General features: G+C 51.0%; 3 protein-coding genes and 1 non-coding gene across 20 annotated transcripts; 3 read left to right on the forward strand and 1 right to left on the reverse strand.

Annotated features, from left to right (window-relative positions):
- Positions 1-22,308: 22,308 nt before the first annotated feature.
- On the forward strand, positions 22,309-86,340 carry MLPH (melanophilin). 14 transcript variants are annotated; one of them, XR_010149947.1, is made up of 17 exons: positions 22,319-22,549; positions 28,636-28,769; positions 45,784-46,005; positions 46,201-46,313; positions 53,689-53,798; positions 55,068-55,187; positions 59,980-60,184; positions 61,791-61,930; positions 69,017-69,100; positions 74,803-74,988; positions 75,257-75,412; positions 77,021-77,113; positions 79,473-79,550; positions 81,568-81,625; positions 84,423-84,525; positions 84,682-84,782; positions 85,912-86,340. XR_010149947.1 is itself a non-coding variant. In XM_016950782.4 (16 exons), exons 2-16 carry the CDS (start codon positions 28,660-28,662, stop codon positions 85,936-85,938), a joined length of 1,803 nt encoding a protein of 600 aa, XP_016806271.1. In that variant the 5' UTR covers positions 22,319-22,549; positions 28,636-28,659; the 3' UTR covers positions 85,939-86,340. The 14 variants fall into 14 exon arrangements, 12 of the variants coding, with proteins under 12 accessions (XP_016806274.1, XP_054535572.1, XP_016806271.1 ...); XR_010149946.1 differs by lacking the exon at positions 84,423-84,525 and having other exon boundaries at positions 79,473-79,713; XM_016950782.4 differs by lacking the exon at positions 84,423-84,525.
- Positions 86,341-95,987: 9,647 nt separating this feature from the next.
- On the forward strand, positions 95,988-96,093 carry LOC112208445 (U6 spliceosomal RNA). The gene has a single exon (XR_002942930.1). It is a non-coding gene; the product is annotated as a U6 spliceosomal RNA (small nuclear RNA).
- Positions 96,094-99,756: 3,663 nt separating this feature from the next.
- PRLH (prolactin releasing hormone) lies at positions 99,757-100,560 on the forward strand. Its single transcript, XM_016950786.4, has 2 exons — positions 99,757-99,906; positions 100,247-100,560. Exons 1-2 carry the CDS (start codon positions 99,807-99,809, stop codon positions 100,408-100,410), a joined length of 264 nt encoding a protein of 87 aa, XP_016806275.1. The 5' UTR covers positions 99,757-99,806; the 3' UTR covers positions 100,411-100,560.
- A 7,162-nt stretch (positions 100,561-107,722) lies between these two features.
- On the reverse strand, positions 107,723-124,003 carry RAB17 (RAB17, member RAS oncogene family). Of its 4 annotated transcripts, none has more exons than XM_016950788.4 (6): positions 123,913-124,003; positions 119,529-119,622; positions 111,396-111,547; positions 110,652-110,774; positions 108,789-108,882; positions 107,723-108,530 (listed from the first exon to the last, which is right to left on the reverse strand). In XM_016950788.4, exons 2-6 carry the CDS (start codon positions 119,617-119,619, stop codon positions 108,421-108,423), a joined length of 570 nt encoding a protein of 189 aa, XP_016806277.1. In that variant the 5' UTR covers positions 119,620-119,622; positions 123,913-124,003; the 3' UTR covers positions 107,723-108,420. The 4 variants fall into 4 exon arrangements, with proteins under 4 accessions (XP_016806277.1, XP_016806276.1, XP_003309588.1 ...); XM_016950787.4 differs by having other exon boundaries at positions 108,793-108,882; positions 119,463-119,622; XM_003309540.5 differs by having other exon boundaries at positions 119,463-119,622.
- Positions 124,004-141,784: the final 17,781 nt, after the last annotated feature.

A 141,784-nucleotide genomic window follows, 5' to 3' on the forward strand; every position in this document is an offset into this window, starting at 1 on the left:
TGAGAAGCAAGGAACTTCCTGTTCTTGCTATTGTCTTCATTGCCTGTTCTGTCTGCATTTAGCTTCTCATCTCTTTCCACCACCTGTGGAAATGCTTCTCTGTATCGCGTCCTCTATTTGAAATAGAGTAGACCTCTTTATCCAAGGGGGGTACATTCCAAGACCCCAGTGGATGTCTGAAATCGCAGATAGTACCAAACCTTATACATACTATGTTTTTTTCCTATATATACATACCTATGATAAAGTTTAATTTATAAATTAGGAACAATATGAGATTAACAGCAATAACTAATAATAAAATAGAACAATTATAAAAACAGGCCGCCATCACTACTCTTGCTTTGGGGCCATTATTAAGTAAAATGGGGTTTACAAGCACTGCGACACAGCAATAGTCGATCTGATAACGTAGATGGCTACCAACTGAGTCACGGGTCGGGGGTAGCACACACAGGCTGGATGTGCTGGACAAGGAGATGATTCACATCCACAGTGGGGTGGAGCTGGATGGCACAAGATTTCATCATGTTACTCAGAATGGAGAGCAATTATTCAGGAGGTTATAGGATATGCAACTTCCGCAATTACTCCTGCAGATTGTATTGTAGATTGGCCTTTGGAGATACCTTTTCAGGGTTTTTTTTTTTTTTTTTTCATGTCTGATACCCCTGGCTCCACCTGGACCCCCAAACCCCACTCCCGTGGCCCCACCCCGAAGCAATGCAGCACACAGGAGGGCAGCTTCAACCCCTCTGATTTCATTGCCACCCCAACCGATCAGCAGCAACCCTGGCCGCCCCCACCCCCTTCCCCCAAACTGCCTTTGAACACCCTTAACCTAGGAGCTTTGGAGGAGAATGATTTGAGTACTAACTCCGTCTCCCACATAGTGTGGCCGGCCTCGTGTCTATTAAACTCCTTCTTTGCTACGATGCCATCGTCTTTCTTTGTGCAGGGAGCAGGAAGAACCCCTCCAGCAGTTACACTGGCTAACACACTCCTCCAGCTTTCCAGCAAGTTCTTTCTTGGAGGGAGATCCAAGCGGGGCACGCCATAGCCGCCACAGCAAGCTACTCTTTAGTAAAACATCATCTAAATTACATCTTGATTTCATCCTAAAGGAACTCCGCTTGAGTTGAGACATAAACAAGAATAGGGCCTAACCTCAAAAAACTGATGTATATAATTCCAGTGCCAAAAGTCTCTTCCCCGTGGACACTTTTAAATAGATCATTAACCATATGAGTCACAGTGGATGGGCTTGTTAGGGCCCAGCTGGGATGAGTTAACTTATCTACAAAACACAGAGAAATCTTTGAAGAGATAAATCTCATCCAGTCGTCAATGGAACATGGGAAACTATGTTCTAACACTGACATTTGTAACCAGGGCTAGCAACGGGGCCAAAAACCTTCTGCTTGAATTTTGGATAACCTATTCTTTTTAATCAGATATAATTTGTATCCAAAAACTGCACTCATTTTAAACATACATTTCAATGAATTTTGACAAATATGTACACCTATGTACATGAAGTATACATTTTGATGAGTTTCAACAAATGCATAAAAACATGTACCTGGCCAGGCACAGTTGCTCACGCCTGTAATCCCAGTACTTTGGAAGGCCGAGGCGGGCGGATCACGAGGTCAGGAGTTTGAGACCAGCCTGACCAACATGGTGAAACCCTGTCTCTCCTAAAAATACAAAAATTAGCCAGGTGTGGTGGTACGCACCTGTAATCCCAGCTACTCAGGAGGCTGAGGCAGGAGAATCACTTGAACCCAGGAGGCGGAGGTTGAAGCAAGCCAAGATCACGCCAGTGCACTCCAGCCTGGGAAACAGAGCAAGACTTCATCTCAAAAAAAAAAAAAAAAGAAATCATGTACCCACCACCTCCCTGTAGAGAACATTTCCATCACCCAAAAAGGTCCCCTCGTGCCCTTTCTTTGTCAAACTCCCACCTCCAGCTGCAGACAACTACCTATCTAAACTGTAAATAGATTGGTCTCCTCTAGAGTTTCATATAAATGGAACCAGATTCTATGTACTCTTCTGTGTCTGGCTTCTTTCACTCAGAATAGTGTCTATGAGATCCACCCAACGTGCTCTGTGAATCTTCAGTTTACTCCTTTTTATTGCAGTGTAGTATCCCACTGTCTGAATATACCATAATTTGTTTACTTAGTCACCCTATTGACAGATGTCTGCATGGTTTCCATCTGTGGGCAATTATGATATGAACATTTGTGTACATGGCTTCATTTCTCTTATAACCCATTTTTAAACTTTTTACTTTGAGATACTTGTAGATGCACATGCAGTTGTAAGAAAGAATACAGAGAGACCTTATATACCCTTTACTTGGTTTCCTCCATGGCAACATCTTGCATAACTGTAGCACAATGTCACAATCAAAAAATTGATCTTGATAGGGACCATGGACCTTGTTTGGATTTCACCAGTTTTACGTGTGCTCATGGTATGTTTGTGTGTGTGTATTTAGTTCTATATAATTTTATCACATGTACATTCTTGTGACACCACCACAGTCAAGATACAGAATGGTCTGTCACAAGGATCCCTCATGCTACTCTCTTATAGCCACAGCTACTCCCTCTTTCCCTGTCCCTAACCCTTGGCAACCGCTAGTCTGTTATTTTGCACCTCTATAAATTTTTCACTACAAGAATGCTGCATGGATGGAATCATGCAACAGATGACTTTTTGAGACTGCCTTTCTTCACTCAGCATAACTCCCCTGAGATCCATCCAACCTGTTGAATGCATCCATGGCCTTTTCCTTTTCATTGCTGAGTCGTATTTTGAAATACAGATGTACCAAAGTTTGTTTAACCTTTCACCTGCTGAAGGACGTTTGAGTTGTTTCCATTGGGGGCTAGTATTAATATAAATAAAGCTTCTATGAACATTTATATACAAGTTTCTGTGTGAATGCTAAGTTTTTGAATTTTTGGAATAAATACCCAATAGTGTGATTGCTGGGCCGTATGGTGAGGGCATGTTTACTTTTGTAAGAAACTGCTGTACTCTTTTCCAGACGAGCTGTACCATCCTACATTTATATCAGCAATGTATAAGTGATCCAGGTTCTCTACATCCTCGCCAACATTTGGTGTTCACACTATTTTTTATTTTAGCCATTTTTATGGGTACATAGTGATAGCTCATTGTGGTTTCAGGTTGCTTCTGCCTAATAGCTAATGGTGTTGACCATTTTTTCATGAGCTTATTTGCTAACTGTGTATTATCTTTGATGAAATACCTGTTCATGTCCTTAGCCTGTTTTCTAATGGAATTGTTTGGATTTTTTTTTTTTTTTTTTTTTTTGAGACGGAGTCTTGCTCTGTCGCCCAGGCTCTGGAGTGCAGTGGCACAATCTCGGCTCACTGCAAACTCCGCCTCCTGGGTTCATGCCATTCTCCTGCCTCAGCCTCCCCAGTAGCTGGGACTACAGGCGCCTGCCACCATGCCCGGCTAATTTTTTTGTATTTTTAGTAGAGACGGGGTTTCACTGTGTTAGCCAGGATGGATTTTTTTACTGTTGAATTTTAAGAGTTCTTTATATATTCCAGATACTAATCTTTTGTTGGATATGTGGTTTGCAAATATCTTCTCTCAAGGTGTGGCTTTGCTTTTCAGCCTTGTAACAGAGTCTTTCACAGAGCAAGACCTGTGAGTTTTAATGTCCAATTCATCCATTTTTGGATTGTGCCTTTTTAATTGTGCCTGTGGTATCAAGTCAGGCAACTACCTCTTCACCTAGCCCTTGGTCCAAAATATTTTCTTCTATTTTTTTCCCTAAAAGTTTAGTGCTTTCACAGCTTAAATGCAAGTCTGTAATCCACTTGGGGTTAATTTTATATAATGTGTGAGGCTGAAGTTGAGGTTTATATTTTTGCCCCTCTCCAACACCATTTGTTTAAAAGGCAGCGCTTCCTCCATCAGATTGCCCTTGTACCTTTGTTAAGTATTAGTTGGGCATATTTGTGTAGGTCTGTTTCTGGGTTTTCTATGTTATTCCATGAAACTACATGTTTACCCCTCTACCAGTACCTCGCAGTTTTGATTACTGTAGCTATATAGTAACCCTTAACGTCATAAAACATTCATTTTTAAGAAAACAAAATAATTTGAACTCAATGTTTAACTTATCTCCCATTCTATTAGTCTGTTATCACGCTGCTAATAACATACTGGAGACTGGGTACTTTATATAGGAAAGAGGTTTAATTGACTCACAGTTCAGCATGGCTGGGGAGGTCTCAGGAAACTTACAATCATGGCAGAAGGGGAAGCAAACATGTCCCTCTTCCCATGGCAGCAGCAAGCAGAAGTGCTGAGCGAAGGCGGGGTGGGGGCGGGGTGGGGGAAGGCCCTTATGAAACCATCAGCTCTCGTGAGAACTAACTTACTATCACGAGAACAGGATAGGGGAAACTGCCCCCATGATTCAATTATCTCCACCTGGTTCCTCCCACAACATGTGAGGATTATGGGAACTACAATTCAAGATGAGGTTTGGATGGGGACACAGCCAAACCATATCACCCATCCTTTGAAGATCCTGTGAGAGCTCCGATACAAATCAGAATCAAGAAATTCGCAACAGGTGGTCCTGAACCCAACCACTGCTAGAGAGAGGACAAAGGGTGGGGCTCGACCCTTAAGCAGCAGGGAAGGGAGTAGAAAAAGCTCAGCAGGTTCCTGCCTTTCACAGGTCAGTGGTATCAGGGGTAGGGTTCTCATCATAGGGAGCAGGGCACCTGACACACAGGGCAAGACATTCCAGGAGAGGCCCTGGCCAGGGGGCTGGAGCAGCCCCAGGGACACCAGGCACACAGAGAAGCTGCAGCAAACGGATGTTGTCAGCACTGCATTTCTCCTACACGTCCTACAGGTGACCCAGGCTATTGAGTGGTAACACCCAGACTCTGTCTCAGGCATCTTTTCTGACTGCAGGAGCTCACTCAGCCTCAGTCAATGACAGACAGGGCATAGGTGAATAAAATCCCAGTTTCTTCAACCCGGTTGGACCTCACCTCCCTGCTTCCTAGCAGGACAGAGAGAGCTCCAGCCCAGGAGTAACTGGCTTGATGATGCTGATACAACCTTGGTTCAGATGGAAGAAGAATGGGCCACAAGTCACAGGCACAGGTGGCCCTTGACTTCCACCTGGGTGACCTTTGCCTGCATCTGCACTGGTGTCCATACTGCCTTCACTGCAAGAGGCTGCACCCTTGCTGCCAGCTGTTCCCCTGGCAATGCGGGCTCTCATGGGAAGTAACCCCACTCAGCTGACTGCAGCTGCAGCTTTGGCTATCCGGATAGTTGAGGAAGGGGCAATGACTTGAATGCTGTTTGATTCTTGTCATAAAAATGGGGAAGAGAGGAGAAGAGAGGAGAAAGGAAGGAGGGAAAGAGGAGAGGAAGAAAGGTCACACTAGCAATAAGTCTCCTTAGCAATACAACTGAGACAATGATGGAAATCCCTAGAAAGGCCAGAAGCAGAGAATCTTCCACTTTGATCAACATTCAGAGGACCAAAGGAAAAGAGACAAATTAAACAACACACTCGTAACACTAAAAATGCTTCACTCGAGATGGTACCTTAAAGAAGACATGTAGCTATGGGATTTTATCATCTTCTCTAGGTTTCCTAGAATGAACTCCTCTTAGCAGGTAAGCTACCGTTCAGTTTCTAAACAATGTCAGATCTTTGCTTCCAACTGTGTCTGAGAGTGAGTGCAAGGTGAGTGCCTACAGCTGAGCCTCCCCCAGGACAGAGCTCACGCACCAGGCTGCCCTATCAGGGCTCTGCACTGAGCATGGGTGCACCTGGTGGGCCAATGCCCCCTGACTTGGGAAGCCCATGCAGGCGGAGGGCTCCCCAGACCAGCAAACTTCCATCCGGATTTTACACTCAGATGTTTTGGCAGAACCATTGCTGACTCCAGCATCCAGACGTCTGAAATCATTTTTCCTGAGAAATCAAGCATAGACGTTACAAGCTTCCAAAGACCATTGGCTTGAAACCATATACCCAAATCCATGGCAAGCCATTTAGCAAAACGACGTAAACATTAGAGCATTAAATTATGCCACGTAGGTCTGTTCAGAAGAAATCTGTGATTATGCGCATCTCAGACACTATGGGAAGTCAGATGCGACCACCCGGCAGTCACTCAAGCTGATCGAGATAGAAACAGGGAGGGCTCCAGAGCAGAGCCGGGTAGATGGACACGTTCAAAACAGGGACAGTCCCCCTGCTGCAAAGCTGGCGTGCAGGCCTGGCCCTGGATGGCTCTTGTCTTGAGTGTGTGTGTTTGTGATTCTGGGTCCCTCAGCTTGCAGGGTCAGCCCCAGTAACCTGCTCTGGCCAGTAGAGGGAATCAGAGGGCCGAGGGACCAAGCCGGTAGCACAAGCAGTCCCCACCCTAGCTGGCTTGGGGAGACCTGCCTTTTAAGGCCTCCTGGGTGAACGTCCCCAGGCTCAGAAGGAAGCAGCTCCCAGGAGCCCAGTGAAGCAGCTGGAGCCACAGAGGCCTGCAGGGTCATCGGCTCCTGAAACATTGGCCCTTTGGGATGATGCTTTTTCTCTCCCTTCCTGAATGAGCCCCCTGAGAAAGCACTGAATGTGGGGTCAGGCCTGTCACCATTGCCCTGAAGCCAGCTCCTGAGGATGGTCTGTTATACTCCAAGGCCAAAGGAGCCACCCGAGGGATGAGAGGGAGACCCGGCACTGAGAGCTCCACGCAGCAGAGCTAGGGCTGCAGGGATGTCCCCAGGGTGAGGTGGACGTTTGGCCAGAGAGGAGAGAAGAGAAGCACAGGACTATTTATGGGTGCATTACAGATATGGGACTGTTTATGGGTATATTACAGGCACAGCACTGTTCAGGAGTTCATTGCAGGCATGGGACTATCAGGGGTGAGTTCCAGGCACAGGACTGCTCAGGGGTGCGTTCCAGGCACAGGACTGTTAAGGGGTACGTTCCAGGCATAGGACTGCTCAGGGGTGCGTTCCAGGCACAGGACTGTTAAGGGGTGCGTTCCAGGCGTAGGACTGCTCAGGGGTGCGTTCCAGGCACAGGACTGCTCAGGGGTGCGTTCCAGGCACAGGACTGCTCAGGGGTGCGTTCCAGGCACAGGACTGTTAAGGGGTGCGTTCCAGGCACAGGACTGCTCAGGGGTGCGTTCCAGGCACAGGACTGCTCAGGGGTGCGTTCCAGGCATAGGACTGCTCAGGGGTGCGTTCCAGGCACAGGACTGCTCAGGGGTGCGTTCCAGGCACAGGACTGTTAAGGGGTGCGTTCCAGGCATAGGACTGCTCAGGGGTGCGTTCCAGGCACAGGACTGTTAAGGGGTGCGTTCCAGGCACAGGACTGCTCAGGGGTGCGTTCCAGGCACAGGACTGCTCAGGGGTGCGTTCCAGGCACAGGACTGTTTATGGGTGCATTCCAGGGACGGCACTATTCAGGGGTTCATTGTAGGCATGGGACTGTTCAGGGGCCCATTCCAGACACAGACACACCTGAACAGCAGACTGTTAGGACTGCTTAGAGGCACATTTTAGGCAGAGGTACAGGGGCCTGGGGCAGGTCTATGGTGGCGGTTAGAAGAGGGTCTCGAAGGGAAGGGTATTTGAGAGGAACTTGTCCCGGTGCATGAAGCAGCCAGGGTGGCTCTGCCCAAGGGTCTGGCGCATCATCAAATTGGGACTCAGCCATTTCTTCCCCAGGACCACTGCAGGGACCCCAGTTGCCTGGTGGCCTTCTAGGAGAAGCAGAGAGGCACAGAGGCCAACGTCTGCTCTCAGAGAGGCCTGAGCGGGAGCCGCGGCTCCACCGGCATTGTCCAGTGACCTTTGTCAAGCCACTTCACTCACATCCAGCCTCCCTTGCAGTCTTTTTCTCTATCTATCAGATGGGGATGTTAATAACAGTGCCTGTCCCCCAGGGTTGTCGTGGGGTGCAGGGCTGCACACCGTGGAAGGGTTCAATATCAGGGAGCCGTATTAGCATTATGTGGTTATCTCTCAGTGTGCAGAGGGGGCAGGAGATTGTTGTCTGGGCCTGGGACAGAGGCTGGGCTTCACCTGGGGCCAGGGCAGGGCCCCCAACTCGCAGGGCCTTGGGTGCTGCACCCCATCCCCTGAGGAGCCCCAGGTCCCCTCCCCCACACCTGAAGATGGGCCTTTCTCTTAGAACTAGCAGGGAGGTCCAGGCCATCGCTTACACAACAGCATTTGCTGAGGCAACCACATGCAGACGTGGTCCTGGGCGCGGGGGCTACCACTGGGAACACCACCGGGCTGGGCACCCTCGGTGTGGAAGGCAAAGGGATCAAGCACTTCTTCCTCCTTGGAGGCTTCCCAGACTCCCTTTGCCTCCCAGATGGCCAGCCGAGAAGCCCATGTGGCCCGGGTGGTCAGATGGCCTGGGGTGCGGTAGAGCCTCACACCACCGGCTGCTGCTCCTTAAGATGCACTTACGATGCCCCAAAAGCCCAGCAGCCCGGGCCAGAGAGGGTTCCTGCACACTCAGAAACCCACCCAGGCAGTGTGGTGGCGGCCCCCAGCAGGACACTTGTCTGCCCCTCCCGATGCCCTGCCCGCCTTTGCCACCCTGCTCTATCCCGAACACCAGCCACTAGGGCCTGCACCAACTGCCCCTTTGGCACCAGCTTCCCAATGGGCTCAGCCAAGAGGGGCCCAGCAGGAGCCTGGGGAGCAGGAAGGGAGAAGCCTGGCATTGACCCCATCTCCCTCCCCGCCTGCAGTGGCTGCAGCTGCCTGGACCCCACAGCTCTGGGGGCACCTCTCTCAAGGCTCCACACTCCACATTCCAGACACCGAGCCCTCATGTGCCTCTCTCCGGCCCGAGGTGGCAACGGCTCTTACTGCGGCCCCTCCCCGGGGACGTCACCTGCCTTACTGTTTCCTAACTCTGCCCACACTTTTGTCAGATGTCCCTGCGGCAGCAACTCTGCCACCTCTCTCCTGCCCAGACCCTGGCTGGCAGGAGGAGGACATGCAGGGGAACCACTGGAAGCCAGGAGGAGAGAGTTTAGGCTTAGCTCCCAGGCTGGAGCTCTTCAACTACCAAGTCTCACAGCCCAATGCCCTCGCTTCAGGGTCCCGTTGGTGGAGGCAGGGCACCAGGCAGACCAGATGGGGCAAAACTCAGGCCACCGGGGCTGACGGCTGAGCGTCTAGACCTCAGACCTTAGACCCAGATAAGGCAGCAGCACCAGGGAAGCCCTAGGGTAGGAGGTGCCCTCGGGTAGGAGGTGCCCTCGGGTAGGAGGTGCTGGGTGAGAACGGTTGGTGAGAAGAAGCGCCTCCCAACCTCTCTGCAGCTTCCTCACTCAATGGCTTGGAACTCAGGATATATGTTCCCACAGCCACAGTGGCCCCAAGTTGGTCAGGCTGTCAGGCGGCTCCAGAAACCACACACCCCATGACATGAGGAAGCCGCAGACAGAGACACCCACAGTTTCCCACTGTTTCCTTGGAAACGGCAGGCCCAGATCCAGCTCATCCACCCCCCTACTCTCAGCTAGAAACAAAGCCTGGCAGCTTCCCCTGGCACTCCCGGCCCACCTGGCCCACCCACTGGCTGACCCCAGCCTCTGCCCTGCAACTGTGGCCAGAAATGACGCCCCTTCAGCTTGGCCCCAGAGCGGGGCAGGGGCCAGGCTTCCAGGGGTAGCTCAGGCCAGAAAGGGACGAACTGGGAGCTTGGCCTTCCCAAGCAGTAGTGCTTGCTAAGGTTAGGGTTGGGGTTGGGGATGGGGCGCAACCCTGGCTGGAGAGCCCCAGGCGGCTGTGGGTGGGTCCCTGGAGGCCTCTGCAGGCCTGGAGTTCCTGGGGCTTGGATGGGCAACGGTCCAGAGATCTTGACCTTGTATTTGAGGATGGTGGGAAATCCCAGCACTTCCGGCTCCCCGACCCCAGGGACTCCCCTAGCAGAACTCAGGGAGCAGAAAGCCCAATGGTGCAATGCGATGCAGGCCCCCCTGCAAAGTCATTCCCCAGGGGCTGACCACGCAGAGGCTTGGGCCGCCGATACGCCAGGCAGGGGCATTAAGAGTGGAGAATTTTTTAATTTGATACTAAACACACAAAAAGGCATTCAAGTAATTTGTGGATAAAGTCTGTTGGATGGAGGGGCCCAGCGCTGGATTCCCACAACCACTTATTTATGGCTTAGTGTGGTTTGACTTTGAATCCCACAAAAGGGCGGGGAGGAGAGCGGCCCCACGGGTGCGCAGCGTTCGGGGTAAAGGTCCTAGTGGCCACTGATTCCCGGCAGCCGCTTGCTGTAACGAGGGGCTCCCGGCAACATGACGTGGGGCTGGGGGGCTCCATTTCCAAGGAGACAATGCCTGGGCGCGGGGCTCCGAGGCCCCGGGGTCCCCGGGAAGGGCTGGAGGGCCGGGGGCGCACATCTCGGGTCTCGGGGTCCGGGGACGGCAGACGCGGGGGCGCGCGGAACTGCGGCCGGGGACAGTAATCACCCCAAGGCCGCCCAGGCCGCGCCCAGAATGGCTCCGAGGCGGGGCCGGGCCGCGGGGGGCGGACGGAAGGGCCGGGGCGGCGCGGGGAGGACCCTCCCGAAGCCCGGCCGGGGCCCTGAGCTCAGAAGCCTGGGAAACGGAGGCCACGCCGGACAGGAGCCGAGCTCGGTTTCACCGCCCCCAGCGGACCGACCGCCCCGCCTCCCAGGACCCCGAGACCCCGGACCCCGGCCCGCACTACAAGCAGGAGCTTTGGCGGCGCGCCCGGCTGCAGCCGTCGGCCTCTGTCGCCCCCTCCCGGAGCGGAGGAGTCACGGCGGGAAACAGCCCGAAGCCGGCGGGGCCCCGAGGGGGTCTGCGCTGCCTGCCTGGGGACCCCTTTTCTTGGCAGAGAGCATCCTGACATCGGTCTGGAGGCCGTACGTCAGTCCTGGGGATGTCGGGATCAGCCTTGGAGGATGCCCTCGATCTTTATCCTTTCCTATGTCCCCAGTCCCTGGCAAAAGCTAGTAGACCCAGGGGAAGGATGCAGGAAGCGAGGAAAGGAATTCCCATGCCATGAGCACCATCCTAGAGGTGTTGACACACAAACACGCGCGTGCACACAAATCCTCTAAGGTAACCACAACAACAGAACCTATGAGCCATTTGTGAATACGCCGGCACTCGGAAGTGCTGTGGACACACTCCTCCTCCACCCCTGACTCGCTGCGCCTGCCTCTCAGACAAGAACCCACGCCTCCCTTCAGTCCTCTCTGAAGTGGGGACCGTACTGGCATCTGCCTCATGTGGTAGCTGTGAGGATTAAATGTGGTTGAACCCGTCAACTCGCTAGAACAGCACCTGGCATTGAAAGGATTGTAGCTGGCACCCTCCTCCTCATCTTCCTCATTCAATCAGTTAGGAATGCATTCAGCTGCAAGCTCAGGAAACGCAACCGACAGTTGCCTAGATGTGCAGGTGTCTTTTTCTCCCATAACAAGGAGTTCAGAAGTCGCCTGTCAGCCTGGGAGCACAGCTCAGCGACGTGTCAGGACACTGGGCTTTCTTTCCATCCCCAATCCTCACCATCCTATTGCTGGTCTCCTCCTGGTTGCCAGATACTTGCTGTAGCTGCAGATCTCAGATTCAAGATCCAGGCAGGAAGAAGGGAGAAAGGACAGGAGGTAAAGGGCTTTCTCCTAGCAAGGGTTTCCTGTCTATTCTGGAAGGGACAGGAACCTCTTGCACTTCGATTGTCCAGAAGTGTCCATGCAGGTTATCTTCACTGCAAGGGAGGCTGGAAAATGCCTATTTTTAGTTGAAGTCCTTGCTCCTCTACCTGGAGTTAGGGTTCTGTTAGCATACGAGGGCCATGGTTATTGAGTAGACAACTAACAGGACCTGCCAGTGTGCTGTTGCATGGTCTACCCAACCTCCACTCTGGAGACAGAGAAATCAGTGCCCAGTAACGCTGGAAATCTTGCCCAAGGTCACACAGCTAGTGGGTGTGACATCCCAGTCTCCTGATTCTAAGTATTAATGTTCTGTAAATCAATGACTTGACATTGATTGTTGAGGCATTTTTATGGCATTGGTTTTGAAGCACTGATGTTAATTTATGAAGCGTATTTATAATAACTGCTTTAAAATTCTTACCAGATAATTCTACCATCTGATGCATCAAAGTATCAACATCTATTTATTGTCTTTTCTCACTCGGGTGGTTTTTTTCTGGTCCTTGGTATGACAAGTGGGTTTGTATTATATTCTGGTCATTTGGTTATTATGTTCAAACATAATAAAAGATTATTACAAAACATTAAAGAATATCTCCTGTTGTAGATACTGGTTGCAGACATCTCTGACACCCAGTCTAGGCTACATGGGAGATAAAAAGAAAAGCCTAAGGAACCCACCATATTATCTTTCCTCCAGTCCTGAGGTCTCTCGCCAGTCTACCTTCTTCTACCCAACTTTCAGAGTCCTTTTATCATTGTCTGTTAAATAATTTCCATGGTATTTAATTTTTAGAAGGGAGGAGTAGGGAAAAGTGAGTCTACCCATTTTGTTTCAGAACCAAAATCCTAAACCCTTTTCAATAGCACATTCCAACCTACCGCTCACGAACTCCCACTAAATACCCCAAATCTACGCCAGCTCCAAGGGATTGTTTGGTCTTCTCAGGGGATGGTGCCATGTAAAGAGCTCAGCATCAGTCAGATATCCAGCAACAGAAGTAGCTAGATCAGCCTTGGTGAGATAGAGCCCACGTAGTCGGACCATATGGCCTCCCTCCTGGTCCCCTGGCATGAACATTGAGGTGACCAAGGACACAGTCTGACTCCATAGGGTAAATGACCCAGTATACCCATTCATTCAGTGTCCTTTTTGTACTAGGTGGCCTCTGGTAAGCATTGACATGAGATAGAAGATTCACATGTGGCGCCTATTCCCAAGATCCCTGCACATACCTCTCTGTCTCCAGTCTTTCAACCTTATTCTCTTCCAGTTCCCTGAACAACTAGAGAAGCTTGCATTAATACCTGGACCTGCTACAGAATTTTCTCACGCTCTAAGCATCACTCAAACCTGCCAGCCTTCCAAATCACTTCCCAAATGGATTGCAGCAGTATTCCCAAGTGAGCCATGTGCTGCCTCCAACATCCAAAGTTCCACCTAGTGCTATGTCTCTATCCTTGTCATAGCGCCTGCAAAGAGAATAATTTGCCCTATACTTTTGAAGGTATGTCCCAGCAGACTCTACATCTTTAGTCCCCTAAAAACCTAGCCTAAGTTTTATATCCCTGGAACATCATAAGATTGGCCTCCCAATGCACATATGTCTTACCAGAGTATTCAGCATCTTTCTACTCTCCTTTTCACCAGTTCTAATCTGGAAAATATCACCATATGTTGCACCAATGTGCTCAAGGTTCCTGAGGATTATATTGTGACAGTAATCAGAGATTTGATATAGCCCTGGGACAGACAATAGAGAGAAGGTGTACTGTTGTCCTTCCCACGTAAAAGCTGTTTCAGATCTTTTCTGATGACAGTGTGATGGCTCCCCTGACTAATGTCAGCTCAGAATCTGTATCCAATCACCCTCCAAAGTATGACTGTTTCCCTTTCCCCTATGTACAGTTATCCTTAATAACCATGGGCCCTTTGGGGAAAACAATGTATAATATTTATGGTATATATTGTAGTGACACTGTAAAGTCCTTCCTCGAAGGGACCTTGCTTCTCCTTTAGTCGATGGGGTCTAGGTCTATAAAAACTGGTTTAGATATGGAAACTGAGTGAGGGATTGTGATTTTTCATTGCAGCATCTGATATCAGCCTTCCGTTCACCAGTCCTTGAATTATCTGTGTGCACAATCAACCAGTACCCTAATTGTCTGCTAATTTTTTGAGCCCCAAGGAATACCATAGTCTACTAGCCATCCCATAGACACTTATGTTTGGTTGCTTTTCTGGATTTTTTACCATTACAGAAATTCTGTCCACCCTACCTCTGATAGTTGAGGATCTCTATCTGAACTCTTCTATTTCAGAATCCCAGCAACCCCCATGACACTACAGAGTGTAGTTCCACGGAGTAACTTCCTACTGTTAGTTAATACCAGCTTCAGAGAACAGCCAGTATTGAGTTGCCAAAAGATGCAGACACTCCCCACACTGGTATATTTCTTATTGCTTTGGTGAAGAAAGTGTCCTCTGGGCCCTCCCAGGAAACACAGTCAAATGATAGAGTCTTTGATCTTACATAATAAATCCATTCTCACATTCCTACCTCCCTAAGCCTTCTAAGTTCCTTCTCAATACTCTGCCAAGGCAAGCATAACATCTACACCTCATTTACATCATGCCCAAGCTTCGCAGTGCCATCTCAGCAGTGTATTTGAATGATTTCCAAGTATCCTTGCCAAGAAGTCAAATTCTAAGACATAGACAAGTTCCTCCAAATCAACCAACTGAATTCAATATCTCCGTGGCTTATTCAGACACATTTCTCTCTGTCGCTTGGTGACATATATTAGCCAAGACTTGCAGTTATGTTCACTAGATGCTGTTTATTCCTAGAAAAGAAACTTTATTTTCCCACTTGGGCTATACTGGGACCTGGCCCTAGTTATTGGTGTAGAGGAAATAAGAAGAGATGGAGACAGATCTTGAGAAGGACAAGCATCACATGGGAAGTCAACCATCTCAGGTGAAGACTCTGCACAGTATCCAGGTATCAGCGTCCTTGGGAAAAGGGAAAGGGCTATTCCCAAGAGGGTTCTTGGGAATCTAGGTGTTCAAGCTTAGACTCATCTATCCAAATGTCCTCCTCCTAGGTTACATGATTCTACCACCCTATCAATGCCCTGACTTAAGCACAGAAAACATATTCAGGGTGTTCCCGTTGTATTTCTGGTATAGATTTGCAGGATGTCAATACAAAACGCTTAGTTAAACTTGAATTTGAGATAAGCAACAAATAATATTTTAGTGTAAGCAAGTATGCCCCATGCAATATTTAGAACATACTTATACTAAAAGTTATTCCGTGTTTATCTGAAATTCAAATTTAACTGGAAAGCCTACATTTCATCTGGAAACCTTCCTCTTGGCACCCTTACAATCAAATCCTGGGTCTGATTTTCAGCACAGTCTGCACTAAGTTGGCAGGAGATGCGGATTTCTTTAAACACTGCCACAGAGGCCTTCTGGCTCTCACAGTATGCCCTGGGGAGATAGACCTGAGCCTGTCATTCTGTTTCCCAAGTATGTGTTTAGTTGTTATGACAGTTTTTAAATAATTTTAAATACCTGAAAATTCTAACCAAGTATTTTCAGGACCTGAAATATGTTTACAAACCCTACTTCAAAACCAGTGACCTAGCCCAGCCACCTGAGCAGGTAGGATTTGAGCCTGTCTTGAGGGTTAACCTTGGATAACTGTAGGAGAAAATGGGAAGGCACAAAACACAGCCTGACATTGCATTTCCACCCAGAACTGAAGGCACACGTGCTCCCAGGAATAGGTGGACTCATTTGGATTTGTGGGGTCAGAAAGCCATGGAAGATAGGGCTGGAAATTAATTGGGTTTGGAGTTCAGGTGGAGGCAAGCTTGGAAAACTGTAGTTCACAGAAGGGCAAGACTGAGGTGAGTATGGGGAATGGGAAGGTGAAGGTGGGGATTCACGGGTTAGGAATTGGCTCTAGGTATATTACTAGTTGGTAATGGGCTTTGAATCTGGCCATGAGTGAGGGGGAGGCCTAGGGGCGGTGATACTGCTGGATTCCTGCTGCTGGCTCTGGGGTGGTTTCAGCCAAGTCCTGTGCTGACATCAGACCAACCTGAGAGGTGCAGGCGGTAGCAGCTCGAGCGAGAGATCTTGTAACAGCTTTCACTGTGGGGAGGACATTAGCGTTACTGCAAATATTCTGCAACATTCATACAAGAGTTTAACGTGAGATATGAAGTGTGGCTTGTGTGTTGAAACTGAAATTAGGCCATCGCTATGAATTATGGAAGTGGAGAAGAAGCAAAAGGAATTGTTCCTGTAACGCCTAATTCAACCATTGTGATTTGGGAATGGGGTGATGCCCACCACCTGATGTAGGGCACGATGCACTCAGGGCCTAACAGGGCTGCTTGCCACTGTTTTCCCCAGCATGGGCCCGTGAGGGGGGCTCTGGTTTTGAATTTCTACATCTGCTTTTCACAGCTTTCCTGCTTCTGGCTGTGCCAGGCCCCATGAACCAGTCACCCCTGCTGTGGCTGTTGCCTGCCGCAGGCGCTGTAGAAGTCCAGGCTCAGAGCCCCTTAGACCTGGGTTTGCCTCTGGTCTCCCCTCTCTGACTGTGTGACCTTGCACCAGTGCCTCAGCTTCCTTATCTGCACAACCCAGTTGACACTGGGGAGTTCAGATGCCCAACCCAATTGCTAATGTGCAGGCCAGGCTCCCAGACCACACTTGCTGGGCACACTGTAGCCTTCAGTGAGGACTGGTTCCCTTCCTGCTGTCTTCCTTCATAACCACATGACCAAGATTTCCAGAAGTGGGTCTGGAAATTTTATTGCCTGAACTCATTCCCTTCAATTTGGACCATTTCTGCCTAATTCCTGAATCCCTGATGGTTAAAGCTCCTAATTAAGGTAATTTAGGTAAAGAGAACTGCTCATTGGCCCATGCCCCAACATGAGCTGAAGCTTCCAGAACCCCCAGAAGGCTGAGATTTCTGATGGTTTTAGATTCAAGAACTTCATTGTTCAGATTTTTCACTCCTCTTGGCTGGCCTCTCTGGTTAATTACAGCTCCCTTCAAGCACTCATCAAGATGTAGTTCTCTATGTGTGCAGATGAGGGAAAGCACATTGCCAACATAAGTGTGAGAGTCCTACACTTTCAAGCAGTCACACATGTGGGGTAGAAATTTAGGAATCCTAAATGGAATTCTGCTAAGCTTTGAGCAAAAGGGGATTACTTCTTGCTCTGTAGCACACGCATCCTAGGAGAGAAAACAAAGGGTGATCTTGGACCAACACAAGAAAGAGAAAGAGGCTGAGTTGGGGGCCACCATCTGAAAACATAGTAAGAGCCAATGAATGGCAACAGCAAGAGGAGAATGTTGGCCCACAAGCCAGCAGAGATCCCTGTGAGGACAATTCAACTCTCCCTCTCCCAGCTCTGCATTCCGTCATCTCATCAAGTCATTTCCCAAGAGACCCTACTCTTCCAGGGAAGTGCTGTGAGCTCAGGCCACCTGGATGGTGGAGGGCAGAGCTAGCTCTGTTTGGAAAATGCCCTTCAGTCAAAGTTAAGATGAAGGGCAGCATCAAAATATGATATTATGGTTATTGAACAATATTTATTCAACACATATTTGTCGAGAGCCTACTATGCACCAAGCACCGTGGAAGGCAGCAGGACATCAGAGTGAGCATCGCAGTCCCTGTCCTCCCAGAGCTCAGAGCAGGGGAGCAACAGACACTAACCCGATAATCACACGAGCACGGGAGATAAACGATGGGCCTGATCTGCAAGAACATGCAGGAACCCCAGGGAAGCCGACAGTGGGCAGGGCTGCTTGGCCAGGACCTGATTTCTGAGGGAAGGACAGTTGAGTGGTGATCCGAACAGGGAGCAGGACTTGGACAGATGAAGGGAGGTTGGGTTGCAGGGTCATTCAGAAAAGAGCTGGAGCCCAGAGAGCAAGCAGAGGCAGCCAGGGTGGGGCTGTGCAAGTAGACCAATGTGAGCCCAGGGAGCTGCGTGTGTGTTCAGCTGCTTGGAGGGCAGTCACATGAGGCTGTGTGCTGATGAACTGGCAGGAGCAGAGTCAGGTGACAGCTCTTTAAAGGCCTAGGGCACTCTTGCGTAACCCATGATACCCCACCCAGCTGAACAACGGCAAAGCCAGAATGCTTCCAAAAATGGGGTCCCCCCTCCATTTTCCAGGTTTATTGGAAGAAAAAAAAATGATTCAGTGTCTGATGAAAACATATTTTCTTGTAATTTACAAGTAGTTTCCTGGATATGGCTAAGATTTGGGGCAATATTTTGCATGTGTTCTGTTTCCTGGATGGTTATCTCAAAAATCCAGAACCCTTGTTAGCCTAATGCCATATTGGCCCAGAGGGTTTAGACAGAGAGACTGAGGGGGACGGGTTTTAACTACTGCCTGCCAGAGAGCTGGAGCACCTGAGAGGGTCAGTGGATGGGAACTGCAGGCCTTTTCAGCACTAATCCTGGACTCTGCCATTGCAAAGGAAGCAGGCACATCCAGACTCTGTGAGGCTCCTTGGTGAGCCAGAAACCGTCTCTCCCCTAAGGTCCCCTATCCACGTGCACAGAGGAGGCTAAGCCCAAGGCCACCCCTCAGTGGGACTTGCCTGACCAGTTATCCTTGGAACTGGGGTATGCCCAGGCAGTGAAATTAAAGGGTGCTTCTCTGAAGCCCATCTTTGGTGGTGAGCTTCCTGCTGGCATGGCCAAGTGAACCATCCTTTCCTCCCTCTCATGCCAGCCACTAAGTCCCAGCAAAGGCTGAGTCTCCAGACGGCCACTATTACGACAAGGAAGTAGGGAGGGGACTCTCTGCTGCCCTCTGGTGTCCACCCACCAACCCAGACTTTAACAGTGTGGCTTGTGAGGCTCAGGACTGAAGAGATCGGCTGCCTCTGACTCATTGTGTGATCTTGGGTAAACACCATCTGACTCTCTGGGCATCAGTTTCCTCCTTTAGAAAGTGAACAAGGAAGGGTAGGTCTCAGGGCAGGGTAAAATGTCAGGGAGGTAGAGGGTACCAGCGACGGGCACACTGGGGAGCCCTGAGAAGAAGCTGGGGAGGCAGGAATACAAAGATAAAATCTATTCTCTGCTACCATTTGACATTGTTTATTAAATTTTATTCTTTATTTATTTAGTTTTTTTTTTTTTTGAGACAGAGTCTTGCTCTGTCGCCCAGGCTTGAGTGCAGTGGCACAATCTCGGCTCACTGCAACCTCTGCCTCCCTGACTCAAGCGATTCTCCTGCCTCAGCCCCCAGAGTAGCTGGGACTACTGGTGCGCACCACCACACCCAACTAATTTTTGTATTTTTAGTAGAGACAGGATTTCGCCATGTTGGCCAGGCTGGTCTCGAACTCCTGACCTCAAGTGATCCGCCCGCCCTGGCCCAAAATGCTGGGATTACAGGCGTGAGCCACCGCGCCTGGCCTTATGAAATTTTAAATGTGTACACCCCTCCTCCAAAAATACATATTAATTACAGGGGGGAAGGGAGTAACTTGCCCATGGAGAAGGCTGGAAGACAGCACCTTAGTCTGGGGATCCCAGCAGCAGTAAGGAGACATACTGCAGCCATGCACCAGCTGACAGGACACAGGGAGAGGACCCGGCCTCACTTCTGCAAGATTCTCCCAACCATGCAAAACCTGAGTGTAATCATGGGAAACAGCAGACCAACCCAAATTTAGGGACGGCCTAAAAAATAAGTGGCTTAATATTTAAATAGCAAAGCCATGAAAGTCAAAGACAGAGGAACTGATCTGATTTGAAGGAGACTTAGAAATGACAACTAAACACAACATGAGATTCTGAACTGGATCGTTTGGCAACAAAAAATTACGGAGACAACTGGCAAGATTTGAAAGGACTCCGATGATTAGATGATAGCAACGTATCATGTACAGATGTTGATGGTTGGATTGCAGTTTAATAGAAGGTTGTCCTTGTTTGTATAAAATACACTAAACCCTCATGTCAGAAACTTCATCACAAATGGCTAGGGGAAGGTAGGGTTCTTTGTGTTATACTTGAAACTTTCTGTAATTTGGGGATTGTTTAACCATTTTAAATGTTTATAATTCTAGGGCCGGGTGCAGTGGCTCACACCTATAATCCCAGCACTTTGGGAGGCCGAGGAGGGTGGATCACGAGGTCAAGAGACCAAGACCATCCCGGCCAACATGGTGAAACCCTGTCTCTACTAAAAATACAAAAATTAGTGGTGGTGTGTGTCTGTAGTTCCAGCTACTGGGGAGGCTGAGGCAGGAGAATTGCTTGAACCCGGGAGGCGGAGGTTGCAGTGAGCCGAGATCAAGCCACTGCACTCCAGCCTGGCAACAGAGCAAGATTCCATCTCCATTAAAAAAAAAAAAAAAAAAAGTTTATAATTCTAGAATTTTTTCTTAAAATTGTATACACCCTTTGACTCAGAAAATCCAAATCTATAGGCTTTTAGTCTACAGATATATCAGTATGTATGTACAATGATATTCATGTGTCATCCTATGTATGATAGGTATCAATAAGAATTATCTAGGCTGATATTTATGGCAGAATCATTTAAATAGCAAAAAATCAAAAATTAACTGTCCATCAATAGAAGACTGGTAAGTAATTATGGTAACTCACACATTGGATTCTGCAACCAAAAAAGGATGAAGTAGATCAACAGGAATAGTAATTAATATTTACCAAGCACTCACCACGTGGTGTCTCACCCAAGCTGCAGGGATATTGATTCACAACACCCTTATGTGTAACTCCCATTACTATTCTCATCATGGAGAAGAGAGAAAAAAGTCAGTAGATGATTCAGTAACAGGTCCAAGATGACACAGCTTGTGGGCCACACTCCTAGTTGGAATTCCGACTCTTGCAGTTGGTTTGAGCCCACATGCTTAACCTCACACACACACACAACATTCAGAAAGAATATAGAAGACACCATTAATAATGATTGCTTTCTGGTCATGGAGGTTAGTAATGGAATAAGAGAGAGTTTGGCTTTTCATTTTATACTCCTTATATTCTTTACTGTATACCTTATATATCAGCGTGTGTCAGTTGTATATTTTTTTAAACCACTACTTCAAATAAATAAGCACTAAAGTATTAAAAACATTTTTAAAAACTTCTGCCCTTAAGGAACTTAAGTCCCTACATCAACTCTTAAGGGATTTATTAATCTTAACAAGTAACAGTAAAGTATATGGCAAGGAGGTAAGGAAATGAAAAACATAAGCACCAGGTCATATGGGATGTGGAAATACTGGCTTCAGTGTAAGCTTCACTCCATTCCAGGGTTCACACTCAACAATTGATGGTGTTTGGTAAGAGCACCTGTCCCAAGGCAGCCCAGGGGCCTGAAATACCCTGATTCACCTACAATGTTCCCCTGGGCTCAGCAGGCAACAACATTCTTTTTTGTTCTTTTGCAGCCTTTTGAAAGCTGTTTACAAATAATCTAATGTGATATCACAACAATCCTATAAGGTTTTGATTCCTCTTCTGTTAAATGGAGATACTAGTATCTATTCATTCACCTAATGGCTTTATTCCTATCATTTTGCAGATACGAAAACTGAATTGCAAAAGCGGTTCCTGGAGAACAGAATGTGAGTTTTTAAGTGACAAGGGAGAGGGAGGGGGAGGGAGAGAAAGTTCTGAAGCGCCCAGTCTTGGAGGATGAGGGAGGAGGGCAATTCCCTAATGTCCATTGGAATTCGGAAGGACAGGCAGGTCGGGCGGACTGGAGACGGCGGCTCGCCTTGGGACCCTCTGAGCTTGCGGGCCCCGCTGAGCACCCAAAGGCCGGCCCTAGAGTCCAGGAGAAGAGTGCAGCGGCGCGGAGCTCCCAGGCGTTCCCTGCAGCGCGTCCTCGGTCCTGGAACCACCGCGCCGCGCGTCCTGGCTTCCACATCTGCCCCATTTGCCCGCGGATCTTGACTTTTTCTTGGCGGGCAAGGCCTCGGTCTCCTCCCCGCAGCAGGGCTGCCCGCGGCTGCGGGACCCTCCTGGTCCTGATGCCTGGCAGAATCGAAGGGGTGAGAGTACGCGCTCTGCAGCAGAAAGCCCTGGGCTTAAAGTCCTATTTATTATTTGGCGTTGCCACTTACTGGTCGGTGGCTTTGGTAGGGTGCGTTTCTGAGCCTCAGTTTCCCCATTTGTAAAGCCGAGGTACATAGCGCTTTCCCTGCAGAGTTAGAAATTTCGACGATGTGCCGCGCGCTCTAGAGCGCGCTCAGCAAGCGGGTCCCACCTTGCCCAAGGCAGGACCGCGGCGCGATGTCACCTATGCAAAGTCGCCGCAACTCACGGGAATCGCAGCTGTGTGCTCAACTTTCCCCTCCCCGCCGCCGTCTTTCTCCCCAAACTGGCTTGGGGGTCGAGTATCCGGGGCTCTCCCCCGCACTGGCGCTTCCCGTGCGGGCGCCCCAGGTGTCCGTTCCGCCCTCTGCCTGGCAGGGCATCCAGAGGTGTCCGCGCTCCCGGAGCTGGGCGGAGCGGGGCGCAGCCCACGTGGTTCGGGCGGGAGGCGCCGGGACCTGGCCAGCTGCCCGCCTGCCCCGGAGAGCCAGGCGCTAACCAGCCGCTCTGCGCCCCGCGCCCTGCTTGCCCCCATTATCCAGCCTTGCCCCGGCGCCCTGACCTGACGCCCTGGCCTGACGCCCTGCTTCGTCGCCTCCTTTCTCTCCTAGGTGCTGGACCAGGGACTGAGCGTCCCCCGGAGAGGGTCCGGTGAGTGCACTGAGAAGAGGGAACAGCGGGGCCAGGGTGGCGCCCAGGACTCGGGGCTTAGGCTTTGGGGGGTGCGCGGTGTCGCGTGCAGACCCACTGGTGTGAAAACGCCCCCAGCCGCCAGCCTCCCGGCCTCGGTCCAGGCTGGTGAGGACAGCGCGTTCCCAGCCACCCAGCCTTAGTCCCCCAGGCTTCACCTGGATTCTTTGAGCAGACTGCTCTGGGTGCGGGCACGGGTGGGAGTGGGGTGGCGGGGGATCCCCATTTTGGGCAAAACGGTTGGTTTTAATCAGAAGCTCCATTGCCTCCATTGCGAGTCTGCCATGCAGACTGGGCCAAGGCTGCTGGTGCCAAGCAGGCTGGCCCCAGAGGAAAGGTTTCCTCCCAGCCCAGGAGCTGGTCTTGGGGTGAGGAAGAGGCCAGATGATCTTGGCGTGGGAGGAGGCACCTGGCTTCCTCTGGGCGTCTAAAAGTCTGTTTTATTGGAATCACCTTTTGTTTGCAGACAGACTCCCTGGGCCCACCAGGGAGGTGTGGGAAGTAGAGATGTGGGAAGGGTCTGTGAGCTGTGAGCACCTGTGGGCTTCGTCCCTACTAGCCCCAAGTCCCTACAGGAACGGAATCTCACTTGTAAATCCCTTCCCCGGGCTTAGACACCGCATCCCACTGACATTAACTGGCACTGGAAACTCCACCTCACTTCCACACGGAACTTGGGACAGGTCCTTTTTTAGATGGTGTGACTGGTATCTTGTTCACATATTTCTTTCTGAGGGAGTGAAATGACAGTTGGGGGAGAGCAAGGCTCCCAATAGGTGCAAAGGCCAGCGTTGCTGGGGGCTGTGAAGTCTCAGGAAAAGGCTTCTGGACTTGCAGACCGCGCTGCTGAGCAGTGACATTGACACCCCAGGTTCAGCTGTCCTGCATCTGTCCTAGGAAACCCATCCCTCCAGCTGGCCTGCATCTGTCCTAGGAAACCCATCCCTCCAGCTGGCCTGCATCTGTCTTAGGAAACCCATCCCTCCAGCTGGCCTGCATCTGTCCTAGGAAACCCATCCCTCCAGCTGGCCTGCATCTGTCCTAGGAAACCCATCCCTCCAGCTGGCCTGCATCTGTCCTAGGAAACCCGTCCCTCCACCTGCTCGTTGGCGGGACTCAGCTGACCTCAGTAAGGCCTCAGCCTTCCTGGGCCCAGCCCCCTCCCTGCCCAGGACCGTGCTCCTTAGTATCTAAGTACCAGGCATGGGTCACTGTGCTCCTGGCCCTCACTCAGGCTCTAAGAACAGTAGCAGGTGCCTCAGAGGATTGACTGAGGACACATTTAGAGAACATGGGATGGTGCCCGGCACACACATGGGGAGTCAGTGGGTCTTACTGAGTACGACATGAGTGACTCAGAAAAAAATTAAAACAAACCAGCTGAATGTGTGCCCAGTGAGGGGCTGGAGGTGGTGGAAGTGTCCCAGAGCCCTGTGGGCTAATGGGAAAAGTGAAATTGGTGCCTTTCAACCACAATGCAATAACGGCTCAAACGAGCCCCAGTCTCAGTGGTTGGGGCAGCCTTCTAGGGCCAACCGTCTTGTTCTTTTCAGAAGCAACCTCTGGAGGAACAGCCCTTGCCCCTACTCCTCCCCACTACCCCCACACCATCACTCCCCCTCTTAATTTCAACATCCTGGCATCATCCAGGGCTGGAGAGGGCCAGAGAGGTCTTGGAGCTCAGCCATTGTCCATGGTACAGATGGGGAAACTAAGACCCTGAGAGGAGGGGCATCTTTCCCAGGTGGCTGGGCTGGCTGTGCCTGAACTGGGATGGGAACCCAGCTCCCACCTCTCAGCGCCATCCTCCTACAGCCTCACCTGGGACCCATCCTTGCCGTAGAGACTAGCACTGAGGCTTTAGGTGTAAATGCAGAACTCATGTCCATTTATAAATGAGGTTTACCACCAACTCCCCAGAGAACTGGGAGAGCAGAGGGGATGGCAAGTTGGTGGGCAGGTGGCTGAGGGGCAGAACACCCTCCCAGTGCTGTTGCTGCTGGGGCCATTCCAGACCCTTGTGGCTACAGCACAGATGTGCCTGGTTCACTTGTAGGGAAGGGAGTGGCCCTTCTAGGTGGAAATGTGCTCATTTAGCCACTGATGAGAGCTGGGGGTCAGTGCCTACTGATGGGCCCCACCTATAGAAATAACTACACAGGCTGACCTGGACGGCAGCATTCGGGAAACAGCCACAAAGGATTAAGGCAGAGGGCACTACAGTTGTCATCTCTGCCACCTCCCCTTTATCAGCAAGAATAACACCACACGACACGCCTTGGCTCTGAGTCAGAGAGAGCATTCCTGCTGTTGTTAGCTTGCCGGTTTGTTTGCCCAGGCGAGTAATCACCCACAATCACCATTGTTCCAAGGCTCCCCAAGCAGCCAGCCCAAGAGCTAGTTAAGCCAATTCTTCATCCAGGAGGAACCCCCACCCTGATTTCCCTTCAATTTGGCCAAAAAATTAATTCAACTCTTTAGCGGATAAAGATGACCCACCACTGGAATTCAGCGGTCTGGGCCTGGGATACCCATCTTATAAAACCAGTTCCACTCTCTCCTCCCTGCCTATTAATCCCTGTGTCCCGTCCCTCTGCCCCACTATGGCTGTTCAACCGCTGGGGAAGGCTGGCTGTCTCCAATGTTTAAAATATGATCGAATCTGAGCAGTGGAACAGGCAGTAAGTGGAAGTGTTTTGCTCAGGAACCTCGTGAGCAGGCGTTATCTAAACAGAAATGGAACAAGGAGCAGATAGAGCAGGGTGGCGTCTGCCCTCCCCCAGCACATACTCTGGGAGCCCCCGCCCCACCCAGCTAGGGCAGGCACAGAGCAGCCCTGCACTCCTCATGGGTCTAGCATATTCTCTGCCCTCACCTCCCTGAGCCCATGGAGGTCGAGGCAGCAGTGAGCCATGACTGCACTATCGCACTGCAGCCTGAGCGACAAAACAGGACCTCATCTAAAAAAAAAAAGAAAGAAAACCATTTGAAAGGGGATAGAATGGGGGAGGGACAGATATCCAAGCAGCCTCTAGGACATTGGTTGTGATGCTCTGTGATCTTTTTATCCATTCACTTCCTGGTCACTGACTGTGCTCTAAGAATGTGAAGCTTGCAAGATAAGAAAAGCAGGTTTTTCCTTTTGTTTTGCTTTTCTTCCTCACACATCATGATTTAAGTTTCTCAAACTGAGGCCTGGAATTTTGGCTTCTATGTTAGAAGAGAGGGAATGATAATGCCTCAGCTGATGGTCACACTGTCCATCCATTCTGAAAATAGAATGTCGGTGAATGCTCTTCTTATGATCCCTTTTTTTTCAGAACTCATGAAAAATAAAAGTGAATGAACTCCAGTCATGCATCAAATAATAACTTTTTGTTCCAATTCTTTAGAAACCAGAAAGTGTGTGCTCTGTGAGAGCATCAAAAATGAGTTCTGTAGTAAGTCCGTTTCTTGACCAGAACCTAAATCTGACTGTAAAGGAACAGAGTTTGAATGCTCCCAGGGCATTGGGGCAATCTCTTCTTGTATTGCAAACACTCATCTTTATGTTTGAGAGTGGAAATGTTGAGGAATGGGTGCAAAAAAATTCAACGAATTATCCTTCTCCATTTTTATGGCATAAGCCAGGGACTATTTTGGCTGACTTCCATGAGAGCTCTGTAGACATTTTTATTTTAAATGGTATCTGCCCAGAAAATGTCCCTTTTCATAGTTAACTTCTTGTGCAACAAAATCGAAGTACGTCTCCAGCACAGGGGGAGTTTTGTTAGTATTTTTATGATAAACACTTCCAAACGGTCAGCAGCACTGATGGGAGATGCTTCTCAGAATTCAGAAGCAAAATTGTGTCTTTTTGGTGGTTTTGAGACTTCCCCCTGAAAGCACACAGATTGGACCCCTTCTCTAATGTTCCTGAGAAAATAGGTTCAAGTCCTCAAGGAAAACTTATTGAAATTACGAGGTGGTTTTTAAACTTTCAGTTACTCACAACAGAACTCCCAGTCATCCATTCCCCAAAGCCTCAGTGCCCAGAGCACAGCTGGTCTGTCTGTAGCTGCAGCATCTGAGGGCCGAGGGCTTCCCTGGAACAGCCTGCTGCACACCAGGGAGCTGCAAGCACAGAAAAGCACCTGCCATGTGCTGGGAACAGACAGAGGTGCTATTCTTGTGGAGCTTAACAATAACTAATGGGACATCTGTTAAGGGGTATAAAGAAACGTTAAAGGGATGGGGACAGGTGAAGGAGTAAAAACCACAGGATGATCAGGGAAGTCCTCTGTGGGGAGCGTGCACAGTTTTGCAGTGTCCCAGTGTGCATGCATTGGTGGTGAGGTTCTCCCTGGTACAATTGTTCCTCCAATTTTATACCCAGCAGTAATGTCCACATCAATATAAGCTGTGAGGCCTGTGTGATATTGCCATATGAAAAGCCAGCAAGTGGATCTGTCATTCTCTGCTCAGCCACCACCACTGCATCACTCCCCTGCCTCACACCCATCAACCACCTGACAGGATGTACAGGCCAAGGTCCTCTGTGACTTGCCGCCCACTACCCAAGTGAATGAGTCTCCCCTAGAGCTTTGCTACTCAGAGAGGTCTGAGGACAACAGCATGGGCCAACTCATGCACTCGAGCTGCCTGGAGATCTTGTTCAAAGGCAGATTCTGAATGAGTAGGTCTGGGTTGGAGCCTGAGAGTCTGTACTTCTAACAAGTTCCCAGGGGATGCTGCCAGTCCACGAACCACATTTTGAGTAGCAAGCAAGATTCTAAGGTTCCACCTATCTTGGCTTTTGACATTTGGATTTTCCTTCCTCTGTCCTTTGGACATTGATTGGGATCAGGTCTGATGAACTTCAAAAAAAAAAGGGCATAAGATCATCTGAGGTTTGACTTCTTGGTCATCAGGTTACCTACAAACACAGCATCACATAGTGCATTGGGTGGGGCCGCTGCTCTGCTGAGCAGCTGAGTCACACCAGATTCTCAGACAGGCACCGTGGCGCTTTGGGAGGCCAAGGCAGAAGGATTACTTGAGCCCAGGAGTTCAAGACCAGCCTGGGCTGCATAGTGAGAACTCGTCTCTAAAAAAAAAAAAAAAAAAAAAAAAAAAAAAAAAAAATTAAGTAAAATTTTAAAAAATTTAATTAGATTTGCTGAGGGTGAGGCCTGGCCACCAGTAGTGTTAGGTGATCCTAATACACCCCAGGCATGAGAATCCCTGCTGGGCAGCCCCACAGCTGACCTCTCGAGTAAATAAAGCTCAGCACCCACTGCTTATCCTGCCCAGATGTTTTGTTCTCCCAAGTTGCATCACTTTTGCCTCCCCAGGGAAATTATATGGATATTCCCAGCACAAGCACATCGCCCTCACAGGCATCAGGCTCATATGACCTCCCCCTGGAACCACCCCCAAACACACACATGGCAAACCTGAACAGCCCCCCACGCCCAGAGGATGGTGAAACCTTCCAAGTGCTGTGGAGTCTCCCAACTTTTCCACCTAGTGGGTCAGTCATCCAGGCATCCCTGCCCACACAGAGCCTGCAGCATCGCTCTAGGAGGTCTAGGAGATGCACAGGAGACTCTGAGCTGACTATGAATTTGCTGTGAAGTTTCCTCTTTTCTGTGCTGTTCCCTCTCCCAAGAAACTTAAGGCGAGAAGCCTCAGGAATGGCGCATTTCTCCCAGGATTTTCCATTGCAAAGCCCAACCCTAGGTGAGGGAGAGGAGCCATGCCCCTGGATGGGGAGATCACTGATGTTCATCCCACAGTGGAAAGAGAATGAGGGACCTGTGGCTGAGTGTGTTTGGGAGAGTAGGAAGTAGATCCCTTTTAAAATTCGAATGTGGGAATTTTGCATAGATTCACTTAAATTCATTAAACTACACAAGTTTCCAGACAAGCATTAGAAAACCATTTAACCCAAGTACAGACAGATGTCCTGAGAAGTCAGCGGCGTTCTGTGTTGTCTCTTACTCTGTGACTTGATTGGCGTTGGTAGGCTTCTGGGACTGATGACTTGTGATCCTGTGACATTCCAGGTGTGACCCCGACAAGAAGCAGAAATGGGGAAGAAACTGGATCTTTCCAAGCTCACTGATGAAGAGGCCCAGCATGTCTTGGAAGTTGTTCAACGAGATTTTGACCTCCGAAGGAAAGAAGAGGAAAGGCTAGAGTGAGTGTGCCGTGCTGAGCCCACGGAGCCCGGGGTCCCTGATCTTCCCCCAGGGCCATCATATGGGTGCTGTCTGGGTGGGTCAACGGCCAAGTGCAGGGTGAAGAGTGATGGACAGGAAGCCGGGTCTGGGACACAGCTCTTCTTTCTGGCCTTGGTTTTCTCAATGAGAGGATCTGACTTGCCAAACTGACATTCACTTGTTCTCTGAATAGTTTTATTTCAACTTGACCCAGCTTCCAGGGTGATATATCCTAAGCCAGGTGATACTTAGGCCACATCTTTGAAGAATAGAGCAAAAGATGATACATGGGGAAAGTCTCCATGCCATTCTGAACACCTAGATGTTGGAATCAAGTCTTTAGGACAGAGGCTGCCCTTCCACCTCTCTTTTCAGCAATGCCAGGTAGCATCCCGTCCTCACCATGGGTGACCCCAGCACGGTTTTGTTCCACTGTGCCCAGTGACTGGGCTAAAACCCACCCATCCTTCTTCACTCTATCCACTGCGCATCTTCCTCCCCCCTCTATCTTCTGGGCCCCCTTATCCTTTCTTGATGTCTTTAGTAGATTGGGTCACCCTATGGGAAGGAAGCATATGAGGGAAGTAGTTAAGCAAAAGCTGAGAGGATGCTCCCGGCGGAGGGCGGAGGGCAGAGAGCAGAGGACAGAGGGCAGAGGGTGGAGGGCAGAGGGCAGATGGTGGAGGGCAGAGGGCCCTGCGAAGATGGCAGGAGGGAGCCTGGTGTGCCCCAGGGAGAGCACAGGCTGGCGAGGCTGGAGTGGAGTAAATGAGGGGGCCAGGAAGAGAGGCAGTTGGAGACATAACAGGTGGGGGGCATGGGATCTGGTGCCAGTCACGGGGGTCCTGTAGAGCTTCACAGGGCCTCACCCTTCCCCTGAGTCACCACAGACCTTCGAGCAGAGCAACAGCAAGTCCTAGTTTCTGTTTCACAGCGGTGGGCTCTGTGAAGTGGCCAGATGCACTTTGCAGGCAGAGCCAGCAAGCTCGACCAGAGATCAGATGGGGGGTCTCCAGGGTGAGAGGGGTCAAGGGCAACTTCAAGGTTGTGGCCTGAGCAACTTCAAGGACAGAGTTGAGGTCAGCTCTGCTGGGGAGGCCACAGATGGAGAGGTTTGGGGGAAATGTTTCAGGCATGTTGAAGTGACATCACGCAGGTGTGTTGAGCGGGTGTTGGATACATACACTAGTCCGGAGCTCAGAGGAGATGCATTACGAGAGCTTCGTAAAGGTGAAGCTTCATATGGTGAAACGGATGAAAGGTATTTGTATTCATTTCTGGGACTGCTGCATATATGACTTGTACAGTACAGATTTAGTGGTTTAAAACACACAGCTGTCCTGCAGTTCTGCAGGTCAGAGGTCCTAAAATCAAGGTGTCCTCAGAGCTACATTCCAGCTGGAGGCTCGAGGGAGGACCCATCTCTTGGCCTTTTCCAGGTTCTAGAGGCTTCCTGGACTCCTTGGCTCCTGGCCCCTCCTCCACCTCCAAGGCCATCAGCACAATGTCTAACAATGTCTCTTTCTGCCACTGCCTCTCTCTCACCCTCCCTCCCTCACCTGTGCCTCCATGCTTACATCTCTCTCTTTGACTTTCCTGCCTTCCTCTTTCCCCTATGAGGAGAAATATGGTTACATTTAGGGACTGCCCGTATCATCCAGGACCCTCTTCCCATCTCAGGATCCTTAATGTCATTCCATCGGCAAAGTCCCTTTTGCTATGTGAGGTGACATTTTCACAGGTTCTTGGGACTAGAACATGAAGGCCTTGGGGCGGGGGGTGGCAGCATTGTTCAGCTGACCCCAGCATTTAAAGCTGCAGGGCTGTAGGAGACTGCACTGGAAGGGAATTTGGATAGGGACCAGCCCCGGGGACGTGAGCTCAAGCATGTTGAGGAGACAAAGCACCAAGAAAGGAGACAGAAGGAGCAGTAGAAGAGGGACTTTGGGTTCCCATGCTGAACAGGGTCTGCAACAAACCGTTAGGTGAAGCAAGAGCAGTTCAGCCCCACATGGAGCAGGAGGCGCTCGTGTTGGTGGGGAGGGGCCGGGGTCAGAGCCTCCCCACCATGCGATCCCCTACTCTCCCTCGGCCCTGGACCACCAGTCACCCCTGGATTTCATTATAGCCCAGGTTTCACCACTGGCCTCGGGGGAGGGCCCAACCTGCTGGCCTTGGTACAGCCAGTACCAGCCTGGTGGCCATGGCCGGCCACAACCAACTTCTTAAAGCCTGAGCAGAGGCTGCCGACCAGCACGCAGCTGACCGCAGGGCTGACACCCTGTCCCCTTTACTCTGGCAGGAAAATGCGGTCTCACGGGCCCCGTCCTCACCCCTCCACTCTTGAGTCTCAGATCCCCCATTTCCACATTCTGAAGTCCCTCACCCTCTCTTTCCCATTCTCTCTACGTAAACTCAAATGTTCTCTCACTGTTTTCACCAGAGCAGCAATCCCTGCGTCAGCTTTGGCGTTCAGGCTGTGCCAAGGGCAGAACATCGTTCTCGTTAGTAGAACCCCCTTCTGGGTGGATCCTTCCCAGGTGCATGCTGCCCTGTCTCCAAGGCAGCCCTGGCTATTGTCAGCCCTTATTTCAAATGGCAACTTGTAACTTCTCATTGCCTGAGTATAGGCGAATGCAGAGAAATGGAAAAGGGGGGAGAACCATGTTTTCCAAGGAGCAGAGGGAGGGAGCAAGTGGGGCCTGGGGGTCCCGGGCAGGCACTGTCTTCCAGGGGACTGCTGAGTGGTCCGCCCTGCTCCAGTCCAGGCTTATCTGAAGCGGGTTTAGCAGAAACCCCCATGCATTTCCTGTCTGTGGCTCACCCCCTTCTGACACCCATCTTTCCTTATTTCATGCTCTTTTCATCATTTCACATTGCAAAGAAGGGACGCACCCAGGTCACCTCCCAGAACTCTTAGGAAAGGACGCATCCAGGTCACCTCTCAGTACTCTTAGGAAAGGACTTTTGTAAGAACATGGGTTCTGATGACCCTGCCTGGTGGGCCGCTGATGGCCAGTTGGTTACAGCCGAGGTCACATTGTTCATTCTGTGCCTGAGGCTGTTTGCTCAGAATGAGCCAGTGGCCGGGGCGTTAATTGGCCCACTCTGCTATGTGATTAGGGGGTGGGCTTGTTAAGTCCCCAGATGCCTTCTGATGGGAAGGGGCCGCATGAGCATAGAGTACTGTGTTGAAAATGTCAGTGAGCAGAGAGGCAGTGCTATGAAAAGCCTGAGTCAAGGTAGTGTTAGGTCGAGAATACTGAATGCCCAAGTGGCATTGCTATGATGGGTCTTACTATGAGAGTACATGTCAGCAGGTGACACATTTGGGAGGCAAAGAATCATGTAAACCAGTGGTCCCCAACCTTTTTGGCACCAGAGACCGGTTTCATAGAAGACAATTTTTCCACAGATGTGAGGGGCGGGGAGAGGGGGCGGGGGGAGGGGGCTGGGGGCGGGGTTGGAGATGGTTTCAAGATGAAGCTGTTCCACCTCATTCTCGTTCTCATAAGGAGCACACAGACTAGATCCTTCGCAGGCACAGTTCACAACAGACAACTATGGGAGCTCTCTGAGTATCTAACGCTGCCGCTGACCTGGCAGGAGGTGGAGCTCGGGTGGGAAATGCTCTCTTACCTGCCAATCACCTCCTGCCATGCAATTCGGTTCCTCACAGGCCAGGGACACTTACTGGGCCACGGCCGGGGCTTGGGGACCCCTGATGTAAACAGTGTGGTGGCAGAGGTAGTTAAGAGGTTTTTGAGTTTCTTATTGTTTCATTTGTGCTTGTCTTTTGTTGACTGCCCTATTGGTTAAATATGTCACTAAAAGGAGAGCTGCCTCTACCTGTGAGAAGACTTTTCACAGGTGCCTTGTGAGCCCCGGGGAGTGGCAGGGCCCCGGCGTGTGGGCACGCATCAGGTGCAGCTGCCTTGAGCACCGCAAGGTCGAAACACGCCTCGCAGTGTGCTCTGCTCAAACCAGGTGGTGTGGACACTCTGCAAGGCCACAGAGGAAACAAGCGTAGAAAAAAGGCTCTGGTTCTTGGCACCAAAATTGGTTCTGCAGAGGAGCTGGTGAAAATACCAGAAATCCATGATGAAACGGAAGATAACTTTTACAATAATGAACCTCCTTCCCCATCTTTCATCATTGCTAATCTGTGCGTTTAACCAATTTCAACATGAACAGTCATCTGTGTGCTGCTGCCACAGAATCCCATTCTCTGTAGCGTCTCTCTGGGTGACATCCTCGGGGTCCTCATGTCTGCTCCCGGTCACCGAGTCTTAAATATCTGAATCAGCAAGAGGCTGGATGAAGAAACTGGTTCTCAAGGGACCACTAAGTAGGTGGCGGTAACAAATGTAGCAATTCGGGAACCTCCCAGCAGTTTCCCGTGTGTCTCACATACTCTGAGAGGGATGCCCGTGGGCGCGACCCAGCCCGAGGAAACTCAAGGCCACTGATAGGAGAGAGGAGAGAACAGGGGTGGGGGAAGTGTGAAACCAAGAAACACACCATCATTTCTTGGAAAGAGCTTTACTACCCAGTATATGCATCAGGGGAACACAGTGAGCAGACTCAAGGCCAGTGCCCCAGAAACAAGTTTGCCAGGGGGATGATTTGCTTAAGAGCGGATTCACTTAATGCACCAATTATCAAACCAAAGAAAATGCATTTCTTTTAACAGTCTTAAAATTAGCAGATGTGTGTCAGATGGATTCCTGCTCAGTATTTCTCCCCAGATGTGAGCATCAATCACGTTGAAGGACGCTGGGCAGGGTCTGGAGGTGACGCCTGCACCTTTTCCCACAGCATCAGAACAACACAACTTTGATTTCTCCTCTGTCAAAGCAAGGACAACAAGCTGGTCCAGATCCCTGATATGCTGGAGGAAGGAGGGCATGTGACCCTGAGACCCCCATGAGCAGCGTCCTGTCCCCAAGCCACGGAAGCTCCTGCTCCCTTGGCCAGGCCTGCCCCTCCCTCCAAGCTGTGCTGTGGACATTCGGTGACGCACACGCCTGACAAGGCTCTCCTTGCTGGCCCTTAGGAGGGATCGGTGAGAAGGAAGGGGAAGCCAGCACGTCTTGATCTAGCCCAGGCAGGCATAATCTCTCTCTGAAGTCATCTGTGCCACTAGGGATTTGGGAATGGGCTGTTTGCTATATAGAGTGAGAGGGCTGTTCCTGCCTCCCACGAGGACACAGTGCTGTGCACCATAGAATCGAAAACTTGAAGATGTACAAAATTAGGATGTTAGCACCACTGGCATCAGATAGGCATTTTAGGATAGATTTGACTTAACACCCACGTCCTATCCCAGGAGCTGCCCGATCAGCAGCCCCTTCTCAGCCTTTGTCCCTCCTGACCCTCTGTTTGTCCTGGGTGTTCCTTTCCCCACACTCTCTTGACTTTACTCTGTGGTTAGTTTGAAGCCTCCTCTTTTTCCTGCTGGCCCATTATTGGAATAAATTGCCAATGACAGATCTTCCCGGAGGGTTTGGGTCCATATGCTTTCATGGATGGATCTTTTAAATGGTCAAAGAACAGATAAATCCTGTGTGATTTAAACTGCTTCATGGCAGAGTGTTCACTAGCCTCGCCCTGACACCTCATATTGATGAAGATAAAGAAAAATATCTATATAGCCCTGTTAAATCATCATATAAATAGACCTAAGGCTGCACTGTCAAGGACAGAAGGTACTAGCCACTAGTGGCTATTAAAATTAATTATAATTAAATAAAATAAAATTATAATTAAATAAAATTTAGCTCTTCAGTCTTATTAGTCACATTGCAGGTTTTTGATGGCCACATGTGGTTAGTGGCCACCATATCAGATCTTTGCAGAGGCCCATTTGGAATAAGGTAGCAAAAGTCTTAAAAGTATGCTCACCCATTGAGCCAGCAGGTCCTCTGCTGGAAGTCATCATAAGGAGAGAATCAGACAAGGGTTACAGGAGAGAAGAACTAGAAAGACCCTAATGTCCAAATGTTCAGGCTTTGGTTAAATACCAAATTTAACAACGGATTTAATAATAGGTTGCTCAGCACCCAATGAAAATAATGATAGAAATAAATTGACATTAATAGTTCACAAGACATTGTCCAGTAGAAAAAGCAAGTTGTGAAAATGTAATTTTATCCCATTTTACTGTTTTTTTTTGTTTTTTGAGACAGGGTCTTGCTCTGTTACCCAGGCTGGAGTGCAGTGGCGTGATCATGGCTCACTGCAGCCTCGACCTCCCAGGCTCAAGTAACCCTCCCACCTCAGTCTCCTGAGAAGCTGAGACTACAGGCATGCATCAGCACACCTAGCTAATTTTTTAAATTTTTTGTAGAGATGGGGTCTCTCTGTGTTGTCCAGGCTTGTCTTGAACTCCTGGGCTCAAGTGATCTTCCCACTTCAACCTCTCAAAGTGCTGGGATTACAGATGTGAGCCACTACACTTAGCCAGATTTTACTTTTTTAAAAAATATGCAGAAAAATCCAATAATGGTAGCAGAAGCTCAGCACTCATTGAGCCCTCTCTGGATGTGGCTCTACGTCGTGTGTTGGAGTCTAGTCCCTTCTCTGTCTCCTTTGCTGGAACTTCTTGGACTCTTTAAATATTCCCTTTCGCAGGGTCGAGGGCCCTGGCCTCAACTCTCTTCTCTGCTCTGTGTCACTCACTTCTCCAGTGACCTTGTCCAGCCCCAAGGTTTTAAATGAGTTCTAGACCAGCACTGCCTGATGGAACTTTCTACAGTGACGGAAATGTTCGTATCTGCATGCCCCATGTGGCAGCCACTAGCCACCCAAGGCTATGGAGCACCAGAAGTGTGGCTAATGCAACTGGGGAAAAAAAGTTTTAATCGTATTCAATTTTAATTAATTTAAACGTAAATAGCTGCACGTGCCCTAGCAGCTAGGAGCTACTACAGCAGCTAGACAACACATCTAAACAATGAGTCCCAAGTTTACACCCACATCAGAGACACATCCTCTGAAGTCTGACTTTTGTAGGCAAAGGCTTGCACGACACTGCGGCCAAAGTGTTCCACTGACATCTCTGTCCCAGCATGTCCAAAACAGAAGTTGTGATTTCTCCTCCACCTCCAAGCACCCCATCCCCATCTTGGATGCAGGCTGGTTGCCAAAGTTAAGTTCCCAGGACTCGTAGCTGTCTCTGCTCCTTCCCTCTCACCCCACACCCCACACTCAGCCAGTCCCGTGGCTCAACCAATACAGCCACTGCTCACCGCCCTCAATGCCGGCCTCAGGTCACGCCACACTGTCTTTCTTGTGGACACCACAGGAATCCACCCCACACACACACTTACTCTTCTCTCCCTCCACCCTCACTGTCTTGTTGTCCATTCTCCCCACATCCCCCAGACTCATGCCTTAAAAATGTGGATCAGGTCATCCCCCGGCTCATAACCCCCACAGAGCTTCCATCACATTTACGATGAAATTCGCCCTCCTCACCCCTGCTCACCGTGGGACCTCACTCCCTCCTCCATTTCCTCCTTAGTGCTTCTCCAATGCCCAGTGAGTCATTTCCTTGTTAGTGTCTTATCCCTGCCGGCATCTAAGCCCCATGAGGGTTCTACTGCTTTGGCGCTGTGTCACCAGCCCCCAGCACAGTACTGACCATGGAACGACTCCACAGCTCTCTGGGCTCACATTGGATGATGACCTCTTACAGCTTCATCTCTGTTGTCTCCTTTAACCCTCAGACACCCCTGTGATGTGGTTACTTTTACTGTCCCCATGCACAAGTGAGAAACTGAGTCTGGGGCGGGTTACCCAGCTGTGATGAATATCTGGTAAATGTTTACTTTTAGCATTCGCGGGTCTATCTGCAGTGAGTGAGAGCTTGCTGTGTATTGGTGTATTGTCTCGTATTATTGTTCCTCTCATCTCCTATTTCCCCCATAAATATATATTACATCTAAAATAATTCACTCTAGGCCAGGTACAGTGGCTCACACCTGTAATCCCAGCACTTTGAGAGGCCGAAGAGGGTGGAGCACCTGAGGTCAAGAGTTCGAGGCCAGCCTGGCTAACATAGTGAAACCACGTCTCTACTAAAAAAAAAAATACAAAAAATTAGCCAGGCATGGTGGCAGGTGCCTGTAATCCCAGCTACTCAGGAGGCTGAGGCAAGAAAATTGCTTGAACCTGGGAGGCGGAGGTTGCATGAGCTGAGATCGCGCCACTGCACTCCTCAAAAAATAATAATAATAATAAATAAAATAATTAGATCTAATTCCTTAAATATCTAATGTGTGTTAAAACTTTTCCGCTCATCTCCAAATAATGTCCAGACCTTACACTTTCTTGCTGTATCTTTTAAGTCTCTTTGAATCTGTAAGATCTCTTTTCAGCTCTGTTTTTTTAATTTGAAGCTTATGTGTAGAAGAGAGCTAGCTGTTTACTTTTGTGGAATTTTTCACAGTCTGGAGTTAGCTCAGGATATCCTCGTGATGTTTGCACCAAAGTTCCATTGTCCCTGTTTTCCTGTAATCTGGTGGTGAGTTCCATAGAAGTGGTCCTCAGAGTGCTCTCATCTTGAGTGTTTTAGATTCATTCATATCACTTGGGTATTAAGAAGGTTTTAAGTACAGAAAAGATTATCACATGTTATTATTTTTTAATGTTCTACAAATACAAAGTAGGGCCAAAGTAAACCTTCTTGAAGGGAACATTGGTTAATAGTCACAGCTTTTTAACTCCTTCTGTCCCCAGAAGAGCCCAGAACTTCTTGGGCATCCATCCCTGTCCTGGACCCAAGGGACCTGGGGCTGTGCACAAAAGGAGCAGGCCTCCTCCTGGGCACCCTGGAGCTTGCATTGGTGCTGATTTGTGTCTTGCTTTGTATCATGCTTGTGTCAAGTTCTCCCAGTAACTGCTTTCTGCATTTGTTAGGGTAGCCCCTCAGCTGTGGTTATGGTAGAAATTAATGGATATTCTCCAAACCCAGGAAGAACTAGGAGACCATGCATAGCCGGACTTGGGTGACTCATGCCCTGGGGGAAAGGCTGAAGCCCAAACGGAACACCCTGTTTTAAAGGACACAGCCTACAAATCAAATATTAGGCCTGCCAACCTGCCCTGGAAAGGCAAATAGGTGGTGACGTGGATTTGTGATCTCTGCAAACAGAGGAGGTTCAGAGAGAATCTGTGAAGGGTCTCCTAGTATGAGACACGGGCAAACCGTGGCTTGCTTTAAAAAAAATTTTTTTTTGGCCAGGCTCGGTGACTGATGCCTGTAACCCTAGCACTTTGGGAGGCCGAGGCAGGTGGATCACCTGAGGTCAGGAGTTCGAGACCAGCCTGGTCAGCATGGCGAAACGCCATCTCTACTAAAAATATAAAAATTAGCCAGCCATGATGGCAGGCGCCTGTTGTCTCAGCTACTCAGGAGGCTGAGGCAGGAGAATCGCTTGAACCCGGGGGGCAAAGGTTGCAGTCAGTCAAGATCACACCACTTCAGTCCAGCCTGGGCAGCAGAGCGAAATTCCATCTCAAAAATAAATACATAAATAAATAATAAAAATCCATTTTTTTGATCATAAGGAATTTGAAATCACCCTTAGCCAGACTAGTTGGAATCACTGACACAGGCAACTCTAGAGATGAAAAAAATAGGGGCTAAAACAGGGACTCCGCTGCCAAGGCAGGGCCTGGAGGGGAACGTTGGTCTGAGATGTTTTATGAGATTCTCTGAGGCTCCGTCTCTCAGCGCCTGCCGTTCTCACATCACCACTCACTTCCTCTTCATCGTTTTTATCGTCATCTTGGTCTTCCCCGTTAGAGGGTCTCCAGGAACTTGAGTGAGTTTCCAGCTCCCTTGTGGTAATTCCCGACACGCGTCCCCAGGATGGGGAGCCTGGGTCCCCGGTGCTGCTCCTCAGCAATGCTGCCGTCTTTCCGTCCTCTGCCAGCCGTTAGCCCTGACGTGAGGTTTACTTTGGTTGCCACGCTTTCAGTCATTTGGCCCCTGGATCCTGTGACTCACTGGATCTTTTGTGCTCCAGTCCCCAACTCAGGGTCACCCTCAGGAATCATTTCTCCATTACCTGGGGTCTGTCCTCAGGCTGTTTTCTCAGGCATGGCATGGAGTGTGGATTTTGTCTTTGAGGATCTGTTCCACTTGGCTGGGAGTACAATCTGACCTCACACGCTTTCCCCTACAGGCTGTGGGGATGCTTACCGGTGGTAAGCAGAATAATCCCCCCCAAAAAGATGTCTACTTCCCAACCCCCAGAACCTCTGAATTCGTGAGGCTATACAGAAATGGGATTATGCATTTTAGGCTGCCCACCTGCTGGCCTGGACCTGGGAGATGATCCCGGGTTCCCTGGGCGGGCCTAATATCATCACAGGGGCCTTAGAAGCAGAAGGGATGGCTGGTTTTGAAGATGGAGAAAGGGGCCAGGAGCCCACACACCTGAAGCCCTCAAGAAGCTAAACTGCCAGAGAGCAGATTCCCCTCTGGGGGCTCCAGGAGGCGCCACAATCCTGCCGACACCTTGATGTTAGCTCGATGAATCCTGAGTCAAACTTCTGCCCTCCAGAGCTGTCAGGTAATGCATTTGCATTGTTTTTTTATTGTGTTTATTTTATTTTATTTTGTTTTTTGAGGTGGAGTTTTTCTCTTACTGCCCAGGCTGGAGTGCAGTGGCGCAATCTCAGCTCACTGCAACCTCCACCTCCTGGGTTTAAGCGATTCTCCTGTCTCGGCCTCCCAAGTAGCTGGGATTACAGGTGCCCGCCACCACACCAGGCTGATTTTTTGTATTTTTAGTAGCGATGGGGATTCACCATGTTGGCCAGGCTGGTCTCGAACTCCTGACCTCAGGTGATCCACCCACCTTGGCCTCCCAAAGTGCTGGGATTACAGGCGTGAGCCACCGCACCTGACCAGCATTTGCATTGTTTTAAGCCATGGAGTTGGTGGAGCTCTGAAACGGCAGCAGTTGGATGGGAGCCACTGCCCCACAGCCAGCCCTCAGCCTTGCAGAAGGGCCCCCTGCATGACCTCCGCTCTGTTGGAGGCCGCCGGTTCTGTCCACCATACTGGTAGGGGTTTTGCCCACCCTGTAACAGAGTGGTCTTGTCAGTCTGTGTAGGCATCTCCTACCATCCAGCGACCCCTCTAATCTGAAGACTCAGTTCTTTCTTTGTTTCTTCTCTCTGGTTAGGAGAGTTTTCCTGTGTTGTTAGGGTGACGGCTGCCTCAGTGGCATGGCAAAAACTCATGGTCAAAAACTTCACCCAGCCAAGCCGTGCAAAGGAAATACAGGTCTTTTATTTCCCATCTGCTCCCCCTCGTGAGACCCCACCCCTTGAGCAGCAAGACAGTGCAAGCTTCAGGGCTTCAGATCTCCCAGACTCTGCTCACTTACCGAGTCTCTGTTCCTGGCTCAGCTTCTCTTCCAGAGCTCCCCACAACCCCACCTCTGCTCCCCAGCCCCTGCTTTCAGCCAGGCCAGCAGCTGGGCCTTGGGAGAAAGGCTCATGACCCTCCCGGTGGCCAGGTTGATGGGGTCTGGACTCCACACACTGTCCCCACCTCCTTGCTGGTCCTGATGCAGAGTGGAGGGCAGGTCAGCTTGCAGGATGGGGACCGCTGGCTGGTATGTGAAGGGTACTGGCCGGGCACTGAGATGCAGATGGCACCCACCACTGAGACCCTGATCCCAGCCACATACCCACGTGCTGTGGCCTCTTCCACCAACCCCAAGCCTCTGCCAGTCCCCTGGCTGCTCCTCATCGCATGCAGTCCTGCTGGAGCATGGTTTAAGGATCACAGGGATGTGGATTCCCCACCACCCCAGCACCCAACGCAAGTGGAGGCCCACAGGACCCCTCAGGCAGGCTCTTCCCCCGCCTGTGTGCTGGACCTTGGGGATGACCACAGTGGGAGCTTCCCCCTGCTGTGCCTGCAGGGGTGGCCACCAGCCCCGCCATCCTGGGCTCTCCCCAGTATTCCTGCATGTTGCCACCACACCCCTGTCTAGATTTCACCCCAAGAGGGGCAGAGCAGGGCACAGGTCTGACCCCTTCACCCTGCGTGGCTCACCAATCCTGTCCAGACCCCATCATAGGAGCGGCCTTTCCTTCCTCTTCCCGTCCTAGAAGCGTTTCCTTCCCTGGTCTACGCCCTTTCTTCAGAGGCCGCCAGGCCTCCCTTGAGGACAGGAGTGTCCCCTTGGCTCTGTTCTGCCCCAGCAGTCACAGCTCTGGCATGCGTGTCCCAGGGCCCTCTGGAGGTGGGACTGCAGAGGACAGTAATGTGGGTCCCCTGCCCCAAGGACAAGGAGAGCACTTCCCTTCCACCCCACGCATCCCCGTCTCCAGGGCTCTGTCTCCCCTGGGAGCTCACTTTCTTGGCCTTTGCCATCATCTCCCCACTGTCTCCCATCGCTTAGTCCCTTTTCTCCACATTCTGGGAGGGAGAGCAAACTTGACTTCGAAATCAGCAGTTCTCAAACCTTTGGGCCTCAGGACCCCTTCGCATTTCCTAAATTACTGAGAACCCCAAAGAGTTTTATTCATATGGGTCATATCTATTAATATTTACCACATCAGAAATTAAAACTGGGAGTTAAAAATATTTATTTATTCACTCCTTTAAAAATAACAGTAAACCCCCTACATGTTAACATAAATACAGTTTTTATAAAAAATGAGATTTTCCCAAAATAAGAGCGTGAGTAAGGTGAGTGGTGGTGTTCTGCTTTTGCAAATCTCTTTAATGTCTGTGTAGCAGGACAAGCCACAGACAAGAACTCCTCAGACACCGAATTGTAGAAGGAAAGGGCTTTATTCAGCTGGGAGCATCGGCAGACTCACGTCTCCAAAAACCGAGTTCCTCGAGTGAGCAATTCCTGTCCCTTTTAAGGGCTTACAACTCTAAGGGGGTTCATGTGAGAGGGTCGTGATCGATTGAGCAAGCAGGGGGTACGTGACTGGGGGCTACATGCACCTGCACCAGTAATTAGAATGGAACAGAACAGGACAGGGATTTTCACAGTGCTTTTCCGTGCAATGTCTGTAATCTATAGATAACATAACTATAGATAACATATCTATAGATAACATAAAGATCGGGGGTCGATCTTTAACTACCAGGCCCAGGGTGTGGCGCCGGGCTGTCTGCCTGTGGATTTCATTTCTGCCTTTTAGTTTTTACTTCTTTTTTCTTTGGAGGCAGAAATTGGGCATAAGACAATATGAGGGGTGGTCTCCTCCCTTATCTGGAACAATAGAAGATGGGTGAATTCTCCACTTGCTTCTGCATTCAGTGGGTCGTAACATGTTTTCTAGGCTGTAGTATTTGAAGAAAATCTAGGCTCATACAGATACATAATTGAAAAAAGGAGTACTTGAATAGCCTTTGTAGACAATAATTAACATCATGTGTTGTTACAACATGAAAACCCAGCAGTTGGAGTTGGTAGTTTTTTTCTTTTTTCTTTTTTTTTCTTTTTTTTTTTTTTTTGAGACAAAGTCTCTCTCTGCCACCCTTGGATGGAGTGCAGTAGCGCAATCTCGGCTCACTGCAACCTCCACATCCTAGGTTCAAGCGATTCCCCTGCCTCAGCCTCCTGAGTAGCTGTGACTACAGGTGCGTGCCACCATGTCTGGCTAATTTTTGCATTTTTAGTAGAGACAGGGTTTCACCACATTGGCCGAGCTAGTCTCAAACTCCTGACCTCAAGTGATCTGCCTGCCTCAGCCTCCCAAAGTGCTGGAATTACAGGCATGAGCCACTGCGCCCGGCCAGTTGGTAGTTTCTTAAAAGTTAGTTGTGATGTGGAATCTGAAACCATGTTAATGAACTTTTCCTTTTCTGTTTGTTCAAATCCGTTGGTCTCTCTTGCACTTGAAGTGGATTTTCTACCCCTGTGTGATTTTTGTAACACCATGCATTAATCATTTGGAAGACACCGGCTCACTGAGTGATGCAGACTTCTCAAATGTTGACACATTTCATATGCACACCAAAAGAGAACCACTTCTGTTACTCTCACCAGCGATCTCATCAAAAGTCTCCCGGTGTTGGAAACCCTCATCAAAAGTCTCCCAGTGTTGCAAACTGTCAAGCTCACAGCAGGCGATATATGTTTTCCAGAATTCTACTTTGTGCTTGAAAGCTTCCGTTTTATTACTGGCAATAAATACTGTCACTTCTTTTCCTTGAAGTGAGAGTCGCACTTTGTTCATTTTTGAGAAAATATCTGCCAAGTACCCAAGTCGAAACAGTTCATCTCTCTGTTGTTCTCTCAGGTGAAAATGGTATTTCATAAGAAAAGTTTCTAGCTCAGGTGGCGATCGGAACAATTGCCCAATCCTTTCAATAGAAATATCTGTCACCTTCAACATGTGGCACAAGAGCTTCCTGTCCTCCTGCAAGCTCATCTCGCAGAATCCTCAAAAGACATGGACTGGGGGCCACGGTTCAAAAAGACTCATAACTTTTAGGGTTTCATCAAGGTGATTCTTGAATGAAACTGTTTTCTCTTCTCATTTCTTTTTCTTTTTTTTGAGACAGCTTCTCGCTCTGTCACTCACGCAGGAGTGCAGTGACACAATCTCGGCCCACTGCAACCTCTGCTTCCCTTGTTCAAGTGACTCTCCTGCCTCAGCCTCCCGAGTAGCAGGGATTACAGGTGTCCACCACTGTGCCTGGCTAATTTTTGTATTTTTAGTAGAGACGGGGTTTCACCATGTTGGCCAGGCTGGTCTTGAACTCCTTACCTCAGGTGATCCGCCTTCCTCAGCCTCCCAAAGTGATGGGATTACAGGTGTGAGCCACTGCACACAGCTCATTTCTTTTTCAATGAAGGATCTAATGACTGCCAGAGCAGTTGGGCCCACTGCCCTGACTCGTGCTAAAGCCTCAGCAGTTCATCCACTATTGTTTTTACACCTTCAGTGCAGGCATCAAAGAGCAAAGAAAAGGCAAATGATGTCTCAGCATTATTACAAAAATAGCTTTGGCCTTGTGACCCACCCCCCTAAAGGATCTTAGGAACCTCCAGAAGAGGGGTCCCTGGACCACACTTTGAAGACCACTCTTCGAAATCATTGGATCTAATATTCCACGGTAGAAATTGTGCCCATTTCCCCCTCCATTGTGAGCTGTGATTTCTCGCCATCTCTGTCTTAACCAGTTCTTCTCCACCTCCACCAGCATAGCCGGTGGTGCTCCCGTCTCAGCCTGGTTTCCTCCTGTGTCTCCTCTGTCCCTCTCGTTGAGACTGCACGTACTTGCTTATGCCCCATTCAGCACACCAAGCTGATTTGTTTCGAGCCTGTTTCTGATGGTAAGTCACATTCAGGAGGGTCTTTTATTCCTGAAGCTAACTTTAACTTGGAGCCACGTGCCGGGCTCTTGCCTGTTGAGGAGTGACTTCTGGTCAACCCAATTAGCAGAGTGCATGGAGTGCTCTGGCCCCATTCACTCCTCAGGATCGGAAGCTCCGGGTCTTGTTGATACGTCCTGGAGTGGCTGGCAGATGTCATTTGGTCTCCCCAAATGGAGTCTTCTCTGCCCTCCCTTCCTGGTCTCTGGCTAGGAAGAAGGGAAGTTATGTTTTAAAGAATCTAAAGCACAGTACAGTTCTCCTTTCCCCTAATTTCAGCCTCTGAAATATATCGGCCTCCAGCTGCTGCCCCAGGACACTTCTGGGCTCTTATTTAAGAGGACTCCTCCAGCCTGGGATGCAGGGCAGTACACATGTCCTTGTCTTTCTTCCTGCTGTGCTGGCCCTCAGGGTATCGTTCTGCCTGGATACAGAAGAAGAAGTACTCCCTGGGACAGAGGCGAACAAGCCCTGTCCAGCGAAGGGGTGGCCTCCAGGTTTTCTGGTTGGTGCAGAGCTGGCAAGGGTGGAAATGGAGGGAGTGAGGCCCTTCCCATCTGGCTCCAGGGACTTGTGCTCCTCTGTTTGGGACAAAGACTTTACCTTGTCAATGCAGCTTTATCTAAACTGTAGTCTGTGGATGGCGGTATCCCCCTAGATTCCTACAACTGCTTGACCCTTTTTCTCTTGGTTTTTGAAGCTATGACAAGAGCCTGATTTTGTGTCCATCTCAGTGAACATTTTTGTAAATAGTGGAGAGAGGAAAATCGTGAAGTTCAGCCAATTGCACTTGAAACCGGAGGTGGCCTCCCCCTGCCTGGTGGGACTCCTCCACTCCCTTCACCTTTGCTGCACTCTGGGTGTCCGCCTCCGAATCAGTGCGCTTCAGAGTTCTCAGAAGACAATGGCACCTAGTGTCCTTCTTGTTTTTGTCAGTAAGAATGGATTAATTTTATCTCATCTGAAACTGAAAATATTACGTTTGGCAGACGTTCTCTGAAATCTAGAACAAAAGAACTGTGTTCATTATCATCTAAGGATACATTTTCCAATCAGTTCAACTTGGCAGGTTCACCAGGAAGCTGTGTTATTTAAACTCGGATGGTCTAGGAGAACTGTAGACTTCCGGGTGCTGGATAATTCCTGCTCTGGAAACTCACCGAGCCATTTCAGCTGCGCTCTAGAGGAGCAAACCTGGGGCGTTAGCTCGACTCTTGCCCCCCTGCTGAAGGAGACCAAAACAATGCTTGATCAGGAAACACCATCTGGCTTTGCCCCCAGGACTCTGACTGCCCTGGGGAGGGCGCAGTGACCTGCCAACCAAAATTGGTACAATTGTAAACAGCCACAGAAATGCTTAAATGCAATATCATTTCTATGAAATTAACGTGTTTCCATTCCATTCCAGCCACCAAAATTGCCCGTTTGAGCTCAGCCCTCAACACAAAGATGCCTGTGTGGCTTTGCCTAACGTTGGGTCACTGTTTTCTGCATAGGAGACAGTTACTGTGTGTGTGTATGTGTCTGTGTCTGTGTGTGTGTGTATGTACGTGTACACACTTAAAGCCTGTTGCAAAAACAAGATGCCCAATATGTTTCTTGTTTCTGATATTTTTCCAAGGGGGTTGAAGGGCAAGATTAAGAAGGAAAGCTCCAAGAGGGAGCTGCTTTCCGACACTGCCCATCTGAACGAGACCCACTGCGCCCACTGCCTGCAGCCCTACCGGCTGCTTGTGAATAGCAAAAGGCAGTGCCTGGAATGTGGCCTCTTCACCTGCAAAAGCTGTGGCCGCGTCCACCCGGAGGAGCAGGGCTGGATCTGTGACCCCTGCCATCTGGCCAGGTGAGCCCAGGCCTTGAGGTAAAATGACCTTGATAGTTTCTGGATCTGGCGTGTCCCTTCCATGGGGCTAGCTGAAGAAGGGTGGATGCACACATACACACACTCGTGTGTGTGTGTGTGTGTGTGTGCGTGAGATTTATGCAGGCCTGTGTACAGCACTCAGGCAGTGCCATGGGCCTGTGCTTGTCCCTGCAGAGTCGTGAAGATCGGCTCACTGGAGTGGTACTATGAGCATGTGAAAGCCCGCTTCAAGAGGTTCGGAAGTGCCAAGGTCATCCGGTCCCTCCACGGGCGGCTGCAGGGTGGAGGTAAGGAGTGGAGAGTAAGAACGGCTTTTTGTTCCCAGGCATTTTAGGAATATTAAAGCAGGTTCCTTTGGAGTGTGCATGTGTGTGTGTACGTGTGTGTGTGCATGTGTGTGTGCACATGTGTGTGCGTGCACATGCCTCTCTGTGAATTCCTGCTTCTAGCTGCTTTTTTTTTTTTTTTAATTTTTGTAGAGACAGGCATCTCACCATGTTTCCCAGACTGGCCTCGAACTCCTGGGCTCAAGCAATCCACCCACCTCAGCCTCCCGAAGTGCTGGGGTTATAAGTGTGAGCCACTGCGCCCTGTGAAATTGGCTCCTTTTTATGTGAGGTGCAAACCTCTGCATCCCACTGGCCTGGTCTGAGCACCTCAGAAGTCCTGGGTGCTGTTGAAGTTGCCAATATTTGAAATTATATTGTTTTCAAATCTTCAAAGTAAGTTGAGAACTCAAAGCCAAGTTTCTGAAACCCAGCTGCTGATTGAATCACCAGGGTGCTTGTTAATACTACATGTTTTCCAAGCCCTTCTTCCCTGGGACATCTGGTTTGGGGCCTAGGCTCTCTCTTTTCAACAAACATTTCACATGAATCTGGTGATTATCAAGATTTAGAGAAATCTGTTGTAATTCAGTTGTTTTCATCTTTTGAATCCTAGTATTTATTTCAATTTGAAATCCAGGCAGTAGGCTTAAACTAAACAATGTGTTTGCCTGTAAGATCCCCCATAAGGCATTTGGAAGAGATCTTTTTAGAGAGAGGGTGGGAGGATGCCGGGGGGTCTTTTGCATTTGAGTTTGAAGGGAGCTAACCCAACAGTGTTTTTGAGAAAGCTCACCTTGTCCGTGTTACCTGGAGTCCAAGGCTTCTGCCACTAAGCCCGGCCAAGCATTCAGGTGGGACAGCCGCCACCAAGCCAGGTGTCTGGGGTCTCAGTGTCCTGGATGACTCCATCTGCAAGACCAAGGCGAGTTTCTCCAGGGCCACGAGGCAGCGCCTGGCTCCGGCAGCTGGGCACGTCCAGGGCAGAGGCTGTGCTTCTGGATTGGGGCGTCCTCACCATGCCCCAGCCCAGGCGTCTCCCCCAGGCCTTCCTTCTGGAGAGACACCTTATTCGTGCCTGTCCCTTAAAGCCTCAAGTTTGATTGAAGAAGCAGAAGTTGGCATAGACACCTTTGAGCATTCAAGCTCTCGCCGGGCCTGCTGCAGGCATTTCAAGGCATCTTAGCCTATCGTTTAATTTAGGACAGAGGCCACGGAGAGGCACCGCTGGAGCAGCACACCGCACACCACAGGGTGGCTGCACTTTTTGGGGGGTGGGGGTGGGGATGGGGGCAGGTATGATCAATCATCCAAACCAGGGCATTTTTAAGAGTAAAAGGAGGCTCTACTGATAACATTCTGCAACAACAGATGTGACTAGGAACGGCCGGTGACATGGGGAGGGCCTATCACCCTATTCTTGGGGGCTGCTTCTTCACAGTGATCATGAAGCCTAGCAGCAAATCCCACCTCCCCACACGCACACGGCCAGCCTGGAGCCCACAGAAGGGTCCTCCTGCAGCCAATGGAGCTTGGTCCAGCCTCCAGTCCACCCCTACCAGGCTTAAGGATAGAAACGACACATAACACCGGGAAAAGCCATGCTGTCAAGCATCTGAGAATCTCAACCCCAGAGGCAGTCTTTAGGGACTGGGGTGGGCTCAGGAAGCTGTATTATTTCAAAGGACGCAGTGTTTCCACAGCTCAGCCCAGAGCTGCTGGAGTTCACACGGCCCACCAGAACCTGCCGACTTCAAAATCATCACCACCAAGGGCCAGGAGGTGGCGCTGTGGGGCAACAGAAAACAGAAAACAGCTGCTCCTTGAACTTGGATTCCCAGCAGCTCCCCCAAGCGCCCACAGGGGCTGCATTCCTCCCTGCTGGACACCTGTAACTACAACATTAAAACAGGGCGCAAGCAAGGAACACAAACACTGGGAAAGCTGTGCCTTTAAAAAAAAAAAAAAAAAAAGGAGGGTAAAAAAGCTTAAGGTTAATGTTTTGAAACCTGACCCAGCCAGGGCCTAATGCAGACCTTGTCCAGCTAGTAAGTGGGCCGCTGGGGGTCTTCATTGAGTGAACCTTCAGAGTGCTGGTGTTTCACCAAGGCCTTCCATAGAGGACGCGGCAGGCTCTGCAGGAAGCAGCTTCGATGGCCGATGGCCAAGAAAGGAAGGGAAAACCCCTGGACTGGTCGCTGGGCACCCAGTCCCCCTACCCCCGTGCCTTCCCTTCCAGTGCCTTTCCCTCTTTCCCTTGGTGGTAGCTTTGCCTGACAGTGCAGACCTCGCCTGACGTCAACACTAGGTTCTTTATGCTCATGTGGTTTTATTTTTGTTTTCTCCTATCAAGAGTGGTCAGAAAATCTCTGTTCCATGTCAGGAACAAGGAAAATCTTTTGGAATTTTTTTGGTTTTTTTCTTTTTTTTTAGCATGACTTGATCAGATAGGTAGGATAATGTTGCCCCCTTGGCACAAGTGCAGAGTGACAAAAGGGACCAACACTAAAAGGATCCCTGAGATCCCGGGATACTTCCTCTTCATGTTCATCGTGGGGGCCGGGGACATCACCCTGACAGGTGGGTCCCCAGGCCCCAGAAAGCTCATTTCCGCATCCCTGGGTGCAGGGGGAGTTCACGGGGTCTCTGCCTGTTGGTTTGGGATGCGTCTCCTCAAGGCACTCACTGTCCAGAGAGAACAAAAATAAAACCAGGTCTGCTCTCTGGCTCTGTCATCTGGGCACGTTCAGAGCCAAAAGCCTTGACCTTCTGAAAGTTCACTGAAAAATCATCTCGTAAAAGGCAGATTCATTGGACAAAAGATTTAGAAATGTGTTTACCGTGTATACATGGGAGCCTTCAGAATACAGACCCACAGATGCAGGGAAATTGTCCATTTTTATGCTTAGGTTCAAGAAAGGGTGGACTGCATGTGGAAAGATTATATAACAAGGCCGGACCTGCTGCTGATAGGCTGAGTGGGGAACCTAGCAAGGTCTGTCTGCCTGGATTCTTCTTGGCCTTTCCTCCTCCGAGAATGGGGCAGGATGCTCTCTGGAGTGGGGGTCTTATGACCTAAAGTCAAACAAGCAAGGTCAGATAATTTCTTTTTTTATTTTTAATGTTTTTTTTAGAGATGGGTTCTCACTATGTTGCCCAGGCTGGTTTTGAACTCCTGGGCTCAAGCAGTCCTCCCACTTGGGCCTCTCAAAGTGCTGGGATTACAAGCATAAACCATGCATGCCCAGCCAGATAATTTCTTTATGGCTAGTTTTTACACAGAAAAGTAGAGGGAAAGAGTGATATTTGTATGTTTTATGGCTGGCTTTGGGAGAAAGGGATACTGGTTTCTATGTCCTGCCTTGGGGAAGAGGGATTCTAGTCTCTGTGGCTGGCCTTGGGGAAGAATGGGCCTGAGAGACAAGAGGGCAGGAGAAGGTCAGAGAGAAACTTTGCTTCTGAGGCTGCTGCTGAGGCCCTCATTTGGGGGCATTGTTTTCTGAGCCCCGGCAGCATTGCCAGCCAGGCAGGCATCCGCTGAGTGTGTAAAAATAGACCTGTCAGAGCTCAGACACGGGCACCTGCAGGCCCCTTTAAAACCCTTGACAGCTTTTATCTTTAAGAGAAAGATTTAAGTAAAAAATGTACCAGGCTGCCTCCCCCATCTTTCCTTCCACTGGGGAAACTGAGGCCCTCTGAGCCCAGGCAGGCAGCCGGTCCCCTTGACTCACCCCAGCATCTTCCCAGACATTCCTAAACAGGCAGCGAAGCAGTGAATGGCAGTGGCAGCTTCAGGCAGGACAGGCAGTAACAGCGTGTGCTTGTCACCTGATCTCAGCTGTTTGTTATAAAGTCCTTCGTTCAGATTTCCAGTTTTGCCAATTGGTTGACTATTTCTATCTCTGTATTATAAATGGAAAACTGTACAATGAGACTTAATTTTCCATCCCATGTAAAAGATCACTGCTGGCTCAGGACAGAGCCTGAGAACCCAGAGCTGCCCAAGGCCCAGTCGATGGTAGAATTGTAAGCTGGTGTGGACATCACGGAGGTGGGTGTACGGCACTCGGGGGTGGATGAAAGGAGGTGCACAGTGAGGTCTCCATCTCGCAGGAGGCTTTGGAAGATGCGTCGGTGATTGATTGAGTACATCCGCCGAATGCTCGCCAGGTGCCGGGTCCTGGGCTGTCCTGAGGGTAGTGCTGTGGAAGAGCCAGGCCCTGCTGTCCCCACTTGGGGACAGTCAGCACAGCCAGTCCAGTGAATAGGGACACTTGTGCCTCTGGGAGTGAAAACCACAAGGGAGGAGTTTCCTGCAGAGGGGCCCCAGGCCCGAGAGATGAGGATAGGATCCCCACGGGGATCACAGTTGGGCCAGTCAGGGAAATGTCTAAAACAGAAACCACGCGGTCGTTTCACATAAGGAACTCGTTGAAATGCTGTTAACTGAGAATGGGAAAAGGAGATACTGAGGTATCAGAGGTCATAACTGCCCGAGTGCCTGCATCCCCCACAACTACCAGGGGTGCAAGCAAAGGGCAGAAGCTGGGATTAATAGAAACAGGCAGCTCCAAGGAGGCCACCCAGGGGTGGGACCCAGCCCTCCAAGGCAGGGGTGCTCCCCGCTGGTGCCCATGTCTCAGGGGCCGGGATGAAGCTGGACCAGCTGTCAGGGTCAAGGGCTTGGTGCTGGAAGCCACAGGAAGGGGAACATTCCTTCTCCTTCCTTTTCCCACTCCCACTCACTGCGAGCCGAGCCCTCACAGAGCAGCAGGCAAGGCAGAGGTGTGGTGTGCAGGGCCAGCTCCCACATCACAGAGCAGAGAGTGAAGGTGGCTCTGAGGCCACCCTGGGCCCTGCACCCGCAGTCCTGCTTCCCTTTGCAGTTGACAGTGCACACTCCAATGCACCAATGCCTGCTTGTTCACACCTGTGACCCGTGAGGCACAGAGAGCAAGGGGCAGGTCCCAGGGCAAGGGTGTCCAGGGGCAGCAAGGCCTGGCTGGGCCCAGAGGATCTGACCTCCACAGTGCCAGCTGTGCCCTCAGCAGCCCCTGGAGTAGAAAGGTGGATGGTCCACGGGGCCTGCTGGCTCTAAACCCTGGGGCCCCTTTCCTAAATCACTTGCCACAGTCACAGCACCGGCCAAGCCAAGGTCAGTAGGAGAAAGGAGGGAGAGACGGTGGGGCTGTGCTAGGGAGGCCAGGCCCAGGAGCTCAGTGTGAGGAAGGAGCCCTGTGGGGCAGAGAAAGGAGAGGGGGCATGAGGGCTGGGCCTCACCTCCCTTCCTGCAGTGATGAGGTCAGGCCCGCTGACCAGCAAATGCTATGAGCCTGCAGGTGAAGCCATGTGTTTGGGAGAACATGACTTAGCTCTAGGCCTCGTTCACACTCCACAGCTCCAGGGTCTTCCTACTGCCCAATAAGCACAATCCTGCAGACATGGTCAGACCTGTTGGTAACATTGATTGGTAACATTGGCAACTGATTGGTAACGTTGATGCAGATTACCGGTTTTTATACTGTAATTCAGACCAGCTCTAAGTGATGTTTGGATAGGTATATGAAAGGCCAGCAGAGAGCCTTCGCTGGATGTTTCTCAGTGAGTAGATGGATTGTGGGAGAGGGAGAGATGAATGGATGGATGGATGGATGGATGGATGGATGGATGGATGGATGGATGGTAGGATGGATGGATGGATGGATGGATGGATGGATGGATGATAGGATGGATGGATGGGTGGATGGATGGTAGGATGGATGGTAGGAATGGATGGATGGTAGGATGGATGGATGGTAGGATGGGTGGATGGTAGGATGGGTGGATGGATGGATGGATAGGTGGATAGATAGGTGGATGGATGGGCAGCTAAGGTGGTGGGTGAGTGGATGGATGGATGGATGGATGGATGGATGGATAGGTAAGTGGATGGGTGGATAGATGGATAGGTGTTTGAGTGGATGGATAAATAGATGTCTGAGTGGATGAATGCATTGGTGGGTGGATGGGTAGGCAGCTGGGTAGATGGATGAAGGAGGAAGGGATGAGTGGTGGGTGGATGGATAGATGAATGGATGGATAGGTAGGTGGAGGGGTGGATGGGTAGGTGAATGAGTGGATAGATGGGTGGATGCATGGATGCATGGATGGATGGATGAACGGATGGATGGATGGATAAGTAGGTGGATGGGCGGATAGATAGGTGGGTGGATAGGTGGATGGATGGGCAGATAAGGTGGTAGGTGGGTCAATGGATGGATGGGTGGGTGAGTGGATAGGTGGATGGATGGATGCATGGATGGATGGATGGATAGATAGATAAGTGGATGGGTGGATAGATGGATAGATGTCTGAGTGGATGGATAAATAGATGTCTGAGTGGATGAATGCATTGGTGAGTGGATGGGTAGGCAGCTGGGTGGACGGGTAGATGGATGAAGGCGGGAGGGATGAGTGGTGGGTGGATGGATAGATGAATGGATGGATAGGCAGGTGGAGGGGTGGATGGGTAGGTGAATGAGTGGGTAGATGGGTGGATGCATGGATGGATGGATGGATGGATGGATAAGTAAATGGATGGGTGCATTGGTGGGTAGATGAGTGGGCAGCTGGATGGATGGGTAGATGAATGAAGGAGAGAGGCATGGGTGGTAGGTGGATGGATGGATGAATAAATGGATAGGTAGGTGGATGGGCAGATGGGTAGGCGGATAAGTAGGTAGATGGGTAGGTGGATGAGTAGGTAGATGGATAGATGGGCCACTGATTGATTGAGTGGATGGATGGATAAATCGATTGCTGGGTGGGTGCATGGATGAAGGAGGGAGGGGTGGATGGGTGGGTGAGTGGATGAGCCACTGATTGATTGGGTAGATGGATGTATAGATAGATTGATGATGAGTGGGTGGATGAAGGAGGGATGGAGGGATGGATGGATGGATGGGTGGGTAGGTGAATACATGGATGGATGAGCCACTGATTGAGTGGGTGGATGGGTGGATCAATAGATGGGTGGAGGATAGATAGGTGGGTGTATGGGTGGGTGGATGGATTGATGCATGGATGGATGGGCTGCCCATTGAGTAGGTGGATGAGTGGTAAATGGGTGGGTGGGTAGGTGAATAGATGAATAGATTGATAAATAGGGGGATGGGTGGACTGGTAGATGGGTAGATGGAGGGTACATTGCTGTGTGGATAGGTGGGTGAATGGATGAAGGAGGGAGGGATGGGCAGGTAGATGGATAGATTAGTGGATGGATGGGTGGATGGGCTGACAAATGGCTTGTTCCCAGACTGTTTGTCCTTGGGTGGAGTCATGCAGGTATCTATTGCAGCTGGGCCTGAACCGATATCTGAAGAGAGAAGTGGAGACAGCGACCAGACAGATGAGGATGGAGAACCTGACTCAGAGGCCCAGGCCCAGGCCCAGCCCTTTGGCAGCAAAGTAAGTCATCTCCAGCCACCCCCTCCTCAGCCACCTCAATTCCATCCCGCAGCTGGGACGTCAGGTTCTGATTTCCTGAAAACCTTGATGGCCTCTCCACAACTCCACTAGTTTCTACTGCATGAGCACCAAGAATCTGCTGCCCTTTCCCAGGCCTCAGTAGTCTCTGAGATCATTGGGCACCAGGCAGGAGCAGTGCTTCCACCATCAGAAACCTCAAAAGCAATCTGTGTGATGGGCAAAGCCTACTGAGTGTGTGGCCAGAGTCTGGGGGCACACAGGTGTAGTGAGTGCAAGGGGCTGCTGTAGGACGGGCAGGGGTCCTGGAGGGCTCTCGAGGGTCCTGAGAGCAGCTGCCTTTGCAACTTTCAGAGAAGTGGACCCCTCAGGCTCTCCTCTAAGACCTTTTCTCCTTCTGGGTTTTGTTTTGTTTTTTTTTTTTTTTGGTTTTTTTTTGCCAACCATGAGCCTTGTGTTTCTGTTTTCACGTATTGTTTAACTTATTTTTGGTGGGCGAGACAAACAAGGTAACACCTGGGTTTTGGGGTGGGAAGCAAGAAGGGGAAGCAGCTGGAAGAAGGGGCTGGGTAGGTGAACAGGGGTTCAGACTTAGATGCTTGGAGAGAAATGGGCCAGTGACATTCAACATGAACCAGGTCTTTGTGGCTGCTGTGAGGGGAACGTCATCATCTTTCGTTTGAGAACATTTGATTCATGCTATTTATGAAGTTCCCAGAATGCTCTGCAGTGCCTGGAGTATTCCCTCCATGATAGAGCAGTTTAAAGGATCAAAAGAATTATAATGAAATAGGGGTTTAGAACTAAATGCAGGCTCTTACATCTAAAGAGCAAGGAACTGTCAGGAGCTTGCCCACCTCTGCCTCACTCAGCCATCGTGCCCCCCCTATCCGAAGCCCCAGGGACCCTCCCCTCTCCCAGCCCTGGAACAGCTTGCCTGCCCCCTAGGCGGGGCCCCTGGGGCAAGGGCAGGGGTTCAGCTCAGTGTTCCTTCAGCTCAGCCAAGTTTCTGGAGATGCAGATCCCGTGTCCTGGGTGGGATGGGCACCGTGAGCACCAACCAGTCCCCCAACCAGCTCCCCCTCTGGGCTTGGTCAGGTTTGTTCCTAGTGGAGGAGGTGGATGTGCTGGGAGAGGAGCCTGCCCCGCCCCCCTGGGGGCTGAGTGTGGGGTTGGGGAGGTGCAGGGTATTTGGTCCTCTCCCTCAAGCTAGCCCTGACTTGAGTCTTGCCCTGTCTTGTGCCTGCTAAGAAAAAGCGCCTCCTCTCCGTCCACGACTTCGACTTCGAGGGAGACTCAGATGACTCCACTCAGCCTCAAGGTCACTCCCTGCACCTGTCCTCAGTCCCTGAGGCCAGGGACAGCCCACAGGTCAGTGGGTCCTCGTGTCTTTCCCCTGCCCCTCCCAGGAACCTGAGTGGCAGGTGCTCAGGCCCCAGGTGAGGGACAGCACTCTGGAAGCAGTGTCTGATGGCCACACAGTCCCGCCTGGCTCCCAAGGCATGACAGGGAAGGGGACCGTTGTGGGAAGACAGGATCCAGAGACCTCACACTCCCCCAGGATTAGCATGTCTGGAGATATGAGCAGGCAGCTTGGAGAAGCAGGGGGCAATGCAGAGCCCTGAGACTGGACAGATGAGTTGGGGCCCAGGGATCGGTGCTTGGGACAGAAATAAGGCAGAACCCCCGAGACTCAGGAGGGCGGGACAGAGAAGGGCGTCTGAGGTGGAGTCAGCCAGGGCCTGCTGTGATGCCTGCATCTCCGTCTTACTGGGAGGGGAACATACACTTTATTGCCCAAACTAGGACAGTCCTGTGATGCTGGCAGCTATTAATGATCACACCTAGACACAGGGCATGCGCAGGGGCCATCCAGGTGAACAGGACATGTGGCCGCCTTACTCATTAGCTGTGTGGCCTTTGTCCCTGCAACCTCTTCAAGGGCTGATTAGTGGTAGTTGCTGGTTGATTATTATTTGTTAGTATTTATGTTGCAATTGAAATTACTCAAGATAATAGATTAGATAATTAGGAGTAGGATTAGAAGGGATGGGATAAAAAAAGAGAGAAAGTAGAGTTTAATCAGGCCTTTCTGAGTAGATACGGTAATGGAGGCTGAAATTTGGGTTTGCATAAAGGTCTTTGGTATAGACTTTTCTAGTTAAATTAGGTTTGGAAGTGAAGCCAGATTTTGGCTTGTGAATAGCCTTGAGTTGGGGGTTGTATGGTGAATTGTGGCTGAATAAAATCCTAGTATGTTGAAGAAGTTAAATATCTGTAATGAGTATTTTAGTTTAAGGTTATTAGTTATGAGATTAAGCTCCATTACTAGCAAGAAGCCTAAGGTGTTTACACCTAGGGCTGCGAGCTTCAGGTGGAGTGGTATGGTTGTTTGGGGGAATGAAGCAGGAATAATACTGTTGGTGATGAGGAATCCAGCAAAGATGCTGCCGATTGTTAGATGCTTAATTGAGTTAATTAGGAAGGGGTTATTTTTGTTAATAGTAACCAGAGTCGTGTAGCGAGGTTGTCCTATTAGAGTGAAGAAAATAATATGGGTACTATAGACAGCTGTTAAGGAGGTGGCAATAAGAGTAATAGAAAGGGCTCAGGCATTGCTGTATGACGGGCTTGCAGTATCGATGATGAGGTCTTTGGAGTAAAAGCCTGTGAGGAAAGGCGTGCCTGTAAGTGCAAGGCTGCTGATAACAAGGGAGGAGGAGGTGAGGGGTAGAGTCTTGAATAGCCCTCCTATTTTTCAGGTGTCTTGTTCATCCATCATTGATGTTATGGATGATGGACCCTGAACCTATAAATAATATAGCTTTAAAAAGGCGTGGGTGCAGATGTGAAGGAATGCTAGGTGTGGCTGATTAATGCCAATTGTGACTATTATAAGGCCCAGCTGACTTGAGTTGGAGAATGCTATGTTTTTTTGATATCATTTTGTGTTAGAGCATAGATTGCTGTGAATATGGTAGTAACAGCCACCAGACATAATGTAAAGGTTTGGATTGATAGATTATTTTCTATTGAAGGGTAGAAGCAGATGAGCAGGAAAACTCCAGCTACAACTATAGTGCTGGAGCGGAGCAGGGCTGAGACTGGGCTTGGACCTTGAAACACCTGCTACAACTATAGTACAACTATAGTGCTGGAGTGGAGTAGAACTGAAACTGGGGTTGGGCCTTCAAACACCTGCTGCAACTATAGTGCTGGAGCGGAGGAGGGCTGAGACTGGGGTTGGGCCTTCTATGGACGGGAGTCAGGGATAGAGGCCGAATTGAGCTGACTTTCCTGCTGCTGCTAAGAGAAAGCTAATTAATGGAAGGGGTTGGGGGTGGGGTCTAGAATAAATATGTGTTGACATTCTCAGTGTTGGAGGACAGGAGGAACCATGCTATAGCTAAAATAAAGCCAATATCACCGATGCGGTTGTACTGGACTGCTTGAGGGCTGCTGTATTAGCATCTGCTCGGCCGTACCATCACCTGATTAGTAAGAAAGACATGAGTCCTACACCTTCTCATCCAATAAAGAGCTGAAAGAGGCGGTAACCAGAATATTGTGATGAGGAAAATAAGTATTTGAAAAGTTGATTAATGTTAGGGTCTGAGTTTATATATCATATTGAGAATTCTACAATAGATTGGATAACGAATAGTGCTGCTGGGATAAATATTGTGGAGAAGTGGTCTAGTGTGGAGCTTAGTGAGGGTTTGAGAGTCTGGATTGTCAGTGTGAGATAATGGCTTCTTGGTCTGTGTATATAAACATCGTTGTAGGTATGACTGTAATGATGAAGGCACATGCGATAGATGTTTTTATGTAATTTGGGTATGAACCTTTTTTGCAGGGGTTGGCTAAGGTAACAGTAATTGGTAAGATTAAGGGGATTAGGGCTATTATAGCAGCGGAATAATTCATGTTTGCTATTTTTATTTGGAGTTGCACCGATGTTTTTAGTTCCCAAGACCAACGGTAACTCTAATCCTTTAAAAGCTGAGAAAGCCATGTTGTTAGACACAGGGGCATGAGTTAGCAGTTCTTGCATACTTTCTCTGTAGATAAGAAGTTGCAGGCTTCTATTGTTAGGTCCACAATCTAATGTTTTGATTAAACTATAGCTACAGCATGCAAACACCATAATAATTTTAGGGTTTAAGGATAATAGGAAGATGGGTGCAAGATGTATAAGTATTAACGTATTTTCTCGTGTAAAGGTTTAATACTGTTAATATACAAGTGTCCCTCGTTGTGTTGTGATTAGCATATATAGGGAGTAAAGGGCTGTAATTAGTATATTAAGTCCTATAAGCATAACAGTGATAGTTGATCAGGAGAACGAGGCCATAGTCACAAAGAGTTCTCCTACTAGATTACTGATAGCGGGTAAAGCAAGATTAGTAAGATTTGCTGGAAGTCATCAAGAGGCTATTTACTGGGAGCAGTGTTTGAAGGCCTCGGGTTAGTAATATGGTTCGGCCCAGGGTTAAAATAGTTACTAGTACAAGGGCTGTGCTGATTATTAGTGTCAGGTGGGTTGTTTGAAGGGCTCATGGCAGGAGTAGTAGTAGAGTGATCTCTAAGTCGAACAGGAGGAATGTGATGGCTACTAGGTAGAATTTTATGGAAAACAGGAGGCGGGCAGAGGCTATTGGGTCGAATCCTCATTGATAGGGGCTGGATTTTTCTATATAAATATTAAGTTGTGGGAGCTGAAATGCGATTATTAGTAGTAATAGGGCTAGTAAGGTGTCAGTTACTAGGGCAAGTGTCAAGTTGATTATTTCCGCCCTACAGGATCATTTCAAGGATGCTGTATTAGGGTTTTCTTAGAGGGATAGAACTAATAGAATATATATATATATATATATATATATAAAGGGGAGTTTATTAAGTATTAACTTACATGATCACGAGTCCCACGATAGGCTGTCTTCAAGCTGAGGAGCAGGGAGAGCCAGTCGGAGTTCCAAACTGAAGAACTTGGAGTCCGATGTTCGAGGGCAGGAAACATCCAGCACAGAAGAAAGATGTAGGCTGGGAGGCTAGGCCTGTCTTGTCGCTTCACGTTTTTCTGTCTGCTTTATATTCACTGGCGGCTGATTAGATGTTGCCCACTTGATTAAGGCTGGGTGTGCCTTCCCCAGCCCACTGACTCAAATGTTAATCTCCTTTGGCAACACCCTCACAGACACAGCCAGGAACAATATTGCATCCCTCAATCCAATCAAGTTGACACTCATTACTAATCATCATAGATGCTGTACCTGGAAGGCATGAGACTCACAGGCAGGCAGTGAAGGTAACTATGGGCACAGAGCCAGGCCCAGGCCCAGGCCCAAGGCCGGTTTCATAGTGAACTCCTGAACTCCATTCCCAGCATCCCCTGGGCACAGGCAGTGCTGAGCCAGAGCTGGGGCGGGGCTCGGTCCACCCAGGCCGGTCTGAAGACCCCTCCAGGAAGAGGGGGAAGCAGGGTGGGTCCTGGAAGCCAGCAGCCAATTGGTTTCTGGGCCACAGGTCCTGCTCTAACTGGAGGCTGTCCTAAGTGCGCATTTCCTCTAGCCTCCACCCCCCACTCACAGTCAAACTGGAAGGGCACTGTGGCATATTGCTTCTTGAAGCCCTCAGTACCTCCTTTCCTTGGGGACAATGACATAACACAGAGACCCCTCTACTGGAGGGATGTCTGGATTACAGCCAAGGAGCTGCCAGGAAGCCCCAACCCACTGTTCTGATCTTCAAAGATTAAGGTGTACATAGTTAGTAACAGTGCACCCTTCTCCCAAAAATATTAACTTCCCTGCCCACGTCCTCAGAGCTTTGGTCTCTGGGTGAGTCTGAGCCCCTGAGGCTGTGTCAGGAGAGTTTTGATCCCCTTGTGTCATGCCTGGCCCAGGGTGTCATTGGGAGCCCCAACATTGCATGGACACATGCAATAGGCAGTCAGTAGGCAACAAATAGGCAATATATGCTTTAGGCACAGTCTTTGAAATTAAACAGAACTGAGTAGCAGGGGCCAGCGCAGATGGGTGCCTAGTGCTGGGTCAGTCAAGTGCCCGGAAAGCCTCAGGGCTTGGATTGAAAGACCCACATTCCAGGCAGCGGCCCCTCCTAGTAAACCCTGCAGAGGAGGCTGACAGCCCCATGTGCTTAGTCCCTCACAGATGAGTCCTGCTCGGAGAAGGCAGCCCCCCACAAGACTGAGGGCCTGGAGGAGGCTGACACTGGGGCCTCTGGGTGCCAATCCCATCCGGAAGAGCAGCCGACCAGCATCTTGCCTTCTGGACACAGCACCCTGGCTGAGCTCTGCCCGCCTGGAGGCTCCCACAGGATGGCCCTGGGGACTGCTGCTGCACTCGGTAGGTGCCCTTGGCCAGGGTCTTCCTGATGGGCTCGGCATGGGGGAGCAGGTCACTGAGGAACAACCCCACCACCCTGACCTATCCAACACACGGGCTGATTTGAAAGGCCCCTTCCTTTGGCGTGATTGTCCGGGACGTGCAGTCCCAGCAAACGCCGTGGACACCTGCCCTCCCCGGGACCGGGACGTGCGCTTCCCTGTAACTGTCAGAACTTCCAGCACAGGAGGTGGCCAGCCCACAGCTCCCTGCTGCCGGCCTGGGGTGGGACATGCAGGCCTCCCTGAAATGACTAGAACCACTGGTCAACCGGCCAACCATCCTGGTCTGGGCAGGATGGGCATCTGGGCATTGCCACTGCTGGCCCACAGTTGGTTCAAGGCTGTTGATCAGGAGATCTTTAAGCACTGAGAACCTAAATCTGCTCGGCTTAACTTTGTCGTCAGTTTTGCTTTGAAATGAAATCCCCAAAGCTCTGTCTTTTCTGGTACCCCGAGGGTGTATGTACCGTGGGTCCAGGAGTTCAGATGTCCCATCGGAGCAGAAGCAAGTAAGATCACAGCAGCAGCCAGCTTCCCCCAAGCCACAGCGAGTGGCTGAGTACGGGAAAGCTGTCTACTCTCCAGCTTCCCTCTCCATTGTATTGAAGGGGCCGTAATCTCATGCTGACGAGGAACTTGGAGGCTTTGGGAGGAAGGCAGGGCTCTACTTTCCCCCAAAAACAATGAATAAATGAATCTACTTTGGCCAAGCCACAGGGTGCAGACCTGGAGAGCAGTTTTATTTCCTCTGTGATCTCAAGTCCCCTGAGCACATGGACCAGAGGCAGTCTGGAGGAGAGACCAGGAGAGACTGCATCGTGCTGGGAGAGCTGCCTTAGAGTCAGGCAGTTCTGAGTTTGGAGCCTCACTCTGCCAGTCTGTTTCACTGGTTCTCACACACATTCTTTTTACACATCAACCTCTCAAACAGGGAGTGTCTTACAGTGAATGCGGGAAGAAAGTCTTAGTGAATGTGGTAAGAAAGGGGTGTGCTTGAGACTCACTGGCAGCACTGTCTCTCAATAATGCAACATCCAATCTGCAAAGTCTGAGATTCATTGAGGTATGCTGTGCTGTTAGAACAAATCGCTTAACCTCTGTGCACCTCAGTTTCCTCATTGTACAAAAGGGGTTAACAACATCTAACTCATCCCATTGTCATAGGGATTAAATGAGATGGCTGAACCTGTTGACTACATAGCAAATTATCACAAACCTAAAATGTGGCTTGAAACAACATGTTTATGATCTTATCATGGAATCTGGTGTTATTTGCAATTTGAAATTGGGAATCATATTACATTTACTTTGCAAACATGCAAAGTATGTCCACTCTTAACCCCCACCCACAATGCCAGGCAAGGTCGTCTTTTTTCCTGAAGATCTTTGTGTGTGGCTGTGGAATCTGCCCCATTCTTATTGTGACTTTGGAACCTCAGCCCTGTAACATGAACATCCTTATGTCTTCATTTTCTTTGAGCCTCATTTTTCTTCATTGGACTAAACACGTCCATCAGCTTTCAGCTTTTCACTCCAAGTAATTCAAACCCACTCTCGCTCTGAAGGGTCGAATGTCATCAGGAATGAGCAGCTGCCCCTGCAGTACTTGGCCGATGTGGACACCTCTGATGAGGAAAGCATCCGGGCTCACGTGATGGCCTCCCACCATTCCAAGCGGAGAGGCCGGGCGTCTTCTGAGAGTCAGGTAATGGTGGCTGGAAAGACTTCTGTCTTGTCGTTTCTTTGGGTGGAGTCTTTTTACCTCCACACCAAGTCACTTTAGAGAAATTACAGCTTTTAATACTTTCAAACTATGAAATTGCACAAGCCTACTTAATGGAGATACGTCATCACAATATTTTTTGTGGAAGTGAATTCACATAACAGAAAATTAACCATCTTAGTATGGCCATTCCCCAAAAATTAAAAATCGTGTTTCCATAGGATCCAGCAATTCCACTTCTTGGTATACACCCCAAAAAATTGAAGACAGGGACTGAAAAAGATATTTGCATCCCCGTATCCATAGCAGCGTTATTTGTAATAACCAAAAGGTGGAAGTAACCCAAGCGTCCACTGACAGATGAATGGATAAAAAAATGCAGCATGTACGCAACATGGAATATTATTCACCCCTAAAAAGGAAAGAAACACTGACACATGCTAGACCATGGATGAACCTGGAGAACACTGTGCTAAGTGAAATAAACCAGTCACTCTGGACACATACTATATGGTTCCACTTAACCTGAGGTTCTTAGTCAATTTAATAGAGACAGAAACTAGAATAGTAGTCACCCGGGGGCTGGGGTCAGGGGGATGGGAATTAGTGTGGAATGGGCACAGAGTCTCTGCTTTGCATGATGAAAGGAGCCCTGGAGATGGACGGTGGTGACAGTTATACAACAATGTGAATATACTTACTACCTTAAAAATGGATAAAAGGGTAAATTTTTATATGTATTTTATAATTGAAAAAAGTAATATTTTATTGAATTTAGGAGAAAATAAATAATCTTTAGTCTTTCAAAAAATTTATTTTTTTTTAATTTTTTTTTTGAGATGGAGTCTCCCTCTGTGGCCTGGGCTGGAGTGTAATGGCGCAATCTTGGCTCACTGCAACCTCCGCCTCCCGGGTTCAAGTGATTCTCCCTCCTCAGCCTCCTGAGTAGCTGGGAATACAGGCGTGCACCACCATGCCTGGCTAATTTTTGTATTTTTAGTAGAGACGGGGTTTCACCTTGTTGGCCAGGCTAGCCTCAAACTCCAGGCCTCAGGTGATCCCCCCACCTCGGCCTCCCAAAGTGCTGACATTACAAGCGTGAGCCACTGTGACGTACAATTCAGTGACAGTACATTTACAGTGTTGTGTAACCACCACCTCTCTCTAATTCCAAAACAACTTCACCCCCCAAAAAAATCCCATACCCATGAAGCAGTTACTCCCCAGTCTCCCTTGTCCCCGGCCTCTGACAACTACCAGTCTTCCTTCTGTCTCAATGGATTTGTCTATTCTGGACATTTCATGTAAATGGACTCACAGAAGGACATCTGGCCTTTTGTCACGAGCTCCTTTCACCGAGCATAATGCTTCTGAGGTCCATCCACGCTGTAGCACATATGGGTGCTTCATTCCTTTTTATGAAAATATATATTTTATACTTGATCAAGTATTATATATTTTACAAGAGGAGGAAATAATCTGTCAGCTATGTGAAACGCTTAGCAGGCTGTATTATTATTATTTTTTTTAGAAAGAGTGTTGCTCTGTTACCCAGGCTGGAGTTTAGTGGAGCAATCTCGGCTCACTGCAAGCTCCGCCTCCTGGGTTCAAGCGATTCTCCTGCCTCACCTTCCTGAGTAGCTGGGATCACAGGCGCCCGCCACCACGCCCGGCTAATTTTTGTATTTTTAGTAGAGATGGGGTTTCACCATGCTGACCAGTCTGGTCTTGAACTCTTGACCTCCAGTAATCTGCCCACCTCGGCCTCCCAAAGTGTTGGGATTACAGGTGTGAGCCTCCATGCCCAGCCCCTTAGCAGGCTTTATATAGGCATTAAGAAACTCTGCTCATAATACTTAACACCTGTTAAATTAGTAGAATCACTCACATTGTAGACATTAACTTATGAAATAATTCATCACAAGATTTAAGTGCCCTGAGTTCCGCTCGCTGCATTTAAATGATGATTCTGTTGAGTCAGCTGATTTCACCTTGAGCAAGTTCATGTTACCGGGGGAAAGGCAATATTGTTTCTTCTGAGAACATCATGACCACTAGGTTCTTTAAGGCAATGAAAGACACAGGCTATTAATGTCTCTGATAGAGCCTTGACTCCAGCAATGTAATCACAGGATGGGGGACTGTTCTGTAACTGATGACTCTTGAGGCACGAAACCCAGAGAAGGGGAAGTGGGGCTGCTCTGAATGGAGACCGGAACCGCAGTTTCACCAAGGCTGGTCTCAGGCACATCTTCTGGAGCCTGGATGAATGTAGGGCCAGCTCCTTGGGCATGGTGATGCCTGGTACAGAGCCCCTCCTCCCTCCTCCTGGGAGAGCTGGGGAAGGGAATGCCCTGTGGAGCTTCCCTTCGGGCCTGTGGGCTCTGGGCTGTCAGGAGGGAGGCTAAGTGAAAGCTGAGCCTTGTCAGGAAAGGCCTGGAAGCAGCGAGGACGCAGGTGGTGCACGGCTGGGGTTCTCAAGAGATAGGCGAGGTGGGCGGGGCACGCAGAAGCTGCTCTGTAAGGTCTAGGGCTTCTCCAGCGCCCTGGCCCTTCGGTGTACAGGACGACCTGAGATGGAGCATCACCCAGCTCTTCAGCCACAGGGCTGCAGATTCCTCTCCCAAGGCCTTGGCCTACACTGTGGCAGTCACTAGACCAGCACTGGCTCACGAGTGGGCAACAAGAAGAAGTATGCAGTAGGCCCTGGGCTTTTCCGAGCCCTCATTCAGCAGGAAATCTGTCCCGTGGTTGTTCTCACAGGGCCAAACCTTCGCGTGCATGATAGGTGAGGGGCTCCTCCAACATCCTGTCACTTTGCTTCTGCACCCAGAGAAATGATCTGCCGAAAATGAGCACCTGAATTTCAAAAAGAGACTTCCTTAGCATGGCAATATGGGGAATCATAGGGGTTTGGGTTCTAAAATTGGGCTAGTGTCCATGGGGCAGAAGCGTGCAGTTTCTGAATTCAGCATCTCTCCGGACTCAGTGTCCTCAGCTGACTTTTTACTGTAGTGTCATCTGGAAGCTTCCTCAACCCTGGGTAGAAGTTTCTCCTGCACCAACTTCCTTGAGGGCCCACTTAGTCTCTGAAAGAAGCACCCTTGCCCCTGAGCATAGCCGGGCATGAAAGGCCCTGAGAAGGCCTGTGTGAAGACTGCTTATGGCCGCTTCACCCATTGGGGCCCACAATTCCTGAGGCATGGAACTCCTTTTATGTAACAGCAAGCAAGGCCCTGACACAAGGAAGTGTCCTTTCATTCAGATCAGGGAGTGACTGGCTTGGCCCCTGCAGTTTCTGTGTCCCGAGAGGACTTGAAAGCTACAGGTGTGCTGAGCTCTGGCGGGGACTCAGAGCAGACCCGGTGCCGCAGCAGTCAAGCCTCCACCACCTGCATTCGCAGGTCTAGTTCTGCAACACGGAACACACACAAGTCGAGCAGAGCCACTTCATTACTCACAGTCAGGCAGCGAGGTCCCCCAGGCTCAGGGAAGCCGCAGGGAGGGTGGAGTCTCGGCTGCAAGTGTCCTGTGTCATGCGGCAGCTGGGGGGTCCCAGAAAGCATTCCTCTCTGAGTCTTATACCCTGGGAAACTGGGATCACTGGGCCAAAGGATATCCAGTTCTAGAGCCCAGGCTCTAGACAATCCAGACAGTTCTTCCTTACATCAGGAAGTGGCTTTCTTGACACATTCTACAGTTATTCTGAGAAAAGGGGAAGAGCCGATTCAGCCAAGTCCATCCAGGAACCTGTGGATGCAGGGGACAGTGGAGGACTAGGGTGGCCAGGATAGAGACCTCCCCAGTGTGGCCAGGATAGAGACCTCCCCAGTGTGGCCAGGATAGAGACCTCTTGGGTGAGGCCAGCATAGAGACCTCTCAGGGTGGCCAGGTAGAGACCCATGGGACATCCTTGGCTGGCTGAGCATCTCCTAGTCTCCTAGCCTGAAGACAACAGGATGAAGAGGAGAATCAAGTTGTCTATTTTCAGTAAACCTGTAGTTTAGCAACTTTAGTAGCCTTTAGTAAAATACATAGCGTGGTTTCCAGCCCCACTGAAACCAATTATCCTTTATACCTGCTTGGAATTATTCTCTAGTTCATGTTTGTATATCCTGCCTGTGGAATTGTTTCTCTTTATTTATTCCTATTAACTTGTATTTACTTTGCCAACCCTAAATAATGAGATTCAGAAAATATAAATAAGTATTAGTATATCGAGTTTATCAGAACAAAAGCTTGACAGTGGCCACCCAGAAACACAGACTTCAAACAAATGGGGCCCAAAGTGGACTAGTGAAGGTTTCACCTATGTAGAAATTGTAGCAGGATCACAACCTTGCGGAGGAACAGTGACCTGGGGGGCCCTTATCTCCAATCCTGTTTGGTCTTAATTATTCACAGGGAAAAAAAAAAGGTAGAAGTTTCAGCTGTGAAACATGTCCTCTCAAGACTCAGAATTTAAAGTTCCAACAGCTTTGTTTGAATTATTTAATGCCACAACCTCAACTAATATTTCACCTAGATTGTTTCCCATGCATCTTTATATGGAGGAAATTAAGCAGCAGAAAGAAGCTCCAAATGCAGCAGCGATCCTGTACTTCAGAGAAAACCCAGGCAGACTCTTAGAGGGGCCTTTGTGAAGTGGCTGCGGTGGGACCCCAGGAGGAAGCACTCTCAATCTGCCCATCAACCCCAAGACTCCCAGCCATGCCCTCAGGGCCTGAGCTTTCTCAGGAATCGTATTTTATCACAGCTCATCTGAGGGGTCAGGCAGCTGTGCATTGCCTGCCTTTGCATTTGTATTGACAGTCACAGCTTTCCCGACGAGGGGTAATCAGAAAAGACTCCCTGTAGATATTGTTCAAGCCCAGACAAGGCCCAAGATGGCACAAGCATGTGGTAGGAAGGAAGTTTCCAAGGGGCTGAGATGGGAGACGGGAGAGGAAACGGCCCTGGCGCGCACCCTCCGCCCCCTCACTCCCAAGGGCCAGCCCTGGGGCCATTCGTGTGTGCTCGGGCTACAGACACTGACGGTTTCCCATGAAAGTGTCACCAGTGACATATTTTGTTGGTTTGTTTTAATCGCTAGCCAGTGTCTGTATTGCATTTGTAAACTCTAAACTTTGGTATTGTCACAAGTTGAAAGCTCAAGGGGTTCCTACCTAGTATTCTGTCCGTACATATCTAAGTAATGTGATAATCCTGACGACTGGTGCCCACACAGGGTCAGATGCCCACGTCTGAGTGATGCTACTCCCACCAAAGCAGTTGCTACTGTTGGAGAAATATAATTTTTAGAAAAACCCGAAATCTTTTCATTACCCAGAAAATCTCTCCATAAGGGTAGCAGAGGAAGAAGACAGATTTATTCTTGAACAAGCATCAAACCAGAATATGGCACGTGCCCCAGGCAATCCGCTGAGAGATTGCAAAGACAGGAAGGTCTCTCAGCCCTTCTGCAGCCCGGCAGGCCCGGCCCATTCCACACAGTTCTCAGCACAAACCATCACCAGTCCTTACCAATGAGAGGAGCTGATGGCGCCTTTGATCACAGTGTACATCCTCACTCTAGCATCCTAACCGGGAGACCACTTGTGTTGGCTTTAACCCGAAGAAAAGCAACCTTCTCACACATCTTTAAGATGGGAGCTAGTTTTGCAAACTGGAGCAAGGTGCCCACCCACGTTAGACTCTTCACCCTCTCCTGGGGAGTGGGAGCTAGGGTTATCTTCAAGGATGTTTCCATTTCAAAAACACAGTTCCCAGGTGGAGTTTTAAGACTGCAGAGAGGCTTTTTAGCCATTTTAAAGATTTATATGTATTTGGAAAAAGCAGAGAAAGAAGCTCTGAAAGACAAGGGGGCAGTGGGAAGTCTCTTCTCTATTTTCTTTTCTTTTTTTTTTTTTTTTTTTTTTTCGTCAGAGTCTTGCTCTTGACACCCAGGCTGGAGTGCAATGGCATGATGTCAGCTCACTGCAAACTCCACCTCCCAGATTCAAGCGATTCTCCTACCTCAGCCTCCCGAGTAGCTGGGATTACAGGCATGAGCCACCACCCCTGGCTAATTTTTGTATTTTAGTAGAGATGGCGTTCGCCATGCTGGCCAGGCTGGTCTCGAACTCCTGACCTCAGGTGATCTGCCTGAGTCCCCAAGCCCACTGCTTCCAGGAGACAGAGGCTGTGTGCTGAGTGCTATCTCCCCAGGGTATTGATCTCTGCTTCTGCAGATGCTCAACGGGACCAGAGGGTGACTCAGTTACTAGTGGCCGCCCAAGGCGTGGGCCGAGGTCTAACTGAAATCCTGGTGTTGACATTTCTCAGCCAGTCATGTTCTTCGGGCAGATTTGCCCACTCAAAGCCCTTGGTGCTGTGATGATTCAACTAATTACCAACCAAACAATACAAAAGCATCTTAACACTCCATAGCACCACTTCCCTCTTTTAAAGCCAGGTGAGCCGTAAATGAGATAATGGCAGGAAAGATGCATCTGCTGAGTGAGGAAGAAAACTAGAAAATTGATTTATCATGTCTCAGTCTGGGAGCTAATAGACTTTGGGTGACTCAAGAGTCTGGTGACTCAAGGGATGAGCAAGTTGTACTTCTGGTCCCTTTAGGTTGTCACCTGAAGTGCCTTGCCTCCTAGCCCACTAGTGACCCCAGGCTCTTGCTAGCTAATGACTGTTTGATCACTGTGGCGTAATTAACTGATGTCTTCCTGTGCTGCTCGGTACCGGCAGTGACAGTGGCTGTCCACAGTAATGACACCATCACAACCTTCCAGATTCAGCTCCTTGTCCTGCTGGACTCGGCTCCTCTCCTGCCACTTTCACCCTCCCCACTCTCCCCTCTCTTGGTTCCGCTCTAAGATTTTGCTTGGTGTTCCAGAACTCTTGGTGTTAGAAATGGGTTTCCCAATTAACCTTCCCAGGCCATGTCATGGGTGGTGGCCTTAGCTCTCCTTCCACTTCTTGGGAATTTGGTGCTTCTGAGGTGGTGGGTGCCAGTGTCTTGCTGGTTGGAGTGCACTGGGTCCTCTGCCCACTGTTTCTCTCCTTCTGCTGCAGATCTTTGAGCTGAATAAGCGTATTTCAGCTGTGGAATGCCTGCTGACCTACCTGGAGAACACAGTTGTGCCTCCCTTGGCCAAGGTAACACCGGGGGCTGGGCAAAGAGAAAGGGCCCCCACAGCTCCTTAGTTAAAGGAGGCTGAAGTGTGACATGGGCTTTTGGGAGAAGAGTTTCTTGAGATTTTGCTGTTTGTAAGCTTAAGTTCTGTGTGTAGTTCTCAGAGAGCCAGGCAGTTCCCACCACATAGCCTGAGTGAAGTCGTCTGTCCCATCCAGGCTTGCCACCACCTCTCATGCCCAGAGCTTGAATGAGAGAATGCTTGGAGGGCACACACGTGTAACAGCCTTCCCAGGGGACATAACTGGAGATGGGAGGAAACTTGCTTGGCCCTACAGCCTCTGAAGTCTAGGCACCAAAGCAGGGTGGAATCTCCTTCCGCACCATGTTTGTGAATGTATCATCAGCACAGCTTAGTCTGCCATATGCTGCTATAACAAAATACCACAGACTGGGTAACTTATAATGAGCAGAAATGTATTTGGCTCATGGTTCTGGAGACTGGGAAGTCTAGGATCAAGGGGTGGCATCTGGTGAGGGCCTTCTTGCTGTGTCACCACATGGCACATGGTGACAGAGGGCAGGAGAGACAGAAAGCAAGATGGAACTGAACTTGCTTTTATAACAACCACTCTGGAATGAATAACAAATTCATTCCTTCAATAATGATATTAATCCATTCATGAAGGCAGAGCCCTCATGACCTAATCACGTCTTGAAGGTCCCACCTCTCAATACTATTGCACTGGGGATCGAGTTCCCAACACATGAACTTTAGGGGACACAGTCAAACCACAACAGCACACCAAGACAACCTGACGGGGAGTAAATAAAACAAACCATGGCCTGCTGCAGGAGTGTGTGTGCATGCGTGTGTGTGTGCTTTTGTGTCTGAGAGACAGGCAGACAGACAGCCGGGGTGCAGAGGGAGTAGGGACCCAGTCCTCCATTCCAGCTGAGTCACAGCCACACATCTAGCACCTGGGCACTGAGATAAGGAGATTCAGCAAATATGATTAAGTATTGAGTTTCTTTGAGCACAAAGTTTGAGGACAGTCTTCTGGGCCACACAGACTCCATAGGAATGGGGTCAGTGCTCCAAAGTGGAGAATTTAAAGTTTCACTTATATAGGCAGAAACAGAGAAGTTTCTCAGTGTTACAGCATTTTCCATACAAGGCCTATAATTACATTGTAGCAATTCACTAGGTTACGGCTTACTAATTCCGAGGAAGATTGCTTTAACACTCCATGAATAGGGGTAATGATCTTGAGAGGGGTCTCATCTCTGGCGCCACTCGGTCTTTCCCAATCGTCTACAGAGAAAAGCAGAAACAGCAGTTGCATGCCACTTGACTCAGGCCACATAGCCACATTCCTCTCGAGGCTCCCAATCATTTAAAGTTCCAACAGCTTTAAGTTTGAATGATTTCACTCCGCAGGACGCTCCTTGTAGCACCCTAGGTTTGCAGCTGCTCATTTTTCTTGGGGCCAGGGCTCCGGAGAAACAGATCTGGGTGAAGCTCAGGTTGGGGGCATGAGACCAAGTGGGAAGCAGAGCACACAGGCCCCAAGTTAGACCCCAAGGGCTACCCCTGCACAGGCTCTGACCCTGGCCGGAGCGGAGAGAGACTGAGGCCCAGCCCACATGCCATGTGTCCAGCAGGGACCACAGCTGCTTTTATCTATAAGGGGATGAGTTACTGTGCTCTGTGCATTATGGGTTACTAGAGCCAGGCTGACCATGTGCCATAATTTCATTTAATCCTGCGGTACCCCTGCAAGGTAGACATTTCTTTCCCTCGCTTATAGATGAGGAAACTGAGGCCCAGGCTCTCATGAGTGAGACTCGGCCCATCACTGACCGGAGAGCACCAGCTGAAAGCACAGGGAAGTTAGGGAGAGCATTGCTTCCCACGGGATGCCTCTGGAAGGGCCCCTGCCTGCACTGGAGTCAGAGTGGCCCCAACACAAGCTCCAGCGCCCCATCGGACCCCATGTCCCATATCCAGCCATCCAGCCCCCAGGCCCCTGCAGAACACTGACCCAGGTCTCACTCGGGCCTCGGCTCTGCCTCTCAGGTGGACACTGGAGATCTGTCACTCACCTCCTTCACCCCCTTCCTGCCCAACTCCTTCCCCACCCTGCTGACCCCTCAGCAACACTCGGGACCCGCTGTCCTGTAGCCTGCCCAGCCCTGGCTCCAGCCCACCCAGAAACAGATTAACCTTGTGGAGGGAAAGGGTGGCCACCCTCGCTCTGGCTCTTGTTGGTACCTCCTGGCTTTGGCCTTTTGCTCATACAAATCTCAGCCCAGGGACTAGTAAGTCAGAAGTAACAGACTCCACATGGGACCTGCACTGCCCATACACTCCCCGCGAGGGGACACTGCTCGCGGAATGGCCCTCTGGGCCATCAAGGAGCTGGACCTGAGAGGCAGTGGGGCCCTCCACCTTGAGGGGCTGGATCTGGGGCCGCCAGCATCCTGTCAGGGGCTCTCAGGGCTTTTGCACCTGGAAATCCCTGGCAAACAAGGACGAGTTAGTCACCCTGGCTGTGTCCCGCCATGCTGGTTCAGGTCCCTGTCACACACGTATGTTGTCATGTGTTTTCCACACATACATGTGTATATGTGTGCATGTGTTGTGTGTGTAGGTTTGTGTGTGTGTGTGTGAATTTATTTACTGGCTTACAAAGCAAGACAATCCCTGCCTCTCCCAGGCATCTACCGGCTTCCACCCCCATACCCCGTCGCTCTGCTGCGTCCTGCCTGATGGGCGCTGGGCTTCCATTTCTCGCGGGGATCCTGCAGTTTCTCAGCCCCATGCACTCTGGGACGAAGTTCAGCTCATATCAGGCCCAGTGGCGTTTACAGGCTGAACGTCACTCCCGATCTTTCCACCGAGGGCCTCTGTGATTTGGGGGCTTTGTCAGGAAAGTGGAGCCTCATGGAAAAGCATACTGGCTAAAACACGTGGCTTCTTCATCGACTCAATCTAATCATCCCCTTGGTGTTCGTCTGTGAGACCCCAGGCAGCCAGCCCTGTCGATCTGTCTCAATAGTCTTCGTCCAAATAGAAAATTAAATGATCATGTGCAATATCCTCGGCTTGATGGGTGAGGGAGGGATCGATGCAGCCCAGGGGCGCCGTGGGCTGTGAGCAACTTCCTGGTGGAGGCGCCTGCTCTCCCTCCCTCCCAGCCCTCCAGTGTCAGTGGAGGTGATGGCTCCCAGAGGAAGGGACCAAGGACGGCACTAAAGTTCCCCAGGTGGCATCTCTGCGCGGCCCTCGCCTCACACTTCAAAGTCGACTTCATGGGGCCAGGGGAGAGCCCTCGGAATGTGGGATGGATGAGTGAACGAGCAGGTGCACGGGCAGACAAGTGAATGGGCGTCGTCTTCCTGGCCATGTTGCTAACTTGTGTGACTTCGTCACCTGGGAAGAGTCGGGAGACACAGGGAGCCACTCTGCTCCCAGCACCGGCTCCTGACGATGGGGAGGTGGCCGTGAACAAAGTCGACAAAAACGCGGGCCTTGTGGGGTTTGCATTCCATCTGGGAGAGGCAGGAAACACGCAACTGCCGGAACACCAAGCTTTCCCCCAGGAGGGTGGGGCCTGCGTCTGCTGAAGGGAACTCAGCATAGACAGGGTCACAGGGAAAAGGCCAATGATGTGTTACTCTGCACATGAACATGGGGGTCCCCCAAATGTGGGACTCGAAGCAGGGACAGACGACTGAGGTTTACACCCAAGGCGACAGGACGGATGGGTCTTGGGGCTTCCTGAGGGGTTACAGGGGTGACAAGGTCACGGGAGGGTGAGGGGAGGAAAGCCTTCTGGTTATGCAGATAAAAATCTCTCGGGTAACCAGGAGCTGCCCTCGAAGAATCGGCAGCAGCCCATGCTGGCGGCGTCGCTGTCCGACGTGTCACTGTCAGGCATCAGTGTCCTTTTAAGGCCGCTGAGGGGGTCTCAGAGAAAGCCTGTCTGCCTGGTGTTCAGCTCACCCCTATAGCTTTCCTCCACGGATGAAATCCGCCCCCAACACACACACAAAAAGACAGGTTTTCAGAGTGATCCCTTCTGCAGCTTCTCTGAATAAACAGCTGGAAATACGTCCCAGAAGTCTATTCTGGGGTGGTGTATTTTGGTTTCCTTCACAACCCAACTAGTGGAACACAGGTCAGGAGGTGGAGGAAGGTAGAGAAAAATAAATCAAGGCAGAAGGTCCCTGGGGTGAGGGTGACATTTCAAACAGGACAGTCAGGGCGCCTCACTGAGCGTGGGATTTGCCCAAAGAGCTGGCAGAGGTGCCGGGGCCGCCGTGTGGCTGTCTAAGATCAAGTGTTGCAGCCCCTCCTAAGGTCCCAAGGAGGGAGCCACTGCAGGAGACAGCCCGGCCAAGATGGGCGAGGCAGGGGCGGGTGGGCGCGCAGAGGCTGGAGCCGGACGTAGTGGCAGAGTCAGACAGAACGGAGCCTCCCAGGCCATGGTCCAGGCTCTGCCTTTTACTATGGGAGGGGTGGGGAGGCTTGAGCAGAAGACAGCTGGCTGAGGGCACAGGGATTGCTCTGGCCATCCTCCTGAGAACAGGTTGTGGAGGTGGGGGTGAGGCAGCAGGGCCGGCTGGGAGAAGGCGGTGGTCGAACCGGAGAGCAGCGAAGGTGGTGCGAGGCAGACCGATCCCGGGGGCCTCGCGTAGGCAGAGCCAACAGGAATGGATATCTGGGACGAGAGAAAAAGAGGGGTCATGATGTCTGCAAGGTTCTTGGCCTAAGCGAGCTTTAAAGGGTGAAGCTGCCTTTAAAAATGTGAGTTTTAAAGTGTGAGTGACACTTTCGATCTCATCACCTACCTTAGCACCATGTTGGCTGTAAGAGGCAATTGGGATAATTTTGTGTTTTTATCACATAACTCTGTCACCTTCTCGGAGCTAGCACCTAAAACCCTTCATGAAAGGCCGGCGTCCACAACAGATAAAGCCTGCCCTTAACCCTCCTGCCTCCTGCCCACAGACAAGGTGGCCAGTGGAACTAGACCCTTTAAGGACTTTACACAGATTATTGAACTGAGTTCTTATAACTTGCAGGTTGGATACTGCTATCACCACCATTTTAAAGCTGAGGGAACTGAGATGCAGAGGGGTTGAGTGACCTGCCGAAGGTCACATGGCCTGATAGGGAGCCACAGGTGAACTCGCAGTCCAGTGGCTGGTGTTATGTGATCAGGAGCAGTGTGCCCCAGAGGAGTGTCCCACAGCAGCTGCTAAATGAATTGTTGGCCAGAGCGTGGGAAGAGCCCAGCCCCTGAAGCTGGACCCGACCAAGGCTGTCTGTGTATTTCCCTGAGAGAGAGTGGGCAGAGATCCGTGACTCCACACCCCTCTCTCCCCATCCCTAGAGTAAGGACATCAGCCTGGAATAAACAAATGGCACCCTTAAATGAAAGGGATGAGAAGGGAGAAAAAAAAAGGTGGGTCTTAGATAGCCAGGGGTGGTGGTCAGCTTTCCCTGGGAACCCCCAGCCCTGCAGAACCTGCTCCTGGAGTCTGGGACTGGGCCCCAGAGGGGCATGTTGGACAAGCTGGCATGGAGAAGGGAGGCAGCTGAGCTCAGCAGGAACCCCAGGTGTGCTGGGCCCTGGCCCATCTCCCAGAGCCAGCCCTGGAGCTCCATGGCTCCAGATGGCTAGCCGAATCCAAATCCACTGGCCTGTTCTCTCAGGGTCTAGGCGCTGGAGTGCGCACGGAGGCCGATGTGGAGGAGGAGGCCCTGAGGAGGAAGCTGGAGGAGCTGACCAGCAACGTCAGTGACCAGGGGACCTCGTCCGAGGAGGAGGAGGCCAAGGACGAAAAGGCAGAGCCCAACAGGGGCAAATCAGTTGGGGCTCTCCCCCAGGCGGACCCGGAGGTAAGACTATCCCCCAGAGGTCTCAGCAGGACCCTGCAGAGGTAGGGGCAGGGATGGACAGTCCCAGCTGGCCGCCACCCTCCCCAGGGAGGCAGCACCCACAGGAGCACACCAAGGGCCCTTGATGGGGTCTGCAGCGGGTGGCCGGCTCCTGACCAACCAGCTCCCAGGGTTCAGAGAGGAGAGCAATATCGTGGTGAGTCCCCATCTGGGTGAAACCCCACACTCCCTCCTGCTGCTGGTCAGCCTCCGTCCTTCTCTTTCCTAGGTGGGCACGGCTGCCCATCAAACCAACAGACAGGAAAAAAGCCCCCAGGACCCTGGGGACCCCGTCCAGTACAACAGGACCACAGATGAGGAGCTGTCAGAGCTGGAGGACAGAGTGGCAGTGACGGCCTCAGAAGTCCAGCAGGCAGAGAGCGAGGTAGCCCAGAAGGCACAGGGGAGCACTGGGTTCCACAAACACAGATGGTGACCACACCCAGGCCTTGAACATCTGCCAGCTCTAACATCCGCCAGCTCACACTGAGCCCTCCCCATTGGCCCAGCATGCACGGCTCTGAAGGCCAGGCATGAACCTGGGGGTTTCTGGGGGACTCACCTAGTTCGCCACCCCCTGAGCCCCCCACCCCTTCCCTTTTTCCTGTTCAACTTGGTGAGGGACAGGCAGGGTTTCCACCAAGAAAAAGGTGCTGAACACACAATCCCTGACCCAGGATGGGGGCCTAGAAGCAGGCCTGGAATTTAGGACAGCCCCAGACCTCAGCACTGGACTCTGTCCGGAGGGCCATCTGTGAGTCTGAGTTGTGGCTGCAGAGCTTGAATCTGGGTGAGGAACCCATCAATAGTGCACAAAGGTCAAAGGGCAGAGCCAAAGCATTCAGGCCTCCCAGGGACAGCTGAGGTGACTTAGGCACTGCTCTGTCCTCCCTGGAGACCTACAGAGAGGAGAGGGTCTGCCTGTCAGACTATGGGGACAGCCAGCCCCCACGGCCCTCCTCCACTTCCCTTCTCATCAGCAGGTGCCTGTCACTCCCTGAGGACAAAGGGCACGTCCCCTAGAGCTGTTCAAGGGGAGCGAGTCAGGCTCTGGACCTTCCCTTCATGTATTCCTTCTTGCTTTGCAAATAAGCTTTAAATGCCTAGAACGTAGCCCACATTGTGTAGGCCACGGAAGATCTGGTGCAAATACCTTAGACGAAGCCCCAGCCTTCCTGGAGCTTGTTTTTAGTGGAAGGAGATAAACAGCAAACAAACAAGATCATTTGGGTTCATGAAAAGTGTGATTAAGACAATCAGCGAAGGTGAGCCCCTAGAGTGCTCGGGGCAGGGCGATTGAGATAAGGCAGTCAGGAGGGATACTAGGAAAGTAAGCCAGCCTGGCAAATCCAGGGGGCAAGAGGCCGGGTGGAGGGAGCTGCCCGTGCCAAGGCCCTGGGGTGGCAGTGGGCTTGGCGCCTGCAGGGATTAGCCGTGAAACCCCCACACCAGGTCAGAGTGATGAGGGGAGAGTGTGAGGAGGGTGGACGGCAAAGGCCCCTGGGGGCCACTGCAAGGATCTGAGTAGGGGGTGATGGGGCCTGCTTCTAATTTCCAGAAGCTGCCCCCAGCTGCTGTGGGAGGCGGGGCCTAAGAGGGGAGGGGTGGAATGGGGGCCAGGCAAGGATGATGCCAGTGGGGGTGGCCGACTGCTAGGTGAAGAGTAGCCACTACTGTCCTTGCATGTCACGGCCCCTCCTCCAGCCCCCCATGGGAGGCAGACTCCCTGAGACTCAGGAAAATGCACCCGTCCTGCGTTCCTCCTGCCTGGGGTGACCCACAGGGAACACCCCCCCTTCTCAACAACCATGGAAGATAAATGCCAAGGGGACCACCAACATGGGCACGGGGCTGTGATGCCAATCTTAAGGAAAAACACAAGTAAAATTGGCTCCAGGACTGAGCTGGGGGCAGCTGCTCTTTCTGTCCGTGACTTTGAGGCGGGATCTCAAGCGTCTGTCTGACGGGCCTTCTGTCTGCTGTCCTCTCGCAGGTTTCAGACATCGAATCCAGGATTGCAGCCCTGAGGGCCGCAGGGCTCACGGTGAAGCCCTCGGGAAAGCCCCGGAGGAAGTCAAACCTCCCGGTGAGTGGGGGGCAGTGGTGAGTGGAGACAGTGGTGAGTGGGGGGACAGTGGTGAGTGGGGGGACAGTGGTGAGTGGGGGACAGTGGTGAGTTGGGGGACAGTGGTGAGTGGGCACAGTAGTGAGTGGGGGGACAGTGGTGAGTGGGGGGACAGTGGTGAGTGGGGGAGAGTGGTGAGTGGGGGACAGTGGTGAGTGGGCACGGTAGTGAGTGGGGGGACAGTGGTGAGTGGGGGGACAGTGGTGAGTGGGCACGGTAGTGAGTGGGGGGACAGTGGTGAGTGGGGACAGTGGTGAGTGGGGGGACAGTGGTGAGTGGGGACAGTAATGAGTCGGGGGACAGTGGTGAGTGGGCACGGTAGTGAGTGGGGGGACAGTGGTGAGTGGGGACAGTGGTGAGTGGGGGGACAGTGGTGAGTGGGGGGACAGTGAGTGGGGGGACAGTGGTGAGTGGAGGGACAGTGGTGAGTGGGGACATTGGTGAGTGGGGGGACAGTGGTGAGTGGAGGGGACAGTGGTGAGTGGGGACAGTGGTGAGTGGGGGGGACAGTGGTGAGTGGAGGGACAGTGGTGAGTTGGGGGGACAGTGGTGAGTGGGGGAATGGTGAGTGGGGACAGTGGTGAGTGGGGGGACAGTGGTGAGTGGGCACGGTGGTGAGTGGGGGGACAGTGGTGAGTGGGGACAGTGGTGAGTGGGGGGACAGTGGTGAGTGGAGGGGACAGTCGCGAGTGGGGGGACAGCGGTGAGTGGGGGGACAGTGGTGAGTTGGGGGACAGTGGTGAGTTGGGGGACAGTGGTGAGTGGGGGGACAGTGAGTGGGGACAGTGGTGAGTGGGGGGACAGTGGCGAGTGGGCACGGTGGTGAGTGGAGAGGACAGTGGTGAGTGGGGACAGTGGTGAGTGGGGGGACAGTGGTGAGTGGAGGGGACAGTGGTGAGTAGGGGGACAGTGGTTAGTGGGGGGACAGTGGTGAGTGGGGGGACAGTGGTGAGTGGGGGGACAGTGGTGAGCGAGGGGGACACAGCAACCCAGTTGAGTTGGTGCCCCCCGAGGCCTCCCCACAGCACACATGCCACCGTGGGCCTGACAGCAGGATCCTGGGCCCCGCACCTCCCTTCCCGTGAACATCCGGCCTGAGTTTCCTCATAGCCAGTTAGCCAACTGTGCCTTTGTTGGGGTTCATTTTTGTTTATTACTTGTTGTTTCTACCATAAAAAGGCTCTTTATGAGGGGACTCTGAGCCTCTGCTCTGAGGATCTGAAACACACACACACTGACAGTGTAAAATCCAAAAGGAGCCGCCTGAATCATGTTGCCTCATGTGGAAATCCTTAGTCCGCCGCCACGTGAAGATGGATGTGACTAGAACAGAGGGCTCGGGAGGCTCACATCAGAGGAGCTGCTCATGTCAGGCCAACATCCTCCTCTCCTGATCCCATTCAGGAATCTTCAGACAAAACCACCCTGATGAGGACATTTGGCAAAAGAATGAAAGATGACCTTAGGAGAGTCCCAGATAGGGTCATGACGGAAAATACGGGATGCCCAGTTAGCTTTAAATTTCAGATCAACAACTAATAATCTAGTATAAGTATACCCCATGCAACATTTAGGACTTACACTAAAAAAATTAGCTGTTGATCTTGTGAACACAAAATATCTGAGACAGGTCTCAGTCAATTTGGAAAGTTTATTTTGCCAAAGTTAAGGACACACCCATAACACAGCCTCAGAAAGTCCTAAGACTTGTGCCCGAGGTGGTTAGGGGTACAATTTGCTTTTATACATCTTAGGGGGACAGGAGACATCAATCAGTAGGTGTAAGATGTACCTTGGTTCAGTCCAGTAAGGTGGGACAACCCTTAAGTGGGGGCTTCCTGGTTGTAAGTAGATAAGAGACAAAAGGTTGCATTCTTTTGAGTTCTTGATCAGCCTTCCACTGAACACAACAATTTAGTCGGGCTCAGTGAGTCTGCATTTTTACAGAAGCCATAGGGGACAGGAAGCAATCAGCTATGCAGGTGAGCCTCAGGGGGATGACTGTGAATAGAATGGGAGGCAGCTTTGCCCTAAGCAGTTCCCAGCTTGACTTTTCCCTTTAGCTTGGTGATTGTGGAGTCTCAAGATTTGTTTTCTTTTCACAATCTGAAATTCAAAGTTCCCTGGGTATCCTGTATTTTCATTTGCACACTTTGGCGCCCTAGTCCCAGAGTCCTGGAGCGGCATACTGGGGGTGGCTGTGCAGTCCCAGCATCCCCAACCTAGCATGTATAGAGAGCATCCATCCTTACATCCAGCTGACCCATGCCCATGTGGCTGGAGGTTCAACAATAACATAAGTCTCTTCTTTGTCCTCCAGATATTTCTCCCTCGAGTGGCTGGGAAACTTGGCAAGAGACCAGAGGACCCAAATGCAGACCCTTCAAGTGAGGCCAAGGTATGTGTTACTCCATCCAAGCCCCAGACACCCGACAAAGGTGGAAGACTGCACCCCTTTCCAGCAGTGTGGCAAGTCCGCGGCGTGGCGGAGCTGCAACGTCCTCACAGCTGCCCACACAGCAATGCCCACACAGCTGCCACAACACCGTGGCAACTCTTTTGTGAGTTGGCTTCCTCCGTGGCACACACCTGAGCTGGATTTGTGTAGATGCATTTGTTGAAAATCCAAGAAAGCCCAGTAGGGGAGCAGGAAAGTGAGACGGGAAAGGAAGGAGGCAAGCATCTGACATGAAGCAAACCCACACAGGCTGACTGTGGCTCAGTCCTCCTAGGGGCTCTGGAGACCATGCAGATCACACCCTACAGTTAATTCCGCGTAGGAGCAAGGCCACCCACACCCGTCAGTCCTGAGTAAGGGCCAGGCCCTGGGCCACACACATTCCCAGGCACTTTTGCCCTTCCCTGAACAGGCACAGCGGGCCCGTGGCCTGGGGACTTCTTCCATCTGGGAGACATAGGCGCTGGCTGCCAGAGGTGAAAACGCTCAGGAGCCAGTGTGCTCGAAAATGGCACAGGGACTCGGGGGGTGTGAGCGGGACCCACAGATGCAGTGCACAGAGGGCAGAGCCAGCCTGGGAGGGAGTTGCTCCCTGTGTTTAGGTGGAGTGGTTAGGAGTAGGATGAGAGGTGCCATGGCCAGCGCCCCAGGAGGAATGGGCTTTAGCTTCAGGCCCTACCTGCAGCCCAGTGCCGCAGGGAGCCTCGAGGAACATCTAGCCACTCCTCTTCCAACCCTGGCAGCTCCTCACAGTGACACGCGATGTTTTCAAAAGTCCATCTTTCCACAGGATGTTTACAGCACCCAGCGGGTAGGCAGTGCTATTAACCCTGTTGTACTGATGAACAAACCAGCCGGCTCAGGGCAGTGGGTGAGCTTGATCAAGATCACAGACAGAAAGTGACAGCGGGGTCTCAGCCCAGGCCATGCCTGACACCCACACTCTTCTCTGGTGGGGGCGCTTCCACCTTTGTCCCTGGAAGCCCAGCCTGACAGCTTCTGCAGTGCCTCTGGCAGCCACCCACAAACCCAGCCAGGCAAAATCCCACGGTGCCAGACACCAGGAGGAATTTCCAGGGGAATTTGGCCATTTGGCTGTCTCTTCACTTCCCTGAAAAGCCAAACAGAGAATGGATTTCTTACCACACTGTAGCAAGGTAATCAACTGGAAAAGAGACAGGAGGAGAGGTGTGAGGACCAACAGTCACAGGGACCCGGGAATCGTGTTAGCCACAAGTGATCTTCCAGTATCCCTGTAAAGAGAGCTACAGGCCCATTTTACAGAGGAGGAGACAGAGGTTCAGAGAGGGTAAGAAGTGAATTAGCCGGGCGCAGTGGCTCACACCTGTAATCCCAGCACTTTGGGAGGCCGAGGTGGGTGGATCACAAGATCAGGAGATCGAGACCATTCTGGCTAACACGGTGAAACCCCGTCTCTTCTAAAAATACAAAAAAACAAAATTAAATTAGCCGGGCGTGGTGGCGGGCGCCTGTAGGCCCAGCTACTCAGGAGACTGAGGCGAGAGAATGGCATAAACCCGGGAGGCGGAGCTTGCAGTGAGCCGCGATCGCACCACTGCACTCCAGCCTGGGCGACAGAGCGAGACTCCATCTCAAACAAAAAAAGAAGTGAATTAATTGTCCATGTCACACAGTGGTAAGGGGGAGTGCTGGGATTTAAACCAGACCTGCAGGGCAGAAACTTGTACTCTTTCTGCCATACCACCCAAATGTGGCAGCTTCCCCAAAGCTGAGCATCTCTTATATCAGGCATTTCGTGCTTAATTTATTGAAAATGTCCATTCTCATATTGCTAAAAGTTCAAATATTGCTAGAGAGCAGAAAACAGTGGCCCTGGTTAATCAGAAGCTGGAAGAACAATAAGAAATCCAAAATTAGTTGACAATTCCTAAACGTCACAATTTGATGAAGCCTGGAGACACTCTGTTTCTTCTAGGCAATGGCTGTGCCCTATCTTCTGAGAAGAAAGTTCAGTAATTCCCTGAAAAGTCAAGGTAAGAGCCCTCTGCTCCCCCTACCCCCATGGGCCTGGGAAATGAGCTTCGGGGAGGAAAATGACCAGTCGCAGCTCTGTGTGTTTCTTCATTATCTGTGGGACATATCTCATGTCCTGACTCCTAAAAAGCATTCCCAGTGCCGCTCGGGCCACGCTCAGGACCCAGCGAGTTGGTGTTCTGGACAGCTGGAACTTGCTGCTTTAAGCGTGCAAAGGGGGCCCTGGTGGCAGCGGTGGTGGTGGTAGTGGTTTCCATGTTTTTCTACATAAATTGTCCTAACGTGGTACACAGTTCCTGGCCTTCTAGAAAGTACGGCTCATCATTTAGCCTTCCTTGAAGGCTTGGTGGTGACAAGGACATTAGCTTTGTCCTGGACTAATGGGATGTGAGGCCTCCCCAGCACGTGGCCGGGCTCTTGGGGTATCTGTGTGCTTATCTCATTCACTCACCTTGTGACCCAACCACTGCTCACCAGAGGCTGGTAGCTCCTCCCCCCATTCAGAGTCCCGTCCCTCTGCTGTCGAGCTGTTTCAGGCCCCCAAACATTGTTGGACTGATCTCCTGTTGTCCCTGTTTTCTGAGCTTTGCCCTCACACACACCATTGTTCAAACTCTGCCACAGCTGCAGTCCTTGTAGACAGTGTGTGTCCCTCCGCTGCTCACAAGCAATCCTTGGCTCCCAACTGCCTGCAGAATGAAGTGGGATTTCTTAGCATAGCCCTGCAGACTTTGGCCATTTGTCACACACTGGAGCCAGCCTGCCCCCTACTACACCCGCCCAAGGATGCATTTCCTTCCCGTGCGTAGGACAACGCACAGCGGACGCTGGTTTCAGAGCGCACCAAGCAGGCACTTGCCTCCACGCCTGGGTGTGCCCCCTCCCTGCCCATCTCTGTCCTGTGAAGTCCTCCAGGGCCAAGTATGAAGCCTCTCCCCCGGGGCTCTCCACCGCCTCCCTGCAACACCTGGCACATCAATCTCTTTCCAGCCAGCTCACTCCTTGATCAGTCAGCCACCCCACCTCCATGCCAGCTCGCTCTTTGCACGCCCTGAGCTCCCAGCACACATTCTGGTCAATCCTGGGATACAGCTGGTGCCCAGGGCCCTTTGGGGCTAATCCCAGATTCAGGGTCACCAGCAACTTTGCCAGAGATGACCCACTATGGAGCTGCCAGCAGGGGCTCCTGGAGAGCCATGTGCTGGCTCTGCAGGGAGTTTCCAGCACGTCTCATGGGCTGAAATCCAGGTGGAGATTCTTGTTTTCTTTTGTTTTGTTGAGACAGGGTCTCACTCTGTCGCCCAGGCTGGAGTGCAATGGTGTGATCTCAGCTCACTGCAACCCCTGCTTCCTGGGTTCAAGTGATTCTCCTGCCTCTGCCTCCTGAGTAGCTGGGATTACAGGTGCCTGCCACCATGCTAGGCTAATTTTGTATCTTTAGTAGAGACGGGTTTTCACCATGTTGGCCAGGCTGGTCTCGAACTCCTGACGTCAGATGATCCATCCACCTCGGCCTCCCAAAGTGCTGGGATTACAGGCGTGAGCCACCATGCCCGGCCAAGAGATTCATGTTTGTAGCAGGAGGACAAGGGGCGATTCCTTGTGTCCTCTGTATGACTGGTTTTGTGAAGGGTAGACGCTGTCCTATCCAGAGACCTCACTCACCTCCAGTCCAAAGCCAGAATAGCTCACCCCCGGCCCCCTGAAGCTCACAGGAATTTTGGGGTCTGAAAGGCAAAGCTGAGGCCTGACCCTTCACATTTCTCCCCGCCATCCTCACCAGCATCTGCCAAGGGTGGCCAAGGGGGCTTTTCACTGTCTGCAGAGGCCAGCCCTGCACACTGGCAGGTCCTCGGGCCTCCGTCCCGGGGTCTGTGGGGCCTCATGCGACTTCACTGCTCAGGAGTCGTGATCCCTCGAGTTAGGTGATTCCCTTCACAGAGGTTAGTCTTGGAGCAGGGACGGAGGGCCGGCAGGCCAGGCCAGATGACCCTGCAGAGAGGAGAACAGCACAACAGGAGCACGCTGCTGAGCCAACTCCCAGAAAAGGAAAAGGACAAAGGCCTGGCCTGTAGCATGTGCCAGGTTCTGTGGCGTAAATGCTCCCACCCTGGCTGATCGCAAGCTCCCAGCTGATGTCACCGAGCGTGGGGTCAGGAAGAGGTGCCCACAGTCAGCTCTCAGGAGCCCTGACAACTGGCTCCAGTCAGGCAGGCCACAGAAGACATGCAAAAGTGAAGAAGGGCGGGTGCCTGCACCAGCCACCTGGACACCAACACTCAACTAGGATGTGAGGCCAGATGCCCCCAGCTACACAGCCATGACCCCAGGAGGTGCCCTCTGCTGAGGGTCAGCATCTGAGACCCCTTGGGCTGTTGCCGTGTCTCACAAAGGAAAGGCAAGGAAGCCGGGCATGGTGGCTCACACCTAATAATTCCAGCATTTCAGGAGGCCAAGGCGGGCGGATCACTTGAGGTCAGGAGTTCGAGACCAGCCTGGCCAACATGGTGAAACCCCATCTCTACTAAAAAATACAAAAATTAGCCAGGCATGGTGGTGTGAACCTGTAGTCCCAGCTACTTGGGAGGCTGAGGCAGGAGAATCACTTGAACCCCAGAGGCAGAGGTTGCAGTTAAGCCAAGATTGCGCCACGGCACTCCAGCCTGGGTGACAGAGCAAGACTTTGTCTCAAAAAAAAAAAAGAAAGAAAGAAAGAACAAAAAAGAAAAGAAAGGCAAGGAAATGCAAAGACCACACACCAGTGCAGTGTGATGGGCCTTTCTGCTGCTTCATTAGTGTGAAGATTTCCGGGGCCACAGTGAGGAAGAACGTTAATGCCTGTGCCAGAGCAAAGGAGAAAGAAGTTGGCAAAACTGTTGATTTGCATGACAGCTGAAATGTAAATACTTTTTTAAAAATATGTGATGTGGAAGCTTCTTAAAAGGGGATATGTCCATTTTTTTCTACCTTTTAAATTTCTGAGGAGGCCAAGGCACTTGTTTGGGCTAAGTATGTGATTGATAAAGCACCATCCCTCTTCCTGTTTTCCCCAAAGGTAAAGATGATGATTCTTTTGATCGGAAATCAGTGTACCGAGGCTCGCTGACACAGAGAAACCCCAACGCGAGGAAAGGAATGGCCAGCCACACCTTCGCGGTAAAGTTTTCTCTCATTCTCTGAGGAGTTTTTAAAATTCAGTGACCCGTCAGATTTATGTATTAAAATTAAGTCTTCAGAGCAAAGAAAATGGAGATAAACAAAACAAAGATTCAGACCTGAGAATCAAAGCAAAAAGTAAAGTGAAATATTTGCCAACGAGGGCTTGAAAATCTAAATACTTTGAAATTAGAATAATATCTTGTGTTTTAGAGCTTTAAATTTTCAAATATCTGCTGTCCACACACCCCATTGGATGAGGACCTGTGTCACTAACCCAAATTTGTAGCTGAGAAAACAGAGGCAGAGAGAGGTTAAGTAAAAAAACCCCAAGAGAGTTCACCTAATATTGTGAAGAAAGCAAACCCAGGGTTTGACTAACTTGTCCATGTGTGTATGTGTGTGGCTGCGTTCACTCCTGTGTGTGTTTGTACTGTGTGCATGCCTGTGTGTTTGTGCACATCCATGTGTATGTACCTGCATACACACCCAAGTGTGTGTGTTACCACAACGAAAGCGCAGATTTATTGAAAAGAAAGTGCACTCCACAGAGTGGGAGCAGGCTAGAGCCAGTGGCTCAGGAGCCTGGTTACAGCATTTTCTGGAGTTTAAGTGCCCTCCAGAGTTTTCCCATTGGTTACTTGGTTATACTCTATGCAGATGAAGGAGTGGCCCCAACCAATGTGATCAGTCGCAGGAGGCAACCAATCAGAGGCTGAAGGGAAGTTACAAAGTTACACATGAAGACTTGGCCGATGACCAGTCTGGTTGGTTGTGGGAGGGGACCAATCCGAGGTACTTTCCATTTTCATCTGAGATGCAGTGGAAAGGGGGTATAGCAAAGGGAGTAGCTGCTGAACCTTTTGTTCCTCAGGCATGGAGAGGTGGGGTTTTCATTTTGATTCAGTTCTAGGAAGTCAGCACGAATTGGCCTTAGGTTCCCTGCCTCCAGACCCTATTCTCTTGCCTCACGTGCATGTGTGCACAAACGTGTAATCTAAATTTGTGTCTACAGATGTGCACATCCATGTACACACCTGTGTATTTGTATGTGCATGCCCATGTGTGTCTGTGTTACATGCCTGTGTATGTGTGTGCTTATATGTGCATGTGTGTTTGTACTTTACAGAAACCTGTGGTGGCCCACCAGTCCTAACGGGACAGGACAGAGAGACAGAGCAGCCCTGCACTGTTTTCCCTCCACCACAGCCATCCTGTCCCTCATTGGCTCTGTGCTTTCCACTGTACACAGTCACCGTCCCAATGAGAAACAAGAAGGAGCACCCTCCACATGGACTCCCACCTGAAAGTGGACAGCGACATTCAGTCCTGCACTGCTCACCTGGGTTTACTGATGACTCCTGGCTGCCCCACCATCCTCTCTGATCTGTGAGAAACAGCTAAGCTGCTGTGACTTCCCTTTAGGACAATGTTGTGTAAATCTTTGAAGGACACACCGAAGACCTTTATACTGTGATCTTTTACCCCTTTCACTCTTGGCTTTCTTATGTTGCTTTCATGAATGGAATGGAAAAAAGATGACTCAGTTAAGGCACCAGCCATATGTGTATTCTTGATGGTCTATATCGGGGTGTGAGCAGATGTTTGCATATTTCTTGTGGGTGTGACTGGATATTAGACATCCAGACAAGTGACTGAACTAATGATCTGCTGAATAATGAAGGAGGAATAGACACCCCAGCCCCCACCCTATGTGCACCCGCTCTGCAAGTTCCCATGTGATCTGTAGACCAGGGGAAATTACACTGCGGTCAAGGGCAGAGCCTGCACATGACAGCAAGTGAGCATTTGATAGATGCTCAGATGCTAGTGCAGAGAGCCTGCTGGGAGAGGAAGAGACAGCAGGCAGAGCTCCAGATGGGCAGGGAAGAGGCTTGGTTCTAGCCTGGCTCTGCCCCTCACTGCAATGGATCCAGTGGGGCAGAGGACAGAGGGTCACAACCAATGAGGGATGTCTGCCAAGGATGGGGGTGCAGAGGCCACAGGAGTCAGCTTGCCACTCGCCCATTGGTTACATAGATGATCTCTCAGACAGGCTGGGACTCAGAGTTATTTCCTAGTATCGGCCTGCCCCATCCAGTTTTAAGTGGAGCCCTCCAAGACTCTCCAGAGCTGCCTTTGAACATCCTAACAGTAATCACATCTCACCCTCCCTGAGGTTCACTTTAGACAGGACCCAATGGCTGCACTGCCTTTGTCAGAGGGGGTGCTGAGAGGAGTGGCTTCTTTTAGAATCAAACAGTAGAGACAAGAGTCAACCCTTGTGTCTTCAAGCGTTGACCAAGTTAAGTGTTTCCTGCCCTCTCTGAATAAGACACTTCCAGGAGCTCTCCAATCTCTCACTTAAAACTAAGGTTTGAATCTCAAAGTGTTGCTGGGAGGCTGATACTCCTGCAACTTCAGGAGACCTGTGAGCACACATTAGCAGCTGTTTCTCTGACTCCTTGTGGCATCAGATAAAAACGTGGGAGTTTTTCCATATAATTCCCAGCCTTACTTACAAATTCTATTCTTTGAAAAAATTATTCAGGCTAGGTAAGGTGGCTCATACCTATAATCCCAGCCCTTTGAGAGGCCAAGGTGGGAGAATTGCTTGAGGCCAGGAGTTTGAGACCTCCTGGGCAACATAGTGAGATCCCATCTCTACAAAAAACAAAACAAAAAAATTACCCAAGCATGATGGTATATGCCTGTAGTCGTACCTACTTAGGAGGCTGAGGCAGGAGGATCACTTGAGCCCTGGAGGTTGAGGCTGCAGTGAGCCATGATCGCATCACTATACTCGAGCCTGGGCAACAGAGTGAGACCTTGTCTCTTAAAAAAATTAATAATAAATAAATGAAAATAATTCTTCAGAGTTCCTTTCCTAGCAGATGGCTATTCTGGAGATGTGTAGTGGAAACTGCATACAGGCAGGTCAGGGATCCTTGAGGCTAGTGTACCCCAACCAGTACAGCTGCTGGCTCTTTGTTTCCAGCTAAAGATTGACAGAAGTCAGTGGTTTCTCTATGACTCCAGATGGAGATTAGAGACAAGCATTTAAAATATTTCTCCAAAGTTTTATCCTCCAACAGTCTTATTTATAAGGGGAAAAAGAAAAAATTTTAGGAAGCGTTGAATGCACAGATCTCCCAAAGATGCTTCTTACAAATGAGCTATGAGTGTGCAGCAAAACTGCACTCCCCAGATAATCCAGTATCCAACATATTGCAATATAGCACCCAGATCACCAAGGGATACCTTGCCTCACTGCAGATTATTGGGGTGAAACACAATTTGACAGGTGTAGCTCCCAGCTCTCAGGGATCAAACCAACCATGCATTACAGTGTTGCAGTTTCACTGATTTTATGTCAAGCCATTGTTTCTGTAAGTTCCAAGGATTTTCACTTTCCAACAGCTCTATCCAAAAGAACCCACTTTACTGGGGGCCAAAAACCCATCCCCAAAAGAGTAATAGTAATGGTATTGTCACTTGCTGGGCTTCTGAGAGCCCAGCTAAAGCTCTCCACTTTAGCATGCTGGTGACAGCCAAGTAATCCTCACATATTCACAATGCTCATAACTTCAAAGTTATTCTTATAGAGAATATTTATTACATATGATTTTTTTTATTTTATTGGGATAAAACAGAAAAGATAGATATGCAAAAGAAAAAAATACATAAAAAAAGAATCATCTACCCACTAGCAACCACTGCTAAGTCCTTGCAGACATTGGTTCACGTATTAGCTTTTAGTAAAACTCCCACAAGTTAATATACTCGTAGGTGAGTAAAGCCCATTCCAAACATTACCGCACACCTATATCTTCCCAGGAAAGAGCCAGCCCCAGAAATAAGTATTTTACCCATGTATGCTACCCATATTCCCCTGAAAATATCTACAGCAAAGTCTTCCCAGAGACAGCCTTGCTGTCTAAATGAACAAACTGCTCAGTTATTTCCAATGAACACACCTGCAGCTCAATGGCATCTGGGCTCAGAGTTCCAAGGAAATGGCCATGCTGGGGAAAGGAGTCTTTTGCTACATCACCACAGACACTTGTAACAGTCTATGATTGTTAATTTTATGGATCAAATTGGCTCAGCTGTGGTGCCCAGATGTCTGATCAAACACCAGCCAAGATGTATCTATGCAGGTATTCTGTAGATGTGATTAAGGTTTAAATCAGTAGACTTTAAAGCAGATAACCTGCCATAAAGTGGGTGGGCCTTCCCCAGCCAGTTGCAGGCCTTAGGAGAAAAGACGGATGTGCCCTGAGCAGGAAGGAGTTCTGCCTCCAGACTCCAGGGACAACTTTCCTCCTTCCCTGGGTCTCCAGCCTGATGGCTAGTTCCGCAGGATTCAGGCCTCCCAGGCCCTGCAATCTTATGAGCCTATTCCTTAGACTAAATCTCTCCTCCCCCCCTCTCTCTCTCTCCCTCCCTCCCTCTCTCTCTGTTCTCTCTCCTCTCTCTCCCTCCCTCCCTCTCTGTTCTCTCTCCTCTCTCTCCCTCTCTCTCTGTTCTCTCTCCTCTCTCTCCCTCCCTCCCTCTCTGTTCTCTCTCCTCTCTCTCCCCTCTCTCTCTCCCTCCCTCCCTCTCTCTCTGTTCTCTCTCTCTCTCCCTCCCTCTTTCTCTCCCTCCCTCTCTCTCTGTTCTCTCTCCTCTCTCTCCCTCCCTCCCTCTCTCTGTTCTCTCTCCTCTCTCTCCCCTCTCTCTCTCCCTCCCTCCCTCTCTCTCTGTTCTCTCTCTCTCTCCCTCCCTCTTTCTCTCCCTCCCTCTCTCTCTGTTCTCTCTCCTCTCTCTCCCCTCTCTCTCTCCCTCCCTCCCTCTCTCTCTGTTCTCTCTCTCTCTCCCTCCCTCTTTCTCTCCCTCCCTCCCTCTCTCTCTGTTCTCTCTCCTCTCTCTCCCCTCTCTCTCTCCCTCCCTCCCTCTCTCTCTGTTCTCTCTCTCTCCCTCCCTCCCTCTCTCTCTGTTCTCTCTCTCTCCCTCCCTCCCTCTCTCTGTTCTCTCTCTCTCCCTCCCTCCCTCTCTCTCTGTTCTCTCTCTCTCCCTCCCTCCCTCTCTCTCTGTTCTCTCTCTGTCCCTCCCTCCCTCTCTCTGTTCTCTCTCCCTCCCTCCTTCCCTCTCTCTCTGTTCTCTCTCTCTCCCTCCCGCTCTCTCCATTCTCTCTCTCCTCTCTCTCCCCTCTCTCTCTCCTCCACACACACACACCCTATTGGCTCTGCTTCTCTGAAGAGCCTTGACCAATGCACAGTCCCTATATAAGAGCCTTGTCTGATGTTCAGTGTGTCTGTGTTTGAAACTTGTAAACTGGTTAGATGGGAGCTATGTGTGAGGGATGGGGAGCACCGTTTATTTTATCACAAATGCAATGCCAAGGTCCCAGAGCCGTGGCCACGTGGGGTAGGGGAAGCCTTCCTCCAGTGCTCAAATCTCACTAGCACTTTCTCTCTCAGTTCTCAGAGATGCCACTTTCTGGATGACTCACACTTCAAAAGCACCTTTCTAATTTACAAAGAGGAGTGTTTTAAAATCTCGTAAGAGTCTGGATTTTCAGAAGCCATCTACAGCAGAAACAGCTTTTCTGGTGACTGAATATTGCTCTTGCTGTGGCTGTTCCACAGCTGCAACTCAATGGCTTCCAATTCCCAAGGTTACCTCTCCCATCAGGCTGTGTAGTGTCTTCCTAGGAGGCCAGAAGAAACACACAGGCCACAGCCACGGTCCAGTTTCTTCTGGGAACAAGCACAAGGGAGAGACATTTCATCAGTCCACTCAGACACACGTTTGAAGCCCTGCATTAGTTTCCTGTGGGTGCCATAACAAAGCCCCACAAACTGGTAGAATACAACAGAAAGTTACTCCCTCACAGTTCAGGAGCCCAGAGTCCAAAATCACAGCATCAGCAGGGTCGTTTCCATCTGCAGGGCCTGAGGGCAGGCAGTTCCTGGCCCCTTCCAGCTGTGAGGTTGCTGGCATCCTTGGTGCTTCTTGGCTTGTAGCTGCCTCCCTCCAGTCTCTGCTTCCGTCTTCACATCGCCTTTCTCCCTGTGCATTTCTGCGCGTCCGTCCTCTTCTTATCAGGACACCAGTCGTTGGATTTGGGGTTCACCTTAATCCAGGATGACTCATCTTAACTAATTACATCTGCAAAGATCCTAGTTTCCAAATAAGGTCATATTTGAGATTCCAGATGGGAGACTCCAACCCACTACAGAGCACCATTATGGTCCAAGAACCAAAACCAAAACCAGCTATCCATGAAATCAACTGTCCATCATGGTGCTGTTGCTACTTACCAAGTGCCTGCTACAGGCTGCACATTTACCATGTTGAGGGTGAAAGCTCAAAGATCTCAAAACTGAAATGCACCCCAGAGTAGGGTCCTCTCCCCATGTTGAGTACAGGAAGAAAGACTAGGAGGGAGGGAGGCTCTCAACTTGGGGCTCTTTTTTTATATATTTATTTATTTATTTAGAGACAGAGTCCTCCTCTGTCTTCCAGGCTGGAGTGCAGTGGCACGATCTCAGCTCACTACAACCTTTGTTTCCCTGGTTTAAGTGATTCTCCTGTCTCAGCCTCCCAAGTAGCTGGGATTACAGGTGCCCACCACCAGACCCAGCTAATTTTTGTATTTTTAATACAGACAGGGTTTTGGCATGTTGGCCAGGCTGGTCTCAAACTCCTGGCCTCTTGTGATCTGCCTGCCTCGGTCTCCCAAAGTGCTGGGATTATAGGCATAAACCACTGCACCTGGCCTTGGAGTGCCTTTAATTGCAAAGAGCAGAAATCCACTGAAACCAGCCCAAGTGAAACAGCGAGCGTGAGAGAAGAACACAGAGCCTTCTCTTGGGGACCCAGGAAAACCCAGCGATCCAGTGCAGCAGCCACGGGGGCTGGGGTGGCTCTGCAATGGCCATGGCCTCGAGGCTTCTCAGCCCCCCTTGTGCCCTTCTCTTCCCTCTTGACTGTGAACTGCTCCTCGGCCTGTTCAGCAGGTGGCCTCTCTCAATGGCCTCTCCAACCCCCAATTCTAGGACTGTTCCCTCCAGCGGCCACAACTTATTTTTCCAGATGCCCAAGAAATAGATGGGCAGGGCCATGTACATGCGAGTTGCTAGCCAACCTAGAGACAGCCTGTGCCAGAGAAGAGGTCGTCTTGCCCGGACAAGCAGGGCAGCAAGTCACTTCAACCCGTTCACACAGTACAACACTCCCACACAGTGCGTTCTCTTGTTCTCCCACTTTACACAATGGGTTTCAGAAACAGCACAAGGCTGTCACGGGGTCGACTGCACACCTGTTGCAACAGTTTGCCAGCTGGAGACCTAGACCCAGGGCAGCAAACGGCACGCTGGGCCAAAGCCAGCTGGGGCCCATCTTCCTAAGTGAGGTTTCATGGGAGCCCAGCCACACCCATTCATCTGCCTTTTCCCCATGGCTGCTTTTCTGCTGCAACAGCAGATTTGGCCAGCTGCCACCAAGATCCTATGACCCACAAAGCTGGACACGTTTACTATCTGGCTCATGGCAGAAGAAGTTTGCCAGCTCCGTGTTCAAGATTGGATTTGGAGTGTCCCCTACAGACCACAAGCAAACGAGCCGGCAGGTGGGCACCGTGATACAGTCCCTGACTCGGATGATCCCTTCTTTGTTGCGGGGCAACTCTGCCTTCTTCACTCCTCCCTGCTTCTACCCGCAAGACCCTCCTCCCTGGTACTTTCTCCGGGTCCTTCACTGAGTCGTTTTTCTCTGTCCATCCCCCGCCACCTGTCCTCTTCTTGCCTTCTCTGAGGTGTGCCCACCTTTCCCTGGCTGTTCACAGCCACCTGTCCTCTGTCCACACCCACGTTCAGGTTTACGGCTGAGGCCTCGTTAAAGAGCTCTGGGCTTCTTTGGGGTCTCAAACATAAGCAAAGAAATAAAGGGTTCCAGGCCCAGCGAGCAGCCACCTGGCCACCCTCTAGGGCTCCTCAAACACCTGCCCACGACTGACCTCAGCATTTCCCCATCCCCGAGGCTCCCATCTTAGCCCCCCAGCTCTCAGTCTGGAAATCCCCGACCCATGACCTCCGAGCTCACTCCTTTTCTGCCCCTCACCTCAGCCCAAGTCCTACCCCATATGTCTCCTAGACAGCTCAGGAATTCCTATCTTTACCAGATCTCTTCCAGAGGACAGGAAAAAGGGGAAGCGTGGCTCCTCTTTCATAAGGCTGGTAAGACCTTCCTACTGAATGCAATGTGAGGAAGGAGAAGTAAAGGCAACATATGTTAACATATTTATTCTATAAATTAAATTTTCTTTTTTGTGGAGATAGGGTGTTGCTATGTTGCTCAGGCTGGTCTCAATCTCCTGGCTTCAAGCAATTTTCCCACCTCAGCCTCCCAAAAATGTGCTTGTACTACAGATGTGAACCACCAAGCACAGCCTAAAAGATCTGTTCTAAATAAAGTATTCATGAAACAAATCCCAGAATCTATTAGAAAACCTATTGTATCTTAACAAGGTAAGGTTCATCCCAAGAGAGCCAGGAATTCTTTAATGTTAGAAAAATATATATATTCTTGTGGTCCACTGTGTTAACAGAGTAAATGAGAAAACCACTGTGATCACTTCATTCAGTGAAGAAAGGCACAGAAGAATAAATCAGTAGCTGGCCGGGCACGATGGCTCATGCCTGTTATCCCAGCACCTTGGGAGGCCAAGGTGGGTGGATCATTTGAGGTCAGGAGTTGGAGACCAGCCTGGCCAACATGATGAAACCCCGTCTCTACTAAAAATACAAAAATTAGCCAGGCGTGGTGGTGGATGCCTCTAGTCCCAGCTACTCGGGAGGCTGAGACAGGAGAATCGCTTGAACCTGGGAAGTGGAGGTTGCAGTGAGCCGAGATTGCGCCACTGCATTCCAGCCTGGGTGACAGAGCAAGACTCTGTCTCAAAAAAATAAAATAAAATAATAAATAAATAAGTATCTTAGAATATTAGGACTGGAAGGCGTGGCAGCATCTTTGCTGTCATTATCCCCGTGGCCTCCATCAGCATCTTTGTTCTCATTATCCCCGTGGCCTCCAGGAGGGTAGCATGGCAGGCAGTCGTACTTTCCCCAGGGAGGGGACTTTCCTGCACAGGTTCTAGTTTGTATGTGCCACAACTCAAGTGGCCACACCACATTCTGGATGAAATACTGACCAACAGAAGCTGGACCAAGAGTGCTTGGCTCTGCCTGTCCTGAGGCCCATGACGCAGTTAAATAGGGGATGGGGAGAAGCTCCCTGACTGCCTGTGGTCAAAACCCATCTGTGGGATTCATTTCTCTAAAAACACTGAAGCCATGTGCATCCTGAGAGCCCCAGGCCAGGCCTGCAGTTCTGTGACATTATTGCAAGAACAGCCCACACCTCACTCGCCATCACAGCATCTCCAGCCAGCCACAGTGCCTCTCAGCGGTTCTGAGGTCTCTGATGGACGCCATCGCCTTCCACGTGGGGGTGGGGCAAGCAGGATTGATGCCTGTGCTACCGCCCAGCCCGCCTGCTGCCTCCCACTGGTGGACTCCCAAAGTGGCAAGATGCCAGTGCCACACTGTGACAGAGCTGCTTTACACACACACACACTCCAGTGGTGGATGCCCAGAAAGCTGCCCCCAGGTCCTGGGGTCTCAGTTTCTGCTGCTACAGGCAGGCCTAGCACTGGACAGAAAACACACCTCCAAGATGGTGATACTTAACCACCACTATCACCACTACAGGTCGAGTTCCCTTATCCAACGTACTTGGGACCAGAACTGTTTTGGATTTTAAGGGTTTTTGGGGGGAGGATTTTGAAATATTTGCACTATACTCATGAGTAGAACATCCCAAATTTAAAATCCAAAATGCTTCAATGGACATTTCCTTTGAGAATCAACTCAGCGCTCAAAAAGTTTCAGATTTGGGGTTTTTGGATTTGGGATACTCAACCTACATTTGTAAAAACTATGGATGGGGAGCTTTTCGCCATCACTGATGCCTGAGCTACCCCCACAAATTCTGATGGAATTCATTCCACGTACAGCCCAGGCATTGGGAAGTTTTTAAGGCTCCCAAGTGACTCTAATCAGCAGCCCAAGCTGGGAGCTGCGAACCCCACCCCGTCACCCTTCCCGTGCTGCTTACCCTACTTCCCGCCACCAGCTACCCCTGGGCTCCAGAGCTCCCAGGGAGCCCACCAGCCACAAACCTGTGTCACTGGGAAAAACAACTATGCAGCAAGGAAGAAGCCACTGTGTCCTGTTCCCTGAAGGGGAAAGTATTGCCAAGAAGCTTTTCCTAAAGGATGGAAGTGGCACATTGACCATCTGCGTCAATCCATGGGAAGCACGTGCCAAGTTTCCTCTCCAGAAATTTTCCTTAAAAAGATTGTACTCAACTGCATATAAGTGGTCATGAGTATAACCTATAATTATTCAGAACATGAATGATTTAGATCCACCTTAAATGGTAGAACATTGCACAGTTACTTAAAATGGCACAAACTTACAGATTTTTTGGCAACTTGAGGATGTGATTGTTACAGTGTTAAGTGAAAAGAAGGAAATTCAACATGTATAAATGTGATCAATCTACCCAGAAAATATGTCGGAAGCTCACTAGAAGAAAATGCATCAAATGTAGAAGCGAGAGGCTTTTTTTTTTTTTTTTTTTTTTTTTTTTTTTTTGAGACAGAGTATCGCTCTGTCGCCCAGGCTGGAGTTCAGTGGCAGGATCCCAGCTCACTGCAACTTCCACCTCCAGGGGGTTCAAGTGATTCTGCTGCCTCAGCCTCCTGAGTAGCTGGGATTACAGGTGTGAGCCACCATGCCCAGCTAATTTTTGTATTTTTAGTAGAGACGGGGTTTCACCATGTTGGTTAGGCTGCTCTCGAAGTCCTGACCTCATGATCCACCCGCCTCGGCCTTCCAATGTGCTGGGATTACAGGCATGAGCCACCACACCTGGCCACGAGCAGTTTCTTTAACATGATCAGTGCTATTTTTTCTATTTTGTTGTATGCACTAATATTTTTCCAAATGTATATGAACTGCTTTAATAATAAAAAATGTATTTGTTTCTTTTATAATAAAAAATAAGCTTGTCTTATGAGAATAATAAACTTGTTTATGTTAAACATTAATTATAAAGACTGTAAAAGTCTAGAAACCACCTGTTGTAAGTTATAGAGTGCTTGCTTCTGCAGCACATATACTAAAATTGGACCGATACAGAGAAGATTAGCATGGCCCCTGCGCGGAAGTTACAGAATGAGGAAGACATGGTGTGCATACGACAAATGCAGGTAGGACAGTCAGGCAGGTGAATGAACGAGGACCGAGAAGATCGCAAAGATACAAAGCCGCAGTGCTGGGCTTTGGCGACTGTCCCTTCTCACCTTTCCCTTGAATGCGAACACAGTGATTTAAAGGCAGGGAGAGAGGACTGGAAGGAGTCCGGGAGCCCCATCTGTGAGGCCCAGCGGACACTTGACACTGCAGTCTGCCCGAAGGCGAGCACGAAGAAGAGAAGCTAATGTGTTTTAAAACCACTTGGTCCAAATGAAATTATATAACCCAGGAAGGAACAAATTGCATCGCTGATGAGTTTTGTTTTTTTTTTTTTTTTTAATAAAGGAACGAGAAAAGACACAGGCTCGCTCCTGATGCCGCCCTGTGAGGGAGACAGGCTGGCTTGGGGGAGGGCACCTGGGGGTGCTGGCTTCATCCTCTCAGGGGCTATAAAAGGGGAACAGAGGCTCCTGCCTCCTCGGCTCCACTGCACCCGTAGCCAGGACAGCTCCTCTACCACACTCGAGAACGGTGAGTTTCATATCCAGGCGCTGGAGCTTGGGCCCTCTGCTTTGCTACTTTGTAAAATCTTCCCTTGCTGTCTGAGTGTGGGTCGGGTTGAGACCCTGCCTGCTCTCCTGGCAGCTGAGGCTAGGCCTAAGCAGGAGAGGCAGAGACGGCTGGCCCCTGGGTTCTTGCATCCAAAGCCACCCTGCCCTCCCAGGGCACCAAGGCTCCGGCGCTGTCCATGGTGGAGACTCCAGGCAAAGACGTCCCATTCAACTCCGCTGACCAGGAAATCCCACGGGGCAGCCAGCCAAAGTCTCCACCTCTCAGGGAGGCAGGTCTTTGGGGATCAGGAGCCAAGTGAGCATCGTTAGCATTCTCGGACACCCCTCAGGTGGCGTGGGTCCCGTGCCAGAGGAAATGCAAACGGCCAGCCTGCTGGGATGCATCTCTTTATCACTCTTCAAGGTGGCACCTCCATTTCCTCTAGACTGGGGAACCCCCCACCCCACCTAGCATGGGACGCCCCGCCAGGTCTCTAAAAAGGAAAGGAGTAGGCATTTTAAATTGTTCTGATGGAGAGCACTTTCTGTGGGGCTCAGGGAGGGGCTGGAAAGTCAAGGTCAGCAGGGGGATCCTTCCCAGAGCAAGATGGAGCTCTCGGGCATCTTCCCATGGCACCCAAAGTGCCACAGGTGGAGGAAGGAGGAGGGGCGCCTGCAGCAGGTGTTTCCAGGTCTGCCATGATGGATGCTGTTTAGGCATTTCAGCATCTTCACTCCAGTGGGGTGGAAGGGGTTTTCTATGCACCTGGTGTCATCCACGGCAGCCCCCCCTCCCATCACCGATAGGAAGTGGCCCTGCCTTGTGAGAAGAGGTCCCAGATGCTACAGGTTTACCTTGGAGCCTCAGAAGACTGGATCTAGTGTCATGGCAAGGGTGAGTGGGCTTACTTAGGGCAAAGGATGCAGACTCATTCTACAACACGCAGCTGTCGGCTGACATTCCCCAGCAGGGCTGGGATGGCAGGCTGGAACCAGGCATTAGGAGGCGCTGAGATGAATGTGGGAAAGGGCCGTGCACCGGATTCCATCCAGCCCCTGAGCCTGGTCCAGGCTTGGCACTCCCCAGCTCCCCAACCATGTCTGAGGTTGAGCAAGGGGCTGCCTCCACCTGTGCAGCTCCCTGGGCACCTCCCCACAAACCTGCTGTCCTGGGTGTGCAACATGCACAGCCGTGCAGAGGCCTGCTGCACCTTCTGATCCCTTAACACAGGCGGACAGACGGACCCAAGGCTGTTCCATGACAGCCCCCCTTTATAACGCGTAGCTCACACAACTCCTGAGGGCTTTCTGATCATGAGCATCAATGTACATGTGACCGATCCCGTTAGAGGCTGACGCGCACAGAAGCCTCTCACTTAACACCTCATTGCGCAGAGGAGAGAATGGGGTCACAGGCGGGTGGGGGACCATGCAGAGAGCCAGGTTTAACTGCTGTTTCTGTGCTTATTCCCACCCCAGCACAGATCAGAGGAACACGTGGAGATCTATGTGGCTATGTGCACACGCACATCTACACACATACATACACATCTACACACTCACACACAACTACACACACACATCTACACACATAAACACACACATCTACACACATACATACACTCACACACAACTACACACACTCACACACATCTACACACATACACACATCTACACTCATACACACATCTACACACATACACTCTCACACACATCTACACACGTACACACACATCTACACATACACATCTACACACACATCTACACACATACATACACTCACACACATCTACACACATACACTCACACACCTACACTCATACACATCTACACACATACACTCACACACATCTACACACACATCTACACACGTACACTCACACCTACACACATACACATCTACACACATACACTCACACACATTGACACACATACACACATCTACACACATACACTCAGACACCTACACACATACACAGCTACACACATACAGTTACACACATCTACACACACATATACACACACATCTACACACATACACACATCTACACATATACACACACATCTACACACATACACACATCTACACACTCAGACACATCACACATACACACGCATCTACACAATACACAGACACATCTACACACATACACACATCTACACACACACACACATCACACATACACATCTGCACACATACACTCACACACACATCTGCACACATACACACATATCTACACACATACACTCACATACACATCTACACACATACACACAATCTACACTCATACACACATACACTCACATCTACACACATACACATCTACACACATACACATCTACACATACACACATCTACACACATACATACACTCACACACATCTACACACATACTCACACACCACTCATACACACATCTACACACATACTCACACACATCTACACACATACACACACACCTACACTCATACACACACATCTACACACACTCACACACATCTACACACGTACACTCACACCTACACACATACACATCTACACACATACACATCTACACACACACACATCGACACACATACACACATCTACACACACACATCTACACATACACACATCTACACACATACACTCACAACTACACACATCTACACATACACATCTACACACATACATACACTCACACACAACTACACACTCACACACATCTACACACACTCACACACATCCACACACATCTACACACACTCAGACACATCTGCACACATACACACGCATCTACACAATACACACAGACACATCTACACACACATCTACACACATACACACACATCTGCACACATACACACATACACACACATACACACACACATCTGCACACATACACACATCTACACACATACACACCTGCACACATACACACACACATGCACCCATGTGCACATACACCCTCTTGTACACATATACATACACAGATGTGCACTCACATGCACACAGGCTCGTGCACATACTTCTCTCTCACACACAGTGCTCACTCTACCCAAGGTCCCAGCTCCGTGCACACGCACCCTGATGCCTGTGTGACGCTGCTCCTGCCCCTTCTCCCCCAGGCCGTGTCCTCCTCATTTGGATCTCCCCTCCAGCGGGGCCTCCTCGGAGGAGCCAAGGGATGAAGGTGCTGAGGGCCTGGCTCCTGTGCCTGCTGATGCTGGGCCTGGCCCTGCGGGGAGCTGCAAGTCGTACCCATCGGCACTCCATGGAGATCCGCAGTGAGTGCCTGGACCCCTGTCAGCCTCCCTTACCCCACCCTCCCTCACCCCAGAACCTGGTGCAGCCTGGTCGCTCGAGAACCTGGCAGGAACGGGGTGCGCGGGAGGAAAGGGAAGTCAGTCTTGGTGCTTTTCTGAACTCCTGCTTCCCAAAGCCAGCCCACGCCCAGAAATGGCCTCGCCAGAACCTCTGGGTGCCTGTTCCTTGGGTGGCTCCCAGCATGGCCTGGCGACTGGGCTGAGAGGCCCTGCCTGTGCACTCTGCCCCGCTGCCTCTGGGAGCACACAGCACACCCTGGGGACACGTGCCCATGGTCTGCTCCAGCTGTTTCCTTTCCAGCCCCTGACATCAATCCTGCCTGGTACGCCAGTCGCGGGATCAGGCCTGTGGGCCGCTTCGGTCGGAGGAGGGCAACCCTGGGGGACGTCCCCAAGCCTGGCCTGCGACCCCGGCTGACCTGCTTCCCCCTGGAAGGCGGTGCTATGTCGTCCCAGGATGGCTGACAGCCAGCTTGTCAAGAAAATCACTCTGGAGCCTCCCCCACCCCACCCTCTCCTCTCCTTTGGGCTCCTTTCCCTTCAATCCTAATAAAAGCTCTGGTCTTCAGTTACACATTCACGACTGTGTGGTGGTGACTGTGAAGTTGTTCCCTCCTGGGACATTAGACTAGAAAGAACCTCAGAGCCCAGCAACTTCTTTGGAAGAAAAGGCTTTGTGACTTGGCAGAGGGCACTTGGCACTGAGTTGGGGCGCTGGGACTACCCTTGGTCACCGGCAGCCCACAGCCACCCCCACACCCAAGCTGCCCTGAGTGGCTGCCCAGGCTGTCCACTGCAGAAGGCCAGGAGGTGCCACGCGTCATACTCTGCAGGACACTGTCCCCATAGGAGGGTAGCACAGCCCCCAGCCTGAGCCCTGGGCAGCCCCTCAACCTCAGTCCTTTTTATTTAGACTATTTTTCAGAGCAGCTTTAGGTTCACAGCAAAATTGAGTAGAAGGTACAGAAAGTTCCCATCCACCCCCTTCCCCCACATCCGCACAGCCTCCCCCATGATCAACACCCCCACCAAGGGTGCCTTTGTCCCAGTCGAGGAACCCACACTGACACATCCCCATCCCCATCCCCAACCAGCGTATGTCAGAGCCCACTCTCCACGCTGTGCATCCTGTGGGTTTGCACAAATGTACAACAACACGATGTGGCATCATGCAGAGTCGTTTAACTGTCCTAGAAGTCCTCTGGGCTCCACCTACTCATCCTCGCACCCCGCAACCCCTACAACTGCTAGTCCTCTCATCGCAGTCTGTCTTGCCTCCCTCTTACTCAGGGAAGATGCATCATGGATTGTTTCTGACCCATGGCAGGGAGACTTGAACCTAGATTGCTCCCACGCCACGTGCGTCCCTTTCAAATCACACGGGGATGTCTCCACATCCTGCCTCAGGTGTAGCTTAGGTTGGCATTGGGGGCACATTTGCACCACCTGGGAGATTGAGTTCATCCCGTGAATCACTGAGCCTCAGTTTCCACAACTGCATGCCACAGAACAGCAACGCTTACCTCATTCCTCAGCTCCGTGGGCGTGGCACCTGCACGCCAGCCGGCACAGGGTGGGTGCTCTGTGAGTGCAAGCCCCTTCCCCAAGGCCCATCCTCCACCCAGCCATGTAACAGGCTTCACCAGCTCCCTCCAACCCAAAGCTTGGCCTGGACTCTTGCTGGACCCTGCCTGCAGATGCTGATCTCAGGAGCCCATCCTGACCACAGCCCTCTTGGCCATCCATGCTCAGAGGGGCCAGTGGCAAGGCCCAGACCACCTACACGGGGCTGAGTTGGGGTGACTGCACCTCCCCAGCTACAGGGGAGCCCCTCCAGCCCTGAGCACCTCGCCAGGGTAGAGTGAGCCTGCAGGAACAGGAAGGGGGGAAGGCCTGCTCCTAAGGCAGCAGGGGCTGGGTCAGGCCTTAAAGAGGCCACAGCCCTCAAAAAGTTAAACACGGAGTTATCAAACGACCCAACAATTCACCCCAGGTGTAGACCCTGGAGAACTGAGGGCAGGTGCTCAGCACATCACAGCAGCGTTTACAGCAGCACCCTTCCCAGTAGCCAAAGGGTGGACATGACCTGAATGCCCATTGCCTTAGTCAGTTCGGGCTGCTCTAATAAGATAGCATAGGCACAGAGGCTCAGCCAGTAAACACTCACTCCTCACAGTTCTGGGGGCAGGAAGTCCAAGATCAAGGTGCTGGCTGATCCGACACCTTGATCCAACACCATCTTCCTGGTTGACAGACACCGTCTTCTCGTTATATCCTCACATGGCAGAGAGCAGAAACAGGAAGCAAGCTCTCTAGCCTCTTCTTATGAGGGCACTAATTTCATCCATGAGGGCTCCACCTTCATGACCTAATCTCCTCCCAAAGACCCGATCTCCTAATACCACCATAATGGGGGAGGATTTCAACATATAAATTTGCAGTGGCGGGGACACAAACATTTCATAACACCCATCAACAGAAGAGTAGAAAAACACAGCGTGGTCTATCCATGCAATGGAATATTACTCAGCCATGAAAAGGAATGGACCACTGATACATGCCACAACACGGATGAACCTTGGAAGCATCATGCTAAGTGAAAGAAGCCAGGCACAAGAATTCAAATGTTGTATGATTCTGTTTATATAAAAACGTTGTATGACATTGCATATTCTATGGAAGTAGATTCATGGCTGTCAGGGGATAGGGAAGAGGGGTGGGGGGATGACTGCTTAATGGATATGGGGGTTCCCTTTTGGAGGTGGTGAAACGTCTTAGAACTGGACCACGGCAGTGGCTGAAGAACAGAGTGAATGTACTAGAAGCATATTTTCAGCATCCTTCTCCCAAGAATAAGGCCAGTCTCCTACATAGCCATAAACTTATCACACCTGAACAAACCGTTGTAGTAATTTCACAATATCATCTAGTTTTTAGTTTGTACTCAGAAATCCCCACATGTAGCAAGACAGTCTTTTTCCCCCAACAGGCTCTAATCTAAAAAATCCCCACATGCAGCAAGACAGTCTTTTTCCCCCACCAGACTCTAATCTAAAAAATCCCCACACGTAGCAAGACAGTCTCCTTTTTCCCCCACCAGACTCTAATCTAAAAAATCCCCACGTGTAGCAAGACAGCCTCCTTTTTCCCCCACCGGGCTCCAATCTGCATTCACAGTCAGTTGTTTCTCTTTGATTTCCGACCAGTTAATTTTTTATGTTGTCCTGGTGTTGAATTTTTCAAGCACCCAGATGAGTCGTCTTGGAAAATGCTCCACCTGTGTGATTTGTAAGTCGTTCCCCCAAGGTGATGTACCTGTTCTTCCGTTCCCTGTACTTCCTGTCATCAGAGAGGGGCATCCAGGATCTTGCCTGGATTCAGGTCATGCACTGTGGACCCAAAAACTCTGTGTCCTTCCCACTGCATCATATCTGACCATGGGATCCTGGGCTCCCTCTCTGACAGTGCTATTTGACCCTGTGGTAGAGACAGATCTCTTCATTGCAAGAGGTTTTTTCCTGTGTGATCAGTGTGAAATCTGTGCTGGGGCCAGGGCCCCATGGCCAAATCCTGTTTCCCAGCCAGCTTGCGGCCTGAGATGTCAGTGTCCCCTGACTACTCATGCCAGGCTCAGCTGCTGCACCACCAGTCACCCCCACACCATGGTGATTCTCTAATTCCTTCCACAGTCATTAGTTGGATTCTTCCAGAGAAGATATTTCTTTTTTTCTTTTTTTTCAGAACTTTATAATTTTTGACACTCGAATTGGCCTAAATTTGGCTAGTGGGAGTCCTAAACAGGGAATAAATTTTTAAAAAATTAAAAAGAATAGTTCTGTGAGTCAGCCACTCTGGGAAACGCAGACCCATCAGAAGAATGGGATGGGAACATACTCAAGAGGAAACAAGACAGGGCGGGCACGGTGGCTCACCTGTAATCCCAGTACTTTGGGATGCCGAGATAGGTGGATCACCTGAGGTCAGGAGTTCGAGACCAGCCTGGTGAAGCCCCATCTCTACTAAAAATGCAAAAATTAGCCAGGTGTGGTGGCGGGCGCCTGTAGTGCCAGCTACTTGGGACTGAAGCAAGAGAATCACTTGAACTTAGGAGGCAGAGTCTGCAGTGAGCTGAGATCCCATCACTGCACTACAGCCTGGGTGACAAGAGCAAAACTGTCTCAAAACAAAAAAAAAAAAAGAGAGAGAAAGAGAGAGAGAAGAAAAGGTTAGCATCACAGGCTGGGATGGCAGGGGCTCCCAGGGCCACTCATCAACATTGCCATGCCTCCGGCATCCACCACCATCCCCCACAGGCAAACAACAGCTCACGAGAAGACCCAGGTCCAAACTCAGGCTAAGCAGGGCTGGAGCTGCTTCCCCAGCAGCAGCCTGGACAGTGGGTGCATGGACCAGCTTCTCCCAGGATCTGGGGCCAGTGGGGTCCTGGACCCATTTATCCTGAATCATCTGCGACACAAATGTCTGCGGCCCTGCTGGGGCCTCTCCCTGTGTGCTTGCAGAAATAGGGCCTTCCTGCCTGCTGCCCCACCCCAGCCCCGTTTCGGGACAGGAAGATAAGGTGGTGGAGCACTGACACAGGTGAGTCTTTCACACGCAGGTGTCAGGGGCGGCGGGGGCTGTTTTCAGGAAGGCCTGCCTGTTCTTTAGGTCTCTAGGGAAAAAAAACATGCTTTCCTCCCTTTGTTGGATACACATGTGTTGAGTGCCTGGTGTGTGCCAGACAGTGTAGAGGACCCTGGGAATCCCACAGAAATCAGGACAGACAGAGGCCCTGCCCTCACTGAGGTTCTCAGCCTCACCTATGCTCACCTGGAAGGATTTAGAAATCCCTGGGCAGTCTGATGGAATCAGAACCTCTGGGTGATATGCAGCTGAGGTGCTCCATTTTTTTTTTTTTTTTTTTTTTTGAGATGGGGTCTCATTCTGGTGCCCAGGCTGGAATGCAGTGGCTTGATCATGGCTCACTGCAGCCTCGACCCCCAAGGCTTAAGCAATCCTCCCACCTCAGCCTCCAGGGTAGCCAGGACTACAAGTGTGCACCATCATACCCAGCTAATTTTTTGTTTTGCTTTTTGTAGAAACAGGGTCTCCCTTTGTTGCCCAGGCTGGTCACAAACTCCTGGCCTCAAGTGGTCCTCCCGCTTCGGCCTTCCGAAGTGCCAGGATTACAGGCATGAGCCACCGCACCCTGCCCCAGTGTGGGGCTTTCCGAAGCTCCGCAGGTGACTCCAGCACAGGGTTGAGCCCCACCTGCCTAGTGGTGAGGGAGGAGGGGAAAGGGGCAGTCACAGTCCCGGGAGACCCAGGGTTCCAGGACCACCACAGATCTGTCCACTCTTGGGGAGGCCATGAAATGATTCCTGAAGGAGTCAAAGGACACATTTTAATAGTAAATGCTGGCATAGTCACAGTAGGTCGTCAAAACAGAGGGGGAAGCAGGCAGTCAGACATACAGGCATCCTACAAACTTCCCTTGTATTCCTCCCCTTCTATGTCATCAAGCCGCTCCTCTGCAGCTCCTCTGAGAGCCTCCTGGTTCGCCCTTCAGCAGAGCAAGCACTCAGGACGCCAGGACCGTGGGGCTTGCCTTCCACAATGCTGGAGCGCCATCTGGTGGCCCCGGGCAACCTCAGCCTCCTGCCGCCCGCAAGCTGGGTCCCCACCCCGGCTGAGGGCCCGCTGCGGGGACACAGGGCGCGAGGACATAGCCTAGCACACTAGGGACTCACACTTCATGTTCTTCATCGGCAAGGGAATCATCGCGTGAAAAATGGTCCGACTTTACTCGCAGCCGGAAACTGCAGTGTGCATAATAGCAATAATACAGTGTCAGATTTCACCTGTGACACTGTCTGAGAAACGAGGACAGTCCTCGCGAAAATCAAGGGAACAGGCCCTCTAGGAAGCTATTGTTTTCTTTATTTATCCTTTAGCTTTTCTTGGAGATCATGACAGACGTGTGTGAAATCTGCTCTGCATTTGTCTAGTAAAGATCACGTGAGGAGTTCATTTCAGGTCACACTAGCACCAGGAAAGCCAGACTCCAAGGAAGATCCAAGATGTTTCCTTGTCCCCAAGATTGAAAGCTGGATCTGCCAGGGGCCCAGTGGACCCAGGTGGCTCCTCCAGTTAGGAAAACGAAGCCAGGGATCATGAGGGAGGAGCTATGATGAAGCTGTGGTGGGAACACTGAGAAACCCAGGCTGGCAAGGAGGGGCCGTGCCCACCCTAGGCCCAATGGATGAGCAGAGGGAGCAGCCACCAGAACCTGCAGGAGGAAGAGGCCTCTTGGACAGGGGCAGTGGCTTCTGGCCAGGACACAGCCAGCCTCACCAGACAGGCCCTAGGCAATGGCTGGCCTCTGTGTCCCCTCCCCCATCCCCTGCCAGGGCTCCCCATGGTCTGGGCCCCACTGAAGGTCAAGGCCTGGCATCTCTACACAAAGTGAGTGAGAGCAGAAGGAAGCCCGGAGGAGCCGGGGAAGCCTCAGGCACAGAGCTCTTTCCCCTTCTGTGTGATGAGAAGCTCAGCATCCAACGGGAGGTATTTTGCTTTCTCCTTCCTTGATCCTTACAGCAGCCAATACAGTGATGCCACTTTTTCCAGGTGGATAACAATGTCTTATTGTTTAAAACTTACACCTGCTTATCATAGTCCCAGGGACAAGGATGAAAACCAATATCACCTTCCAAAAAGTGGCCACCTTTGAAATAACCTTGCCACATCAGGTGTCCAGATAGAGACCCAACAGGAAAACATCATGTGGGGTTTACCTCCCAAAACAGGGTCTGGGTTGCTGCAGTTTGGATATTTGTCCCTTCCAAACCTCATGTCGAAATCTGACCCCCAGGGCCGGACGCAGTGGCTCATGCCCGTCATCCCTGCACTTTGGGAGGCGGAGGCGGGTGGATCACCCGAGGCCAGGAGTTGGAGACCAGCCTGGCCCACATGATGAAACCCCGTCTCTACTAAAGAATACAAAAATTAGATGGGTGTGGTGGCACGTGCCTGTAGTCTCAGCTACTCAGGAGGCTGAGGCAAGAGAATCGCTCGAACCTGGGAGGCAGAAATTGCAGTGAGCTGAGATCGTGCCAGTGCACTCCAGCCTGGATGACAGAGCGACACTCCATCTCCAAAAAAAAAAAGAACTCTGACCCCCAGTGTGAGAGGTGGGGCCTAATGGGAGGTGTTGGGTCATGGGGGTGGGTCCCTCATAAATGGCTTGGTGCCATCCTAGCAGTAATGATGGAGCTCTTACTCCAAAGCTCCTGTAAGAGTTCCCCCAGAGCTGGTTGTTAAAAAGAGTGGGACCTCCCTGCTACCCTCTCCTACTTCCTCTCCCCGTGTGACCTCTGCACGCCAGCTCTCACTGCCTTCTGCCATGAGTGGAAGCAGCCTGGGGCCTCACCAGAAACAGATACCGGCCCCGTGCATCCTGTGCAGCCTGCAGAACCGTGAGCCCGATAAACCTCTTTCTTCATAAATCACCCAGCCTCAGGTATCCCTTTATAGCAACGCAAAAACAGACTCAGACATGGGTTTCTCTGTAAAGGGAGGCAGGCAGGATGAAGAAGTGTGGCCATCTGGGAATGCATCCCATCCAGAGAGCTGGGCCAGGCCCACGTTAGTCACAGCCTGCCGCATGGGCCTGCTTCCTTATTTACTTAACAGGAGCCCTCCCAGAATCTATACAGAAATACCTACAACCATCCACCAGGCGCAGTGCCCTGCCTTGTCCTCAAAAACTTCCAAAAGCCAGATTGTCAAAAGCAATTTAATTTTTGGAGAAAAAACTGCATACGCAGTACAACTTATATCTCAGGCGAAATGTCTCAGAATCTTCCTGCACATTGGACAGAAACTCAGCTTCACCACATTGCCAGCCGGGAGACCATGGAAGGGAACTGGCGCCACTGCCCCCAGCTGCCCTTCCCAGGGGCAACTTCACCAAGATGCGGAAATCCTGGGCCCACCCCACAGTCAGTCATCGCTCCATTTCTTCCTGGCACCACCACCTCCATCTGGGCCTGCTCCCCAACCCCCCAGAAGCAGGTGGGCCCAGGCTCCGGGCCAGTGCCCCCATCAAGATCAGACGTAAGGCATCTTCCCACCGTCACTGTGCTCCGGGGACTTTTCCAATCCTTCCTTCCTCTCTGTCCAGAGGCTGCCAGGCTGAGGGGGCCACCGTCCAGGTGGAACAGGCACAGGCATCGGGGAATCAGATGGTATCAGTGGGGATAGGGCACAGCACTTTCCTGGGAGCCATGCGACGCCAGATCTTCCTCTGGCAGTTCCCACTGGCTGTGGGAAGTGGTTTTTATAAAGGGGGCCAACTTCCAGGAACATCTAGGGCTGGGGAGCAACCCAGCATTGACAGTGAATCAGAATCCACCTAGAGCTGGCCATGGCCCAGGCAAGGGGCGTCTTCCCCACAGCCCCCAGGAGTGGCTGCACCTAGTGGGCACAGCATTTGGCCTGCCTCGCGGGCCCCTTGTTCAGAGCCACAGCTGCATCCCCCCGTGGAGCCTGGCCCTCCTCGTCGCCTCTCTGCAGTAGCTCTTGGGCTGTGAACAGCAAGAGGAGGGGGCTGGCTAGGGAGGGAAGTCGCCCAGCCCAGCACAGCCCTGCAGACCAGCCACCCCAGGACCCGCCCCTCCTATGTTTACCCTGAACCATAGAACAAGGGCCTCCTGCCCCTCCTGGTCACCATCCAGTCCCTAAAGACATTCTATGGGATACCACGTCACCAGCAACAGGGACCCAGGGAAGTTGGTCAGGGACAAGCACCTCCCCCTTGTCTGGCCCACGGGGACGTCACTCACCCACCGTATTGAACACCTCCGACACCTGGTGGTTCAGTTTGGCCGAAGTTTCCATGAACAGCAACTTCTGGCTGTCGGCAAACTCCTTCCCTTCCTGAAGGAAACAGCCACAAAATCCAGCGTTGTTTATAAGAGAGTTTCCTAAGGACACCTGGTTCACTTCCAACAGTAGGACCCGAGAAAGCCGCAGCCGTGGAGCCCGCACTCCTCCATGTTTCGTGTCCAAGTTGTGTTTCTTGGCACTCCTGAGCAGCCAGGACCAGGGAGGGGCGGGGTGTGCTCCCTGGAAGAGGCTCTTCCTCTAGCTGGCGGGGGGGCAGCCTTCCTCCTCCTGCAGGGCCTGGAAAGCCAAGTCCCCACCCCCAGGTTCCCCTCCCATCATGCCTGTTGGCACCTGTGGGCTTTGATGCTGGGCAAAGAACCAACTGAGAACCCAGGAAACATAAGAGGCAGAGGGAGGCCCCAGGACGGCACCCACCTGGGCCCTTCTTCTGGGGAACCCTCATTTTCCAACACAGCTCTCCTCTGGGGAGAAATGGATGTCCCAGAGCAAAGGCAAACCGGAAAACAGCAGGCTTGCAACGGGTGACCAGGAGAGAGCATTCATGGGAAGGCCACAGCCTTGCCCAGGAGTCGGGGGTGGCCGAGGAATGGGGGCCTTCCTGTGCAGGCCCCTCCCCTGGCCTCCGGGACTCTCCCAGGAAGAGGAGCCTGTGGTGGATCCCAGAGGGCACAGCTCAGGCTCCTGACTGTCCAGCCGGACATGGAGCTGGCAGCAGGTGTGGCCGGCCATGCCCCCAGCTCTCGCACCATCCACCATCGTGAGTGCACTCCTCCTGTCCTGGCCCGGAGATCCCTCGGCCGGCCCTGCATTTGTCCCCACTGAGCTCCCCAGCCAGACAGACGCTCCAAACCCACCCTGGCCGCCCACTGCCCTTCCAGGCCTTGAGTAACCTCGTGCCCATGTTTTTGTGCCTGCCCAAGCACACAGCCCACGTAGTCACTCTCAGAGGGCACAGCTCTGCTGCCAGGACCCTCTCTCCCCCATCCCAACTTGCAATGAGGGCTCAGACTGACGCTGTCTCCCTTTGCTCCCCTTGCTCTCCCCCGAGATTCTCCAAAATCTTCACCCCACTTCTCCATCTCTCCACAGCCTCCATTGAAGCTGGGGCCTTTTCTCTTTGGGAGGCGCGCCCGTCGGTCTAAGCCCTGAGTTGGGTCTTCCCCTGCGCCAGCCTCTAGTGTGTGTGGGGTCTCCCCATCAGCCACTTGTCTGCAGCTGTTTACATGGTCTTCGTCCTAAATGTGGTGGGGGAGGTGGGATGCCGTGGAAGAGAAACAACAGCGACACCTGGGTGACCGCTGCCTCTGCCTGTAAGGAGGACTGACAAAACTCGAGTGAAGGAGGCTACATTTGCACAGAAGCCCCTTCTGGGAACAGAGTAGGGAAGGGAGCCCTGCTGAGGAACTAGATCACTTTTCTCGTTCAAGCCGAGCCCACCCTGCAGCTGCCGCCCTGCCCTTCCCTCTGCCGGCCACCCTGTTCCTGCTCCTCTGCCACTGGGCTTGAACTGCCATTGCACTGGGCCTGAGTTTTTCAGGAAAGACCGGAAATCTTTGACTAAAAGAGAAACTCAGGTGGAAAGCTGTGTGTGTGTGCGTGTGTGGGTGCAAGTGAGAGTGAATGTGGGGGGTGTGCATGTGTGCAAATGCATGTGGGCGTGTAGAGGTGTGTGTGCACATGTGTAAGTGTGTGTGGGTGTGGGTGTGCGTGTATGAAAGTGTGAGTGCCAAGGTCTTGACACAGGCGGGCAGGGCTCTCTCCTGCTGTGGAAGAGCAGAGCAGGGTCTCCTGGGCGGTACCTGGAAGGTCACCTCCCGCTCCTGGCTGAGGTCCGTCTTGTTGCCCACCAGCATCACCAGGACTTCTGGGTGCAGCTCCTCCTCCAGGTCCTTCAGCCACTGCTGAGCCTTGAGGAAGGAATCCTAGAAAAGAAGAAAAAAAGTAACATCAAACAAAACTTATAGGCGGTCATTAGCTATTCCGGGAGGGGGAAGCCAGTGTTGCTGGTCACGTTGTGTAAAATGTCACAGAATCCAACTGGCCATGGACGCACCTGCAGGGCTGCTCCGTTCCTCTGAGGAGGGCACGTTCCTGTCCTGGGTGACCTGTGCGGCCAGGCAGAAAACTGCTAGGACACACATCAGATCCTTCACCCTGACCAGGCCCAGGAGACTGCCAGCCACGGGGTATTTCAGGTCAGGCCTTGAGCTCCTGAATCTCCCACGCCTAGCTGTCCTCAAAGGACCACTTTGTGCAAGAGAGTCTGGGGGACTGGCCACCACCCCAAACCCTGACCCTAATGCAGCACCAGGAACTACTGAGTGGCAGACGGCAACGGCATGTTCTTTGTGGACCACGGAGGAGCAGAACCCCACTGTGGAGGAGGATGGGGGGTTGTCAGGAGGCCATCCTGGAGGAGGTGACTGTTGCTCACTAATGGAGTCTCTGTTCCTTGTGATTACACCATGGCATCATTGCACTGGAGAAACCAGAAGGCAGGTGCTTGGGAAGGAGGGTGGGACGTGCCTCAAGGCAGGCCCTACCTTCCTGGTGATGTCGTACACCAGAAGCGCAGCGTTGGCGCCCCTGAAGTAGAGGTGGCAGACGCTGTGGTACTTCTCCTGGCCAGCTGTGTCCCAGATCTCAAGCTTCAGAGAGGCGGCGCCCACATCCACCACCTTTGTGAAGAACGCACCTGAAACAGGGAGGCCCAGAGGGCTTACTCAGAGGACGAGGTTGCCACGTGCGGCTCAGGTGGGCCCGCGGCAAGCCGCAGGCACAGCAGTGGGCTCAGAGGGACAGCTGGCCACGCATCTCCCACGCCCGCATGGCCAGGAGGTTGAGCAAACAGTTCTTCTGGGAGATGGAGCCTTCCACATCGAGCAAAGTGTTGGGAGTGATTGCTATGGGGCCTTTCGAGAGGCTTTGGATGGGAAGGTAAATCTCTCCAGGACCTAATACAAAAGCTCTGGGCTACATACGCCGTGAAAGGGATCTCCACTTACTGGGAGTCCGATGCATCCCTGCCGGCTTCCAGCGATGCAGCTGGGCTCTGGGAACCCCTAGAGCCCTGGGCACCCCCGGCCTACCGGCCCCTCGCCTGCCAGACCCATCTTGCACAGAGGCAGTCACGATTGCATAGGCTCCTCCAAGGCCTTCCTCGCCTCCTGCTAACCTCCCCACTTTCCCAATGCTGCTCCCCACCAACACCCTTCTCCACTGTCCCCTCTGCATGGTGTCCTTCCTCTTCTTCACCTAGAAAACTCTTAGGCATCCTCTGAGATCTTCCAACGGCAACCCCGGAAGGGCTGCTGGGCCCCCTGCCTCCACGGAAGCCTCCCCGCACCCCATACACACCCAGAGGCAAGGCCTCCTGCGTTCTCCACCTGTCTCCCCCAGGAAGGCAGGGGCTTTGTCTTACTCAGCCATGTACCTGCTTAACACACACACACACACACACACACACACACACACACACACACACACAAAACTACTCCCAAGCACTTTAACATATTGGGCAATGCACTGTTCATTTAAAGATTATCTACCCTTTGCTTTCCAAAGTTATATGATTTTAAAATGATTATTTTATAGATCTCCAAAATGTTTTGCCCCATTGTGTGTGGCTTGTCAGGAATGTGTTATACACAGAACTGGAGAGGACGGGGCGGGGGAAGGCAAGGTGTCTGGGGCATGGAGGAGCCACCAGCACCGACAGGCTCCTGTCAAAGCTGCTACCCTGCCTAGACCCTGGGTTGGGTTTGGAGTCTGTTGGGGAGATTCTGGCAAACGGAGCCACATGCTTAAAATAAAAACTTACACTCCAAGGACAGTGCATGAGTGTCCTGCGGCTGCCAAAACAAAGTCCCATGAGCCGAGTGGCTCAAATTAGCAAATTTCTTCCTGCAGTTCTGGAGGCCAGAGGTCCAAAACTGATGCGTTAGCTGGGTTGGTTCCTTCCGGAGACTGAAGGAGAATCCGTTCCGGGCCTCCTCCAGCTTCAGGGGCTGCCGGCAACCCTGGTGTTCCTGGTGGCTGCATCACCCCCATCTCTGGCTCTGTCTTCACGTGGCTGCCCCTCTGTGGCTGTGTCCTCTCCCCTTCTTATAAGGACGTCAGTCACTGGACTTAAGGGCCATCCTAAGTTCCATCTTGTTGGCCTTAATTAATTACATCTGCAAAGACCCTCTCTCCAAATAAGGTCGCACTCACAGGTTCTGGGGGTTAGGACTTAATCGCCTCTTTACGGGTGGGAGAAACTCAATTGCACCCACTAGACAGAGAACAGGAGGCTGGACAGAGAACAGAACAGGAGGTTGGACAGAGAACAGGAGGCTGGACAGAGAACAGGAGGCTGGACAGAGCTTTCCAGCATGGTGCAGCAAGACCATGCTTCTCTATCATGAGACAACCTCTTCCTAAACGGAAACCACTGCCTGGGCTCTTCTGCCCGCACGTCCTGCAGTTCCCTGCAGGTCCAGGAACTTGAAGTCAGACCAACTCCCCAGGTCAAACAAAGCTGCAGTCTCCATCCAGACAGTAGGACCAGTGATTTCCAGCTTAGATGGGGCAACTGTCGGGACTGAACCGGCTATAAACCTCTGAACACACCAGATGCTCCACTGGATTGACAATGGTGCCAGAATGAAGACCGTGCCCAGAACATAAATGTACACCCATCAGCTGATCTGATGGCAGCTTGCTTAAACTTTCTAAGTCTCAGCTTCCTCATCCATAGCAGGAGCTAATGGTGCCCTTCACCCAGGGTGGCTGTTAAATCGCCTGAGCAAGGAGAGAAAGGGCATATGAATTTTGCTTCTTCTTTCTGTCCTCTTTGCTCTCTGTGGACTTGTTGTCTTAAAACGTGGGCCTTTTATCCACATCTTTCTGTTTCCCATCACTTCAAATCACATTTCTCAGTTTGAATTTGGTTTTATCTTAAAAGCTGGCGCAGGGTGAAACGTGAGCATAAAATTCAGGTTTGCTTCCTCCATTTACCAATCTTAGCCTCTCATATTTTCCTTTTCCATGTTGAAAATGATGGCTGGAGGCTGGGCACAGTGGCTCATGCCTGTAATCCCAGCACTTTGGGAGGCCGAGGTGGGTGGATCACTTGAGGTCGAGTTCAAGACCAGCCTGACCAACATGGTGAAACCCTGTCTCTACTAAAAATACAAAAATTAGCCAGGTGTGCTGGCATGCCCCTGTAGTCCCAGCTACTCGGGAGGCCGAGGCAGGAGAATCGCTTGAACCCAGGAGGTGGAGGTTGCAGCGAGCCAAGATTGTGCCACTGCACTCCAGCCTGGGCAGCAGGAGACAGAGTGAGACTCTGCCTCAAAAAAAGAACAGGAGGGGGTGGGGGGGAGGGGAGGGAAAATGATGGCTGGTGGTTGAATTTACACTAATGTAAAATTCCAGCAAATTTCCAAGGAGGGCATGGGTTTTAGTCCAAGCAATGATAATGCATAATAATAGTCAATGTTTGGCTATTTACAGAACATAGACCCTTCCCTTCCCTGCAGAGATGTAAGGCCCTCAGGTGGGCCCCTGGACAGGTATTTGAGGCAACCTAGTCTCGTGCACTCCGTGGCTCTGACCCGGAAGACAGCATGCATTTATTATCATAACCTTTTTCAGAAACCCACTAACCACATTTCTATATCTCCATGGCTAAAGCCAAAATGTAATTAAAAAATAAAGTTTTGGCTGGGTACAGTGGCTCATGCCTGTAACCCCAGCATTTTGGGAGGCCAAGGAGGGAAGATCAGTCTAGCTCAGGAGCTTAAGATCAGTGAAACCTTGTCTCTACAAAAAACACAAAAATTAGCTGGGTGTGGTGGCGCACACCTGTGGTCCCAGCTACTGAAGAGGTGGAAGTGGAGGATTGCTTGAGCCCAGGAGGTTGAGGCTACAGTGAGCTGTGATCATACCACCGCACTCCAGCCTGGGCAACAGAATGAGATGCCATCTTAAAAAAAAAAAAAAAAAAAAAAAAAAAAAAAAAAGTTCCTCTACTAAATTTTATTTTTTTAATTTAATTTTATTTTTTTAGTAGAGACGCGGTTTCACCATGTTGCCCAGGCTGGTATCCAACTCCTGAGCTCGGGCAATCTGCCCGCCTCGGCCTCCCAAATTGCTGAGATTATAGGCATGAGCCACTGCGCCCAGCCTCTCTACTAAATGTTAATATCATTTAAGTGGTTTTGCTTTTTTTACCTTTTAATTTAAATAAACAGCCAATTCTGCTCATTGAAGCCCTCTCTGTAGCACTTGGCTGTTTTGTAAAAATAGTGAGCTGATGACAAATTGAAAGGAACATGAAATGGAAACTTATTTTCTGGGGGCTCTAGGACGTCAGCCACGTTCTCAATTTAGAAGGGAAGTCAGCTGGTGCCAAGTTGAATGTGCTCAGTACCTGTTTGTCACCGTCCCCTTCCTGCAAAAAGCCCAACAAGTCTGGGATTAGTTGTGGCTTCAGCTGGCAAATGTGCACACAAGCACTAGATGTCACCATCCTTCCAAAAGATGTCATGCAGAAAGTCAGCAGCGCACAGAATCTCCCCTGCTGTGGCCTGTTAGGACAGTGGGGGCAGTCCATGGGGAGGTCCAGCCCCCGTCCCTGACACAGCAGGGGCTCCTAAAGCTGCCACCTCCGCGGCAGGCCCTGGTGGGGGTGGGCGGGAGGCTGCGCTCACTTGGACTCCCGTCCCTCGGACTCCCGTCCGTTCTGCCTCTGCTCCTGCCTGCTCTTCTGGCTCCAGCCAGCACGTTGGCTTTCCAGCTTCAGGGCTCGAGTCCATGTCCCTTTCTGGCTCTGCTTCCTGCTTCCTCTGGATGGACGGTGTCTTGCCAGGAGCTGAGCCCACCACCTGTGTCATGTCCTGCTGTGGGCCCCACCCCACACACCTGTCAACTGAACCAGACCCTCGGGAGGGCCCCAGGGACCTGAGTCAATCCTCCTAAAGGCTGACCCCTCGGACAGGGCCGGGCTTGGTGACCTTAAGCCACCCAGGGTGACAGCAACCTTTCATGGAGAGGCCACTCCAGGAAGGTGTTTACACTCCCATTTCACAGGGAAAAAATCCAGACGGAGGGAAGGAGTGGCATGCCTGTGGCCATCCATCCTGTCCCTCCCTCGGGGTTCCTGCAACCAAGCACTGGGCGTGCTGCCTCCTGCATTTCCAGGCCACCTGTGAGGACAGCACTCCCATTCTCCTCTGAGGCTCTGCTCCTGGCCTACCCTCTCCCCTGGACAGGAGCCCAGTGTTCTTGATAAAAGCTGAAGCCACACGTGACAAAAGAAGCAGGAGTGTCTGCTCTCAAAGGGTTTTTGTGCAACACAGATCACTCTTCCCCCAAAGCACGTAAGTTAAAGGAGTGAGCACATCCCATCTCCTCATCCTAAAAGTGGCAATATCCACATTTATGATATGTGATCATGTAATTATTATAATGAGGATTAATAATTAACATACACTTTGGGAGGCCAAGGGTGGTGGATTGCTTGAGGTCAGGAGTTCAAAACCAGCCTGGCCAACATGGTGAAACTCCGTCTCTACTAAAAATACAAAAATCAGCATGGTGGTATGCACCTGTAATCCCAGCCACTCGGGAGGCTGAGGCAGGAGAATCGCTTGAACCCAGGAGGCAGAGGATGCAATGAGCCAAGGTTGCACCACTGCACTCCGCCTGGGCAACAGAGCGAGACTCCGTCTCAAAAAAAATAATAATAAAATAATTAACATAGGCCGGGTGCAGTGGTGCACACCATGGCAAAACCCTATCTCTACAAAAAATATAAAAATTAGCTGGCTATGGTGGTGCACACCTGCGATAGCAGCTACTCTGGAGGCTAAGGTGGGAGGATGGCTTGAGCCCAGGAGGCAGAGGTTCCAGTGAGACACTGCACTCCAGCCTGGGTGACAGAGCAAGACTCTGTCTCAAAAAAATTAACATAATGATAATAATAAATTGCATGACATCTATCCATAGTTACAGTAATATCTACCTCTAAAAGCTGTAATATTATCCCAAGGTGTGACGCAGACACTTGGATGGAAGCAGAGGAGACCATGGTTCCCACAGGGGACTCACCCAACAGCAAAGGAAGGAGCTTCCACATTTCTACCCCTGCAACCCGGCACAGCTGCCCACACACAGAGGTGCTCAATACAAAATGTGGACCCCAGGGTTGGAGGCTGATGGGATGAAGGCAGCTCGTGAGCCACAGGCTAACCTAATCTGGCTGTTCTCCTCTCCCCGTTGTGCCACGGGCCACAGCCCACAGCCTCCCACCCCGGCCCCATCACAGAGACCCAGAGTGGGAACAAAGACTCCACCCACCAGTTCTGGGTGAAAGGCAGAGCCCAGCCTGTAGAACGGTCCTCCCCCTCAGAGAGAGGAGATAAACCCAGGCCTGGAAGAGAGGGGCTTGGAGGAAGGGAGGCCCTGGCTTTCATCTGAAAGCTGCCGGCAGGGGGATGGCCCCTGAGGGGCCAGACAGAGGACCAGGAGTAGAGTGAGACATACAGGCCTGGCCCCCAAGCAAAGACCCCAACCTGGCCTAGGACTCCCCAGGAAGCCCAGCTTTGTTCACCCCACTGACCCTGGTAGGCCCCCTGAAGAGAGGGCAGGCAATTGGTACAGGCAGGGCAGGTGTGAGGGGGATGCTCGGACCCTGGCTTGCTGGAATGAAAGGAACTAGGGCCTCGTGCCTCATTGTCAGGGCCTCCATCCCCCTCACCTGTAAAATACAGAATGCCCAGCACCACCCTGAAGCTTCACAGACCCCACACATCACCCCCCGACCCCCACCCAAGAAAGGTGGGTGCTCTGTGGGTACAGCTCTCTGTGGGCTGAGCACGTCCAAGCACGTCTCAATGAATCCAAAGCACCCTCCTACGCTCCAACCGGGCATCTCGGAATCTCTCAGCCCTGCTTGCACTCACCCAGTGAGTGCCTTTGGGCGCTGGCTCCTGCAGGCTCTGCTAGGGTGGCATCATGGAGTCCTTCTGTAAAAGGCCCTGTAGCAGATACTTTAGGTTTTACTGGCCATGGGGTCACTGCTGCAACCACTCAACCCTGCTGCCATTTTAGAGTGAATAGAGGAGGAGGAACAGCAAGAATATCATTTACAGAGGGTAAGTACCTGAACAGGTAGAGTTGTGTCTCCACAGAACCTTACTCACAAAACAACAAGAACAGCCAGAGAGCCACAGTGTGCAGACCTCCGTGTCAGAGTGAGATCCATCCCCAGTCCAGCTCACCTGGCCTGACACCTGCTGCCTCTCTCTGCATCTTGAATACCAGCCACCCAGGTACAAAGCTCTCAACATCCAGGCCTGGTGAGGCCCCCATCTGTGTGCTCTATTCTCAACTGAGGCCACCCTCAGGCCAGCCTTGGCATTTTGATGTATTTTTAAAGGAAGCCAAGTCCAATATCAGGACTTGGGGGGTGAGGGGTACAGATCTCCTTGCTAATGGAGAAGAGGATTGTACTGCACACCCCAGGGTAACCTTGACTCTCTCCCCAGGGTCCCCCTCTGCAGACAGCCTCTCACCATCACCCTGGCCCTTCTCACCACTAGCTCTGGGAGTCGGGCCAGGCAGACCCCTGCCAATTCCCCTGTATCCCCTGGGGATCCTTCAGGAACCACCCCCGAGAAAATGGAAGGGCTCCCTAAATAGCTAACGTCATGTGCCACATCTTGCAATTGTGTTTCTGTGTTTGGTGCATCTGTTTAGCTGGTTATAGAATCCATCCCACCTAACGCAGGCCTGCAAAAGGGTTCATGCTCAACAGATGCCTGTTAGATGAGTAAATGAATGAGTGAATCTGGAGATGTGCAGCTTATCCATGTCAGAGTCCGAATTTGAAACCGAGGCTCTGATTCTGCATGTGTTCCCCCAGGGGGAATGGGCATAAAGAACACGCTGGCTTTCCCCATTTCAGGTGAAAACTGGGTTTCACTGCCTAGGCAGACTGTGCCCACAGCAGGATGGGAAGGAGGCCAGCAGCCTGCAGATGCCCCATACAGTTACTCCTGAGCTTCATGACAGGTTAGCCTTTTTAAGAAGCACAGAGAGAAGGTCTCCCTCCCCGCCCACTCCCAAAATGATCTTCCCACCCCCAATCCAGGCCAAGCTGGTAAACCAAGCCCAGGCAGGAAGGAAGATGCTGTTGGGGTAAATAAAGCAAGGGAGCAGTGTTAGCAGGAGGGCGGCCTGGGTGGTGGGAGAGGACAGCTGGTTTAGGCCGCTGAGTGGCCAGGGCCCAGGAGGCTTCTTCCGGGCTGTCCCTTCCACCAGCATAATCCCTCGCACCCAGCCCGACCCTTTGGGGCCAGAGGTCCTACCCCAGAATCTCCACCCCCTGCAGACTCCAGCTGAGCTGAAACTTGACCCAGAGCCAAGGGCACTTCCTGTCTTTGTAGATTCTGTGGGTGCCCTCTTGGACCTCACCCCCTCCCCTCACGCACTGGACACAGGCAGCTCAAGGTCCCAGCATGGGGATTCCTAGGTGGGCCTCGTCCCCATCTGCCCCAGGTGTGGGTCAGCAGCCCAGACTTCTGCACTGAAGACCAACAAAGGGGTGCTCTGCCCTCACTTACAGCCCACCGTAGGCAGGATACTCTTGAAGTCGTTCTTCACGTACCGAAGAGCCAAGCTGGACTTACCCACGGAGCCACTTCCCAGGAGAACCAGCTTGAACACACGGGGCTGGCTGGGGGCAGCCCTGGGCTGGGGGGTCCTGTGTGCCTGTGCCATGCCCTGCAAAGAATCACAACTGTCTGAAGCAAGTGGAACATCGGAGCCACATCATCTCAGCAAGCTCAACCCCGGGGCTGCTTCTCGGTCAGGAGCAGATGGCCCAATACAGAGCTCCCAACTCAGAGGCCACCTAGGTCCACACTCCTGCTCCCCTCTGCACCCCATGCCCCATCTCCCCATCTGCAATTTTTAGGTCCATTTTTAGGTCTGTGGTAAGGAACAAAAGGAGCTTTGCTTGGAAAGCTCCGGGCACGGGTCTTTGCAGACCCCGAAAAGCAATGATTACATGTGACGGTCTCAGGGCTTGTTGTCCTCCTTCCATTACTTTCAATTTTTACAAATCTATTACTTGTCCTCAAAGTATCTAATGCAAGGAGAGGTAAAAAGCATCTGAGCATTTCTTGGGTGGTTGTTTATGGATTAAAGTTGGTGTTTCAGAAAAAATCTACCTAAAAAAAGGTTGGTGTCTCAATGATCTCGAAACATCGTAGACACATTCCCATTGTGTCTAAAGCCTCAGAACCCACAGTAATATGCCCCAGAGAAAACCAACTTCACGATCAAAATAAACGTGGGCGACCCCTGCGTATTTTTCATCATAGAAACTTTCATGTACACACCACAATAGAGAGAACGGTCTGATGGGCCCATGGACCCACCTCCCGCTTCCCCAGTAATCAGCTCAGCCATTTGTATCACTCACACTCCCAAACCTCCCCCTGCAGGGTATTGTGTAAAGCAGATCCCAGGCATTCTATCATCTGCAAATCTCAGTAGAGATACAGGTATTTTTTTTCTTTGCAGTTCATGTGTTGAAGAAATCAGGTTGTCCTGTAGATTTCCAGTACGGATGTTGCTGATTACACCCCTGTGTTATTGAATAGTCCTATGAACTCTGTATTTTTGATACCGCGGTGGTTCAGGACATAAACGTGATTAGACACAGGCTATTTTTTGGCGAGATTGTCATGAGAGTGTGCGTGCACTTCCCACAGAAGGCAAATAATGTCCAGTTGTCTTTCTGTGATGTTGGCAGTCATTGAAGACTATTACTTCGACCCACTATTTCACTAAGGGGTTGCAAAATGGTGACATTCTAATAATGTTCTAATGTTATCACTTTGTGTTTATTATCTAGGAAGAGAAGCTCCCCACAATAAATATGAAACCCATCAGGGGCAGCTGGTCCTGGGATCAGAGTCTCATCTCCCTTCCTCACCACAGTGGGCAACAGGGAGGCTCCCTAAAGGGGGAAGGGGAGGAATTTTGAAAAGGAAAGAAGAAAAGCAGGAGTGGTTGGAAGCAGCCCACATGCCCTCACTGCCACCAGTAAGGAGCCACGGCCACAGACTGGTCTGGACTGCCCTGCAGGGATAAGAGGGGAGGGAATCAAGTTTGGAATCAATCTGGAAACAAATAGGACTGAGTCCTAGATACCAAGAAGATCGTTCTAGAGAGAAAGTGACTGAGAGTCATGGAGTCCAGAACAGGAGGGTTTAGGGCTCTCTACCCATCAGAGAAGAAGGGTTCCACATAGTAGACTCGGGTGGTTATCCCAAACATGCCTGGAACCCCATCTTAGCTGGAAATATGCAAGTTTCACCATCAAGTATGATGCTGGCTTCAGAGACGGATAAAAAACATAACATTAAGTTTTCCATCTGTGTTTCTTAAAAAAAAGAAAGAAAGAAAGAAAAAGAAAAAGAAAAGCTCTCCAGGTGATCTCAGTATGCAGCCAAGACTAGGAATCACTGCTAGAATTCTGTTTTCCTTGGAGCTGGGAACAGTGTCTAGCACATACTAAGTACTAATTCCTAAGAAATGAATGAATGAGGCCAAGCATGAAGAGCACATAACACAGCACCTGTGCTTTGAAATATCCACCTGGATTGAGGATGATTTCTTGGGGCCAGCTATGGTTTGCATGGATCTTCCAAAAAGCAGATTTGGAAACTCAGTCCCCAGTGCAACCATGCTAGGAGGTGGGGCCTAATGGAAGGTGGTTGGGTCATGAGGACTCTGCCCTCATTAATCCACGCCCAGCACAGATTAACACTGCTGCAGTCTTGCATGTCCACAAGCCTGCGTGTTCTCTTGCCCTTTCACCTTCCACTGTGGGATGACACAGCAAGAAGGCACTCAACAGATGTAGACCCCTTGGCCTTGGACTTCCCAGCCTCCAGAACCATAAGAAACAAATCTTTGTTCTTTTTACATTTCTGTCCCAGGAATTCTGTTAAAGCAGCACAAACAGACTAAGACAGCATCTGAGGCAAAGTGAGAGTGCCTGGGGTGGGAACTTAGTCCAGCAGATGATCCGCTCAAGTCAGCTGGGGACAGGCTCTCAGAGGTCAAGGCACGGCCCAGACTTTCCACCCTTTGGTGGAAGGGGAAAGGGTAGCGGGAGCGGGGTGAGGGAAAAAAGACTACTCAATGGCTACAGTGTACACCGCTCTGGTATGGGGTGCAACAAAATCTCAGAAATCACTAAAGAACATATCCCTGTAACCAAATACCACCTGTTCCCCTAAAATCTATTGAAATAAAAAAATAATTAAAAATAAACAGAGATACCCCCTTCAAGTTCTCTTTGCTATTTATTTGCATAGGTTAATAAAACCTTTCCTAAGTCAAAAAATCTGTGGCCCGAAACATGTCTGAATTAACTGAAACAGGTGGACTCTGAAGGAATGCACCATGACTACTGGGATGCCGGCGTCTCATTCCTTTGACAATGATATGTCTCTTTGTTTAATGAAGTTATTTTATTTTTGGGCTGGGCGCAGTGGCTCATGCCTGTAAAGGCACTTTGAGAAGACGAGGCAGGTGGATCACTTGAGGTCAGGAGTTGGAGACCAGCCTGTCCAACACGGTGAAACCCCATCTCTACTAAAAATACAAAAATTAGCTGGGTGTGGTGGCACACGCTTGTAATCCCAGCTACTCGGGAGGCTGAAGCAGGAAAATCGCTTGAACCCAGGAGGCAGAGGTTTCAGTGAGCCAAAATCCCACCATTGCACTCCAGCCTGGGTGACAGAGCGAGAATCTGTCTCCAAAAAAAAAAAGTTATTTTACTATAAACATACAAGTGTCAATATAAAAGAAGCTACCCATAACTCCACCCCCGTAATACAACCACAAATGGTATTTTTGCCTACTTCTAGTTTTTTTCTATGACTCCTAAAAACAAACCAAAACCCATAGTTTTAACATAAAATTATTATCCTATGTGTAAGAAATACTTAATACCAAAGGCAGTCTCACACATTGCTTCAAAATCATGTTTAATGGACATATAACATTTCTACAACTATCTCAACTTGCTGAACCATTTTCCTAATACTGGATTTTTACTTAGTTTTAATTTTTTCTCTGTAATAAGACTGCAGTAAACATTTTCTTATATAACTTTTTGTGTGATTGAGTGTTGTAAGCTTTCAATAATGAGAGGTTGGAGGCTTCTGTCCAAAGAGAAAATTAAAAGTGTGGCACCTGACCCCCACCTCCAGAATTTAATCAAGATGGGGTTATTAGTAGTGAAAGATGTTATTAGGTTGTTGAAGACAAAGATGTTTTCAGGAACACCATACTCAAGATTGGCGCTTCTCTAGTAATCTTAACTTGGGGCTTTTTAATCTCTTGCACCTCCCTTCCACTAAAGGAAAAAAACGGAGAGCAAATCCCACATTAGTCTTTTTTGTGGGGAAGGGGCCATTCCAGGGAAGGGTCTGGTTGATGAGTCTATCGCCAACTGTGATCCTGTGTCACCCTTGCCTGGGCCTGTGAAGAATATTGAGATTACAAGAGGTACACCTGTACATTGCATTCAGAATGCAGCCATCTGATACAGAAAACACAATGTAGATTGTAAAAAGGAGTTTACAAGAAAACCTGACAAGCTTCCTAGATATCACTGGGTATTAAATTGGGAATGTTGATGTCATTTGAAATGGATTTCTTTAAGAGTTCTTCTCATTACCAGAAGTTTTTTGTTTTTTTTTTCAAGACCTTAAAACCGGAACTTTCCCGAAGAAAAATGCAAATAAGAATCTCCTTCTGGGAATCCGACTTAGTGAGCCATCAGAAATCTGAACTAGGAAGTCTCCGCCCCAGCTTTGTCCTTTGATTATACACACACGGGCACATGCACAGACACAAACAAATACAGACATGGGTACAAACACGTGAGCACACACACAGACACACAGAGACACACACACAGAGAAGCAGAGACACACACACAGAGGCAGACACTCCACAAAGGGCACAGAGCTTTAAACAATGACTCACCTGTTCCCCAGGCCCGGTCACTTGCAGGGAGCTGAAGAGCCTGTCATCACCAGTCCACAGCGTTGCTACCTGTCTCCGCTTTCTCCTCTCTCTGGTCCAGGGGAAGGTTTGCTTCCCTCCACAGGCAGGACAGGACAGGAGGAGCCTCTACTCCAATGGAAAACAGCCGCAGAGCAGAGGTCAAGAGCAGCAGCCTCGGACCAGGGCAATGCCCACTGGACCCCAGCGCCAAGGTCAGGCCTCTTCTCCTCCCAGAAGGTTTCAGGGCAAAGTCCACGGTGGTCATGTGGTCACCTGGGGCAGGGCAGGAGGCTGGACCTCAAAGCAGGTGACCCGGGAGCACCTGTGCGCTGCCGGAAGTCAAGTCACATTCCAGTCCTGCATTTCCTGGCACCCAACTGGAGCCCGTTTTTCAGCTTTATTCCGGGGTTTCACTTCCAGGGTCTCACTTTGGCACAGAATGTTTTTCTTGGCTCCTTCCTTGGAGCTGTATCGAATCTTTGTTGCACTTGAAAAACCAACAGCCCAGAAGAGAAAAGAATGTTTCAGTCAGATGAATTAATTCCTCCCACTGTCAGCTGGAAGCCAACCCTGGCTGAGCCCTGCACTGGCCAGAGGCAACTGAGTGTGAGCCAGTCCAGGGTCAGATCCTGGGCTGATGCCACCTGAGGGCGGGGTGGGGGCGTGGCCTCCGTGGACATGGGAGACTCCAGGTGCAGGAGAGGGGGAGGTGGACTTCCTCTTGGTCTTCCCAAATTCTTCAGGAGACTCTAGTCATGACATTTCCCGGCTTGGTGGTAACAGAAGAGTCTCCTCCAGGTAAGATTTCCAGAGCCTCTGAGTATGGCTGGGATAGCAGGGTTGGGCCTGAGGCTGAGGAGATGGAAATCTGTTGCCGTGAACATCACTCCACACAGCCAGTATACGGGAAGCCAGCTCACTTTATGTCCTCCAAACTCACCCTAACTTCTCGTTTGGGTCTCATCCCGCGGGGCTGCTGGGAAATAAGCTCTGCCACCACAGTGGTTCCTCCGCCCTGTGGGAGTGGGGGGCTCTTATGCTGGAGGGGGGACACTGGCCTGGACTTCTGCTGAGGCTCTGCCCCTCATCCCTGCAGGATGGACTAGCCAGTCCTAACACAGGAGCGGTGTTGCTCTACCACGTCCAAGCCTCCTCTGAGATTCTTCCTCCATGCAACCACTTCCCCTGGGGCATGGCCACCTCCCTGGAAGCCGCCAGCGTGCTCGGCTGGGCCCCCGCACTCTGGAGGCTTGAGAATCTCTCTATTTTTGAATGACGTCCTTATCCTCTGCCCCCAGGCTGGTAACCAAAGGTCTGGGGGTGGTGACGTGCTGGGAATGGTGTAACTCGTGAGATGGAGGCTGAATGTGGAAATACATGAATGTGCTTCTCTTCTCTCCAGTTCCCTTGAAGAATCCACCTTCCTGCAGGGTTGGGGGAGCGCAGAATGGGAGGAAGATACAAATACCAATTTTATAGCAAGAATGCAAAAAGAGGCCAGCGCGGTGGCTCGAGCCTGGAATCCCAGCACTTTGGAAGGCGAGCTGGGCGGATCACTTGAGGTCAGGAGTTCGAGACCAGCCTGACCAACATGGAGAAACCTCATCTCTATGAAAAATACAAAAAAAATTAGCCAGGCGTGGTGGCATGCACCTATAATCCTAGCTGAGGCAGGAGAATTGCTTGAACCTGGGAGGCAGAAGTTGCAGTGAGCTGAGATCATGCCACTGCATGCCAGCCTGGGCAACAGAGTGAAACGATCTCAAAAAGTAAAAATAAAAATAAAAAAATTAAAAAGACAAAATGGTTAAGAACCAGCTTTTTATACCCAAAATGGGAGGTTTGTACCTACAGTCAGATAACAGGTTTGAAAGCCAGGCCTTGTGTGGAGAAGGGAGTTTTGGAATCAGCTAAGCTCACCTGTGATTATGTCACAGCCCATCGCTCATGTTAGAGAGGGTCCCGACTCCCTAGAAGGCGAAAACCCCTCAAAGACCCCAGGCCAGTCCCCAAACAGCAGAGCTGTGCCACGTGGCACCCCAGCCACCCTTTGAGCAATGCACATGCGTAAGATCTCAGAAGTGACTGGTGAGGGTGCAGAGAGGCCCCGTGGGCCAGGCACGGGACAGCGGAAGGAGACACCAAGACAGGCAGGCTCAGGAGCTGGTGCAGGCAGGGCCAAGGTGCCTCAGAGGCCGGCGGTCCAGGCAGACATTTTCAGCAGAGACCACGGGGAAGCGAGGACCTCTCACAGATCCAAGGACACACATCCCCTCCCCACACTGCCACGAAGTCACCGGCCATACTCCCAACCCAGGCACCAGTGTCCATGTGAGAGAGGGGCAAGGTGGCGGCGTCTGGGAGAAGCAGCGTTTTACCTGGTGATCCTTTACGTTACTGTAGGACAGCAGATCTACAGGGTTGGACGGACTGAAATTTAAAATCCCCCCTCTCCTCTGTTTCCCACTAGATCAAGCCCCTGGAGAAGATCTCCTTCATTAACATGAGGTAAAACACATGAAGAAAGTCTGTGACTTGTGGCAGGGGACAGGGCACGGAGCTTCTGCAGCTCAGAGGAGAGAGGCCTGTGTTCACGGTGGCTCTCACCATGGCCTGGAGTAAAACCAGTACAGCCCCTCTAGCATCCCGGGTGGACAGGGTCGATGCCTGTGTAGTTATCTCTGGATGTGTAACACATACCCACTGACTCGGCAGCTTACAGTAACACGCAGTTATGGCCTCACAGCTCCTGCGGCCCGGAGTCGGGGCTCAGCCTCGCTGCTCAGGGTTCCACAGGCTGCAGTCAAGACACTGGCCAGGCTGGGGTCTTCTTCTGAGGTCAGGCTCCTCTTCTGAGCCCACATGTTTGTTGGCAGAATTCAGTTCCCTCAGTGGGCTGAGGTCCCCATTCCTGCTGGCATCAGTGGGCAGCTGCTGTCAGCTCTTCAAGGCCCCTTCACACAGGGCAGCTTGCTTTCTCAAGGCCAGCGAGAGATGCTCTCTGACTTCTAGATCCTCTTTTAAAGGGCCCACCTGATTGGGGCAGACACCCCCAGCACAATCTCCCTTTTGCTCACCTCACAGTCAATGGACAAGGGACCCTAATTACATCTGCAAAATCCCTTCACCTTTACCATGTAATATAACCTGATCTCAGGAGTGACACCATCACAGTCACAGCCCTGCACACACTCAAGGGGACAGACATGTCCACCAGGGGCTTGGAATCTTGGGGCCCATCCTAGAGTCCGTTGTCCACAGTGCCTGAGCCAAAGCTCACACAAGGGAGGCCCTCCCAGCCCAGGTGACTTCGCAGCCCACTGGCACACTGTGGGCGGGTGGCAGGGGAGCCAGTGTCGAAGCCCGCCTCCTGCTTGGCCAGTGTGGCAGGGCCTGGTGCTCATGCTGATCTCAAGCAACCTGACACCCTCCCCATGAAGGCCCAAGGGTACAGTGAAAAGCCAGAACTCAGATACTCAAGAGGGTCTGGGGGCTCACAGCTTCCCCTCCTGCACAGAGGTCACCTGGGAGCAACCTGCCAGATCCTCCCTCGGGAACCAGTCACCTCCTCCCAACACCAATTTACTCGCCTCCAAAGTAAGGGGGCTGGGCCAGATGGTTCTAAACCTCCCTCCGCTTCCAGCCTCTGTGATGGATCACTCTATGCACTAAGGGCCATCCAGCGTGAGCAGGAAGCCTGTGGTGCGCTCGTGTAAATCAGAAGGTGCATTCCCATGGGGACGTGGGATGTCAAGCTCAGACACAAACCTCTCGTGGAAGGCGGGTCAGGACTCACCGCCCAGACAGTATCCATAATGCCACATAGATGTGGTATCGTGCACAATCATCATTGCTTGTAGTGGAAATGAGGCAAAACGGAACATAAGCAATTTACTTACAGGACCAGAATTAATATTATTTTAACACATACCAATTTTTAAGTTTTTCTCTGGCCATTTTATCAACTTTTCTGTGTTACCATTGACAGGGAGAATATTCACAATGCCACTTACACAGGCCACGTAGGCAGGCATGCACACATTCTCCTTCCAAAACATGTAAAATTATATCACTGTGGAGCAGGAAGGGCCCCTTGGGGAGGATGTGGCCTGAGTGCCCGCCCAGGGGCTGAAGAACCTCTGCAACTCTCCTGCCACCTGATGTCTCGGGTTCCGCTCAAATATTGACAGTGATGAGATTTTCTCTGAGAGTTTATCCCATGTGGGTTCCTTTCTAGCCAAGTCAGTCCTTTGTAACTTTCCACTCTTTACTGCCCTGGGGTTGCGTGGAGAGCCAGGCCTACTGCTGCATAAACATTTCAGAGATGTTGAAGCAGCTTTCAGGGCTTGCAGCAGGCATTGGAACGGCCTGCCCCAGATCCGTGCCCCCCTTGTTCCTTATGAGGAGATCCCCACTGTGGTTCAGGTTGTTAGTGCCCGTATCTTCTTTCTTGCAGATGTGACCAGGTGACCCCCCTCTGGCCAGGGAACAATGGGCCGAAGTCCTCAGGGGATTTGTGGGGAAGTGCGCCCCCTCCTCCTTGGGGTTTTCTTGGAGCTGCTGTGAAGACTCAGCTCAGCTGTGATAATTATCTGAGGTCAGCTTCTCCAGAATGCCCTTATCTCCTAAGGCCTTTGAGATAAGCAGGAATTGTGGTGTCCGCCTTGCCTCCAAACCTTTATCCTTGCTTATCTCAGTGGAAAATTCCAGCAGGGATTTCTGAACACCAAGTTAAATTCCTCCACTCAACAATCAGTTTGGCACGTGGCTGCCTGCCAGTCTAGGCAGAACAGAGGGGAGCCAAGGGAATAAACCCAAGTCCTGCCCCCAGGTGCCCAGAGCCTGGCGGGGATGGGACAGTTGCCTGCAGAGCAAGAGGCTGCCACCCAGTTTCACACAGGCCAGAGAGGCTGACCTACCTGCCCAGAGGCAGGGGAAGAATCCAGAGGACTTCTCCCGGAGGAGGCACGAGAAGCCCACGTGGCAGCCAAGAGGAGGGAGAGCATCCTGGGCCCCGGAAGCACAATGCCAGGGGCAGACATGCACTGGGAGGCACGGGGCCGGGGACACCTTCAGTGAGCACAGGGTCTGGGTAGGCTTCGGGAGGGGTGAGGGCGGAGAGGCAGCCAAGCCGGGTTGTGGGAGGCCCTGCCTAATTCTGTAAAGACTAGGATTAGAAACATGACAAAAATGGGCTAGGCACGGTGGCTCACACCTGTAATCCACTTTGGGAGGCTGAGGCTGGTGGATCATCTGAGGCTGGGAGTTCAAGACCAACCTGGCCAACATGGTGAAACCCCGTCTCTACTAAAAATACAAAAATTAGCCGGGCGTGGTGGCGCACACCTATTAATCCCAGGTACTAAGGAGGTTGAGGCAGGAGAATTGCTTCAACCCAGGAGGCAGAGGTTGCAGTGAGCCCAGACCATGCCACTGCACTCCAGCCTGGGCAACAGAACAAGTCTCTGTCTGAAAAATAAAATAAAATAACAAAAATGAAGGGCCGGGTGCAGTGGCTCACACCTGTAATCTCAGCACTTTGGGAGGCCGAGGTGGGAGGATCACTTACACTCAGGAGTTTGAGACCAGCCAGGGCAACATAGTGAGACCCTCATCTCTACAAAAAAGTTAAAAAATTAGCTGGGCATGTTGGTGCATGCCTGTGGTCCCAGCTACTAGGGAGGCTGAGGCGGGAGGATTGCTTGAGCCTGGGAGGTTGAGACTGCAGTGGGCCATGATCATACCACCGCACTCCAGCCTGGGCAACAGAGCGAGATCTTGTCTCACAAAAAAAAAAAAAAAAAAAAAAAACACTGCTTTTATTGAGCACCTACTATGTGCCAGGCACTGTGCTAAGTCCTTGGCTTAAAATATCTGATTCAGTCCTCACAGCAACCCTTCGGAGGAGCCCCACCCTGTGACCACACCCTAGAGGGCCCCACACTGGCCTTCCTCTGGCCATGCTCTGGCTTCCAGGTGAGCAGTCCTCCAGGCCAAGGGACAACACTTCTAGATCACACTGCCAGATTCGGGAAGCGCAGAATTCCCCACCCAAGCCCACTTCTGAGGCCTGCAGGGGCCTCTGTTCCGGGTCCACTCCCCAAGAGCAAACCACAGCAGGCCCCACGGCAAAGGCACAGCTGTCAATAGGAAGCATGGCTGGAGGCTGGATGTGTGGGCCAGGCACCCACGTGCTTATCCTGAGCTCCTCCCAGTGTGAGACAGGCCCAGGGAAGGAGGCTGGCTGGGGCTGGGACACCTCATTCTGGCCAAGGAGCCCCAGGGTTCTAAGTGCAACCCTAGGCTTCCAGGCTGTCAGGAACATGTTTCTAGCAAAGTAGCGCGTGGGGCATTGTGTTCAACAAGGCATTTGCTTGGCTTTTTTCATGAATTTATTTATTCGCATGGTGCACGGAGTACCATTTGTACTCCTGTCCCAAGCCCTGCAAATGTGAGAGGGGGGATCCCTTATTTTTATCCTATTTTATGAGTGAGGAGTCTGAAGCCCAGACCCACTCCAGGCCACAGAGAGGAGGACAAGGGTAGGAACCCTGTGGTCCGTAGGAGTGAACGGGAGGAACTGATCAGACCTGGATCAGCCTCTGAGGAGGTGCACAGCTTCACACTACTGCTGTCCCTCGGGGAGGAACCTTAGCTCTTCCTGCAGAGGCCTCGGCGCTTCTCCCAGAAAGGGGGCAGATAAGCTCGGCCATTCTTGCCCTGGGCTGCGCAGCCCCCAGGACGGACGCTGCTCTAACATTCTCCCAATCAACGCTGTCCTTTCTATTAGGGGGTTCCCATGTGCACGCAGCTGCACTCTAGCTTCTCTTGTAATTAAATTTAAAAGCACGGCTCCCGGCCCCACACCCCCAGCACCATTTCGCCCTTTAGAGTGGCCTCCGCCCTTGGTCTACACTTCCTCTCTCCTGGGTCTCTCTTGAATCTACTCCACCAGGGCTGTGGCCTCCTTCACTTCACCCAGAAGGCTCCTGGACAGTCACCCAGGGCCTCTGTGTTACCAAACCCTCAGTCCCCGCTGGCATAGCCTTGAGCACCACGCAGCCTGGCTGGCCACCCTCTTGAGCAGGACCCCGAGAGGCTTCCGACAGCCTGTCCTGATGGCCCAGTACCACTGGCTCCCCTCCTTCTCTTCCCAAAACCTCTCAACTCTGGGGCAAAAATTCTCAGGCCTGTGCCTCTTCCCTCCTCTTGCTCCCCGCCCCCCCCCTGGAGATCCACAGATGAAAAACACGGACCGACAGACGATGCTTGGACACAGGCCTCCATCCAGGCCACCCTCCAGCTCCAGAGGCCCAAATCCGCCTCCCTCCCACAAGAGGCGTCTCAGATGCACAGGTCCACACTCGCGCTCCTGATGCCCAAAACCTGCCCCACCTGCAGCCCTGCCTCACTTCACGGCAACTTGATCCTTCCAGGCGCTCAGGCCAAAATCCCAGAGTCACCTGTGTCCTCTCCTCCTCACACGTCTCACGTGTAACCCACAGGAAGTTCTTTCAGCTCCACATTCACACATCACACATCACCAGCCGCTTCTCACTGCTGCCATGTTAGTCCCCATGCCCCGCCTCCACTGTTCCCACTTTGGTCCCCTCTCCCTCCTCCACCGTCCCCACCTCGGTCCCCTCTCCCCTCCCCCACTGTTCCCACCTCGGTCCCCTCTCCTTCCTCCACTGTCCCCACCTCGGTCCCCTCTCCCCTCCCCCACTGTTCCCACCTCAGTCCCCTCTCCCTCCCCCATTGTCCCCCCCCCCGGTCCCCTCTCCTCTATCCTGGTTCCCTCTCCCCTTCTCCATTTTCCCCATCCTGGTTCCCTCTCCTCTCCTTCATCGCCTCCATCTTAGCCCACTCCCCTGCTCTCTCTCCCCTGGGTGATGCAGAGCCTTCTGATCAGCCTCCCCGTGCCTGCCTTGTTCTTCTCAACACAGCAGCTGTGTGAGTCTGTTTACAATCAGAGTCCGATGCAGCCACTCCTCTGGCAATGGCATCTAGCATTTCCCATTTCACTCAGAGCAGCAGTTCGGTTTTTAGCGTAGCCTGGAAGTCCCTGTAACCTGCCCCTTTCCTTACCCTCATCACCTCTGACTCCTGACTTCATTCTTCTCCTCTCTCCCTGCTCCGTCCCCTCCAGCATCCCTGGGGACGCGCAGGTCATGCTTGGGCCTGACTCTGGGCCTTTGCACCTGCTGTCCCTTCTCCCTGCAAAGGTCCCTGGGAAGTACTTTCCCCGTCTCCCACTGCAGGTCTCTCACTGTGTCCTGTGGCTGCCAGAACATATAACCACCAAGTTAGTGGCTTAAAAGAAAGCATACTTACCTTCTAACAGTTTTGGAGAGCACAAATCCAAAATCAAGGCCTTGGGAGGGCTGGTTCTTCTGGGGGCTCTGAGGGAGGAGCCACCCCTGCCTCCCTGTGAGCTTCTGATGCCTGGGCTTACAGATGCACTCTCCAATCCCTGCCTCCGTCTTCACATGGCTTCTTCCTTGAGTCTCCTCTACTTATAGGAACACTTACCATAGGATTTAGGACCCACCTGGTTCATCCAGGATAATCTCCTCTTGAGATCTTTAAATCAATTACATCTGCAAAGACTCTTTATTCAAATAAGGTCACATTCCCAGGTACCAGAGGTTAGAGCTTAGACGCATCTTTTTGAGAACCACCATTTGAGGGTCGCCATTCAATCCCCCTACAAAGTCCATGCTGAAAATGTGACCCCCTCCTCCACACCCAGTAAGTTCTTCTCTGACTAACCTACCCAACCACAGCCTGGCTTGATTTTTCTGCATAACACTTATTGGTTTATTGCAGTTTTCCCAACTAGAATATAAATTTCCCAACTACACCTTTAACTGTTTGTTTACTGTTGTAATGCCAGGGTGTTCTGTTTACTGTTATAACCCCAAGTCCTAGGATGAATCTTAGTCCTGGTACACAGTCTTTGAGCCTAAGCGGAGGCCTTTCTGGGGTTTTAATGGAAAACCTGAGGTGCCTACTTGGCAGGAGTTAGACTTCAAATTGTTTCCATGCAGTGGGCAGCAGCTGAAATCTCTGCTCAGCCTTCAGCCTTACAGGCGTTGCTTCCCACTGAGCTTCTTGGAGTCTCACTTGGGTTTTGCAGGGTAGGCTAAGGATTTGAGAATTAATGTGGGCTGGGCACAGTAGCTCACTCCTGTAATCCCAGTACTTTGGGAGGACAAGGCGGGAGGATCACTGGAGTCCAGGAGTTCAAGACCAGCCTGGGCAACACAGCAAGCCCTTGTTTCTACAAAAATAATAAAATAGAATTAATGTGCAATATTTTGGGCCTGTCTCCTTCAAGCTCCCTTCTTTCTAAGACTTCACCCTCAGTTTCCAGCCACTCCAGCAGCCTGAACGCCATTCCCTGACTTCCTGGGCCTTACGTTCCAGCCGCCCTGCCCCGAGCAGCCTGGAGAGGGGCCTCGGAGGAAGGTCATCTTAGTGTGAATTTCATCCAGAGCAGTTCCTTTCTTTCAAGGGTCGAGTCCTCTCCATTCTTTGCTTCTTTGGTCAGTTTGCTTCTTTGGCCACTGTCCAGTGTCCTTCAACGGTGCTTTACATCTTATCCAGAGTTGATCATTGTTCTTTGCGGGAGATTAATTCAATCCATGCTCCTGCAGTTCCTACTAGAACTGGAACTCTCCCGTTTTTTTTAACATTACCTTTAGTGGTTGGCTTGTGCTTCTTTAAAAGTGAAACCACGCTGCCACTGGGCCATGTGGGGCCCTGGGATTTATCCAGGTTAAATGCCGACTTAGAAGTTGGGAGATTGCCTCCATACACAAACTCCTTCACAGCACGTTTTACACATGCACTCAGCCGCTCTGATTAGTAAATCTCCTAAAATAAGTACTGGGCTTATGTTCACTTCCGTTTTGGAAATCAGTGACTCTGCCCTCTGAGCTGCAGGCCGGTCTGTGCCTCTAGCAGGAGCTGCAGTTCTGTGAATGATCCCTCTTCTCTGAAAGGCAGGCAGCCAGAGCTCTGGAGCCCTCTGGGCGAACAGAACAGATTGCTGACTGTGGGGTAGGTCCCCTTCTGCTCTGAGCTCAGCCTCACCACCTTGGGCAGACAGTAAACACATTCCCGTGTGGTGTCGGCCGGCTGGAGCTCATCCTACAAAAGGCGGCAGAGATGGCGGTGCTGGTGGCTCCGTTTAACCCCAGCATGAGCAGAGGTGGGAAAATCTATGGCCCATGGGCAGGCCTGGGGACTCCATGCAGGTGGAACAGTAACATGAACTTGCCAAGATTGGCCAGGGCACAGCCTCTCCACTAGGTCATCTCACAGATGCCCCAAACTCAGTGTGCTCCAAACAACACCCTGGTTCTTCCCGGCCAAATGTGTTCATCCCCCAAGCTCCCTCCTTCCAGGAAAAAGAACTGTCCAGTGATTTAGGCTAGAAAACCTGGAGTCATCTTAGTCTACAATCCTTGCATCCAACCCATTATCCAGTCCTCCCAATTGTACCTCTGAAAGATTTCTCGAAACCGTCTTTTTCTCTCCATCTCCTCTACCACCAGCATTTAGAAGGGAGTCACATTGCCAGTGGCCTCCCGCTGGCTTCAGTTCATGAGCGGTTCCGGCCCCAGGAAAGAGTTTGGAAATAAAAGAAGGTGAAAACATGTTTTGCAGGAATTGTTCTTTGCTCTGCCTCTTCTCCCCCAATCCAGCCAAGCTTTGTGCTTGTCTTTTATCCCTTGAAGACTATCCCCCAGCCATCCTCTCACCCTGCACAGAGGTCACCAGGTAAAGAGCCAGGAAAGAGGTCGGGCAGTCCTGGGTTCAAACCCAAGGTCCAGTGCTGACTGGCAGTGAGTGTGGTCATGTTAGCTCATCTCTAAACCTCAGTCTCCCCCTTTCAGAGAGGAAATAATATTCCTTGGTTTTTAAGGTTATCATGGAGGCTAGAGCCTGGCACGTGACAGGTGAGTGTGTGATAAACTGTGTTCCTTACCTTTGCAGTCACTGTCAATCGTCATCGTTTAATGAGTGAGCATTTCAGAGGCCCTTCAGTCTGCACGGGACTCCGTGGTTGCTGGAGCCCTGGACCTGGGGCTCACCTTCCCCGACTGACTGAGGCCCGACTACCGTCCTCTAATCCGGGTTGCTATTTCCTGCCCTTCTGGACTCTGGACATAACTTCCTTTGCCTAATACATAGAGCAGTCCTGTTCCTCCTAGCCTTGGCAGCTATCGCTGGCCACCTATCTTAACCAGCTTGGCTTTGGCCAGCTACCCCCAGGATCCCTCCTCTGGGCAACTCCCCAAGCTGCTCAAGTCCTGCCTGGCCCAAGACTTGGTAGCCCTACACTCAGCTGATGTGCTGCCACTCTCCACTGCCCCCTGACTAGCATGAAAGCCACTGCGGAACCTGCAACATTCAAGCTATCAAAGGGGTCACATTCCAAAGCACTGCTTTGTCTCTCCACTGAGGTGATAAGCTGCAGGGCTTAACTGGAGGTGAGGTGCACGGGGGTGGGAGCAGCAGACCAGGCCCTGCAGTTTATATGGGCAAGTCCTTCACGGCCCCTCGGGGCCTCCATTGATGGATTCCTCCAGGACCACACTGATGGTCCCTTCCAATCCTGCTGGTCGCCTAAGTGCAGAGCATGCTCCCCAGACAAGGGTTCTCTTCTCCTTTCCTTCAAGAACAGGACCTGCGTCTTGAGGTCTTCTGTCTTTCTCAAGATATCTAAATAGTAGCTGATGAACCACATCACATTTGTTGACTTAAAATCAAGGACTTTTAAAGGTATCATTTAATTAATCAAGGTTGACTTAATAAAGGTATCATTTATTAAGTGCTTATTACACTCCCTGCCCAGGGTTTACATAAATTATAAAATGACCAACTCTGATGTTCATATATATATATATTTTTTTTCATCCACAGTTTCTGGCTCATAGCTCCCATAGCCCTTGTTACATACAGTTTTCTGTTATAATGTTGGATGTGCTAATCCTGGGCGCCACCCTCAGGTAACAGAACCTCTCTGACCCTCTCGCCTTCCTTTTTCCTGCCACAAGGCAGGACTCTAACCTTCCCTCACTTTTCTGACTGTGGGTCTTAACAGCCTCCCCTGGGAGGGTCCCGCCTCTTACCATGCGGGAAGGAATTCTGTCAACATGAAGCTTCCATAAAAACCCAAGAGGACTGGGTTCAGGGAGCCGTGGAGAGCTGACTTCGTGGAGGTTCCCAGAGGATGATGTGTCCACGGAGGGCTTGGAAGCTCCCTGCCCCTTCCCCCATACTTCGCACTACGCATCTCTTCCTCTGTGTCCTTTGTAACATCCTTTACAATAAGCCAGCAAACATAGTTATTTCCCTGAGTTCAGTGAGCTGCTCCAGCAAATTGAGCAACACAGAGAGGAGGTCATGGGAACCCCAACTTGAAGCCCATCCGTCAGAAGTTCGAGAGGCCCAGGCTTATGACTGGTGTCTGGGGTGGGTGGCAGTCATGGGGACTGAGCCCCCCACCCAGTGGGATCTGGTGCTATCTCCAGGTGGACAGTGTCAGAATTGAACACCCAGCTGGGGCCCACTGCTTAATGTGTGGGGAAACCCCCACGCCTTTGATTGCAGACGTCTTCTGTGTTGATGATCGTGGAGGTCATGGTGGAGTGAAAGAGGAAAAACGCGGTTTGAGAGAGTTTTTCCATACACACCAACAAACCAGGCAGGTGGATATTGTTATCCCCATTTTACGGATGAGAAAATTGAGGCTCAGAGAGATTAAGTACATTCCCCAGAGTTACGTAGCTATCGAACAAGGATTCAAATCCACAACTTTCTTAACCTACCCCACAGAGGCAAATGCAAAAACCAAACCATAAGAGGGAGGAAATAATGACCTGTGCAAATGAAAGCCACCTGTATATCAAGAAAAGCATATGGATAAAACAAAATGCTGGGACAATAACTGCCACAAACATGTGGCTTTAAAATCCTTGATTTATAAATCAGCAAAAAATGGACAAAGGCACAGCCAGACAATTCACTGAAAGTGAGTCCCAGGTGTGCAGGCAGCGCTAGCAGGAGCATTCAGCCTCACCGGCACGTGCAGGCGCCGGTCAGCGTGGAGGTCAGATTGGCAAAGCCTCATCACATCCAGGCTTTGGCAAAACAGTAGAGACCGTCCACCAACCGTTGCTGAGACTGTCTGGCAGTGCAGTTTTCTGGGAGGGCAAACCTGGGATGCGTAGCAATGAATTCAACAACACAGCCTTTGACTCGGCAACTGCACGTCAAGAAACGGAACTGTCAGGAAGCATCTAGAACCCAGAGGGCAGAATCCAGGAAATGACTCTGTGCCGGAGTTCATCTGTTGCTCTGGGCTACACTTGATGCTACGGTAAAATCGCTCACCCTCACATCCAGCCAGCGGCGACCACACAATGAACACCGTTCTGAAAAAGCAAAGCTGAGAGCCCCAGAAGATGCAGGAGGTGCGGGTGGGGGTTGGAATTCAGCTCGGTTTAGATAAACACCTAAGACCCGAGATGCTGATCTCTAAGGATTATCTCAGCCCCGACCTATTTCAACTTCCTTGTCTTCTTTCTTTGGCTCCTTACTTTTCATTGAAATTCCCTGACTGGCCCACTAAGAACCAGGCTCTGGCCAGCACGGTGGCTCACTCTGTAAGCCCAGCACTTTGGGAGCCTGAGGCGGGAGGATGGCTTGAGGCCAGGGGCTCGAGACCAGCCTGGGCAACATAGTGAGATCCCCCCAATCAATTTTTTTTTTTTTAAACACCCTTTTTTTTTTTAATTAGCTGCCAGCTACTTGGCAGGCTAAGGGAGGAGGATCCTTTAAGCTCAGGAGTTCAAAGTTGCAGTGAGCTATGATCGTGCCACTGCACTCCAGCCTGGGCAACAGAGCAAGACTCTGTCTATAAAATATATGTATATATATTATAGAAATTTTTAAAAGAACCAAGCTCTGGAATGGACTTGCTCCAGCACCTGGCCCATCCCAAGCCTGGAGGCTCACTGGAGGAGGCCACATGGGGTCCACTCCATGTGCAGCAAGCACACCGAGGCCACAGGCTGCTGGGCCCACCTCCCCACCTCCCCACCGTGGGCGAAGTACGTGGGGGATGTGAGGGAGGTTCTCAAGTGAGATGCTACTCACAGTTATCCACAAAGGAAGGTCCAAACATGTGGAAAACATGTCTCCCGTAGAAAATGGAGAAACGGCCGGGTGTGGTGGTTCACGACTGTAATCCCAGCTTTGGGAGGCCGAGGCGGGTGGATCACCTGAGGTCAGGAGTTCGAGACCAGCCTGGCCAATATGGCGAAACCCCGTCTCTACTAAAAATACAAAAATTAGCCAGGCGTGGCGGCACGTGCCTGTAATCCCACCTACTCAGGAGGCTGAGGCAGGAGAATCGCTTGAACCCAGGAGGCCGAGGTTGCGGTGAGCCGAGATCATGCCACTGCACTCCAGCCTGTGTGACAGAGTTAGACTCCGTCTCAAAAGAAAAAAAAGAAAGAAAGTGGAGAAACAATGCTGCCCCCAGCCCTGTGTGTGACTTCGCCAGGGCTACTGTAACCACCTACCACAACCTGAGTGGCCTAAACAATAGGAAGTGATTGTCTCGCAGTCCTGGAGGCCAGAAGCCCAAGAAGAGGCCAGAAGGCGGCAGGGCAGCTCCTCCTGGAAGCTCTGCGGAGAATCTGTTCCATACTCCCGGTGCTTCGCTGGGAATTCTTGGTGTTCCTTGGCTTGTGGAAGCATCACTATCGCCGCCTTCATGTCACATGGCGTGTGTGTGTCTGTGTGTCTAAATTTACCCTTTTCATAAGGACACGGTCATATTGGTTTAGGGCCTATCCTGGTGACCTCACCATAGAGACCTTCTCCCCAGGTAAGATTACATTCTGAGGTACAGAGGTTAGGACTTGGACATATGAATTCTAGAGAGAGACAGTTCAACCCATAATGCCTTAGATGTCATAAATATTCATGACAAGGTCAGCCTTTTGTGGAGATTTGTCTCTGTGAAAAGCAAATTGGTTGGCCAGGCACAGTAGCTCAGGTCTGTAATCACAGGACTTTGGGAGGCCAAGGGGGAAAGATCACTTGAGCCCAGGAGTTTGAAACCAGCCTGGGCAACATAGACAGATCTTGTCTCTACAAAAAAAAAAAAATACAAAACTTAGCTGGGATTAGTAGCGTGTGCCTGTAGTCCCAGCTACTTGGGAGGCGGAGGTGGGAAGATTGCTTGTGCCTGGGAGGTCGAGGCTGCAGTGAGCCGAGATCATGCCACTGCACTCCAGCCTGGGTGCTAGTGCAAGACCCTGTCTCTTAAAAGAAAAGCAAATGGGCCAGGCGCGGTGGCTCAGGCCTGTAATCCCAGCACTTTGGGAGTCTGAGGCAAGTGCATCACGAGGTCAGGGGTTTGAGACCAGCCTGCCCGACATGGTGAAACCCCATCTCTACTAAAAATACAAAAACTAGCCGGGCGTGGTGGCACATGCCTGTAATCCCAGCTACTCGGGAGGCGGAGGCAGGAGAATCACCTAAACCCAGGAATTGGAGGTTGCAGTGAGCCGAGATCACGCCATTGTACTCCAGCCTGGGTGACAGGGCGAGACTCTGTCTCAAAAAAAAAAAAGAAGCAAATTGGGCATTTATGCCAGGCCCTGTCCTTTGGGAGTTCCCAAGCCATATAGGAAGCTTTTATACTCTAGGAGCTTGTGCTGGGTTGAAGAGTGTCCCCGCAAAATTAATGTCCACCCGGCACCTTAGAATGTGTCTTCAGATGATGTCATCCTGCATTCAGGTGAGCCCTAAACCCAATGACTGGCTTCCTCGTGACAAAAGAGAGATTTGGACAGAGAAACGCACACAGAGGGAAGAGGCCATGCGAAGGCAGAGGCAGAAATTGGGTGATGGTCCACAGGCCAAGCAGCGCCCAGCACCACCAGGAGCACCAGAGGCCAGAGAGAGGCCAGGAATGAATTCACCCTCGGAGCCTCCAGAAGGAGCCACGTCTGCTGACACCTTGATTCAGTCTTCTGGCCTGCAAGACTTGAGCCAATACATTTCTGTTATATGCCACACAGCTTGTGGTAAGGTCTTACGGCAGCCCAGGAAACTAACACAGAACGTAACATAACTAACTCCCTTTGGGAGGTTATTAGCCTAACACAGAGCATCTGACCCAGCCTGGGTCCTTCTGGGCACAGGCCCCAAGGGAATGCAGGGGTGACATGCCTGTGCCGCCGGCCCTGCATTAGGCTCTCCAACCCCAGCTGTCAGGCCTCTGAGCCCAAGCTAAGCCATCATATCCCCTGTGACCTGCACATACACATCCAGATGGCCGGTTCCTGCCTTAACTGATGACATTCCACCACAAAAGAGGTGAAAATGGCCTGTTCCTGCCTTAACTGATGACACTTTCTTGTGAAATTCTTTCTCCTAGCTCATCCTGGCTCAAAAGCTCCCCTGCTGAGCACCTTGTGACCCCCTCCTCTGCCCACCAGAGAACAACCCCCCTTTGACTGTAATTTTCCTTTACCTACCCAAATCCTATAAAACGGCCCCACCCCTATCTCCCTTTGCTGACTCTCTTTTCAGACTCAGCCCACCTGCACCCATGTGAAATAAACAGCTTTATTGCTCACACAAAGCCTGTTTGGTGGTCTCTTCACATGGACGCTCATGAAATTTGGTGCCGTGACTCGGATCGGGGGACCTCCCTTGGGAGATCAATCCCCTGTCCTCCTGTTCTTTGCTCCATGAAAAATATCCACCTACGACCTCAGGTCCTCAGACCCACCAGCCCAAGGAACATCTCACCAATTTTAAATCGGGTAAGTGGCCTCTTCTTACTCTCTTCTCCAGCCTCTCTCACTATCCCTCAACCACTTTCTCCTTTCCACTCTTCAATCTCTCCCTTCTCTTAATTTCAATTCCTTTCATTTTCTGGTAGAGACAAAGGAGATGTGTTTTATCTGTGGACCCAAAACTCTGGTGCCAGTCACGGACTAGGGAAGGCAGACTTCCCTTGGTGTTTAATCATTGCAGGGATGCCTCTCTGATTATTCACCCAGGTTTCAGAGGTGTCAGACCACACAGGGACGCCTGCCTTGGTCCTTCACCCTTAGCGGCAAGTCCCGCTTTTCTGGGGGAGGGGCAAGTACCCCAACCCCTTCTCTCTGTGTCTCTACCCCTTCTCCGCCTTTCTGGGGGGCAAGAAACACCCAACTCCTTCTCCTTCCCCCTTAGCAGCAAGTCCCACTTTTCTGGGGGAAGGGCAAATACCCCAACCTCATATCTCTGCGCTCCGATCCCTTATTTCTGCGCCCTGACCTCTTATATCTCTGTGCCCCGATCCCTTATTTCCATGCTCCAACCTCTTATATCTCTGCGCCCCGATCCCTTATTTCCGTGCCCCAACCTCTTATATCTCTGCGCCCTGAGCGCTTATTTCCACGCCCCAACCTCTTATATCTCTGCACCCCAATCCCTTGTTTCCATGCCCCAACCTTGTATCTCTACACCCCGACCCCTTCTCTGCTTTTCTGGAGGGCAAGAACCCCCCACCCCTTCTCCGTGTCTCTACTCTTTTCTCTGGACTTGCCTCCTTCACTATGGGCAAGCTTCCACCCTCCATTCCTCCTTCTTTTCCCTTAGCCTGTGTTCTTAAGAACTTAAAACCTCTTCAACTCTCACCTGACCTAAAATCTAAGCATCTTATTTTCTTCTACAATGCCACCTGACCTCAATACAAACTCGACAGTAGTTCCAAATAGCCGGAAAATGGCACTTTCAATTTTTCCATCCTACAAGATCCAAATAATTC

This window comes from Pan troglodytes, chromosome 13 (genome assembly GCF_028858775.2).
Source record: "Pan troglodytes isolate AG18354 chromosome 13, NHGRI_mPanTro3-v2.0_pri, whole genome shotgun sequence".
In the NCBI taxonomy this organism is placed as follows: domain Eukaryota; kingdom Metazoa; phylum Chordata; class Mammalia; order Primates; family Hominidae; genus Pan; species Pan troglodytes.

What these genes read in the sequence shown, in the direction of transcription:
- MLPH (XM_063790921.1), top strand. Translation starts at nt 28,660, where the DNA reads ATGGGGAAGAAACTGGATCTTTCCAAGCTCACTGATGAAGAGGCCCAG. An exon ending in GACCCCTGCCATCTGGCCAG is followed by an intron (nt 46,006 to 46,200) that starts GTGAGCCCAGGC and finishes TTGTCCCTGCAG; the next exon opens with AGTCGTGAAGATCGGCTCAC. An exon ending in AGGCCAGGGACAGCCCACAG is followed by an intron (nt 55,188 to 59,979) that starts GTCAGTGGGTCC and finishes CCATGTGCTTAG; the next exon opens with TCCCTCACAGATGAGTCCTG.
- PRLH (XM_016950786.4), top strand. Translation starts at nt 99,807, where the DNA reads ATGAAGGTGCTGAGGGCCTGGCTCCTGTGCCTGCTGATGCTGGGCCTG. An exon ending in GCACTCCATGGAGATCCGCA is followed by an intron (nt 99,907 to 100,246) that starts GTGAGTGCCTGG and finishes TTTCCTTTCCAG; the next exon opens with CCCCTGACATCAATCCTGCC.
- RAB17 (XM_003309540.5), bottom strand. Translation starts at nt 119,619, where the DNA reads ATGGCACAGGCACACAGGACCCCCCAGCCCAGGGCTGCCCCCAGCCAG. An exon ending in TATCCTGCCTACGGTGGGCT is followed by an intron (nt 111,548 to 119,462) that starts GTAAGTGAGGGC and finishes TCCCTGTTTCAG; the next exon opens with GTGCGTTCTTCACAAAGGTG. An exon ending in TGTACGACATCACCAGGAAG is followed by an intron (nt 110,775 to 111,395) that starts GTAGGGCCTGCC and finishes CTTCTTTTCTAG; the next exon opens with GATTCCTTCCTCAAGGCTCA.